General features: G+C 43.9%; 5 protein-coding genes across 20 annotated transcripts; 3 read left to right on the top strand and 2 right to left on the bottom strand.

Annotated features, from left to right (window-relative positions):
* Positions 1–29,087: 29,087 nt before the first annotated feature.
* On the bottom strand, positions 29,088–40,731 carry UNC5CL (unc-5 family C-terminal like). The gene is made up of 9 exons (XM_090282354.1): positions 40,491–40,731; positions 36,416–36,838; positions 35,626–35,926; positions 34,612–34,874; positions 33,803–33,904; positions 33,473–33,540; positions 32,611–32,711; positions 32,357–32,470; positions 29,088–30,942 (listed from the first exon to the last, which is right to left on the bottom strand). The coding sequence occupies exons 2-9, from the start codon at positions 36,798–36,800 to the stop codon at positions 30,705–30,707; spliced, it is 1,572 nt and encodes a 523-aa protein (XP_090138480.1). The 5' UTR covers positions 36,801–36,838; positions 40,491–40,731; the 3' UTR covers positions 29,088–30,704.
* A 1,789-nt stretch (positions 40,732–42,520) lies between these two features.
* On the top strand, positions 42,521–45,471 carry TSPO2 (translocator protein 2). Its single transcript, XM_090280434.1, has 5 exons — positions 42,521–42,557; positions 42,881–43,142; positions 44,085–44,277; positions 44,641–44,782; positions 45,022–45,471. The coding sequence occupies exons 3-5, from the start codon at positions 44,105–44,107 to the stop codon at positions 45,220–45,222; spliced, it is 516 nt and encodes a 171-aa protein (XP_090136560.1). The 5' UTR covers positions 42,521–42,557; positions 42,881–43,142; positions 44,085–44,104; the 3' UTR covers positions 45,223–45,471.
* A 9,820-nt stretch (positions 45,472–55,291) lies between these two features.
* On the top strand, positions 55,292–66,806 carry APOBEC2 (apolipoprotein B mRNA editing enzyme catalytic subunit 2). Its single transcript, XM_090282364.1, has 3 exons — positions 55,292–55,587; positions 63,273–63,836; positions 66,180–66,806. The coding sequence occupies exons 1-2, from the start codon at positions 55,457–55,459 to the stop codon at positions 63,814–63,816; spliced, it is 675 nt and encodes a 224-aa protein (XP_090138490.1). The 5' UTR covers positions 55,292–55,456; the 3' UTR covers positions 63,817–63,836; positions 66,180–66,806.
* A 1,557-nt stretch (positions 66,807–68,363) lies between these two features.
* Positions 68,364–74,106, bottom strand: OARD1 (O-acyl-ADP-ribose deacylase 1). 9 transcript variants are annotated; one of them, XM_090282369.1, is made up of 6 exons: positions 74,058–74,106; positions 73,170–73,249; positions 72,710–72,854; positions 71,745–71,803; positions 70,627–70,739; positions 68,364–69,039 (listed from the first exon to the last, which is right to left on the bottom strand). In XM_090282369.1, exons 2-6 carry the CDS (start codon positions 73,206–73,208, stop codon positions 68,937–68,939), a joined length of 459 nt encoding a protein of 152 aa, XP_090138495.1. In that variant the 5' UTR covers positions 73,209–73,249; positions 74,058–74,106; the 3' UTR covers positions 68,364–68,936. The 9 variants fall into 9 exon arrangements, with proteins under 9 accessions (XP_090138495.1, XP_090138493.1, XP_090138491.1 ...); XM_090282367.1 differs by lacking the exon at positions 74,058–74,106 and adding an exon at positions 73,949–74,045; XM_090282365.1 differs by lacking the exon at positions 74,058–74,106 and adding an exon at positions 73,806–74,045.
* Positions 74,107–74,428: 322 nt separating this feature from the next.
* Positions 74,429–101,855, top strand: NFYA (nuclear transcription factor Y subunit alpha). Of its 8 annotated transcripts, none has more exons than XM_090282360.1 (10): positions 74,429–74,575; positions 84,772–84,919; positions 86,466–86,552; positions 89,339–89,485; positions 93,221–93,352; positions 93,583–93,688; positions 95,015–95,163; positions 96,267–96,440; positions 97,239–97,340; positions 101,257–101,855. In XM_090282360.1, the coding sequence occupies exons 2-10, from the start codon at positions 84,845–84,847 to the stop codon at positions 101,308–101,310; spliced, it is 1,026 nt and encodes a 341-aa protein (XP_090138486.1). In that variant the 5' UTR covers positions 74,429–74,575; positions 84,772–84,844; the 3' UTR covers positions 101,311–101,855. The 8 variants fall into 8 exon arrangements, with proteins under 8 accessions (XP_090138486.1, XP_090138481.1, XP_090138485.1 ...); XM_090282355.1 differs by having other exon boundaries at positions 74,430–74,575; positions 94,997–95,163; XM_090282359.1 differs by having other exon boundaries at positions 74,430–74,575; positions 86,466–86,549; positions 94,997–95,163.
* The last annotated feature ends 22,409 nt before the right edge of the window (positions 101,856–124,264 follow it).

The following is a 124,264-nucleotide window of genomic DNA, read 5'->3' on the forward strand; positions in this document are numbered from 1 at the left end:
CCCTTGGATCCTTCAGCTGCGAAGAGAGGGGGGGTCTGCTGCATGGGCAACAGCAGACCCTCCATATCACCCTGCCCAGGCTCTGTAGCTTCAGCTTCACTGGAGAGGACACTCCAGCGTCATCGTAAGATGTCGATTCAACACGGGAGGAGACAGGTACCGTGTCACTCCCGAGTCGGACTGCACAGCCATTCTCAGCGGTGCAGATAGACTCTTAAGAAGCTACACCATCGTCTCTCGAGACGGACGGCTGCCGACGACGACAACTTCACTCCTAATCAGTGGGTAGTAAGGAGTACTCACTATGCTGTTGTTCCTCATTAGAAGGGACTTTAGATTAACCCAGTGAACCCCTCATTGTATGGTTGACAAGGCCAGAGCCCAGAGGAGAAGCACTAACCCAAGGTCACACAGAAAATGAGGAGCAGAGTCAGCCTAGAACTCATGACTCCTGGTTCCTTGTGCAGTGCCTTAAGCATTACTGTAAACAGTAATGCCTTAGCTCACTAGGAAGTCAGAGAAGAGGAGGCCTTGGGGACAGGTTCAGGGGATCAGCCTAGGACAAGCAGCCAGCTGCCCATTGCCTCAGACTTTAGGAGACTCGTGCCTGTGGGGAAAGAAGTGGGGGAAGAAGGGAATGTCACAGATCCCTGAGTCCTTTGTCTTCAGGCTTTTACCTGTTTCTTGCAGGTGGGAATCTTAGGGGAGGCTTCAGGGGATGAGAGGGTTTCGGCAGAATATTCATCAGTTCTCCGGTGTGCCCTTTCAGGGTCATGGTCTCCATGGATTGGACAGTGACAGGGCAGGGATCTTTAGTCTTTGCAGTTGGGTCTGGCATTGACCACCTGGTTTTGCTGCTTTTCTGGGCCTAGAGCTGAAATACAGCTGAAACCTAGATGTTATTTTCAGGGAGGAAATGGTACCCTGGGGGTGAGGTCCTTGTTTTCCCAGTTTTGCCCCCTGCCAGGCACTCGGGCCTTCCGCCCTGATGACCACCTGCCCCTGGCTGTAAATTGCTCGGCCAGTGTGCTCAGCTGTCTGTCTCAGTTTCTGTATTCCACTTGCCAGGGAATTTTCCTAGCTTCTTACTATGCTACTCACTTCCACCAATAGAGTAGAGCAAATATAACATTGAGGAGATGCCGTAGGAACTTAATTGTTGTTTATGTCGATTAGCCTGTGGTAAAAGTGGTTTCATTATGCATCGTTTTGCTTAAACTAGAAGAACCCATCAATGATGTTAAGTGAGGACTGACTGAATGCAGAAGTCCTGCTATGTGACAAAAAGGCCGTTCTGCTTCTGCCCAGAGAAGTTACTGGCTCTTAGAGCCCTTGAGCCCCCACGTAAGAGGCACCACCATCCTGAGACCTGCGTGCTGGAGAGGCCACAGGTAGGCAACTGGGTCAACAGTCTCGGCATAGCCTGTACCTTAACCAGCCCAGCCTGTCAGACATATGAGTGGAGAAACTATATCGGAAGTGGCTTCCAGCAGCTGAAGGCACACCCTCATTCAAGTCCTACCCCACAACCCCCAAGACCCCCTACACGAAAGAGAAAAGAAGAGTCATCCCCTGCGCCCTTTCCTAACTCCTGACCCGCAGAAATCTGACAGCACAAGAAAATGGTGGCTCGTTCATACACTACATCTTGGGGTTGTTTTTAACATGGCCATAGATAGCACAAAGAATTAGTAAACTCTACACTGGCTAATAACAGCTCAGGACTCCTGGCTGCTGTGTGACCAATGCTGGAAGTCTGACTCACAGCACACGGGCCGAAGGTCAGAGAGGTAGCCCCTGCCTCCAACGCAGTCATTCACACACTTTCACCCCACCCCCCAGGCCACTTCTCCTCTCTCCTCCTAAGGTCCTTTGTTTATGGGAAATGTCAGGCTCTCTGTGCTGGACAGTAGCTGATTTATTCATATCTGTCTGCATTCAACTATGAGCTTTACAGAGCACAACTATGATCCATGCATTTCCAAGGCCAGTGCATAGTGTAAAATGGGCACAAATCAATGTGTATGGAAAGAAACTGACCAAGGTCGCACGATCAGTGGCTTACCCCTACCTTTGACCCTCCTATCGAGCAGCAGGCCCAGGCCACCTCCTTGTCTTGTTCTCCTCCACAACGGTTTCCTCTCCAGGCAGACTCCATTTGCTTCACATCAGCCCCAGAGCCGGCAAGGAGAGATGTCTCATGCTGCACGGGGGGACCAGGAAAGCCGGAGAACATTCAGCCAGCTGGGGCCGGGCCCAGGGGAGGATAGCAGCGCTGTTCTGGAGGGTGTGTGTTTTTTAGTTGTTGCCTTTATGAATACACATGTTCTGAAAGCCTGGTTAATTTTCTTGTTTAAATATTGGTTTAAAATTGTTGGCTCTGGCAGAGATGCTGTCCTTCAGTAGGTTCTCTCATAAACTTTGCAACTCCAAGGTCTGATTCAGAGGTGAGCTGGAAAAGTTCCTGGTTGCTAAGAGACCAGAGAGCAAATTACCAGCTCACAAAAGACCCAAAGACCATTTTAAAAAAGTAAAAAAAAAGTAGGGAATGGGCTTCCTCAAATATCAAAACAAAGTAAATTAACTGGCTAGGAAAGTGATTGGAAAAGACAATTATAAACATTCTTTACACTGAAATGTAACAAGGCCTTCTAGGTAACTCCAGTCTACCTTTTTGATTTTGCCACTTGAAGGAAACAGCAGGAGAGCCTCTTTCCGGTCCAGAAATTCTGTGTCTATGAGTCAGAGGGAAAAACAAACTGTCCTAGTTGATAAGGAGGCAAAAAAAAATTTTTTTAAACACCATGAAATAAGGCTGCCTCTTTCTTGTGCCAGGGAGGACTGGGCTGCCTGTGGCTCTGGCCCAGAAACATCCCTGCCAGTGGAACAAAACCTCCCCCCCAGGAAAGGTTTCTAATCGCTGCTGAGAGGCCCCAGAGCCACAGCAGAGTGTGTGCTGGCCCTGCAGAAATAGGATAGACACTTCAGGGTCCAGTCTGAGCACAAATCAAGGGTGAGAATCAGCTGGCACTTACAAAAGCAAGGAGCGATGAGAAAAGCACCAAACAGGCACTAGGTATTTATTTATTTAAAGCGTTTTTATAACCGTAATTTTTAGTCATTTCTTTTCTGGCCAGATGATTTAATAAAATGTTAAAGTTCTTCTTAATGATGAAGAGAAAAAGCACACTAGCCTGTCTCCCAGTGAATCACCTCTATGGTAGAAATCCAAGTCCTCCGACAGATTCTCTAAAGCCTCACACTCAGCAAGACAAATAATAGGAAAATCCCCTAAGTGGAAATTACCTGCCTCTTGAGAGAGGAGTTTGAATTTTTAGGTGACCACAGAGTCAGAGTCATCTATCTGGGTTTTGGAGATCAGAGAAGAAATGAAGTGTGAGAGAAAATGGGGGGTTGAGGAGAATGGGGGCTCAGGGAGATAGGAACTGGGAGAAAATTAAGCCAGCCAGTAGGTGTATGTCAAGGAATTACGGAGGGATGTGGCTAAGAGCTATGTGGCTGAACACTTTTCACTTATCAATCCTGGTTGGGCAGCAAAAGGATTCCAGAATAGATGGATCTAACAAGTGTGAAATAATCTTTAGGGGAAAAAATACAATTCGCACATGGCAGCTTCCTTCAGATATTTTCTGACAGTCCTGTTCGTCAGACTTGCAACAGCGTGCAACTGCTGTGTTTTAGGCAGAATTGGTGACCTCCCATGACAGACTGCATTATTGTCCCAATTATACGGTGGGAGAAATTGATACCTCCTCGCTGTTGTATGTAGTTGTGGTCATATTGCCACAGGTGGGGACAGGTAACCAGGTTCTTGGTGATCACGAACAATGAATTGAACCAAACACATAGCAGATTTATTAACTGATAGTACACTCCCCAGAACACGGGAGCAGGTCAACTCCAAGCAGAGATTGACCCTCATTGGCTGGAGGGATTCTATTCTTATAGGGCAGATATTTCCTTGCTGGTTTCAGCGGGCTTTTGTTGTACGTGTACAAATAGTTATATTACTTTTAAGCTACTGTACATGTGGTCTTCCATGATTTTCCTTGATTGCCCACCAGTGGAGAGGGGTCCCACAATGCTGATTTATTATAATGCTATCATAATGAAACAGTGGTCATGTAGCATTTTCTGCACAGATACAGTCATGATTCACCGTGATTCAGCACTTTTCCAGAAAGAGGGGACAGCCTGTCTTAGAACAGGGTCTCTGTCCTGTATCAATGTCCTTTGTCTTTGTCCTAGGGCACCTTCAGAGTTTCCTTGTTCCTGAGTATCTCCTGCCTCAACATGACTTGCTTTGGCCCAGGAAATGAGCAGAAGTCACACATGTCACTTTTGGGTATAAGTTCTTAGAGCTAGTACATGGTTTTTTGGTTTTTCTTTCCCCTGCTATCGTGATGATCGTTAATGTCCCAGATAACGCCTTATCCAACAGCCGTTGTCTCTAAGAGGAGAAAACATGGAGCAGAGCTGCACAAATACCACAAATGAGAAATAAAGCTCTGTTGAAAGCTGTAGAGATTTGTGGTTGTTTGTGCTGTTGTTAAAGCAAAACTGAGCCTGATTAATGCACCTCCCAGGGGACTAACATGTGGCTAAAGGTTTGTCTTTAATCAAACTTTCCTACCACCTGACCACATTAGGGGAAAGTCATGTTCTGGACAGCCCACTGAGAATCAGACAGGGTGCCTGCCCAGTTGACTCCCTTTTCTAGGAAGTCAAGGCTGGAGGCTATGAGACCCTGCTGCTTAGTGGGGTTCAGTACCCTAGAAGCAGCCCAGGCAGAGTCTGGAGCTGAGCCAGCAGAATGTGAATTTTATCTCTCAAAACATGCCAGATTGGAACTGGCTTGCCATTTTATTTAACCTAAACCAAACAACAAAATCTAATTTTCCTGTTCCCACCTTTAGAACTTTAGAGGTTCTTAATTTAAAAGAAGGGGGAGGGATGCAGAAGGGGAGAGGAAGGTCTAACTCCCAAAGCCTTGGGAAATAATATAAGCATTCGCTGAAGAAACTTTGATTCTTCCCCCAAAGCCTCTCTACCCCTCCATAGCCCACAACATTCCACTCTTCAGAACTGCTGTCCTCACCGAAGCTCTTTCTGTCCCCAAAACTCAGCCTATATCCATCACCCTGAGACAGGACAGTGAGAAGCTAGGAAAAGTTCTTGGAAAGTAGAATGGAAAAACTGAAGCAGATAGCTGAACTAACTTGCCAAGCAATTTACAGGCAGGTATAGATGGTCACCAGAGGAATGGAAGGCCCTAAGTGCCTGGCAGGGGGCAAAACTGGGAAAACAAGAACCTCGCCCCCAGGGTAACCTTTCCTCCCTGGAGATAGCATCTAGGCCTCAGCCATATTTCAGCTCCAGGCCCAGAAAAGCAGCAAAACTAAGTGGGTGCCGCCAGAACCAACTGCAAAGACTAAAGACCCCCTGGCCTGTCACTGACCCATCAGAGGAGACCATGACCCTAAAAGGGCACACCTGGAGAACTGATGAGTTTCTGCTGAAACCTCCCCTGAGGCCTCCCCTAATTTCCCACATGCAAGAAAGAGACAAAAGCCTCAAGTTAAAGGACACAGCATCACTGTCCCTCTGGGGAGCGGCCTGCACAATTCCCTTCCTCTCCCCTGACTTCTTTCCCCACAGGCAGGAGTCTCCTAAACTCTAAGGCAATGGGCAGCGGGCAGCTTCTCCCAGGCTGATCCCTGAACCTGTCCCCAAAGCCCCCTCTTCTCTGACTTCCCACTGAGCTAAGGCTGCAGCCTAGGCTCTCCTGTTGCTTCGTCTATGCTAAGCCCTTTCTTGTTTCACTGTCCCCAGCTTTAATAAATGTACCCTCACAGTCACCTGGACTTGTGTCATGGAATCTTTCCTACCCGAAGTCAAGAACCCACACATTATAGCTGGCCCTCGGCAGACCTGCTCAGGGCCAGGTAACATTTTCCATGCCTGAAAGAGGGTTGAAGCAGCCAAAATAAGACTAGTTATTTTAACTAAAGGGAACCAAAAAGCTATAGGCTCTGCCTGAGATGATCTCAAATGTGAAGAAGAGAAATGCAACAGACGGGATGAAAACAAGAGTTGGAGAAAAATAAAGCCACTTCCTAATTGTACTGCATTGAGTTAAATTGGCAAAAACAAACAAACAAACTCACACCAAGAGGGGGGATTTACCAAAAAGAGAAATGCTCTCTAGAGAGTATGCATCTTGAGCCACTACCACTGAGGAAGATTGCTGAGGGCATGTGACATGCGTTCCTCCATGTTATCAGAGTCTGCATTCTATGGGACAATAGGGCCCCCACGGGGAGAAAATTTGTTCTTCAAAAGAGAGAGCAAAAATCTTAGATATTTCAAAGTTTTATGATCCTAAGAAGTTCAACGCTACTCAGAAAAATATTATTACTCAATATTTAATGTATGTAGGATAAAGAGAAATAAAGAGATAAACACCATTGCGTTCCAATCCAGATCTGGTGCTTAGACATTTTTCCCGCTCCAACTGAAGCTGCTTTCACTGAGTTTTCTGTGATATCCTGCCTTGGAGGATGTCATCCCCTGCCTCACAGGGGTGCCCTTTGTAAGGGCCCAGAGAACTTTCTTTCAGGTCTCACTACAAAGAAAATCAGTGCTTCTATGGCTAAATGGTTTCTTTATCTTTTATGTGCACTAGAAAATCTCAAATTAGATCAAGTTCCCCTCTTTGCTTCAGCCACAGGGAAGCTCAGGGCACCTCCTGTAACACATATCTGAGACTTCTTAACTTGCCTTTAGTATTTTCTACTTTTCACTCTGCCACAATTGTCTCAGCTGTTTTTTATTTATTTCATTTTACAGAGAGGGAAAGGGAGGGAGAAAGAGGGGGAGAGAAACATCGATGTGAGAGAGAACTATCCATCGGTTGTCTCTCGTACATGCCCCCAACTGGAACCCAAACCCACAACCCAGGCATGTGCCCTGACCAGGGATCAAACCGGCAACTTTTTGCTTTGCAGGATGACACCCAACCAACTGAGTCACACCAGTCACGGCATGTTTTAACTCTTTTTCATTTCACATGTTTTTATAAGCTCCCTAAAATCCTTTGTGAAGTAAGAGGGGTATAAATATGTAAAGAGGAATACTTCTTCCCTCTCCCTCAGATTTTTCTCCACCAAGTTATCAAATCTACCTTAAGTAGTTGCTTTTTTTTCTTATTTCAGTGTAGAACTGACACCTATTCCATTGAGTTTTATTTTTAGTCCAGTTTTCCAAGGTAGAAAGGCCATCTTGAAAACTGCATCTGTGACCTGATGCATTTCCAGTCCTCTCAGCTTTGTGTTATCATAGTGTCAAGGAGCACACCTTCCATGTTTCCATCCAAGTCATTGAGAACAACGCTGAATGGGTGCAGCTAACATAGATCCCTCTGGTATCCCACCAGGGACTCCTTTCCAGCCAGTGTCTACACATCAATCACCTTTTTCCTTTGCTATGGTTGAACCAGTGTTTAGTCTGTCACATTTATACTATCTGTCCACTGGGATGGCCAAAAGACCTGGTCAAATGCCTCTGGGGACCCCAAGGAGCCTCTGCCCACAACATCCCTCAGACCTGTCACTCTTAATGCCTCCCCCAAAGGAACTGGATTAGCTCTGGATGCCAGGAAGTCAACTCACTGCAACCCTGTTGCTTCTACCTCTGTATAGGAATTTGACGTTGTGTACCAAAGCGAGAAGCCTGGGCTGCCAGCAGCATGAGTAAAATGGATACCCCAGGCAGAACTTTGCATCTGCTTCTAAGCGGAGTCTCATGAAGGTTCTCCTGGCTGGTGCCACCTGCCTGACCCCAGCTTCAACGGATGCTAAAAATTCCAGTTCTCTGAGTTCTGCCTTGGGACAGCAGTTTCCGCACATCAGGAACTCCCGCAAGCATCCGGACAGTACTCAAAAGGCACCAGTCAGACAACATGACACATGTCCCTGGAGCCCCAGTGGTGGAGCGTGGCTGTCACCCAGAGCCCAGGCGCCACCCTGCAGATTGCAGGCCCTGCTCTGAGCACCCAGGGCAGAAAAGCTGATTGGCCGAACTTGGATCAGATATTCTTCACAGGCTTGCCAGCTCAGCCCGAGCTGTTGGGTCAAGCCACGTGTGAAGGCAGTCAGTGGCCCACCTGCCTCTCGTCAGAGCCCTTGACCAGCTCCTGGTGTGTGTTGACCTGAGTCAACCAGCACCCGATTCTCTTTGTCAGAGGACTGATCTCAGGCTGCCTCACCCCTGGGAATTCACATCCCCCTTGGCCATTAATCGATAAGTGACAAATAAGAAGTAAGCATACTGCAGTTCCCTCCCTGATCAGAACAACTCCCAAGTGAGACCTACACTGTTTATAGAGGTCCCTGGGGGACTGAGCCAAAGTTTCCATGGACTTTGCTTTATCCTCCCTTCTCTCCGCGATCCCACTTCCCCACACCCCCGACTGATTTTTCCTGGACACCTTTCCTAACACTTTACATAAAAACTTGTCTCAGGGTCTGCTTCCAGGGAGCTGTAACATGACTGCTGGAGGCCCACAGTGGTAAATCGGGTACCAGCACAGAAGGGGCAACGAGAAAACCCCCAGTACGCCCATCTTCCACTTGATTTGACCTTTTCCAGACCACCATGGTCCTGAAAGTGGGGACCAGGCCTTCAAATTTCTGCTCCAGCTCTGCCCCAGATCAGGACCATAGCTGAGACTCAAAACCAACTTTCCTAAAGGCATGCACACCTTCCCATACTCCTGGCTGGTGTGAACACCCCAGCCCACTGCACTGCAACCTCCAGGATTCACTCTTTTCTCCTTTTTGAATGTCAAGAGCACATATGCTCATCTTTTGTCTTTGAGCACAAATCCTTTTCTCTATAATTTATCAAAGATTAATGATGGTGGCTCTGAAATCGCATGTCAAGTTCCTCCAGGGCCGCAGGACATAATTCATCCAGCTCAGAGCCCCAAGTTCATTACAACTGCTGCAGCTGGCTTTCCTGCCTCCACACCTGTCCTTGACTTCAATCCCCTCTTTGCAGGGTTCTCCCTACCCTTCCCAAATGGAAGACCACTTTCTTCTCGCTGGAGAAAAAGGAGGTAAACTACTCATTAGACTGCACTGCCTTCATGCTATCTTCGGCCTGAACATGAAATCATCATCTCAAAGCAATGCCTGTCCTTAATCTTTGCATGCTCAATAGGGGTAAATAGGATTCCTCATAGATTTCACAAGTCATAGCTCACTTAAGGCATTAGCCTTCCTGCCCAGGCTCGTAGAAATAGAGACATGTAGCTGGATCCAGCCTTCGCCCTGTGTCATTTAAGGGACCCTGAGGACTCTTTGACACAAATCTAATCTCCATGGCCACTTCTGAATCCCAGACTAACTGTTTTGGGACCTCGCCTCCTGCTTCTGTTGCCAACAGTTGTCCGTTCTTCTTTATCCCTTGTCATCTCCCTCCTTAAGAGTCTAATAGGTCTTAGTCATGATCCTTGACCCATAGTCCAATCCCCTTTGCCTTTATTCCTGCAGACAGGGTCCATGAAATTGCCCCTTTCACCACTTTGAGAAGAGGCCCACCTGCTCCCACATTCAGGAATACCCACTTCCCCCCAGGTTGACCTCCAGGCAATTGTCTTTAGGGTCATCTGAATTTTTGAGACTCTGCAGTCTGAGTGACCTCCTGGGTCCCTGGCTTCTGCCTTTTATGTCCTCCCATTTCCTACTACTATTTTTCCTTTCATTTTGTACCATTCTCTCTTAATATAGACCATAAGAGATACTCACCTAGTTTCTTTAGCTCAAGTCCCCTTTTCCTCTTCAGCAGATCAGTGCCAGAACAGTAAGTGAGAACCTAATGAAAATAGTTATCTGCAGGAGGTATGTAGAAATGCAGTGGAAATGGTAAAAATGAGACTTCTTCACATATATTTCTTTTTATTTTTTTATTTATCAATCATTTAAATGTTTTACATGTTTCGCAAATGAAATTAAATCAACAACTAACTATATAAAATCATATAAAAAACCTTAATTCAAGTAATTTTGGACTCAGTGCCTTTAATGGGACATATTCTAAAGAGAAAAAGAACTACAAAGAAGCCTCAAATATGACCTAGTGGGTTTGTTGTTTGTTGTATTTCTGGTGTAGTAATTCTAAAAGTACTTTGTGTAGATTGTCAGACAGAGAAAATTAGAAAATATATTGACATTGTTGAGAACAAGTTCTCACTGGGAGATGAAGAAAACATCAATGTGGAATGTGAAAAGGAGAGGAAGAACCTGTGGTGTTAAATTTGAGTTGGAAGTATCAAAATGAATTCAATATTTGTTTTGTAAAAAGTATTTCCTAGCTCTGTCCACTGAAAAGGCCTAGCAACAACAATGCCCCAACAATAATAAGCACACTGAGTCACCAGATCTTGGTTTTTTTAATATCATTCTCCATGAAAAGAAACCAGGCAGGGCTCCTTGGAGCAATGACTGATTCAATTCTGCAGCAAAGGTACAAAGTGAGCCTAGAACATCAAGTTATACTAAAAATAAAAAATGGTTTAAATTCTAATGAAAATGTTTAAAAGGAACACAGGTGCCAGTTTGAAGGGGCTCCCACTGGCAAAACTTGGGACAATTTGAACTTTAATATTTGTGGGGAATTATGGCATATCAAAATTTTTTAAAGTTTATGGTGATAGTCAAAAGGATGGAGAAACTCCTTTTTAGGGAAGAAAGTTAATGAAGTAGAAGAAATGATATAACTAGAAAAGTTATCATTTACCATATTACAGTGCAATAATCTATTCAGCTAAGGCTCATCAGTGTACTTACTCTCTTACCATTAGGTAAGAGGTTGGTAAGATAGTCATGCAATTAAAATATAATTCTGAAATTACTTATTAATTAAAAGGGTACAATGGAGAAATACAGCAGACACCACTTCACCAAGTTATCGGCTTGGCATGACTAATAGCAAGACCAGCGACATAGAACAGCTCCCAGGGTGCTGCATGGGAAGTGCACCCACGCAGGGCTCTTACCAAAGAGTTTAACCTGAACTCAACCAGAGGGAGCAACCAGAGAGATCCAGACTGTGGGACACTCCACAGGAGGAACAGCATGGATTCTTCAAAAATGTCAATAGCAAGAAAAGCCAAAGAATTGGAGGGAACTATATTGTAGATTCCAGGATTGAAAAAAGAGACATGCAATGCAGAGCCTTGATGGGAGAGGGCTGAGTCTGGGAGGGGCTTATAAAGGACATTCTGGGACAAGAGGGGCAATTTGAATATGGGTGGTATATTGAATAATATTATGTCAATATCACATTTCTTGGGTATAATATATTGTGGTTATGGTGGGGAGTATCTGTAAGAAAGGCATGCTGAAGTATTTAAGGGGAATTGTTATGATGTCTACAAATCAACTCAAGTGATTCTGTTTAAAATATATATGTATGTGGAAAGAGAGAGAGATTGAAGTGTATGGCAAGGGTATGCAAAAGGCACTAGAGGTTCATTGTATTCTTTCAACTTATCTATAGATCTGAATTTTTTCTAAATTAAAAGTTGAAGTAGGGGATCTCTGGTCCCTGCCTCAACCATTTAACCCAAAAATCTCTAGTTCTCCAGAAGTGTTTGCTACACAGCTAGCATTGAGAACTGCTGACCTACATTATGCATGATGGCATTCTTGACCCCACCATCTGCCCTCAGCCTCCAAAGACTCTGAAAACAGGTCCCCTAAAGCTCACAGGGGCATCTGGTCTCCAGCCAGCCTCTGCAGTTCTGACTCAGAAGCTTGGGCAGAGGTGGAGAAAGAATCCTGGTAGAAGCTTCCACATAAGAACTCTGACCACGTTTAGGTCCCTCTGGCTCCCTCTAGCAGAAGGCCTCTCCCTTCAAGGAGCCCCCTCCTCACTCCCTCATGCTGCTCCTCAGGGCTACCTGGGAGAACCCCAAGGACAGAAGCCATGTCTTCCCCTGTGCTCACCCTGCCTCCTGCGAGGGTCTTACTGATACACCTTCAGGAAACATGTGCGAGGTGGGCTCACTCATACTGCATCTCCTGTCCCCTCACAGGGGAGAGGTGAAAAAGTACATAATCTTAAAGGAAGGATTTTACTTCATCTAGAAAAGCCCAAAGGCAGAAGATCAAAGAAGGAAAGAAAGGTGGGATGGGAGAGAGTCTTGTCCAGGGAGCTGAGTCACCCTCTCTACCAGTGGGCTCTTTCTAGGTGCAGGCACTGCAATAACACTCTATCTGTGTTATCTCATGAAATCCACCCAAAGACCCAGCCTCATGAGGTAGGTATTGCTGTCATCCTCATTTTATGCTACAAAAAAATGAGGCTCAGAAAGGTTAATTAACTTGACCAGCATCACACAGCTTGAACCCTAGCAATCTGGAACCAAAGCCCACAGTCTTAACCACTGTGCTATACCTTCCCACTTATGTGGAAGCTTTAAGGGAAAGGAAGGAAAGCAAGAGCTAACATTTATCTAGCACCTACTAAGACATTATCTTGTTGAATTCTTTCTGCAGCCCAATGAAGTAGCTCTTATTTTCTTCTTTTGAGGAAGTTCAGCAAACGGACTCTGAGATAATGATTCATGTTGCACAAGGCTAAAAGGCACAACCATCTGCATTGTGTTTTGTGTGCATGGCATGCAGAATCTGTTAGAGGACCAGACAAACCCCTGGAGTTGCGCAATGCAGGACCCAGGATCGCTTGTTGCCCAGGATTACACTGCCATTAAGTGACTATCTCAGGATTTGAAACCAGAATGTCTGGGACCTCAACCACTTTCCACTGCACTGAACTTGTCCTGGAAAAGTCTTACTGCCCACCCCCACAGTGCTTTGTGTTGTCATTTTTCTGCAAGGATCAGAGCCCCCCTGTGTGCAAGAACTGTGTGTGCCCCCAGAGCGCGACTTCTACACAGACCTCAGCTGTTAAAAGTGTGAGAACTTTGCCTTCCTGGGGGTGAGAAGGTGTGGGGTGTGGGGCGTTGAGAAAGGAGAGGCAGAAAAGTTGGAGACACACCTCCCCCACCTCAGCACACTATGGCTAGTGGCATGAATTGCTAGGGCAGCCACCTTGTCCCTGTTGTCCCAGGACTAATGTCCTGCATCCTCGGAAACCCTTAATCCTGGCAAATGGAGATGGTTGATGTCTTAGTCAGCTCAGGCTGCGATAACAACATACCAAAGATGGGGTGGCTTCAACAACAGAAACTTCTTTCTCACAGACTGGGGGCTGGGAAGTCCAAGCCCAAGATGCTGGCCACTGTGGTTTCTGGTGGGAGCTCTTCCTGGCTTGCAGGTGGCTACCTTCTTTCAGCGTGCTCACGTGGCTTTTCCTTGCTGTGTTCACACAGGGTGTGTGTGAAGGCAGGTGGGGGTGGGGATGAGGAGTACATTCTGGTGTCTCTTCTTAGGACAATAATCCTTTCATGAGCTCACCTAACCCTAATCCCTAATTGCCTCCTAAAAACCCAATCTCCAGACAGTCACATTTAGGGTTAGGACTTCGACGTCTGAGTTTCGGGGGGAGGGGACACAATTTAGTCCATCCTACTTGCAGCCAGGCCACTCTCCTCACTCCCTGACCTTCAAAATATCAGAAGCACACTGCCCCACCCCAACCCTCACACCCCCGTAGCCCTGTCTTCCAGCCACAGCATCTAGTCAAGAAGAACCTTTCATGAGAGTTTTAAGTCCTCGCCTGCTTCCAGGCCTGAAAAAGAAGTTTCAAGTGGCCAGGACCTGGCTTTGTTTTCCAAGTCAGGATCTGCCAAGGGTGAGCCATGGAGAGAAGGTGGCCCTCAGAACTCCTAGTAGCTATGGACGGGGCTCATCAGTTCACAAGATGTATAAAGTAAGAGCATAGTGGACCTTCTGGACACCTTTGACAATAAAATATGGAGTTACTGTCAGCCATGACAGTTATGTCAAGTGCTATATCAAGACTGAGGAAATGGGTATAATGAAAACACCCTTAGGAGCGGCCTAGAATGCCTAAAACCAAAAATCTGGACACTTGGATGAAGACTCCATCTGGACACTGATATGAGTGAAACCTCCATCCCTGGTGGGCTAGAAAAACAGAGTTTCGACCACCCAGTGTTTGAGCCTGGCTGTACCGTGGGTCATACTCAGAGCCCTGCCGGACATCCACTCCAATGGACATGTGCTGCTACTGCAGCTGCCGGGCTTGAGACCAACACCCACCTCTCCACCTGCAGACACTGCCAATGACTAAAACTTTGTGCCAGGTACTCGCTCTGCTCACTTCTATCACATAAGCTCCCCTCTGTGTGTAATATGTGCATGACTCTATTGGCCCATTGAGGAGGTCTCCCCTAATAAACATGGCATTGTGGAAAGACACAAATCCATGTGAGTGACTCTCTTCAGGAACACTTCCTTGCTCCCATAAACCTTCCTAGATGTCCAGTCTGGAGGTGAGGGAGAGGCGGGCAGACTGATGCAGGTTGGGGCTAGGATCCTGGCTTCCACAAACAGTGTAGCCTCTCTGCTGCAGTTTTCTTGTCTGTAAAGTGAGGTTAATATGCCCACCTTACAGAATTGTTGTAAGGGATTTAAAGAACATGAATTTCGAGTGATCAGCTCCTAGTTGGTATCCATAAAGGCTAGTGGTCTTTATTGCTCTTCTGACTTCCCATTAAATTACATCCTTTCTCTTGCTGTCACTCTCATTCTTTCATCCATTCAGTGAGTATCAATATTTGCTAAATCACTACTGGGTTCTAGGCACTGAGGTTGCAGCAGTAAATAGAACAAAGCTTCTGCCTCCATAAGGCTTACACTGTGGTGTGAGGAAACAAACAGGCAAATAAATATGTAATGGCAGCAAAATAGTGTTAGAAGATGATAGAGATGGGAAGCAGTGACCCAGACGAGTCTGAAGTTCAGCCCAGAGAGAAGGAAGATCAGAAACATTAACTTCGGAGTTCTTAGAATCAAGGTGCCCTTTAGAGCCACAGGACTAGATGAGATAGATCATTGAGGGAGGAAACAGGCAGGAAGCAGCCAAAAGCACTAAGAAGGTGTTGCTGGCTAGTGGGGAGGAGGTCCAGGGAGAAGCTGTCCTAGAAGCCCAGGCTAGAGAAGGTCCAAGAGGACATAGAAAGAGAGGATAAGAGAGAGCCAGTGTACACAGCTTCTGGTGTTGGGGCTGTTGACTTCAGTGAAGTAGCCCCAATGAAATGAGAAGCCCCAAATGGCATGTCCATGTTTTTTATTTTTTATTTTATTTTTTTGTCTCTGGGTTTCCCTAACACATAATTGGTTTTTGGTCAAAATCTACTGAATTGAAATCAGTTAAAATGTCCTTCTGGATTTAGGAAAGGGCAACAAGTACATGAAGAGGTGTTCGACATCAGTAATCATTGGGAAAATACTAATTAAAGCCAGAATGAGATATCACCTCACTCCTGTTAGAATGGCCATCTTGAAAAAAACAAGAGGTAGCAAATGCTGGAGAGGATGTGGAGAAAAGGGAACCCTTGTGCACTGTTGGTGGGAACATATGGAGAGGTTCCTCAAAAAATTAAAAATAGAATTACCATATGATCCAGCAATTCCACTTCTGGGACTATATCCAAAGGAAACAAAACACTAACTCTAAAAGATATCTGCACCCCCATATTCATGGCAGTGTTATTTATTATAGCCAGAACATGGACACAACCTAAGGGTCCATTAATGAATGGATAAAAATACGAGTACACACACACAGAGGAATATCATTCAGCCATAAAAATGAGGAAATCCTACCATTTGTGACAACATGGATAGACTTTGAAGACATTTTGCTAAGAGAAATAAGGCAGACACAGACAAAGATCAACACTGTATATCTCACTTATATGTAGAATCTGAAAAAAAAAAAAAAAAGCATAACTCCTAGAAAAAGAGATCAGACTTATGGTTACCAAAGGCACAGGGTGGGGGAGGTGCTCAAAAGTATGACCTTCTAGTTATAGGGGAAGTCAAGTACTAGGGACGGAATGTACAACATGATGACTGGAATTAACATTGCTGTCTGCTATATAGGAAAGTTGTTAAGAGAGTAAATCCTAAGAGTTCTCATGATAGAAATTCTTTCCTTTTCTTAAATTTTCTTTCTTTCCCTTTTATTGTATCTATATAAGGTGATGGATGTTAGCTGAACCTACTGTGGTAAGAACTTCACAACTGATGTAAGTCAAACCATCATGCTGTATGCCTTAAACTTACACAGTGACATATGTCAATTATTTCTCAGTAAAACTGGGGAAAGAAATGTCTTACTTTATGGCTAGGGCCAGGGCTGGTTATTTCCCTACTTCTCAAGCCCTCTTTGCAGACTCCAGAGACTCCAGGGATGATGAGCCCCCATCCTCCCCAGCGTCCTCCTCCCTCAGGAATGTCAGTGCCTGTGTCCAGGGAGGCTTTAGATGGCCTTGCACAACAAGACAGTCACGTGGGCATTGCAGGCTCCCTGGTTAACCAAAGGAAACGGAAGAAGAAATGAATGTTCTGGAGCAGGAGAAGGAGATGGCTAAAATGGAAGAAAGAATTAACATCATTGAACAAAATAACAGAAACTATAACAACCATTTACTGAGCCCTGATTCTGTGCCAGGCACCAGGCCAAATGCAGTACCTGTGCTGACATTGTGTCTTAGCTCAGGATGGCATTATAAACCCTACTTTACAATAAGTGACCCTTCTGCTGGAGGTCAGTAAGTTCCATGACTCACCTTTCTCAACCAACACGCAAAGCTTTTATTTTATCATTGAAAGGAGGAGCGGATGGATGTAGGAATATTGGAAGGCAGAGACAAAGCCACCTTTGGCATCGCCATTTCCTTCCAGGTCCTCAGCTCCAGAGCCACCAGGCTGGCCTGGGCTTTCCCCTCTGCCCTTCCTAACATCACCTCTGCTGGTGGGATGTTCAGGCCAATGGGTGGAGGGTTGGGACCAGAAACTAGAGAACTCGCTTTCTTAGACATTTCTGTTACGGAGGCAGAGGCCTCTAAACTAACTCCTGAATCTGTCGGTAGCCCTTTAGCCAACCTTCTCAGAGTGGCAGCTGCTTACACAGTGAGATTTAAGAGGCAGAAAAGACACATACATGCACACATACACACATATACCATCTCAGAAAGATCTCCCCCACTGGCTAACCTTGGCCCCTGAAATTCCACCAGGTTAAGATCCAGTGGAGACTTACATAGTTATTATTGCTTACCAATATAAACCCTGCACCTCTGGGAAGCTAGGAACTGAGACAAAGGAGAAGTCAGTTTTGCTGGTGGAGGGAGAAGGAGATGGGAAAAGCTGAATCTTGCCAGAGAAAGGGCAGTCCCAGATAGCTGAGGAGGAGGGACAGTGGGAAGTTTCTTAAAAGAATGGAAACCAAGCATGGAAGACAAAAGGAGTCAGAAAGGCCATTCTCTCCTAGGTGTTGTGGTCTGGGGCAATGACTGACTATGGAATCAGGCAACCAGGGCTCAGGTCCCCGTGATGCCTTTTGCTAGTTATGAGGTGTTGAGAAAGTTAACTTGATCCCACTACCTCCATTTCTGCATCCATAGAATGAGGATAATGACAGTACTAGTCTTGCAGGGTTAACTGGAGGCTTCCACACGGTAATCCATGTAAGGTGTTTAGCACAGTTCCCAGCACTGAAGAAATGCACACTATGTGTTTAATAGAATTAATAGTTAGATAAAGCCTGAGGTCTGCCTCCACCACCAGCATCTCCTGCTGTGAGCTTCTTCTGGAGTCTTTCAAGGATCTTAGGGTTCATTGATGCTCTGGGTGTGAATCACTTATAAACATGTAAAGTTGTGTCTTCTGTTTGGGGGAAAACATCTCCCCTTCTTCCAGCAGCAAAATAGCTAATGACTTCCCTGGTGGAGCAAAGGGTGGAGTACAAGAAGATAGGAAGCCTGGCCTGCCAGGGAGCAGAGTCAAAGGAGCATGTCCCAGCAGTACATCCTGCTGCCCTTGAGCTTGGCACCTTTTCTGAGGTGGCACAAAGAGGAAGGAGCACTGGGAAACATAACTCGGTATAACCACTACAGAGAGCAAAGTGCTAAGAATACTCAGGTTTTCAAATGCACATTCCCCTCTGACCCAAAAATTGCACTTCTGTGGGTTTTTTAAATACCTATAGTCACATGCATGCAGAATGAGGTAAGTGCAGGGTTATTCACTGCAGGATTATTTGTTATGCCAGAGATTGGAAGCAATCTAAATAGCTACTAATTTTTTCAATAAATTATAGAATATTATGCAACTGTAGGAAAATGGGGAAAAATACCTATGAACTGGTTATAAAAAGATCCCAAGATCCATTGTTAGGTGAAAAAGCAGAGTACAGATCAATGTGGGGAAAGTGAGAAAAAGTAATATACGCCCGTATCTAGTTACTATGTTTAGTAAGAACATATGTTGAGTGGAAGAACACTCAACAAATGATAATATTGTCTCTAAGGGGAAGAACCAAGAGGCCAAAAGACCAGGTAGCCACCAACCCTTCTTTTATACATTTTAAATTTCAAAACGTTGAAAATACTGTACATAGATTTTTGTTTAAGAGCACAGACCTAGATTCAAAACCCAAGTCCTCTGGTTGTGTGATATTGAGTGGGTCACTTTAATCTCTTCAAGCCTTGGTTTTCCATATGTAAAAGGTGGGAATAATACCTGTATCTCAGGTTTGTTGTGAGCACTCACTGAGATTTGTCCAAAAAAGAAAATACTCATGTGGAAGTGGCCACATCAAAGAACATTTTCTATAAATGTAAAATGAATCTGAATTTATTTTTGCTCTTTAGTTATAATTCTTATCAAATATATTGGGGTAATATTGGTTAACACTATTATACAAATTTCAGGTGCACAACTTTATAACATGACATCTGTATTTTGTTTTGTGTACTCCCCACCCGAAGTCCACTCTCCTATCGCTTTGCATTTGACCTCCTTTACCCTCTTTGTCCTCTCCCCTGCTCTGGTAACCACCATTCTGTTGCCTGTGAGATGCATCTGAATTTATTTTTTCCTACATGTCTTGGAGAACATTGCAGGGGGAGGTTAAGGACGGACAGTAGATGAAATAAAACAGAAGAAGAAGTAAGAAGTATCTGTCCTACATATAGTGAAGGACAGCAGGTCCCTTAGTACATACAGGCTGTTTACAGTGCCATGGTTTGCAGTGGGCAGTCCCCACTTCACAGGTTATCAGATCCCCCTAAGAATCCTGTGACAGGAACAGGACAGATGCATAGTGCCATTGTATAAATGACACGATCCCCGGGCGCAGCTCCAGGCTTCATATTATTAATCAAGCAGATGTCAGTGGAGAGGTGACAGGTCGAAGTGCAGGGTGCATCGGCTCTGGGCAGAGAACAGAACAAGTTTCTGGCTGGATATTGAATCGTGCTGAGCCTCAGTTCCTGCATCCACAAACGGAGATCATCATAATACCTACTTTGCAAGATGTTATATGAATTAGAGCTTCAAGCACTCTGACAAGGACATGGTAGGGGCTCAGCCAATGCAATTGGTCATTATTTGTGTGGGATTGTTATTTAGAGGGGTTAGCATGCATGGGTACCCAACATGTGACATAACAAGTCAAATAGTGAAGCTTTGCCCTCAAAGAGCTCACACTCTAATAAGAGATGTTGGTATGACTCCAGTAATTTCTCTCCAGCCAAGTTATGCTTAAATAAAATCCTGATTTGCATGTGTATATTTCTGTATATCATGGTCTTTGGAACATGAGTTGCTCCCATGGACCATGATTTAAAAATAAGGAGGTGGGGGTAAGGAGTGGGGAAAAATGATAAAGCGGATGCAAAACAGAGGTGCAGTTGTGCAAAGATCCTTGGGAAAATAAAGAAATATGGACAAGAGTCAAATGGGGCCTCTGAGGAGCTTCTTGTTCATAGCATCTGTGAGGAGGGGGCAGAGTGTGACATAGTGTCATCTAGGCTGGTGGCAGGGGCTTGGCATGGAGTTATCACAGGCAAGTGCCCTAGGGAGATAAGCTGAGAACTGTAGCCCCAGTGTGCTGAGTACATCACATGCAGGTTCTCCTACATTTTTTTCTATCTCATGAACCTTAATGATCTCAGGTGCTGAGTCAGCAACCCTGAGTCATGAAGTCAAAAGGCAGTGACACCGGGATGCTGATACAGCAGACCACAGTGCACGTACTCTGCTGGGGGTGACCTCCTCTCATCTTCTAGATAACCCAAGAGCAGGTGCTGTTTTTATCATCCCCAGACCCCAGATGGGGAAACAGGCTCTGAAAGATTTGGTTACCATTTCTGTCCAAGGTCACACAGCTACCCAGTGAAGAGACCAGGGTCCGAAACCAGATCTGGCTGATGACAAAGCTCATGCTCTTCCTCACTGCACTGTCGGTTTGTAACATACTTGTTGCTGCTACGAAGCAAAAGAGACTGATGTGTGATGGTTGTGGTATAAGAATCTATATGTGTGATACAATACAACAGAATTATGCCCCAAAACATAGCAAACAATGAGTACTTGCAAAAACTAGTGAAATCCGAGTAAGGTTGGTGGTCTGGTTGATTGTGCTTTGCCAATGTTAATTCTCTGGTTGTGGTGAATCATGGCAGTCACTGATATGTCATTGCTGGGGAGGGGTGATGAGGCCATCAGAGCTCTCTGGACTCTTTATGCAACCTCTTATGAGTATACAATTGCTTCAAAGTGAAAAACCAAAAGAAAAGAAAAAAGAAAAAGAATACATATAGAAACATCCTGTTGAAAATACAGGGCCGGGTTGTGGTGGGGAGATTCTAAATAGTTCCTAGCAAGTGAAGAACAGCACAAGAACATTAACTGTGCAGTTGGAACCCTCATTCCAAACATAAGAGGTATAAGATGTCATAGCTGCCCCCTTACTTTGTAAATTCTTTTATTTTAGGAAAACTTTATTTTAGGGTAACCCAAGCTTTCCAGCCATACCAGTCTACAGAGGGACTCACAGTAACAGACATCACCCATGTTTTGCCAGTTTTTGCCCCTACTCACTATTAGAGAGCTCCTGCCTCACCCCAAATCTCACCCTTATTACTGGGGACCTCTGAGTTCTAGCACAAAGACACCCATTGTCGCGATGTTCTGCTCCTCACAGCCATCCCACCTGTACGTGCCCTCTGTTCCCAGGCATTGTTCTATTGTATTGTTCTCAGGCACTCCATGGGATGCCTCACTGGGGTCCCTCTACCAGGCCTAGAGGTCGCCAGGGCATGGATTCAAAAAGCTACCTCTGGTATCAGCAAGCCCAGTCAAGGACTGCCCTGGAGGATGCATGCCGATTGCCCTAGGGCACTGGGCCTGGAACTCTCCCGCTTACCCTCCTCACATTCTTTTGGTGAAAACTTGGTCACATGGCCTCACCTAACTGCCAAGACATTGGGAAATGTGTGCCCAATACAATTCTTTTTTTTTTTTTTAAGATTTTATTTATCCATTTTTAGAGAGAAGGGGAGGTAGGGAGAAAGAGAGGGAGAGATCAAGAAACATTGATCAGCTGCCTCTCACACACCTCCAGCTAGCGACCTGGCCCAAAACCCAGGCATGTGCCCTGAATGGGAGTCACACAAGCAGCCTTTCAGAATGCAGGCCAGCACTCAATTCATTGAGCCACACAAGCCAGGGCAATACAATTCTTTTACAGTGAAGAAGAGGGAAACAGTTACGGTGGACAGCAGTCAGCCTCCACTCGTCACACCTGAAGGTGATCATGTGGATAAACACTCTCCCTAGGTAACAACTACCTCATCTGACAGTTTAAGCCATTCATGTGGAGCTGGATCCCCTTCAGATAAAATACGTGTTTTGCATGTTTTATTAACAGAGATCTAGTGGATATGCAATACCTAGCTCTAACATGGGTGATGATTTGGGCAGAATTTTCAAGTGGCATCATTGTCCAGGGTTCAGAACAAAGAGGCTTAGATTTGGGTCCCAGGCCCTCACTTGGGAAAATCACTGAACTTCTATCTCAGCCCTCAGTTTTCTGTAGAAGAGGATGCAGGAAAATAATGGATGTGGTATGGTCTATTAAGCTGAGAACTGTTGTCACATGTCAAGGGATTATTTCTGATCTGAGGGGCCTACTACCAGAGCTGCCCCTTGGGAAGGCCACAGGTGACACTGTCCAAGGTCTGTGCTTAAGATGAACAGGTTTCCACAGGTGAGCCTGGGGGAGCTTGGCAGGAGCGTGTGTGGGCTGCTGAGCCAGCTGCATTAATCCACATGGATGACTTGATTTTTGATTGAGTTAACAAGTACTTATTGAACACTGTTTCCTGAAGGCCTGCAGTAAATTGGATGCTACACGGGAACCCTATAAATTTTTATAACCCCACATTCTTCAAATATTGGAATAGTATAAAAGGCAACTGAGGAGGACAGGGAGAGGAGGAGGAGCCATAGGGAAGTGAGTGAGACAAGGGGGGGGGTTCATTGTCTTTCTTATTGCCAAGCACCAAAGAGTGTGTTCACCAATGCGAACAAACCAACTCACTATGCAAATTACTAAAATACATAATCTGCCCTAGTATGAGCTAATATTCATTACAACAGCTCACATTTATTGCGCGCTTTTTCAGTTTCAGACACTACACTGTGTTTTCTATAAGCTGTCTCATTTAACCCTGACAATACCGAAGACTGACACCATTATTGCAGCACTACTGTTGCCCCGATTTTACAGATGCAGAACTGGAGGCAGACAGATACATTAAGCAATTTGTTCAAGGTCACACAGCTAGTAAATGGCAGACTCGGGCTTGAAACCCAGGCCTGTCTTTTTCCTGACACTGTGCCCTTAACTTCTGTGTCTGACTGACCGTCACTTGTCAGCCACAGGCCTCAGTCTCATTTGTGAAATGGGTCACTGCGTCCTTGTCTGCCCTCTAGTGTTGTTGTGAGGCTGCACTGAGAGATGATTGTCAAGGAGCACTGTGAGCTTTCAAAGCCTTTTGAAAAAGGTTAAAACAGCATTGCTCCAAGTTTTGCTAAGATGATCCTGCTTTAGGCCGCTGGAGAACAAAACAGTTGGGATTAGCCAAGATTAAAATAAGCCTCCTCTGCTCAGAAACAACTTCAGAGGGAGAATGCTGTTGACTTGCCTGGCACAGACAACTCCAAGCCCCAGAGGTCACGGTTGCTTTTGCCCTGACCACTTCATCAGAACAGCTAGAATCAACAATGTAGCCATCACGCTGTGTAAGGGTTCTCAAGATGTTCTACGGGAGCCCCATGTGCAGAGGAACTGAGACCCCTGGCCAACAACCAGCACCAATTTGCCACATGTGAATGGGTAACTGTGACAGTAGGTCCTCTAGCCCCAGTCAAACCTTTGGGTAATGCAACCTCAAGAAAGTCCCTGCACCAAAAACTACCCTGACCCATAGAAACTGTGAGAACTAATAAACGATGCATTGCTTTAACTCACCAATTTTGGGGGTTATCTGTTATACAGTGGTAGATAACTAATACAGAACCTGGGCTATTTCATGGCTTAAGTATAAGGTTAAGGGGTGTTATTCTGGGATCTTGTTTCCACGATAAACCAAATCTGGCAAATGTAAACCAAAGGAGAAGTTTCTGGGAGGGACCCCTGGCAACCTTGGCAACAGAGAGAGGAATACCCAGGTAGGCACACCTCCATGGCTCTGAAGAGCCACTAACCATTCCACACGTCCTATCTTAGTCAGTTCGGGCTGCTATAATAGAATACCATAGACTGGGTGGCTTAAACAACAAGCATTGAATTTGTCAGTTCTGGAGGCTAGGAAGCAGGAGAACAAGGTGTCAACAATCTGATGTCAGGTGAGAGCTCTCTTCCTGTTTTTCATGGGCATCTTCTTGTAGCCTCACAGAGAGCAGAGCAGAGAGAGGGGAAGCAAGATCTCTCATGGCTCTTCTAGTAAGGGCACTACTCCCATTTATGACAGCTCCACCCTCGTGACCTAGCTGCTTCAAAGGCCCCAGTTCCTGATGCCATCCTATTGGGGGTCCATATTTTAAAATACGAATTTTATGGGAACACAAACACTAATTTTATGGCAAGTCCACAATCTACTCTCCCAGGAGTCAGTGTCTGGAGTGATAATGATGTGGATCAGGTCCCAGCCCCCTGGCTATACACCGAGGGCAGGAAAGAAAGAATCTGACTCTTTGGTATTATCTCCCTCTAAGACTACTCCCAGGGGGGAAAGGTGATTCCTGAAAGGAAATTGAGGTGATTTTGGAGAAGGGGATGGGATGTACTACAGCCCAAATCCATAAATGTCCAGCCCAGGGGTCACTGCATGGAGTTACAAAGAGAAAGACCTCAAACAGTATTGAACCAAACCAAATGCAGGCAGTGCGCTGAGTATTTTACATTCATGGTCTCATTAATTCTCACAACAGTCCTTCAGGGACGGTGTTATTATCCTCATCATCCAGAGAGAGAGATGGAACCTCACACATATCAAGTAACTTTCCCAGATCTTCATGAAAAGTGATAGAGCTGGTTTTTAAGTGCAAGTCTGTGGAGTTTCAGTGTCCTTACTTTGTCCCATATTACCAGGCTTCCAAGACTGAGCCCCCAGGGAATGAAAGAAACTGCATTCTGCTCTGATGAAATAAAAGAAGTTAAAAAGAGTTCATTAAAGGAAAGAGACAAAGGCTGAAGAGAGTCCTGATGTGCTTCCATGGGGAAAGGTACCAGAGTCATATCTGACCATCTTGGCCCAGAAAGAAAGGGGTAGTCATAGGCAAAAAGGACAGCGCAGACACACAAAGGAGGAGCGTTTCCAGAAACGGGAGCTGCCCAAGGGCTCAGACCATGTGCACTGAAAGTTGTCCACTTCTGCCACCTAGCCACAGATGGCCTTTTCAGTCCCAGCTCAAGAAGCCCGTCTTTGGGGAAGCCAGTGGGTGGGTATACAGTGGGCATAAGCAAGAAGTGAATGTTTTCCTTATAGATCTCCAAGATGACCGATGACACTGGGTCTTCTTCTCTGTCACACACTCTTCTTACGCTTTTTTGGGATTCCCAGTGACAGAATTGTCAGCTCTTCCCCAGATCGGGTGTTCCTCATCTCCATCTCTACTCTCTACCCAACTAAGGAATGTTTCTACAATCCCATTTTCACCCACCCCAGCATTTCCTGAATATTATTTTTAATATTTCTGATTTCATATTTCCTAGTTTGTTTGAAAAACAAATCTACTTTCACCTGAAGGTTGCTAGTTAATATAAAGCATATTCCTGTCCCCAGGGCAATGTCTTAATGACACTAACCAGCTAGTATTGATGTTATCTTTTTGTTGATTAACAAGAAACTAGCATAGGCTAGAATTAAGACAGCATGAGAAATATTGCCTAAAGATAAGAAAATAAATGAGGGACACCATGATACTAGGCAAATAATCAGTATTCAAATATGTGCTGAGTACATGAATAAACATACTTCTGTAAGGCTTTAAAAAGGATAAGAAAGCATAAAAGTTCTCATAAAAGAGTATTCCCAGACTTTTGTATTTCAAAGACTGATCATTGGTTTTGTTTTGTTTTTGTTTTTTTTATTTTGGGGAGGGGAAAATCAACACAAGATTACTAACTTTTTATTTTGCCAAGTAAAAACTGTTTAATAAAACTATCATCTCTATCACTATGTATTCATAAGATAATAGACACTTTCACATCAACAAAGAAGAAAGGATATAATCACAGAATAAAGGAGAATCTTTCCAAAGAAAGAATCATGTGCACATTGGATAAGGGTCTTGGTTGTACATTATAGAATTCCCTTCTAGCTAGTTTAAGTACAAAATATTATAATATGGAATCTAGATAGTTTACAGTATAATTGGAAGGGCTAAAGAAACAGACTCTAAGTAAAACTTTTCCAAACCACATCAGAGAACCAAGGAAGCTGCCAAGTCAGGAAGGTGCTGCCACAGCTTCTGGCTCCTGAACTTCAGCTCCTCAAAAATAAGCACCAGCCTCATGCCCTGTTCAACTCCCCAGGCTATTTAATGCCAAATCAAGATCCTACATGAATTCAGCTGATTGGCAGAATCTAAACATATCTAGCTCCCCATCTGCTAAGGAGTCTTGGAAATGTGGGTTTACTTTTCAGCCTCTCCAGTACAGGAAGGTATGTGGGTCTAGAGAAAGCACTGAGTAAATCGCTTTACTGCTGTTGGTGAGTTTTTGCTACATTCTGCTGAAATATGTCAAGGTCTGACCCTGAATTGTGCAGGGATCAGAGGGGTGTCCTGAGGGATGTGTGCAGTCATATTTTATTGAGATGATTCTGAAGGTCAGGGAATAACACCAACAACTGCTGAGGTCATGACTTTTTGTGAAGCGCCTTTGCTGCCTGGGGCCACAGCATTAACTACATCTGGTTATAGTGGAAATCTGTCATGTTCATGGCTGTCCCTCAACTTCTGAATATTTTTCCATATTTGGGAATATTAGCATTTAATGAATCCTACCTCCCCAATATTCAAGTCAGAGTTCAAATTTCCAGACTCCTTTGCAGCTAGGATTCAGCATACAATCAGAGTGCTGACAATCTGATTGATGCCCATACTTAAGATTGATACAGAAATGGGTAGCATGAAGAAGCAAGCAGTACAGTGCATAGTATTTCCATATTTGTTGACATGGATGGCAGCAAACACCTCAGCTTTTAGAGGCAGTAGTGAGGTCTGGTTCCCAACTCAGAAGTAGCAGTTGTGGGGCAGGAGCACCTGCAGTTCCTGAAATCTAGTGCTCACTAGCTACAGCCATAGTAATACCAGTTTCTCCCACTTGGGCTAGTCCCACAGCACAGTTTAGAGCATCATTGCTAGAAACTTTACCTCCATTTTATTTCTCAGCCTTCCAAATTATTATTTATCCTTCAGAGTAAAATCCTCTGACTGCCTCAACCAGCCAGAGTGAATTCTGTTGTCAGCAGCCGAGACACCACCTGATATGCTGGGTGAACCAGGAACACCTGACTGAATGCCTGGCCTCTCCATCACACTGCTGTGTGAACCATGTTCACACCAGAGAGGGTCTGCCTGCACCTCATGCATTGCCTTCTTGCGTCAAATGTGGAGAGGGGTGGAAAAGTGCCCTGCTCTTGATTGCCACCATTCCAGAAGCTCCTAAAGAACAGGAATGCTATTTTTCATGGACCTTTTATCACCAACACTTTGTGCAGGGTGGGTGATCAGCAAATATTTGACAAATGAATGAATAAAGGTCAAGTACACAATAATGTTATGCCCAGTTGGATCCATAATCCATACCAGCTCTGTCTATCACAGGTCCCACTAGCCACACAATGTAGCCAGTACAACTGAGGAACTGCCTTTTTTAAAATATGTTTTATTTCAATTGATTTAAAGTTTTTAATTTATACCTAATTTCATTTTTGGAACACTTTTAGCTTAACTTGTGTACATAAGTGTACTTTTTCTGCTATAAATTTTATAAAAATTAAATATCAATCAAATATTTCCAATAAAAATTTAGCACATTTCAGTATAAATTGAGATGTGCTGTAACTGTTAAATACATACAAAATTCCAAACACTTTAAGGGAGAAAAAGAATGTAAAATATGCCATTAATAATTTTATATTGATTACATGTGGAAATTATAGTACTTTGAATATATTAGATTAAATAAGATATATTGTTAAAACTGACTTCACCTGTTTCTCCTTACATTTTTTGATGTGACTACCTCAAAAAATATGAAATTAAATATGTGGCTCTCATTCTATTTCTGTTTGACAACATGGATCTGGACATAGGCATGAATGTCGCTCAGCAGGGAAACAGGGTGCCGACCAAGGACACATGTTACCTTTGAGCGCTGGAGCCTCTAACCCTAAAGACCTGACCTCTCCTGATCACTCCCTTCCCAGCTCTAAACCCAACAGGAAGGAGTTTAGGCATGGGCTTCTACAACATTCATAAAAGCAGAAGTCACAAATTTAATGTTTTTAGGGACCCGGCAGATAACCTATCAAGGAAGGGCTGGAGGTAAGGCCACAGGCAGTGACCAATTGCTCTATTTAAAGGCCATATGCAAAGAAAAATCCCCAGGTGTATGTCCCCTGGGTCACCAGTGTGCCATCTCTGCACATGCCTATAAATTCAAAAGAAGACCCTTGGAGAGCCTGGAACACAGTGGCTTTATTCTAAGGGTAAAGAGGCTGAAGCCAGATAAAATGAGAGCTGTTCTCATTAGTGCTCCAGCCAGGGCTGAGCACTAAGTCTCTAGTGTCACCAGAACATGTGTCAGCTTTAGGTGACAGCAGACACATGCAAATCAGGTTTGATTTGGGAAAGGCAGAATCCACCATACAGGGCTCAGGCAGCCCGCCTCCTGCCCCAAGATTTCCAAACCTCCCTGTCCCGGTAGTTCTGTCTGAGGAATTAGAGTGGGATGGGGCCAGAAGGCATTAGTCCCATCACAGAAACCCTCCTGGCCTTTATTCACATTTCCAGAAGACTTGAAACTCTTAAAATGAGTTCTTCCAGGGTAGGGAAGAACACAAAATTAAGAGCCTTTGGCTGGTGTGGAAAGCAAGAAAGAGATGGTGGGAGAAAGGGAGAAAACTGTGCTGGGATTCCAGAGTAAAAATGCTCTTAGCAGACTGATTCTGGCCAAGTGCAGGGGAAAGAGGCAGAGGTACGTACCTGGAGTGGCTAGAAGCCCCTGGTGGGGTGGGAGGATGGATGGAGCTAAGGGAAGAGGGGGAAGGTGGAAGGGCCTCACTTGCTTATAACAGAAAGAAAAGTGAACTTCCCTGATGTACCATGCTGGACTGGACCCTAACAATTTTCATACTGAAAGAACAATCTACAAAATGCTTCCCCCAACTTGCCCCTCTCAGTACAATTTTACCAAATAAAACCATTTCTACACACAACGAAGTGTATCAATCTGAGCAAAATATAGCTAGTAACAAAGAAAGGTGATTTTCATATTTTATTATACAACACTATTCATCACAGAAAAAGCCTTAATGTTTTTAAATTAAATACAGAAGCAAATTGTTAAGTGTTGCCAAAGAGATTGTTCGCCTGCCCTCGAAAAAATTAACACCTGTTTGCAAACAAAAGAATTGTTAGAGTTGAGTCAAACTCTTTGTTCTCTATTCAGGACCCAGCTAACAACTTCTTTTCTATATAGTGTCTAACACATAGTAAGTGCAGAACAAAATATTTGTTTGACTGGGGATGGTGTTCTTTAATCCTTATTCTGTGTTTCCTGGCCCTAAGCCAGATCTTGATTCATAAGGTAAAATCCCCACCCATCCATTCCTAGGGTAGCCCAGTGTCTTTCAATAATAGCCTTTGATATATGACATTGGTTTAGAGACACTTGCCTGAAGGGAATGACTGAAGGTTTCAGAGAATGAAACGCACAAAGGCAGGTACAGTAACAAGGTAGAGACAAAAGGATGCTAAGACACAGAGCAGCAGAGAGACAGATTCAGAAATGGAGGAGATAGTGACAGCAAAATAAAGTCAGAGACTTAAAACTTACAGTTTGAAATAAAGATAAAAAGGTTGGACAAGAATGATAATCTTGAAGTTTCTTTTCAGCTTTGATGTTTTATAAGAGACATAATAGCAGAGAGCGAGAGAGAGAGAAGGCAAGGATAAAGAGACAAAGGAAGGCAAAGGAGACAGGTGGACAGCCGGGTATGATAGATCTGGCCTTGAACCCCCATGGGCCCTCACCACACACCCATGAGGCCAAGCTCCATCATGCCTTAGCACTCAACGCTCACTCTTGGCTCCTGCTCTCATTATAGTCACCATCTCCCCCAACCCCCACCTAAAGAACTCCGAATCATTTTTTGCATGTCCAGCATCCTCACTGCTCCAGCCCATAGGCAGCTCCCTCTCTTCTCAAATCCTAAAGCACACCCCTAGCCACAGGATATGCAGGACAGGCAGAGGGCAAAAGCAGGTTTACAGTTGTTCCTATGGGAAATAATACAATTAATAAATACTAAAACAAGAATAAATTCTTCCATGTACTCAAAACTGTAAACCTACTTTTCCCCAACGCTGTATTCGTTGTTTCAGAGTTTGCCCTCAGCTCCTCTGAGTACATCTTGACTCCCACAAGAGAACTGTGGGCTTGTCAAGTCACCAAATTCTCTCATATATTCCAGAATTCCACATGATGCCCAGTCCAATTCTGGGTACCACTAAGTGCTCAGTGAATACTGTGGACCGCCAAGTCCCCAATCGGTGCTAACACCGCAACCTAGCAGTCCATTGGTCTATTAAATAGCTTCCCGGAGCCCCGCCCACGCGGGGCGATCTCCTGGGCTCTCCCGCCCCCTGCCGTCCAAGAGGGAATCTGCACGCAGGACAAAGCCGGTCACAGGGGTGGTCCTGACCCTGCGATGCTGCCTCCAGCCTCAAAGTGGCCTCGGGCACGGTCTGGAAGTTCTGATGAGGTCGGTGGGCACAGCCAGGAGCAGCTGCTATGTTCTTCCTAGGTGTCTGGGCATACTCCAGTTCATAGAGTGCTGTGGACCATGCCGCACCCTGCCCCCTCCCAGCGCGGGGCACTCAGAGCTTCTCATCCAGCTCCAGCTCCAGCTCCAGCTCCAGGCCTTGGTTTTCCCAGGTGACCCCACGGACCCGGGCTGGGCTGCCTTTGGTGTGGCTCAGGTAGTTCTGGATGGCAGAGGCGCAGTCCAGCCGCTCCATGAGGGTCATGAGGTAGTGCAGCTCCTGCAGGCTGCCGTTCTGCTCCTCAAACAGCTCCAGGATGGCCGCCGCGGGGCTGCGCTGGCAGGACAGGAACCTGGCCGAAGATGTGGGAGGAGGGGAGAGGAGCGAGAGGCACTGCAATGAGGTTCATCCCCTCCCCCAGCCCTGGTCCTCATCCTGCTCCTGCTGCCTTCCGGGAGACTCAAGGTGGCGGGAGGGAGGGCCCAGGACTTTGAAATCTGAGCTTGCCCTGGCTCAAAGGTCGTTCCTCTCTAAGCCTCAGTTGCCTCTTCGTACACCGAGGGCTTGGATGAGAGGACCTCTGAGATGGCTTCCAGCTCTGACCTCCTGTAATTGTCCTCTCTACCTCCAGCCTCCGCCCCCGCCCCTGCCAACATACCCTCCCCTCCTCCTTCCTCTCTCCCAGGCCACAACACCCCGCCAACCACAGGGGAAACAGTTGTTCTAAACCATGGCTTTTACCAAGCCCCTCCCCTGCTCAAAAACCTTCCAGTGTCTCTTAGCTACTAACAAAGCCCACCTCCCTGACTTTCCGGCTCATCCACCACTTGGCCTCGCCCTGTTTTCTTTCTGACCTTTCCTTCCTGCTCCCATCCTGAACCCTCCTGCTTCAGGCTAACCATTTACCACTTGGCACACTGCCCGCGCACAACCTCTTGCTGCTCCCTCTAAAAAGAACGGCCGACCTCCTTTCCCACCTCCCTGAAGCCCTTTCTGATTCCCACCTTCCAGGGGAAGGAGATGGTCTTGCACTCACAACTTCCTTTAGCTATTTTGTGCCTCTGTCTGTTTTCAGTTTGCTCTGCAATATGGGAGGCATACAATAAGACACAAGGAACCCTTGCCTTTATTTTGTTAAGCTCTTTGTATCCCTTATTGGAGTGTGAGCTGGGGGGCAGGGGGAGCGGGCAGGGGACTAGGACCATTTGTCTCATGTCTCAAAGCTTAGCATAGTTTTCCAGGACATAGTAGGTACTTGATAAATGTTTAATAAACGGGTGATTTTAAAATCCACCCTGTTTCAGCTGGGCCCAGCCCTAGCCCCTTCTGGGTGAAGTCTTCCCTGAGTATTGCATTCACAGTCTGGGTTCTAGGGCTTAGCTCAAAATTGTTCCCCTACTGATTTCTCTTGACAGAAGCCATGGTTGCATTGCCTCCGGTATTGCCAACATTTATCAACATGTGCCAGGCACTCTACATGCTTTACACACATTATCTTATAGTCTACCAGTCTGTGCCTCAGGGCACAGCATGTCAAGCACCCATATGAAACTTACATGTTAATTGATTCATGGTTAAGTTTTTATTGAGCACCTACTAGGAGCCAGGCATCATTCTAGGTACTGAGCATACAGTGGTAAAGAGAAAGAGTTGTCTTTTTATGGGCAATAGGGTGGGAGTAGCTATTCTCTACCTTTAAGTTGCTCCCTTATCTGGGCTCCTCAGAACCCCACTCCTCTCCCATCCGCAGAGCTTGCCCCTCTTACCGGATCTTCATGCCGCAGAGCCCCAGGTGGGAGGCCAGTCTCCGCCAGTCATTGCCTGTGATGCTGTTCGGCTCCAACAACATTTGCAGCTGCTCAAAGAGCTCGGGCGGGAGCCTGAGGCCGGGGAAAGGGTGTTCTCAGAGGGGAGGATCAAAGACACCCAGTCTGGTTTCACACACTCCCAAATGCTATAGGCACTGGGGACGGAATCCCAAACACTCCATGTGCAGCAGCCCAAGAAACCCCCAACTCACCTATTGCATGGGGGTGGCTGGGAGACAGGGGGTGGCAGTGCCCAGGATTCCTCCTCTGATGCCTGGAATCTGAGGATTTCCATGTACTTGGTCTCCAAGCCCTACACCAACAGAGGGGCCAGAGACTCACTTAGGGATCAGAAGCCATCTCCTTTAGCCTGTCACTCAGAGCCACTTTACCAGTAGATGCAGCCTTGCCCACGCAGGACCCCCACCCTCTGCTTCTCTGACCCCAGAACCTTCAGACTTAAGTTTGTCTACTGAGTTTTTTTGGTACCTGTGACATGAAGACCAAACAGTGTGCATCCTGAGACACCAGGAGAAGTCCTGGGTGGGGTTCTGGGACACTGAACTCAGGCATACATGTCCCCTTCCCTTCACTTCTCTTTTCCTTGATTCCTCCTCCCTGACTGACACCCCTAAGGGATATCCGCCTGCTCTCCACTAAGATGCCAGCATGGTTCCCCAAAGATTCTCAACCCTTATTTCTTCGTATCTTCCTTTGAGAAAGTGGAATATCTAACTCCCATCCCCCCTATTGAAGACCCTTTCCTGGCCACTCTCTATACTGAAGACACATACCATCTCTCAGACATAGACAATCACCCTAGAAAGAAACCAATTCTCTTTGATGCCCAAGGTCCCCTGGGTTGAGATAAGGTTTGGTTTCTTTTACCGTCCTACTGGATTCATCCATAAACAGATAAGAGTCAAGGATGGAGAGTAACTTGGAGGCCAGGTGTCATCTTCACCTGCTTGATTATGTGATCAGGACCATACTTACTGGGCACCAGACCCCTCTCCCACTTGGTCCAGCACTACCCCCAGTCCTGACCTTCCTTTGCCCTCAGCTCCAACTCACATCTTGGAAGGTGTGCATGGTGACGATGATCTCGTTGGTTAGTGCCGAGCAGTCCTCGTTCTCATTGGCTACAAAAAGGAGAGGACATGGCAGGTGACAGAGGAAAGGACTGGCATAAGAGCAGGAGACCTGAAAGGAACTCTATAGTGAGGCTTTGGGAATCTGAAGAAGCTGGGCAGGACCCTCCATCTTTCTCTCTGCAAAGATCAGTGTGGCTCCTCTCTGAACAGGTCTGCGGTCATGGCCAAATGCAGAGCTGCAGAGCTCCAGGGCGACCAGGCAGGGAGAAGAAAGAAGAGGTCAAGAAGTGGCCTCGGGCGCCTAGACTACCTGCTTTTCTCCTGAAGCAGAAGGAGCGGAAAGGGCACTTTCCATGCCAGATGTGGAGATGGGGAACCAGCTGGCAGCTGCTGTCATCCACATTCTCCCAACCTGGGGAGGGGACAGAAAGCAGAGGGTCTCAGAGAGCAGGGCTTTCCACAGAGCTTAAGGGCATCTGCTCTGTGGCAGGCACTCTGCAGGGTGCTGTGCTGAGAGATGCGGAAGGAGCAAAGTCAAGAGCGGGGTCTCCAGTGAATGGGAGTCCCCAGAGCCTGGGCCAGGAGACCCTGTGAGTGGTCTTCCTTCTACCCCCACTCACTTCCTACACACACATAGTATGCAGACCCCCCACCACTCTTGTACCCTCCCCTCATCCACTACCCTCAGAAGCAGCCATGCATGTGTGCCCATACAGATGCCCTAAGGTCCCAGGGGCAAATCCCACAGCCCATGCCACACAGGAAAGGGCCCAAGCAGGGCAGACTGGGACTCCTCCTCCACACAAGCTCTGTCCAGGTGGAACAATGAAAGCTTCCTCTTCCCTCCTGGGGGTACCACACCTCTCCTCCCGTCCTCCCATCCTGCATCACCCTGTCCTCCCATGGAGGAACGAGGGCTGAGGAGCCACAGACAGAGGGAGGAAATGGGCAGAGCCTGGGGCTCCTGGAGGCAGCAGCAAAAGCCGGAGGGCCCCCCTTAGAGTCTGCCCTGGAGCCTGTGAAAGGAACCTGAGGCTCTCAGATTTCCATCACAGAGGGAGACCCAGACCCCTCCCTCTAGTGGGGCACCCTATTGCCTTGTCTTTGGGCCTCCCTCACCCTCAGAGATGTACTTGAGCTTTAGACACTGGTCCCCTCGGGCCCCAGTGAAGTCGAAGAGCTGGCACGGCCCGCGCAGGCGCCCACCATGGGGCTGCTCATTGGTCAGGGCCCACTGCAGGGCACAGGGCGTGTTGTTGAGGAAGTAGACACGCAGCTGCAGGTGGGTCTGCCCTGGTGCCAGCGGTGAGCAGAACACCGCCAGCTGCAGCCACTTTCGAGCTTCTCGGCCCGCCGGTGCCTCCAGCACACAGGTGTAGAGGCTGCAGAGTAGATGGGAGACAATGACAGACCAGTGCATCGGCCACCCAGCTCCAGCTGTGCCAGAGGCCTCTGTGTGGGCCCTCAAGGAGCCGGGAAGAGCAGGCCAGGGCACATCACGTATAAGGAGAAAGTGGGGGTGTGGAGTTGGTAGGGGGAAAAAAGTGGGTCGCATTTAGTGACCATCACAGACTGTGAAGATAGCAAACATCCTCCAGCACAGGACAGTGGGAAGGCAGGCTCAGGGCCACCATGCTTTGGAAGGGTCCCACAGATGGCTGGTCCTGCTCTGGTTAATTGGTGGCAAGGAAATGAGAGGAAGAAGAGCCTAAGATCCTAGAAAGACAGAGCTAAAGACAGACAACAGGTGGGATGGTGTTATAGAGCACTGGAGGAGACAAACTACCCTGGACAGTCGGGGGATAATCCTGAACAGGGGCGCAGGGCACAGACAGACAACCTTAGGGGGACAAAGGTGGGGTTAGGACTGGGCCCCTCCAGGAAGTGGGCTGGGGGTAAGTCAGATCCTTCTAGACAGGCAGAGACCATGGGAGTATGCAGTCCTGGACAGGTTCAGAGAGACACAAGCTGTCAGAGACTCGAGGACAGAGGGACCAAGAAGGGATACAGCGGGACAAGGGATTTGCAGGCCATCTGGGACAGACAAAGGGGCAGATCCATACAGAGAGATAAGGATGGGGCAGAGAGAAATAAAAGAGGGCAGAAAGGAGAGGCTGATAGGCTTGTGCCTACCTGAAGTGAGAGAGGTCGATGCGACACTCGTCCAGGGAGGTGTGGACCCCCGACTGCCCCAGGGGCTTCCAGGCCTTAGCATCAAGCAGGTTCGAGTCGCTACTGTAGGTGCGGGCGTGGCTGGGCTCCTGGGCGCAGTGCTTGAAGGTGAGGGTGCAGGGCTTCAGGAAGGAGGCCCCATGGGGACCACATGCCACCACGGGGCTCACCAATGCCTGGGCTCGGGACAATGACGGGGCGTCTGACAGGTCCCACACCAGGATCAGTGACACCCGCTCCTGGCGGCCCACAGCCACAGCACCTGGGGAGACGGAGAGCTGGGATGGGCCTGACAAGCAAGCACACCCCTGCCCAGGGAAGGCCAAGCCAGAGTGGGAGGGGTGGAAGGGAGGAGGGGCGGAGCCCAGGGGAGAGGGTGCCCACATGGAAGGCAGTACACATGGATTTCAGGAGGATTGTGAGCAGACAAGTTGCCCACCTTCCTGACAGGGCTGTCACTAGCCCATACAGCGCCTGTGTGAATTTGCAAAAAATGCTCATACTCCACTTTATTTTCCTTTATTGGAGAATTGTTGTAACATACTGTTCATTAGAACAAGGCATTTTACTTCTACCTGCCAGGAAGTTGTCACAAAAATATATAACATATCCATCTTTGGAGTCAGTAAAGTCATACTAAAAATATAAGTAATTTTCAAAATTAGGAAGATGTCTGTGAATGACGCTCCCTTCAATGTACTACACTCAATCTGAACAACTACATGCTGAGAAGCCAGCTGGGCGCTGTTACCTGGCGGGATGAGCAGAGAGATGCCCGTGTCCTTGAGTATCAGGCAGCCGCCACGGTGATCCACCTCTCGAGCCGAAAACACCAACAGCTTGTGCATCAGCTGACGGATGACGGTGTGGCCCTTGGTCGGTGTGTGCAGTTCCTGGTAGAAGGCGGCCATCTCCGACAGGGTGGCTGACGGGCACGGCCTTGAGGATTCATTTTCCGGTAGGGGAGGGGGATCAGACACTGGGTCCTCTTGGCTATCCGGCTTCCAGGAGGTCCGCATCAGCCAGCGAGGACAGTGCCATCGAAGGCACTGGACCAGAAGGAGGACACCTGCTACTAGAACCCCCACTAGCAGTAGGAACTGGGCAGGTTGGAAGGAACTCTGAGGGAAGCACATCTGCCTGGTCACTGGATGCAGCCAGCTCCCCTGCACCCCTGTAACAGCCAAGGCCAAGAGCAGGAGGGGAAGGAGGTTAGTGCCAGGCTAAGCCTTTCAATGTCATAGAGGCCATGACTTGGCTTCCAAATGATTGCAAGGAGAGAGCAAATTGTATTTATTCTAGTGCACCCCAAATACCCCAGTCAGATGAATTTCTTTAACAGAACTTCACCAATCTGTCTCTTACTCAAGAACCTACCATAGCTCCTCGTGACCTACACAACAAATTAAACTCTCCTGAGGCAGAAAGAGCTTGGGTTTAGAGGATGTGAGTTTAAATGTCACCTTGGTCACTGTCTGAGGGCGCTTGCCCTGGTCCATAATGTACCTCAGTTTCCTCATCTGTCAAAAGATCTACCTTGATGTACACTTGCCGATATAGAAGAGAATCTTTAAGTAGAAAAACAATTCACAGGGAGCTAGATAGCCTCTGATCTCATTAATGTAAATAACAAAACTATGTGCATGTACAGATACATATTTATAAGTGTATATACAGGAGTGGGCAAAGTATATTTACATAATACAAATAAATCATACAATAATTAATACATAAATAATACAAGAATAAACTCTTTTGCATACTCACAACTGTAAACCTATTGCCAACCCTGGATATAAATTACAGAGAAAGGTCTGGAGTAGTGCTGTGCAATGAAAATATAATGTGAGCCACGTATGTAAGTTTAAATTTTCTAGCAGCCACATTTTTAAAAAGTTAAAAAAGGAGAAATTAATTTTAATAATATATTTTACTCAATATATTCAAAATCATATCATTGTGATAGGTAATCAATATAAAATTATTAATGAGATATTTTACACTCTTATTTCACAGTAAGCTTTTGAACTCCATGTGTATTTGACACAGCAAATCACAACTGGGAATTGCTCTATTTCAAGTACTCAGTAGCCACATGTGCTAGTGATTCCTGCCTTGGACGTGCAGGTCTAAGAGGATACACCCCAACCTATTCCCAGTGGTCATTACTGAAACAGACGAGAAATTGAGAGGGTGAAAGGTGTAAACCAGGACTTCCAACTTTTTAAAACTTTTTTATCTGTATCCTTTGAATTTTTGTCACTAGGCATGTATTTTATATTAACTTTGCAATTCTTTTTAAAAGCTATTACAAGTGGGGGCAATTTACCTTTCAGAGTGATTCCAAGGATGGCGTGAGATCATGTGAAAAGCATTTGTAGGTGATAAAGCCCTATCCAAATATGCTTGTTTGTTTATGCCCCTCTTTCTGGCAGAAAGGTCAGAAGGGAGCCCACACGGATACAAGAAAATAAAGGAGTAATGAAAGTTAAAAGTGAAAGCAAAAAGAGAAAAACAAAGGTGGGCGGCTCCAGTGAGGCTGGAATAAGGCAGGGCTAAAACATAAACTGACCACCTGCTCACCTGGCTACCCGCCGGCAGCAAGGGCCTTAGACTGGGACCTGGGCCTTCCAGCAGCCTCCTGCACCCAGGTCAGCTCTTCCTGCGACCCTCCAGAAGCTACTGCCTCTCCCTCCGCTTTCCCTCTCCCTCTCTTGATTTCCAATACTCCCACTCCGACCAAACTGGGCTCCTCACACCTCATTAATTGTTGCCTCCGGTTTTTGTTCATATTGCTCTCTTTCACCCCTCACCTGTGCTCCCCACCTGCCTTTTCTCCTCACCTGGACCCCTCCTGCTCAATAAAGCCCCACCCACACCCCTGGCTCACCAGCCCTAGACAGCCTCGTGCCTCCAAAATGTCTCTCCGTTGCCATCCCATCATACTCAGTAACTCTTGATTAAACGTGGTCAGGTATGGTTTTCCCCCTCAAATGAACATTTTCTGAGAACCAGCTGCGTACCAGGCACTGCAAGAAGTTTAGCCTTGCCAAAGATGGAATCTGATTCGGCTCTCAAGGAGCTTCTGGAGGAATGGGACTCACTCACCCCCCACGGTTGACTCACAAGGGTCTGGCATCCGTTGCTCCTCACTCCCTCCACTCAAACCACCCATGGGGAGCTGAGGCCTTGCCCCAGCCTCCAGCTCCTTCGCTGCCTGTCTGCTTCCTTCCTCCCTGGGGACCCATAGCGCCTAAGCCCCCTTCCTAGCTCCTCCCAGACAGGGGCTGAAGCTCCTTGGTATCCTGTGGACTGGGGTGGGATCCGCCTCCCTGTGTCCTCACTGAAAATGAAGGCAGGAAGGGAAGGTAGGGCATTGTTCCCCTTGTCTTAGGACCCAGCTGTGCAGACGGTGCTGCAGGCCTTTTTCGGGCATGCAAGTGAAGTGGGTGAGGTGGCAATGCCCCACATCTGGTGGAAATGGGGCTGAAAGACATGAGAAGCTTCCCTTTACATCCCACCCAGGCCTTTGGGTTCATCCACATTAAAGATCATTGGAATTACAACTGTAATAATAAGAGCTCACATTCATGGGGCTTTACTCTGTACCACTGTGGACGCACTCTACGTGGCCTCTCTCATTTGATCCTCACTGCAGCCTTATGAGCTAGGTGTTATTTCTATTTCCACTTCACAGATGAGGAAGCCAACTTTTCTCCCCACGGTGGGGTGGGTGGAAGCGTATTAAGCCACAAGTAAAGGCAGAAGGGAGGCTGCGCAAGGATGGCAAGGACTTCTAGAAACACTCCTTTCTCTTCCTGCCCCTCGTTTTTCCCCAGGTCTCTACATTTCCACTTCTAATAGAAATGAAGTTGGAAGAGAAATAAACAAAAATAAAGTAAAAATAAACAGAAGGAACTAAAGGTACATCCTTGGGTCCACAGTGAGAGACAGCCCACCCCCTGCCCACCAAGGTACCAGTGGCAGGGATGAGCCAGCCAATGTGAAAGAAAAGCGTGGCTCTCCTCTGATTTTATAGCAACCACTTTTCCGGAGCTCCAGAGACCAGAGTCTACATCCCTTCCACCCCATTATGTGGCACAGCAGAGTCCCTGTGCCCAGCCTCCCAACCTGGAGCGGTTGACATATACTGCTCCCCAACGCTCCACGGGGCTTCTCACATGGATCCCGCTTACTACCTGGCCTGGGGCAGGTCAACTCCTGCCCCCGTTCTCCCAGGCTGGCTTCTCTCCAGGCTGCCTGGCCCTCACTTCATCCTCCCCCTTGCCCCGGAGGGTCCTGAATTGACAGCATGGCCACCAGCTCAGTGTAGACTAGAGCTTCCCAACCCCATGCCTGACTCATTACCCACGCACGCCTCCAGTGTGTCAGACCCCAGTTCCCAAGATGAGGGTCCTCTGAAATGCTGCCATCCCCTGTCCCTAGGAAGTCAACTCCTCCAACAAAGCTCTTCGCATCTCCTCTGAGGAAACTCTCAACCCGTCTCCCACATCACTGCTTCTTACTATACCTACTAAACCCTGATAGATCTCCAGGTACTGAAGGACATAAAAAGTACCAAGAAGGATGAGTCCACACCTCGGTCATGTGCAGCATTCATCAGCACGGCATATATGTACATAAGGCATAGGATTATACCGCTGGTCCTCACACCTGCTGGGCAGCGGCCATCTCCCAAGGCCCAATTCCTCTCCTCCGGCACTCTCTGGCAGGCATGGCTAAGCTTGCCTGACTCCTCCTATAAGCCCCCAGTGGCCCCATCACTATGCCCACCCCAAACCCAGCTGCCCCAGGGGCGTGCTCACCTTACCATGCAGGTGCTCCCAGAGGCTGCCAGCTTATCTGGGAACAGTAGTTTCTCCTCTGAGAAAAGGAGAGGTAGCCAGACCCTGTCACCAGGCCAGCAGATCAGTGCAGGTGGGCGGGGAATCAGACAGGAGTGGCTTGGTGCTTCCCGGCAGTTCTCCTCCCAGCTGCCCGACATTGGAGTGGCGAGGCCTGTCCCTGTCTGTTGGCAAAGTCCAGCCAAGGTGGGGGAGTAGCCAAGGATTGCAGAAGTCAATGAACTTGCCAGTGTAGGTCTGGAAGGGCAGGGACAACGAGGAGACAACCTGGGTACAGGTGCAGCCCCTGGGTACAGGAGAACGCCCTCCCTACAGTGCCCTCTGCTGGTGAGAGGCTCTCCCTGGCCAGAGGCTACTGAAATGGCAGAAAGTAAGGGGAGGCAACCTTAACCAGAGCCTCTCAAACTATAATGTGCACATGAACCATCTAAGCACCTTGTTAAAATGTGAGTTCTGGCCCCATAGGTCGGGGGTGGGGCCTAAGATTTTGCACCTCTAAGAAGTTCACAGGTGCTGCCCGTGGGGCTGGCTAGGGGATAAGTATCCAGTCCCACCCCATCCCTGCACAAAGATGACAGAGAGGCCCTGAGAGCGCACACCGGCTTCCCACCTAGGGTTCTTTCCACTGCCCACACTCCGAGCTGGCAGGGACCCTGGGGAGAGCTGAGTTTCAGGCCCTTTGCCAGCCCTAGTCCTTCCTAAGAAACCCCATCTAGGAAAGGTGAGGCCACTGGAATGAAAGCTCCCTGTGAAAAAGAAGTATTTTTTTTAGCTGTTTGCCGCTGTATCCTCAGCTCCTGGTACAGCCTGGTTTATAGTCAGTGTTCCACAAAGACTTGTTGAATGAATGAGTGGACCAGCTAAGAGAAAAGATGCATTTTGGATTCAGACTGCCAACAATGAACCCAGGTGACCCACCTGTCAACTAGGTGCTCTTAGGTCAGTAACACAACCTGTCTGAGCTTCACTTTCCTTGTCTGTCAAACGCAGATAATATGTACCTTGTGAGGGATAATCTTGTCATTATTGGGCTAATAATATTTGTATTTATAAAGCACTCAACGCAAAACGGGTACACAGTAAGTGGTAACTTAACTCCATCATCTGGCCTCCTGCAGTTGAGGAAGCATGGGGGAACTCCCCCCGCCTCCCCCAGTTATTATCTCTCCTAAAAAATAAGGAACTAAGAAACTAAGGAACTGCCGCTGCTTTCATCTCAGTTAATGATTCTCCAGCCTCTTCTGCCTGACTGCAAACCTCTCCCCTGCTGCCTTCCCCGGGGTGAAAGCAAGAGGGTGGGATAAACATCTCACAGGGTCTCCAAAATAGAGAGGTGGGCAAAGGAATGGTGGAGAGCAGCCAACCTGGAAGGCGGCCTCATGCCTAACATGCAAGCAAGGGACAGTACTCAGAACTTGGATGGGGACAAAGAGAGGAGATGTTAGTCTTTCCTGGAAAAAGCTCTGTCTGAGTCACACAGAAGGCTGTGTTTTCATGAGTCATAAAGTTCTGGCGGTTTGTCAAGCCTGAGTTCCAAGGTAGAAAAGGCCACACCGACCAGCAGGCTATAACCAGGGGCCATGTCCGTGTATTATGAACTCATTTTTAAAGCTGGTGTTTGAGGTCAATCCCAGTTACAGGAAAGTTCTAGAGAAATCTGAGGGTCCCTCACCACTCCTGTAGATACAAAGCTAGCTCACAGGATTCAGAGACCAAAGCAATGAGTAGCCTTGCAACCTGGGGCTGAGCTGTCTCGACACACTGGGTCTCACAATGCCAAGGCCTCAGCCATCCATCAAGGTGATACTCCAGGGCTCACAACTAGCAGACCAGGGACCCTGGTCTGAGAGAACCCTTCAGGGCCATGCAGGCAACAACCTGGGCTCTCCAGCCAATATCACCAGCCTTGTCATTGGAGAAGGGCGGGCCAGCTGGGAGCCCCACTCCACCCTGTTCCCCTCCCCTGCCCCTTGCCTTTCATACATCATATATCATCAGGCACCCAGTCTGGGAGGTGTGCTGCCTGAGGTAAGGGGAACACAGGCCTGGGAATAAGGAGGCACTGGGAATGGTGGAGAACAGAACAGAGGATGGGATGGGGTGGGATGGGGGTGGGCCTCTAACACTGCATAGAATAATAGTAAACACAGAGATAGACAGGAAGGCAGAAGATGAACAAATTGACAGTGAAGAGCAAAAAAAAGATAAACAGAAAAATGCACATGCAGGCAGGCTGGTCAGCCCTGTCCCCGAAACTTCGAAGACATGGTCACAGGCCCTTGACAGGAGAGCATGGAGTCACTTTAGAACACTGAGAATAACCACCTTTTTTTTCTTTCCGATCCTGTCAGTCATGAGGAGGAGCCTGACATATCATGTGCAGATGAGAAGAATGATGTAGGGTGGAGGCCATGGCTGGAGAAGGGTCTGTGCATCGACCCACCTGGGAATGACATTCACAGCAGCATGAAATGAGCATGCAGCTTCTTAATCAAAGATCAGGCCACCTTTCCTTGAAAAGTCAGACTACAAGAGCTCTGGGCATATGTGTTTGTGGCACATAACCTCTGGAAGTGGACAGGTGTAGGAAGAACTTCCCCCAGCTCCTGAGGGGTAGGTGAGACCTAAGGCTTCAGAGAAAAGAACCCACAGTTTGAACTCTAGCAGGAGCGGAGGCCGGCTGGGCCCCTGGTGTTTGCCAGTCTGGTGTAGTAAGATAAGCCCTGGGCACATGGGCGGGCTCACTGTTGACTAGAAAAGACCCTCAGTGTTGGCAGGCTCCTGCCTTTTGAACATGGCCCTTCCAGGTCAGTGATGTCAGCTCTTTGAGTTCAGTCTAAGGCACTGTCCCCACGTCAAGGGCCTGGCCAAGTGCCACCTGCTGTGGGAGGTACAAAAGATGGCCATACGTGAACCTAAGCTCCAGGATTCAGATATACATTGGGGGAGAGGAACCTTTACCTCAGAAGCAGTTATTGATACGGGACAGTATCCTCTGAGTGCCAAATGAGAGGTGTGGGAAAAATAAGTCCATGGAAACCAGAAAAGGGGCAAGGAGTGGGGCAGGAGGTGGTCTAAGCAGGGAGATAGCCTCTATGCCAGCGGTTCTCAACCTGTAGGTTGCGACCCCTTTGGGGGTCGAACGACCCTTTCACAGGGGTCGCCTAAGACCACTGGAAAACACACATATAATTACATATTGTTTTTGTGATTAATCACTATGCTTTAATTATGTTCAATTTGTAACGATGAAAATACATCCTGCATATCAGATATTTAAATTACGATCCATAACAGTAACAAAATTACAGTTACGAAGTAGCAATAAAAATAATTTTATGGTTGGGGGGTCACCACAACATGAGGAACTGTATTAAAGGGTCGTGGCATTAGGAAGGTTGAGAACCACTGCTCTATGCCCAGACCTCCTATCGAGGGGGCAGGGTGCTCAGACCAGGGAATAGTGTCAGATAGGAGGAGGAGACAGATGAGAAGACACAAGGAAAGGACTAAGGGGAAGGCTCACCATTAGCACATTCTCTGCCCTTTTCCCAGATTTTGCATCCTCAAGGAGAATGTGGCCTCAAGGGGTTATCTTTGTGGCCCTGCCCCACCTGGGGCCCATCCTGGTCGGGCTCCTCGCCCCACATAGGGTGTCTGGTTGGTGTGATGACCTGAGGAAGCTGCCCTGGTGCCCACCCAACAAAGCCTTGTTGCTTGTGTGGACAGCCATCTACTCTGTCATGGGGTGAGCACCTGTTTCCCGTGCTATGGCCTCAGTACCCACTGGAGTGGGAAGAAGTCCCCTGATACCTGAACTATGGCTGCATATTGACCTCCAGAGGGAGGGCACCCCATCTTGTCTCTTATGGTGGATTCCTTCTATGTCTGCCTAGGCTTCCAGCCAGCCCTCTCCAAATCTCCCCACCCCTCCCCCACCTCACCGTGCCCAGCTGCCCCCACCATCTCTTGCCAGCCCTCAGATGATGCCTAGACACATTTACCCACAAGGGTTCTCTCTCTGTAACCAGGAGTCCTCACGCCAGAGGGTTCCCTCCATTTGCCGTAGAACATCCTCCTTCTGAGTGTTTCTGCCCCCATCTCTTCACAGATATGCCTCCTACCTGGTGTGGAAGGACCTGGGAGGGGGCTTCGGGAGGTCCCTGGCCCTGCCTCTCGGCCTCTATGCTGTGCAGCTCGCTATCAGCTGGACCGCCCTGATTCTCTTTTTCGCAGCCCACGCCCCTGGTCTGGTAAGGTGCAGTGCTCAGCAGGGGCGGTAATGTCAGAACCGGTGAGACCACCAGGCCCCGGAGGCAGAGAGCACAGCAGCTCAGTCAGGGGCAGGCAGGTGTCAGGTGGCAGGCTTCTTCTGAACTCCAGTGGAGTGCACAGAGTCCCAGGAACTTGGCTCATGGGGTCCAAGGTGCTGCAGAAAGGTCGGGGTCCGGTTCTCAGGCCAACCTTCCTGACTGCCCCGTCCTCGGCCCAGGCCCTGCTGCACCTGCTGCTGCTCTACGGACTGGTAGTGAGCACGGCGCTGACCTGGCACCCCATCAACAAGCTGGCCGCCCTGCTTCTGCTGCCCTACCTGGCCTGGCTCGCCGTCACCGCCTCCATCGCCTACCGCCTGTGGCGGGACAGCCTTTGTCCAGAGCCCCAGCCTCAGCCCACGGGGCAGAAGAGCAACTGAAGCACCAGGACGCAGGAAAGGAGGAGGAAGGGCAGGGAGGGGAGGAGGAGACTGCAGGCAGGCTGCGAGGTTCTGGGGGGGAGGGGGAGGGGGCCAGGGCTTGATGAGTCCTGAAGGTACCTCACTCCAATGTGGCCACTGTCCTGGGTCCCCTGGTGCCACTTTTCATTAGAATTTAGAGAAATGGGAGAGAGGAAGGAAAATTATTGTACACTTAATATAGGTTAATAAATCCTGTATTATTAAATATTTATTTAGTAATATCAATTAATAAAATCCTGAGACTGTTTGAGGATGTGAGATGAAGGATATGTTTGAGTTTGAGTGTCGGATGTCCAGGGCCACAGAGTGGGAATAGGAGTGTGCATCCGTGTGTAAGTGTGTACATGGGGATGAATGTGTGAACACATGTATGAGGAGGGTTACACATCATCTCCACTCCACTCCACTCACATGCCCTCTCAAATCTGACCCCAGTTAATATTATATTAATTATACTAATGACCATATTTAATATACAATATGATTATAAGATACATTATACATTACAAATGTCATACTATGGCTTTATGTAATTAATATAAATAATACTATAAGTTATTTTTTTTTGTTTGAATATACTCATACTATTAGTGTTTTACGTCAATCAATAACTTATAATAAGAAAAAAGTGTTGTGAAAAATGGAGATGTAAGGCTCGGAGCTTTCACTATGAGCTTCTTATCCAGCCCTCTCTCTTGCTTCTCTCTTTCTAAACCTTCTCATTGGCATTTTTATTTTTGTCTTTCCTGCCTCTTGTTTTAAACTCCTCTTGTTTCAAAGCCCTAATGGTACCAAGCAGTGACCCCTGTGGCTACCTACCCAAACCCTAAACAAGGCCAGCTGGAAGGCACAGACAGACACCTTGCCCCGGAGCTTTTAAAAATATTGACCAGGCCCTGGCCAGGTGGCTCAGCTGATTGGAGCGTCATCCCGTACACCAAAAGGTTGCGGGGTTGTTCCCTGGTTGGGGCGCATACAAGAGGCAACTGATCTATCTCTCTCTCTCTCTTCCTCTATCTCTCTTTCTCTCTCTCTCTCTCAAACCAATAAATATATCCTTGGGTGAGGATTAAGATCTATATATAAAATAAAAATATTGACCAGGCTCTCTAGGGATGGGACTGGGCACTGGTGTTTATAAAATGTCCCAGGGGAGTGAGTACAAGTCCCCGGAGAACCACTGCTGAGTGTGTATCAGAGCCTTTGGGGAGCTTATTAGAAATGTGTGTTCCTCAGACCCCACTCAAGATCTAGGAATCAGCACTTTGGGGATGGGTTCCAGAGCACCTACAGATTTAACAAGGTCCCAGCACTCTGGTCAGCCACTCACTAAAATTTGACAGCTCCAGGCATGGAGGGTCTCTTGGGGCCCTTTTCACTTTGACAACCTGTGTTTCTGCAACTTGAGATCTGGGGTTGGACCAAACTACGTCTTCTCAGGTGGAGGTCAAGGACCTTACAGAGGGAGAAGTCAGAAGGATATCATCATCTGGAGAGTCTGGCTCCTTCTGGAGCTCATCAAGGAAGAAGAGTGAGAAAGAATCTGCACCCTCCCCTCCCCAACACTTAGGACATGCTCTGCCCTGCGGGCAGGTTGGTCACCTGCACCCCTGAGGGCACACACATGCAATGCCCCACCAACCTTTGTGTCTTCAGCCCCAGTGTAGCACAGGGCACAGAGCAGGTATTCATACATCCTTGTTGATTGATTGATTGATTGATTGATATTGATTGATTGATTAAATGAAGACCTTGTCCCATTAAAAGAAAATGCTGACCCACACCACACCAATACCTGCACCCCACTCTGGACCAATTTAAAAAGCCTCTCTTTGGAGAAGGAAAGGACATTAATAGTTTTTGAAATTTCTCAGGTGGTCCTAAAGTGCAGCCAGATTGAGAATATTTGCCATAGGACATTGCTTCTCAGAGTGTTGCCGGTGACCTCTTGGGGCCCTTGCTGAAGACCTGGACTCCAGACCCATGGAATCAGATCATCTGGGGTAATGAGGCCCTTAGGGTACAGGGGCTTGCAGTTCTGGCCTTGGAGACAGAAAAACCTGAGCTTGGATACTGTCACTTATTAACTGGTAACCTGGATCAACTTACTTCACTGTCTGTGCTTTATTCTCCTCATCTGAAAAATGGAGACCTCATAAAATGTTGGGAAAAATAAATGAGATAATGAGTAAAATGATGTCTGGCACAAAGGAAGTGTTTAACAAATGTTAGCTGTTCTAGGAGGGGAACCCAGGAGGCCACCCATTTATAAAGCACACATGGTTCTGACTCATGTGACACTTGGAGACCCACCCTGCTTCAAGACCCAGCAGTACTTACAAACTTCTAAGAGCCCTGGAGTGAGTAAGCTGCCCGTCAGATCTGTGGACTAGCCTGAGTGCACACTTACACAAAATCACTGGCTCTTTATCTCACACATTCATGAGGACTTTGTCTTCACCTAAATTAGTTTTAGTTGAACTTATAACTTCATTTATAATGTAACTGTTTTAAACATATAAATGTAATCTATAACTATTGGTTGGGGATGGTTTGGGAACCACACTGCATGGGTTCTTATCCTGGCTCCACTATTGCTGTGGGACCTTAGACAAGGGAACACCCTAGAGGTATTTGTCATCATTATCATTATCATCATCATCTCTTATAAGCATTATAAATATGTGCTACCAATTTTATTCATGTTACTAACGAAGTCCAGAAGTTAAACTGATCCTCCAAGAAGATGCACCATGCCTATCATGTGACTTTGACCTCTACAGAGTGAGCTCATGCCACAAACCCAGGGGGCCAGAGGCCTCTGGTTTTGGAAAGTTGGCCCTAGAAGGAAGCTTGATTTGGGCAGTGTCCCAAGCCCTGGAATAGCAGGACTACCTGACATGGCATGAGGCAAACTAAAAGGCTCCCTGACTTTGTGCATTAACAACTGGAAAGTGCAGGATCCCAACCCCAAACTCTCATCCTCTGACCCCAAAGTTGTCCTTAATATCCTCCCCTGCACCAGCTCCTTTGTTCCCGGGTGGGAGCCTTCAGTCCCCCAGTCTCCCAGTCCTGAACCTGGCGTGGAGCACACACTGTCCTCAGCCCCTCCTCTCTTGTTACCTAGAGTTGTGCCTAAATAGAGTTGGAGCTGCCTTCTGTCTTTGTCAAATGTGTCCCAGGATTCCACCATCCAAATCATGTGTGTGCTTCTCTGCCCTTGAGCAGTGTTTTCCATCTGCCTCTGAGTGGGCACATGTGCCTGATGGGAGATGAGGGGGTCAGGCTGGTAGGGGTGCGTCCAGCAGACAAAGGCTGGTGGGGCTGCGAGTGGGGCAGAGTGCAGGAGTGTTTTCTCGGTGCATCGCTGGGCCCTCCTGCCCATGGGCAGGTAGAGGTGCTGCTGTAGTGGAAGGTAAGCCCCCGCCCCCTGCTTGTGTGATCAGTCCCAGCCAGGGGTCCAAAGCCTGTCTTCCTCTGTGGTGTGCACCATCCATTCTATCACCTAGGGTTCCCCTGCACCCCAAACCCAATTCCAGTCTTCCCATAGGTCCCTTTTCTTGTAGTTCCAGAAAAAAAGCACAAGACCCTTTTGTTTTAAGGATTTATTGCTGATCTTCAACAGTAACTCACAAGTTACCTATGCTAACAAAACCTGGCTTTGACTGGGACCCCCTTGGGTTTGGATGCCTTCTTTCATCTTCAGGTAGAGTCCACAGAGGCCCCTGCCCCCTTCCTGGCTCTCAAGGACCCTTCACACTCTTAGGCCCCTCTCCTAGTGTGCAAGCAAGGAACAGCCTCTCTGTCACACCAGAGGCTTCTCTCGCATCTATTCAGCCTCATTTGTCCCTCTAGTGTCTATATCTCCAAGGTCCCCCAGCACCTCCAGAAATCATCTGCTCAGGGGAGCACCAGAAGAACCCCTCTCCCCTCCACATGCACCTACTCCAACACATTTCTAAGGGCAGAAATTCTCTCAAGAGTTGATTGTTAAATTTCTCACTTTCTCCCAGTAGATCTTGGACTCTGCAAACATCCCTTCAAAGAGGAACAATATTAGTCACCATAATGTGTATGATTCTTATCAGGTTATTTTCTTCAAACACACCGCAAAGGGAGCCGGGAAGTGCTGGAGTTGCCACTGGAATGGAAGACCGAGGTGACCATGACTAAAGTCCCAGGTGTCACCATTTGGCTCAGAGCAATGTGTTCTGCATGGCAAGCCAAGCGCTGTGTCCTGCATATGAGGACAATGAGAATCCTGACGTCCTCTGTGATCCTAGTGCTCTCTCTGACCCTAACCTCAGACTCTAGGAGACCCTTGGCCCACTCCTCCTACTCAGCCAAAGCTCTGGACACTCCCGTGTTTATGTCAACAGAGCGGTTGCTGGAGGCAGCAGGCTCCTGTTCACCAGGAGGTGTCCAGCCCGTTGTTTGTGTACCTTGTCTCAGTAGTGACCCAGGGGTTGGCAGGCCCGAGCTGGGTTTCTGGGGCAACGTGCTGTTGGGGTCCCAGCTGTTCCTGCACATAAAGCACCCACTCCATCAACATGCACCCAAGGTGTCTTGTTTCACAGGGTGAGAATTTAAACCTTCCCTTCGTGAGGATACTATTTTCCACCAGCCCCCTCCTGGCCTCTCTACTCCCTTCCCCATGAGGGCGGCTTGGCATGTAGCTGAGACCCAAGGAATAGCTGTGCTTGGCCCTGTTCCCTCCACTGTTGCCACCTTCCCGCACCTCCAAATGTTTCCTGAAATGACCATGGGAAATGCGACAAAAAGAGGCAGGCCATGGCTTCTTCTGGGCCTAACCCAGCTCCTTCCAGCCACTGCCACCTGGACAGAGGCGGCTGGGGCCCACAGGGACAGATTGGGAGAATTCTCTTTTTGGTTTCCATCCCCACTCACCAGCTGTCTGGTGTCTCTATACCTATACCCCCTACACACACCCCCTCCCTCATACACCAATTGCTTCCAGAGCCTAATCTCCCTGCAAGAACTTCTCCCCAAGTCCCCTTCTTGCCCCTCTTCTGTCAGAGCTTGGCCTCCCTGAGACCTGGTAGCAGTAGGGACTGAATGGTGAAGGGGTTAAGAGCATGACTAGCTATATGACCTTGGGCAAGTCACTTAATCTCTATGGTCTCAATTTCCTTACCACCCCCCCCAAAAAAAAAGATAATACTACTACCTGCCCCAACATCCTTGTGAGGACTAAATGAGTTAATTTATGTGACCTGCTTAGACCAGTGTTTGGCCCTCAGTCAGGGCTGTGCTAGTGACCGCTCTCACTGTGACTGAACTCTGGGCAGGATAACATAGTGGCAAAAGCATGGAACTTGGAGGCTGACCTGGGTTCAAATCCCAGAATCCCACTGATTTCTTGTATGATCTTAAACTAGATACCTTATTTCCCAGTTTCCTCCCTTGCAGGAGGGTGATATTGATAGAAACTTACTCAGTAGCACTACCATGGTGGGGTGAGGGGGTGGGAATGCCTACCCTGAAAAGAGTCTAGTGGCAGCTGCAGGAGGAGGAATCCGGCTCCTGGCATCTGATACCCCAGATTAGCTGCTGCATTCTGGGGCCAGCAAGGGAAACTGGTCTTACTTGGAAAGAAGAGACAAGGACCAGCCAAGAATTTAGGCCCTCAGGAGGTGCCATAAATAGCCAGAGTTGTCAGGGGGCCTCCAGAGATGGGGGAAGGGGGCCTGGAAAGGAGCAGTGGAAAAGGAAGCCGTCAGTCATCAGTCCAGGGGAAAGTCTGGGGCACTCACTCAAGTGTCAAAGGAAAAACTGTATGTGGTATGGTGGGAGTGAGAGGTCACCTCTTCAGAGAGGACCAGCCTGGGACCACCTTTGCACCACCTCCCAACATCACCATCAAAACATTTTCACCACACTGTTCATCTCCTCCCTGCTGGTCCTCATGAGCCAGCCCTGCTTCCTCGTTTCCATCCCTTTGACCATACTGGAATAGAGAGCAGAAACTCAGCCTGTGTCACAGGTGCGAACACTGAGGCCCAGATACTAGGCGATTCGGCCAACATCACGGAGTGAATCAAGGGATGAGATGAAGATATAAACATGGGATTTTCTTCTTTTCTCCCAATCCAGGGTTATACATCACAGCCAAGGAAAGAAGTCTTTCCCACAGGGGAACAGCGAACTTAAAGGACCCCTCCCCTGGCCCAGGCATTTTACCCTTCCTGCCTTGAACTAAGCGCATCACTGTAGCTGCAACGTTGATAATGGAATACAGATAATTCATCCGGGCTAGCTGGGTGCAGCCCCAGAAATTCAAACCTAAGCTCAGAAGACCTGGACTTACCTCCTCATGTAATCTTGCACAAGTCTCTTCACCTTTCTGAACTGCAGGTCCCTAACTTGAAAAACAAGGCCCATAATACACTCCGGTGTGAGATAGGTGTGAGGACTACGTGAGACAATGCACATGGAGTGCCTGATGGTGCCGCAAAGATCATAAAGACTGGGAGCTCCCGGTGAGGCAGGGTCTTCTTCATCTCTGTATTCCTGATATTTACCGCAGTGCCTGGCACATAGGACCCCTCGATAAATGTGGATGAAGTAAAATAATGAAGCCAACTTTTGCATTTAAATGCTGTGTGTTTGTGAGATGATAATAATGTGTGCTTGCTGTTTATCAGCTATCACTGCTTTTTCTTTGTGGACACAGGAACTCCTACGACTATCGTGTGCTTTATGCCCCTGGAAAAATCTCTGTATCCAAATGCTTTAGGTAATAAACCCAATAGTTAGGATGACCATATAGTTTTTTGTCTATACTGGGCCAAATTGGGGGTGAGAGAGGCACTAGTAGTAATTATGCCTGGACAACAGGTATAAACTATGACCATTCTAGGCAAACAAAAATACCTGGGCATCTTTGGGTACCATGCTGCTCAGAAGTCTCTGGAGAAGAGAGCCCCAAATCCTTCAAACCACCCTGACTCCTATTCTCTAGTCAGGTCATGAAAAGAGTCCCCTACCTTCTTATCTCCTCCAGCCAATCCCATTGGGAGCTATGTTCATCCCAGTCCCCCAGTGTTCTTCCATTCCTCATTTTCAACCTCTAGGTGACCTTGACCCCACCCTTCCATAGCCCTGAAAGTGTTCCAGAGTTTTTGCACTGCTCCAAATATGATAACCTGTGGCTTCTGCTAAGTACCTCTCATGTGAACTGGAAAAACCATCCATCCATATTCCAACACTGTGCCCGCTCAGGGATTGCTCTAGGGACCCCATCTCTCATTAGTTTTAACAGGCTTATAACTGGTCTCTCTGCTTCTGCTCTTTCTCACCTTTGGTCTGTTCTCAAACAAGGAGCCTGAACAATTCTGTAAAAACTTAAGTCAGATTATGTGTCTCATCTGTTCAAAGACAGTAGCTTCCCATCTCACTCAGAGAAAAATAACCCATAAGGCCCCAACCTATTTAGCCCCTATTTATTTCTCTGGCCTCATCTCCTAGGACTCTCCAGAGACAGAGGTGCCCTTGCTTATTCCTACATCAGGGGCTTTGCATCTGCTCTTCTCCTCCTTGAAACACTTTCCCCTTAAATATCCATATTATTATTTCCTTTGCCTCCTTCAGGTCTTTTCTCAGCTGTCTCCTTTTCAAAGTCCTTCTCTTGCTATCCTATAAAAATGTAACACCCTCCTTCATCACTCTGTCCCCCTTCCCTACCTTTTTCCTTAGCACTTAGCTCCACCAAATAGATCATATGTATTACTCATCCTATTTATTGTCCAACCCCTTCAATATCCATGAGAGCAAGGATCTTCATTTGTGTTTTTCTTTGCTATATCCCTGCTATCTGAAACAGCACTTGGCACATAGTAGATACTCAATAAATATTTATCAAATGAATTAAAAAACTGACTAAGAGGAAACATAGCATTGTGGTTGAATGTGTGGCCTCTGGAGTAAAAAGCCTGGGTTTTAATAAAATACATAGGAGAAAATGTAGATACTGAACTTATGGACGTTGGTCTCAGAGAGGGTTTTATGAATTTGACCCCAAAGGCAAGGGAAAGAAAAGCAAAAATAAATAAATGAGACTATATCAAACTAAAAAACTTCTGCACAGCAAAAGAAACCATCAACAAACAAAAGGCAACCATTTGAATGGGAAAAGATATTTACAAACAATACCTCTGATAGGAGCTAATATCCAGATTATAGAAAGAACTCATACAATTCATCAACAACAACAACAAAACCCCAGTCACTCCAATTTAAAAATGGGCAAGAGGACCTGATCAGACACTTTTCCCAAGAGTACATACAAACATATGAAAAGATGCTCAACTGCACTAGCTATAATGGAAATACAAATCAAAACCACAATGAAATACCATCTGACACCTTTTAGAATGGCTATTATCAATAAGATAAGAAATAAGTGGTGGAGAAGACATGGAGAAAAGGGAACCCTCATATACCCTTGGTGGGAATGTAAATTGATACAGCCACTACTGAAAACAGTATGGAGCTTCCTCGAAAAATTAAGACTAGAACCATCATGTGAGCAGCAATTCCTCTTCTGGGTATCTACCCTCCAAAATTGAAAACATTTATTTGTAAACATGTATGTACCCTTATGTTCACTGCATCATTATTCACAATGGCCAAGACATGGAAATAACCTAAATGTCCCCCAGTGGATGATCAGATAAAGAAAAGGTGGGACATATATGCCATGGAATACTACTCAGCCATGAGAAAGGATGAAATATTGCTATTTTCGACAGCATGGATGGATCTTGAGACTATCATGTTAAGTGAAATAAGTCAGATGGAAAAGGACAAGAACCATATGATTTCACTCATATGCGGGATATAAAACAGAAAACAACAAAAGAAAAAAACAAACAAGCAAAACAAACAAACACCCTCATAGGCACAGACAACAGTATGGTGGTTACCAAAGGGGAAGGGAAGGGGAGGTTGAAGAGGATAAAGGGGGTCAAATATATGGTGACAGGAGACTAGACTTTGGGTGGTGGGCACACAACACAATATACAGGGTGGGGTAAAAGTAGGTTTACAGTTGTGTTGTGAGTATGGGAAACAGATGTTATTCTTGTATCATTATTTTAATTATTGTATTATTTTCCATATGATCAAATGTAAACCTACTTTTGCCCCACCCTGTACCGATGATGTATTACAGAATGATACACTTGAAATTTGAATAATCATATTAACTAATGCTACCCCAATAAATTTAATAGTAATAAAAATAAAGCCTGTGTTTTAATCCTTCTCTGCCTCTATGGGCTGATGACTTTAAGCAAGGCCCCTAACCTTCTGTATGTCTCAATTTCCTCATGTGTAACATGGAGATAATACACCTTGCCTCCCAGGGCTGCTGAGAGCATGAAGTCCAATTTCACATGTAAACCACTAAACTCACTTTCTGGCATATTTCAAAAACTCTAAGCTTAGTAAATGGCAAGCAGCATTGTTACTACTGGAGGCTCTCCCAAGTCTATCATTGCATTGTGCGTCTGTAACAGGCGAGTCAACATCTACCCTTCTTGGGTAACAATTCAGTTTCTTTCCAAATTGGCAGTTCTTATCCCACCCGGAACCCAGCTTTCCTCAAGCAAACTGGCCTGCATCTCTTTGCAACCACGTCAGCACAAGCCTCATCCTGCTTAAACCTCTGAGAGCACTTTCTTCCTAAATCTTAGGGTGCCTGCCCTGGGGCCCCTTCCACAACCCCCCACCTCAAGAAGCTGGGGAAGTAGGGTGGGAAACAAAGGGAAAGGTATAAGGTGAAGGAGGAGGAGGAAGAGAATATAAATATGTATGTGAGGTGGTGAGGGAGGAAGAGCAGGTCAAGCCATCCCCACCTGCCAGCTTCCTGTCTTTGCCTACTGATAAATAGGGGATACTCATGGCCAGATTTTCCATTCCCCCCATCCTGGCACCCGCTGTCACTCAATTATAAAAAGATAGAAGGAGAGGGCCTGGGGGAGGAGCGGGAGGCCTCTGCTTATAAAGCCTGTGGTGGAGGGTGAGCACACTCAGCCTGGCCTGCCCAGTCCTCTGCCTGTCATCCCCGGCAGATTTAGCTGCTGACAGCTGCTTGGGACTTCGCTGCCAGACCCTGGCCAGGGCCGCTGCCTCTCCTCTCTTTCAGTGACTCCCCAGCCACAGCCCCTCCATGGCCCAGGAAAAAGAGGCCGCTGAGGCTTCTGCGCCTGCCTCCCAGAATGGCGAGGATCTGGAGAACCTGGATGACCCCCAGAAGCTGAAGGAGCTGATTGAACTGCCACCCTTTGAGATCGTCACAGGGTGAGAGCTGGTGTGGCCTGGGATCTTCCTCCCTAGAAGAGCACAGGCTGGGGACAGGTTGGGGGGATTTAGGATGGTAGTAGTAGGAGCCAGGGTCGAACAGTAAGAGTGCACAGATGTCATGGTAGGGGCTGCCAGGGACACAGCAAACCTCGGTTGGCTTCTCGAGGTGACACCATAGACCCTCTAATCAGGGGAGGTAGGAGGAGCTCCTTGGAGGCAATGAAACCACCTCTGAGACCTCCTGGTTTTGGGACATCACCTGCCTCTCTGGGTAGAGGTTGTTTAGTCCCAGGGAACCTGGTAAGGACATAGGACGACACTGGAACATTTAAATATGACCCCAGAGGACCTCCTCCCTCCGCTTCTCTCTCTGCTCCTGAGTGGGCCTCTCCTCTATCTGCATGTCTCTTGCTCTTTCTTTTAGAGCCTCTCTCGGAAGAAGATCCTAAAGCAGGGAAGGCAGACCCATTCTTTCCTAAGCCTGAGTGAGAAGCAGTTTTGTCCTTGTCCAATCTTTTCTGAGTGTCCCCAGGGACTGTCCACATCACCCCCAGAGAAACAGAAAGGTCACAGCACAGGTAACAGGCCAGGGCCAGGAGCTTCTGGACAAAGGAGGTCTTCTAACCCCTGCAGCCACAGCTGGGAGGAACCAGCACCCAGAGCAAAGGGTCTCAAGCCCCAAAGAGGTGGCTACATATAGGGTCCCTCTGTCTTGTCCACATCGTGCTGTCTCCAGGAATAATACCAAGTGGTCTTTCTCCTCTTCCCTCTGTGTACCTTCCATAGAAGACCCTGCTAAGTTCCTAAGCAAAGAACAAAATAGGGGCTATGTGGGGCCACATTTCCTCCTGAGCCCCAAGGTTTCCTTCTCAGGAGTCCAGCAGGGCCCACAGGCAGATTAGGGATGCACTAAAAAACTTCAGAAAGAATGGAGGCATGCTGCCTCGAGGGGGCAGAAGGAGCCCTGGGTGGCAATTTGGACCTGCTGTTTTAAGCTTGGCAAGTGACTGTCCAGTCCTGGCCTCTTTTTTTGTTTGTTTGTTTTTTGTTTTGTCTTTTCATTTGTAACATGAGTAGGTTACAGTGGCTGATTTCTAAGATTCCTTCCGGCTCAGATATTTTCAGATTTCTAAGAGAGCTTGAAGGAAAATGCTTCCTAATTCTGGAGGCAAGAGTTCAGGGTAGAGCCTCTGAACTTGCATTCGCTCATGTCCAAGCAACTAATGTTTGCTTTCAACCTAGGATCAAAAAGCCACGGGTACAGATTAATAGAGACATAGGGAGAACCCAGAGCCACCAGACCTGATAGTCCTTGATTCCAGGAGCTCCCTATGGAAGGAGAGTCTGTTTCTAACACCTGAGCACACTGGTCCATGCTGTCCTGGTCACACAGGCACGCACACGCACACGCACACGCACACGAACACCCACTCTGTGCAGTATTGTGATCTCCCCAGCCCAAGGACAGGGTAGGTCCGAAACAGAATTAGACTGTTTATTTAGTTAAATAGGCTTTGGAGTCCCAGGGTGTGGATACTAAAGGGTTGCATCTCTCCAGGTCTTTATAATCACGGCATAGTTCCACATGCCTGAGCTCATTCACCCCTCAGCACACTGCTGGAAGAGGGAGACATAGTACTGCCACTCTCAGAAGTGGAAACTGAGTTAGGGAGATTGAGTGGCTTGCCCAAGACTTCAGACTCCTCCTGTCTCCGTCTGCAGGGTAGTGTGGTTCAGAGGCTTTCCCTGACCCAAGGCTCAGAAAAGAGGCATGGGGCGGGGGCGGGGCGGGGCAGGGCAGCTTTCTGGGTGCTCTGAGAGCAGCTCCGGAGGGAGGTGGGGCCCTGAGTGTTTCCTGGCCACAAGTAACAGCTGTGTAGCTCTGTCTCCTGGGCCCCTTGGGGTAAACATATGGCTTAAAATAGCCCAGAGGTGAGGCTGTGTCTGTGCAGGGACAGGATGAGGGAAGGCTTTCCTCTCCTTCCCCCTCCAGATGCCCTGGAGTCAAAGGAGTCCCAAGTAGGTCCTCTCTTGGCCTGGACTTCCACAGGAATGGGTTTGTCATACTGCTCCTTAAACTTGCGCCACAAACTGGCAGAAGAGCGGGTGGCTTTTCAGCAAACAGTCTGAAGGGAGGAGAGAGTACCAAGTAAGAATAAAGGGAGAGACATATCACACTTGTCATGATTCACATTTGAATAGGAAACTCAGGAGAGAGAGCAGACCTAAGAACATTAATGAAATAATGTGGTGGAAAGTGTTAGAAAAGGGTCTCAGGCTGCAGGTGGTGTGCCCAAGGCAGCTCACATTGGCTGAGAGTTGGTTGTGTGTCTCTCTTCCCAGCTCCATGTTCTTGAAGTCTCCATGATGAGAGTGTTTGCAGAAGTCAGCAAAGTTAGAGATCAGGGTTTTTTTCACTCTTTTTTTCACCTTGCTGGGTGCTAAATCAGCACACCACTGAGAGGACCCTCTGAAAATGAGAGCAAGAATAGCGAAGGGATGAGTTTTGGTAGTGCCCGAGGGTGCTGAGGGATAAGATTTGAGGCCCTAAGGGCACCATCCATCAATACTAGGTTTAATTTCTTGAGTGTCTACAGTTGTTCAAAATCTGAGGGGTTGATTACTCAACATATCCTTCAGATGAGGAAACCAAACTTTAAAGGGATGAGTAATTTGCCCAAAGCTAGTGGATGGAGCAGGGCATGAACCACAGGACTGTCTTGACTCCATATCATCACACTGTGTCTAAAAAAGCCATGAAGAGGAGTCTTTTATAGTCAACAAATATTTACTGAATAGGAATCATTTCTTTACTGCCCACTTCCTCCATTCGTAGTTAACTTCCATGAGAACAGGTACTTTGCCTTTTAACTGCTTAATCCCTAGCTCCTAATAGGTACTCAATAAATATTTGTTTTTGAATGAAGGAATGAACTAATGATGAGTACCTATTGTGTGTTGGTCTTTCTGCCAGGTGTTGGGCTAGGTAATCCACTGCAGGGAGAACTTCTCAAGGCAAGAAATTCAGGGTGTATGAAGATCCAGCAGCACTAGGCTCTGAAGAGAATTTCACTGGCCCACGGCTGCCTCTGGACTCAGCATGCATTAGGGAAGCTCTGGGGAACCAGAATGGGTGTTCTCCCCTTCTCTCCATCCCAGTGATGAGTGACTGTGGCTCTGCTGGCAGCACCTGTGTGTTTGTCTTTGTCTCTAGCTATGTTGCACATGATTTTGCATGAAGCTGCATCTGCTATCAAAGAGGTTATTTTGGAACACAGATAAATGGTACAGGCAATGACTCCCTTCCTACCACGTCTTTGGCTTCCAGAAGTTTACTCTGGCCATGAGAAGAACACAGACAGACAAGGCAGGGTTCAGAGGAAAAGGGACAGGCAAGGAGTGACAGCCCTTCGACACCACTGTTAATTCCACAAGCCCCTCATACCTTACCCCAGACTCTGGAGCAGGTCAGGAAGGTTTGTTGCATAGAGAAGATAGTCACCGCCTCTGACCACCCTGGTTCCACTGAGGGCAAAGGGACGGTCAAAGCTTAGTGTAAAGATGGTACACCCAGGGAAAAGGGACGGGCTGAGGGCCTGCCTTGGGCAGAATCCTATCCAGAACTGCAAATCAAGAGCAAGCACCCCACCAAACCCCTTCACAGCTCCAGAAAGTCAGTCTGTTAGAACTCTCTGCTTCTCTCCGCTCCTCTTTCTGACTAGGCCCACTCCTTAGCATCCACTCTGAAAGTGCTCTGAAAAGGGGAAAGGAACTGGAAATTCTGTCTCTTTCAAACAGGTCATGAAAGGTCTAGTGAAGGAAAGCTAAAATGAGTCAACACTCAATTACCTGTGAGTGTATTTTCCACTTCATGGATTATCTTGGAGCAAATGTTTAATCTCAGACCAATACTTACTGCCCTCCAGGTTGCTTTTCCCTGTATAGATTTATGCTTAGGAGATGCAAATGTTTTTAAATGTGAACGGGAGGGAAAACACACACACACACACACACACACACACACACACACACTCACATTCCTTCCCCTCCACCAAGCAGACCATCGTCCCAATTTTTTCTGCATATTCAGAGTCTCAGTTTCCTGTCTAGAGAATTGCAATGCCCAGTAGCCTGGGTCTACGCAGATGAACTGTGAATGGCCTTGTTTGCAGAAAGTATGAGGAAATGGTGCTTAAAGAGGTGCTATCTGAAAAGAAATTGGGACGATTGTAACAGCATAATCAATAAAGCCTATTAAAAGGGGGGGGCTTGCTGAGAGTGGGAGTAGGAATAATGCTGTTGGTTTCTGTGCCTGAAGAAGTGACTGAGCCCAGGCAGAAAACATACCGTCCTCATCTTTATCCGGTCCATCACTCCAACGTCCGCACACACACCTCCCCCTTTAGCAATAAAGTATCTGCTGTGGTTGGGAGTATAAGTAAATATGGTCCTCAGGCATATCATGCTACTAGAAAAAAAATATGATTATTTAAGAAGTGTCACTATTTCCTTTCTTCTACTAGTGGGCATAACAGTGTTGACTTATTTTGTGATTCTGTAATATCACCAGAGATGATCAGGTTGTCTTAGCTCCCTGGGGAAGTTTCAGACCTCTACCAACTCTGTTCCCTGGTTTCCCTGAAGGGCCTAGCTGTTTTGGTCTGTAGGAATTCCCAAAGAACCTCATTAGATCTTTCTGTTCCTTCCAGAAGACCAAAAAGAAGCAGCCAAGCAAAGTCAGTCCCTGAGGAGGCCCAAAGGAGAGACTGAGAGTTTGAAAGCACTGTCCTTCCTGAGGCATCTCTTGTCTTCCTCTGTTGTTTCTGCTGAGGGACAGGGCAGACCATGAGGCTGCTGGCTAGATGATTTGAAAAACAGTATTTATAGAGGTGAAATTTCTTCCTCTCCCTTGGGTTTCACATTTCTCTGGGTCCTCCCAGGAGAGAGGAGGAGGGAAAAACATCAAAGCTTAAGAAGGGCTGAAAAAAGCAGAAGTCTCAAACCATCCGGCCAACTTGCAATTGCACACTGGGCCAAATTCATACTCAGCTGGACTGTACTTGGCCAGGTTGGAGCGATAGTTTTGCGGGTTCCAGAAGGAAACCTGAGGGACCACAGACAGCCATTGCGGAAGCCTCCAAGCCAATCACACAGTCATGAACACAGCAGGTCCTCTAATAACCACACTTCTTTCAATGACATTTCATTATAATGTTGATGAGATGCCATAGGAACTTAAGTCTTGTTTGTATCAATTAGCCTATGGTAAAATTGGTTTCCTTATCCATTGTTTTGCTTAAAGTCATAGAACTAATCAACAATATTAGTGAGGACTTCTGAGAATCCATTCTACACGTGACTCTAGATCAGACTCAGGGTAATGTGGGGTGGTCTGGCAAAAGGCCTTGAAAGCAAAAAAAAAAGTTTGGGCAAGAAAGTAATTTCTGTGATTCTTGGGAGGGAAAAAAAAAAACCCATTCCAGGAAGAGAAAAGATCATTTAGCAACTGGGAAAGTTCAGGAGTGGTCTGGGGGCACGGGTGAACTTAATTAGGGTGAGTTAATACCAGCAGGGATTGAAAGAGGAGAGGGGAATCATCAGGCCATTCATTCTCCCAAAATGGTAAATAAACAATAAACACATCCAACCAGAGACGGAGGGGGCTTAGAGAGCTAACTATAGTACCCAAAGGAATCCCTGGTTCTGGGTCCTCAAACACATCCATCCCCGCAGTGGAAACTTAACTTGCCAGCAAGGGATATGGAAACTTGGATAGAGAAGAATTGGTGAAGGGGGGAAGGGAAATAGCTCAAGTTTACTCAGCTCTTTGGCACCCACTGCTAACCCCTAAGAAGCCAAGGCCCTGGGATACCAGGGACTCCCCTGCAGCCCAGGGAGTTAGGTGACCTCTTTGGGGAAACAGAAGGCAGAGAGAGAAGCAACAGCGAAGTTAATTGTTGCCACAGGGTATCTTCTGGGGTAGCTACAAAGATTACATTTTTATTTTTATTCTGGGAATTTTTTTTAAGAGTTTATTTGAGCTCAACAGACTACATATGCTGAGAAGCACGCTCTCAAATACTCCCCAGAGATTACATTTTTTAGAAAGAAAACACTCAACCTGTCCAGCTGGTACTCATCACCTGCTCTCCTTCGGCATTTTCTTTCTTTTTTAATCCTCACCCGAAGATATGGGTTTTTTATTTTTTAATTGATTTTAGAAAGACAGGAAGGGAAAGAGAGAAAAACATTGATGTGAGAGAGAAACATCCATCAGTTGCCTCCCTTATCTGCCCCAAGCAGGGATCGAGTCCGCAAGCTAGGTCTGTGCCCTGACCGGGAGTCAAACTTGTCGGGACAATGCTCCAGCCAACTGAGCCACCTGGCCAGGGCTCCTTCCAGCATTTTCAGTCTTTCCTGTTAAAGCCTCCTTATTCTCCTTGACCTTCAAACCTGCACATATCTTCCCATTTTAGGAAAACACATGCATATACATAAAAATAAAAAACAATCTTCAACTCCAATGCCCTCTAGTCCCTCTGCTTTTCTCTCCCGTTCTTCTTACTACGAAACTTTTCAAAGAAATACCTGGTATTTTCTTTCTGTTTTAATTTTCTCATCATGCATCTCCCCCTTGAAGCCACTAGACATAACCATCACCCAGTCTGGTGTCCTCAGACACCAAGTGGGCTGTCTTCACTTCAGGCTTCCCCCAGCTTCACTCTGCCTGCCTAAAGCCACCACAGTCCTCTTCCATGGACATGACTTTTATTATGTGGTTCTTTACTCAAGAACCTGTAACGCTTCCCCATTGTTTCCTGAATCAAGGCTTAACTTTCAAGAGCCTTCGTATGTCCTTCACTCTACCTACTCATTTTTAGCATTTTCTATTGTTTTCAGCTTATTTGTGTCTTCTCTGTCCAGCAAGAACCCAGCTAGATTATAAGCATCTGGAGGGCAGGTGCCAAATCTTTCATGACTTTGAAATGACTCAATACTATATGACAGCTAAATCATATCAAGATACCCTTAAGTAGTGTGGCCTCAAAGACAAAAAATTCTTGGACACTTAAGTGACAACTCTTCTTTCACACGCAGGAAATAACAGACTTGAGAAAAAGGCACTAGAGTGCATGACACTGCAAACTGTGGGCTATTCCATGCCAAAGATGCAACATAAATGAATGACAAGGAGAAGGAATGAAAGCATGCAATGTTCTGTGAAATCTTGCTGTGTCGTGAGAAATTAACATGCTACTTTGTAAAATTACTATTTGAACATTGCTTTTCAAACCTGGCCACAGTTGAGTATCATCTGGAGAGCAACGCTGATGCCCGGGCCTCCCACTAGATGTTCTGACTTAATTGGTTTTGTGTGGGCCCCAGGCATTGTTTGTAGGGCCTTCTAGGTGATTCTAATGCAGAGCCAGGTTAAAGAGTCATTGATTTAGGAATGTAGGCATGTGCTGTGCATTGCAAGTGATGGTAGAGTGCTTAGAGACCCTTCCTAGCAGGGCGAGCAGAATGCACACCTCACTGCAAATTCCCTTTACTCCAGATAAACCCTTTGGGATCTTTCATGCCTTTTTGTCATTGATGCTGAGATCTTGGATAGCTACCTACTCCAGGCAGGCCCTAGAAACAACAGCTCATCATCGTCCCTTTGTCTGCTTGACCCACAGGGAGAGGCTGCCGGTCAACTTCTTCAAGTTCCAGTTCCGGAACGTGGAGTACAGTTCCGGGCGGAACAAGACCTTCCTCTGCTATGTGATTGAAGTGCAGGACAAGGGAGGCCAAGTGCAGGCAACCCGGGGATACCTAGAGGATGAGCATGCAGCTGCCCACGCAGAGGAAGCCTTTTTCAACACCGTTGTGCCAACCTTCGACCCGGCCCTGCGGTACAATGTCACCTGGTACGTGTCCTCCAGCCCATGCGCAGCTTGTGCTGACCGCATCATCAAAACCCTTAGCAAGACCAAGAACCTGCGCCTGCTCATCCTGGTGGGGCGCCTCTTCATGTGGGAGGAGCCTGAGATCCAAGCTGCTCTGAAGAAGCTGAAGGAGGCTGGCTGCAGGATCCGCATCATGAAGCCCCAGGACTTCGAGTACATCTGGCAGAATTTTGTAGAGCAGGAAGAGGGTGAGTCCAAGGCCTTTGAGCCCTGGGAGGACATTCAGGAGAACTTCTTGTACTATGAGGAAAAGTTGGCCGACATCCTGAAGTAGTCGACGGCGCACAGCCTCACGTGAGTCAGAGCACCATTACTCCATTAACTGGGTAGAAGGCTTTAGGTCAGGTGGGACCAGTGAAGTCAGATCTTCCATGGGAAGGATTTCATTTTTCTGCTTTCGGTTCATTGTAAAAAGTCTAGAAGATCCATTCCCCTTTTATTTCCTCTAAATTCATCTCCCTAAATCCTTTCCCTCCTACCCTTTCATATCAGACTAACTTTCCCCATAACATGCAATACCCTAAGGTTGATGGGAATCTGAGAGTTTTGATTAGACAGAGGACTTTCTGTAGTAAGATTTAGATGGCGCAAGGGCCTGCCACCGAACAACAGCCTCAAATGTATTTCAATCCCCTAAGCATACGCCCATTCTGGACGCCTTGGAGATGCCTTGCTTCCACCCCTATTTGCAATCCTACCATTCCATTTTTTTCTCTAAATCAGGTGTTTCATTGAGGGGGGAGGTTTTGTTTCATTTTTGATACTTTTGAAATTCCTTAACTTCTTTTTTGGCCAGAGCAGCTTTCATGTTTTCAAACAAATGTTTCTGCTTTCAGGTAGGCTAATGACTGCTGTGTGAATGTATAATGTAAGGACATTTTTGTTAGGTTGAGAGGACCTCAGCAGAACTCATAGATAAGTGCTGAACGCAGGAATGGGGCTAATGCAGCAACAAGTTCGTCTATGCAGGAATGTTTAAAGGGTTAAAAAAAATATTTGCAAATTAGGCAGCAGCTCAGAAGTAGCCTCCTGCAGATATCAAGATGGGACAGGAGAATGGAAGTAAAAACTAGCTATTTAAGCAAATAATTAGGACACAATTAAGGCCAATTTGGCCTCTCGCTGAGGGTAAATTAGACTCTTACAGAAAGAGGCCGATCACCCTCAGGAAAGGGGGTAAAGAATCCTTTACTTTTTTTTAAATTTTTTAAATTTGATTTAATCTACTTTGCTCCCACAGCAATGCTATGACTAAGTCCCTTTACATGGCCTGAGTTACTGATCAAAGTTTTCCAGTTATAGAGAAACGGTCTTCACCACCCCCTTAAACAACCTTAATTCTGGAATAACTCACATTACTAACACACAAAAGTAGTGTGTTTCCATTAAGATATTCAATTTATGTTTGGTATCTCTTGCTCTTAAAGAGATGCCGCTTCATAAATGCAATTTGAAAATATCCATGTTTTGGAGCTCGATGTTGGCAGGTGTTTGCTATTAGACATGCACTTAGGGTGCCTGATAATTCTCTAGCTGAGCATTTGCCAGTCCATGAGACACTTTTTTCAGCCATTTCTTACAAAAAGGCAGACCCCTTCATTGATTTCAGTGAGACTATGATCAGGTAATGTGATGTGGTACTCTGCTCATATAAATTAAGACACCATTCTGAGGGGTGGTGAAATGATAATAAAAACAGATTTCTGAAGATTCAAAATTAGCTTTTAAATTCCTTGAAGACTTTATTAGTGTAGGTACTGTCACTATAATTATAAATCCTACATAGATTCTACAGAATGATGACTGGTAGGTTAATTTTAAGCCTAGTATACTTGCTTCTTAAACATCTTTCAGTCATAGGCCGCTTCTTCTAGTTGCCTAACTAGCAAGTCCTCAGGGATTTGTGTGTTGTTGTTTCCTTTTTTTCCTCCCCATTAAGTCAAATTAGATAGCTAAATCTGCTATAAAAAATAAACATTTCAAGGAGAATTAAAAGAGCTTTTAATTTTGGATAACTGAGTGTTGTACCTTATGCTAATCTAAACAAATAAAAGAGATAAATTGGTTTGATAGAAAAGTCCATTTCTAAGTCAAATTATTCTTAATGAAATATCATTGGACATGTTCCACATTATAAGCCTCTTTCCATTAGTGTGCATAACTGTATTATCTGGACCCATTATTAATATGCTTCCTGTACTCTATTTGAATTGTTCATGTTACTGAAGAAAAGGTTAAAATGTACCAAGTTAAAAAAAACTGGCATGAAATAGCTATCTAAAATCCCAAAAGAACAACCCTGCTTAATTAAAATACTCCCAAGAAATAGGCATCTGTTAAAGAAAGATTTCCTATTTCTTAGTCCATCTTTTCAAAAAATGACAAAAAAATGGTCCAAGCATGTATTCAACTCAAACAGTTAAAGAAGAGCTCTTCTGGGGATTTCTCTGGGTGAATCATACCAAAACATGAATGGAATGAATCCAACCCTGAGTAAACCAATAATCACAGGAGACTATGGAGAAATTCAGGAACTTGTTGGGGAAGGCACACAGAAACCCTAATTCAACAAGAGAATTCTTAATTGTTTGGGGCCAGCAGCACTCTCAATAACATGTTTTCTGTTTTCTCATCAAGGTCTCCCTGCTGCCAAGAGACAGCAGTGACAGGTATGGCCATCTGGGACATGCCTGACTTCCTAATACCACTTGGAGCTGGACGCCATTCGACACCAACAAATCCCACTGCACAAGGCCCTCTGAGGACTCAAAATACACTTCTCATGCTGTAAATCATCTTAGCTGCGCATCTTTCTCTAAGGCTGTTCTTGGGAAAGAAGTGAGTTGCAAGGAGAAACAGCAACCATATATGGGCACCAGGCATGATGGGGCTGAGGGTTCGAATTACTCCCCAAAATGGGCTGCATAAGGTAAAGAGCCTCAGACCCAAGATGTGTGCAGATCTTTGAAATATGTCCAGAAATGCATTTGTGTTTTTTCTAAAGAAAAATAAGCAGCAACAATAAAAGAAGTGGTATGGTTTTCCTGTGACCAGGTGTTTTAAGAAACTTGAACATTTAGAAGTTAACTACGGACAGTGATCAAGTCCCAAGAATAGGGATTTCCGAAGCTATGAACCAAGCCACATTATAAAGTGGGAGGGAGACTTAAACCAGGACTTGTCTAGGCAACATAGGATACTAAATCTCTCATGTAGACATCTCATCCTGAGTCTTGACCTTCATTAAATATTTTCTTCTCAGAAGCCTTGAGTGCCTTTGCCTCCTGTAAAGACAAGGAATATGATAAGAGGGTGAAACAAAAGGCATGGGAAATCTGTTTATAAAATATCCATGTCCCAACAGTCAATTAATAAGCAATTAACCTCTTGATTAATCAGAGGTGATAAGTAGGAGGATTTCAATGTTGTTATACAATATAAGGGTAGTCATCATTCGGTACTTGATGGTGATGGCAGACTGATGTCAAACTCTCATTTCTTAAAAGGTTTGAGTCCTATCAGAAGTAAAATTTCACATGTGAATTTCTGGGTGTTTGCCAAACCCTAACTAGGTTTCCGGGAATAATGTGTTCATTCTGATTATCAAGGCAATGTCTTTTCCCAGGCTTTGAGTGTGGTAAGTCATTGGAATTTGACCCCAAGGCTATCTGCAAATGACAAAGCATTTTATCACATCCTTGCTGAGTCCCAGAATTCCACTTATAGCCAGTCCTCCACAAGACTAAGCTTTGTTGAAAGAATAAACGTTCATACTCCCTACAAAAATTTGCCCTAATCCCTTTCTATGTAGAAGCCTTCCACACCAATGTTTTGCATAATTAGTAAAATACTTTAATTCTAAGGTCCTTTTATCACTCACTCTCATTCCCAGTTTTGTGTATTTAAACATCCTTTTCCCTAATAATGCACAGAAGCTTCAAGAAAAGCCTTACAGCTAAAAGTCTGAAAATGAACTTGCTCTTGCACTACCCCACCCCAATAACATGGAGAACTTTTCTGTTCTGCACAGAGGTACAAAAGACATGAAATGCTTTTTGAAACTGCTGCCTTGTATCAGGCTGCAGTGTGATAAGAATGTAAGTCTAAAGTACAAAGGTTATATTTAACCAGTGCTCTCCTGGTGTTTCAACAAGCCAATTCTAAAACCCAGTTCTTTCACACTTGGGAAAACAAGTCCTATGAAGGCCCAGAATTCACTCAAGGGAGAAAAATCAGTATTAGGTCTGGCTGTTTAACTCATACCACCACAGTAAGGAGGCAGGGGGAGAAAATACCACTGGTTTTCCCAATACCTCTGTTACTGAACCACTGGATAAATCAATGAAACTTTTTCTCCCAGTGCAAAAACAAGAGCAGACAAAGTGCTGCTCTCTTAGCTGGTTATACTTCAGCATCCCCCAGAGCTAAAAAACACAAAGAAACCGGCCCATCTTTCCTAACCTCCCAACTACCAAAATAGAAATTTTGGGAAGTAGGTCTTTTCTTTTTAGAAGATTCATATGGATTTTGTTGAGAGCTGAGTCATTACTCTGCACTAAGCACTTTGTTAGGCATCTAACATGTATTATGTTTCATGATTGAACTGACAGGTTCAATCACAGAAACTATGTGGTGGACAGCAGAGTTCACCATGAGGGGTTTCTTAAAACCTGCCTTTCCAGTTTATTGACCCATCCCTGCTGTCCATTCTTCTCATCTTGCTGCTCGTCCCACAGGACCTCCTCTCTGACTTTTCCAAATTAAGTTATAGGTGAATCCTCCATTATCCAAGTCCAGAATAACAGACATGTGTACAAAACCTCGTTGTAGCCCAAGATATTTATTTTCCCATTTTTTGTCTCCACAAATTCCTTAACAATGTAAAACCCATTTTTGTAATTTAAACAAAAAACCCTCAAAATTCTCTTCTAGGATAAATTTGATGACATAAGGATAATACCAAATGCACAAATGCCGAAAGATACAAAATTAACTGAAATGTTCATCCTTCTTGAAATTTCTCTTGAAAAGCAGAGTAGAATCAATGCTGCCACCTAGTGACAAGCCAAATAAATCAGGTAGCATCCTGGAGCAAAACAGGGGTCCTTTGGCCCAACATCTGGTTCCCCAATTATTATCAGGCTATTACCTACCTACCTGCCTACCTACCTACTGGGAGGGAGAGGGGGATATATCACATCAATATTTCCCAAGCAATCTCTCCTCCAGAGTTCCAGTCCAATCACGGGAATACAGAAACCCCAGCGTGGCCTGTGTCACAGACAACGTCACATGAAACTTTCCTCTGAGGACTTTTTAGGTCAGTTTGCCCAGTCGTATGGCCCAGTAGGGATGACACAGGAAAACATGGACGCATCCGAAATGCTCATCTGTTCAGAGTGTGTACACGGTAATTCTGATGTCTGTTGCCTCAAACACCTCCTCAATAATTGCAGATACGTTTTCCCATTTCAGACGATCGAGACCGCACCCAATCCTGAAAGATAAAACATCTCCATTGGTTGTGTTCAAGGTATCTAGGAAATCATTCCTCCCCTCTTCCTTGAGGTTGCATTCACCCAGAGCATAAGAACAAATGATCTGATTTCACATTTACCGGCAGGCAACTATGGTGAGAGTTGGGAAGTTAATTCCTGTTTTGAGTCACTCTAGGCTGTTCCTAAACAGCCCTAACATCCCAAAGCTGTCACTTCTCTTTTGGCTACTGGTTACCACTTCCCAATTATTTCAAGCAACATTTATAAATGTTAACTGCGGTGACACGGGAGACTCACTATCCTCGATCTACTGATGAAAACTAGCTGTGGGTAGATGGGAAAAGGCTGGCATTTTAAAAATACACTTATAATGGAAAGTTAAGAAAGATAAAAAGAAAGTAAACGGGCAGGATCTCTGCAAAAACAAAAAAGAGGTTGAGATGGAATGCTGAGAAATGCCAAGCTGATTGCAATTCAGGTCTTTGCAATACTCTGGTGAAAACCCACAAACTCTACTACCTAGCACCTTTCTTCTAAGACGTTACTTTATTGATCCTCAACATCTCAAGGAGAAAAAAAAAAGAGGCTTAAAATTGCTAATTGCATATAATGTAGTAAGTCCCTGAAAAAACCTGTGATTAAAAGTTTCTCATACATAATCCGTAAGTACATTAAGGACCAGTGTATGAGGGACCATGTAGCTGCCTAGGTAACTTGGAGCTTGGAATAAACCTGCATGTGTGGTCGGCTCTGACTCAAAACTAGACTGACAGGAAGAGAGGTGACCCCAAGCCTATTTCCTGAAGAGGATGCAAAGAGGATAGTGAAACCCCATCATTCCTTAAGTTCCCAATAGATAGGGACTTACCCTCTAGCTACTGCCCAAGGTGACAACAAGCATGCAGTTTCGAAGGTAGTGATCATTTACAACTTTCTTTGCATAAGATGAACAGGTTTGGGACACCTGAAGTGACCCACAGGGAAATCATAATTGCTTGGTCTTGGTTACTTACATTGCTTCAAGAAAAGAGGCTTAGTTTCAGGCAGAGGACACTGCAGAAACTTAACAAATGTGATTAACAATGGTTCCCCCCTACTACATAGGTTGAGGCAGGTGTGTATTTTAAGTTAATTATCCTTATTCATTCAATCCAGGCTAAGACACAGGTATACCTTGGCCTAAGGTCTGACAACTGGTTCACCGGTGATTTTAAAAATTTAATTTATTGATTTTTAGAGGGAGGGGAAAGGAAGAAGGAGAGCGGGGAAAGGGCAGGGGGGAGGGAGGAAGGGAGGGAGGGAGAGAGAGACAGACAGACAGACAAACAGACGCACAGAAACATCAATTTGTTGTTCCACTTGTGTGTTCATTGGTTGACTCTTGCATGTGCCCTGACCGGGGATCGAGACACTGCTCTAACCAACTGAACTACTTGACCAGAGCTCACTGGTGACTTTTTAAAGTTTTGAAATTAGTCCACTTTTAAAAGTAGTGTGGATTAAGCTTTTAAATCATTTGTCTTTGGGTAAGACAGTAAGCCCCACCCATCAATTACATCTTCATTCAGGGCCCTAGATTTCCTTGCCTGGGCATGGAGAGGTCCGTGACTCCATTCTTCAGACAATGGGACTTCATGGCCTCTAAACTCTTCTGTAAGTTTTCGTAAGTTGGTTTGTGTGAAGCCCTTTTCTTTGTAATCTGAGTACAAAGAAAAAAATTCAAACTTCTATTAGTCCAAAATGACAGCCAAAGAAAAGCCATCAGATTGTTCCAACATCCTGATAAGTAAAACAAGAAGGGTATTTTTACAGAATAGTCTACAGCAGTGATGACAAATGTCATACTGTCCCTTCCAGTCATGGGAGGCCCTCAGGAAAATCAACTAAATAGGGCCTGAGAAACTAAGACACTGCCATGTATATAATCTTTCCTTTTCTCAAGCCCAGGAGGTTTACAGACTGTGCCTATTGTGTATTATTTTTAAGCAAAGTAGGTGAAAGTCTTTACGCCACTTCCAAGAGATAAGCTGTGTATATTTAACAAGAACCCAAACCACCTGAAAATTTCCTGTTAAGTCTATTTATTTAGAAGCTATGCTTGCTTGCTTTTTGTTTCTCTATAAAAAAAGGAGAAACTGGTAGCATTCTGAATACTGAAGTCACATCAGCCCCAAAGACAGCATTCAAATGACCCCACTTAGTCTGCTGTCCAAATCCTGATAGTGGGTTGGCTGTAAGTCACCCAGCACCATCACCAAGAAGCCACACTCTTTCTGGGGCTGAAGACCATTTGGACAGTGGAAGAACCCCACATTGAGGTAGTATGCAGGAAAGCAGCTAAGTGCATTTGACAGGGAAGACTGAGAAAAACTCCTCTGGGAAATCTTGTCTCTTGAGACATTCTTGTTTTTCTATCTCACTATGAGGAGGAGGGAATTAAACTATGGAAAGCATCCCTGACTTTTGCAAGTCTTAGAACACAGGTCTTTGGTAGACGTCACAGCACTCTTTCCCATAGAGCTAGGATGTAGCTTCCTTTCTAACCCAGAGCTCCAAAGAGCCATCAACACTGGACCTGAGCTGGTATGAGATCAGAATCTTTTCAACATCTTTGGTTGTCTAGAATATCACAGTCAGCACAAATTCAGCATAGCCTATCTGTCCACCAATCCTTAAAACTTATTGAGAACTGGCCCCATCTTACCAAGTAATATATATATCGCCCATCTCTCTCCAGAACAGCCACTTCTCCAGTTTTCTTTTCTAAGAAAAAGTTATTTAATAGTAAAAAGAAAAAAGAAAATCAAAACACTGATCTCCATTTTTAGATGTTAAAAAATCTTTACATATCTGTTTGTCTCAGGAATAGTTTTCCATTCTAAAGAAACTTGTTGTCTCCTACGAACACTCTGCTCCTTATCAGCCTTTCTAAATACCATATTCCTTAGCTTCCCACTTTCTTAATCATGTTTTCTCAACCATGTTTTCCTCTGCCAACCAAATGTGTTCATTAAGCAATGATCTTTTTACATACAAAGAGCTAATGTTTAAGCATAATTATGGAGAGCATAGGTTCCTAATTATAAGAGTTTCCAATATAGAGAAGGCATGTTCATATTTAACTACAATATAAAGTAGAAATAAATAGCTTTTTTAAAAGCTGGGATCAGAATCACCAGTGGAGACCCTGATAGAGTTGAGCCTGGACTGTGGTCTCAGAAACTGTTTCAGAAGTGCCACATGATTCTAATACACACCTCTCGTTTAAAAAATCATTGGCAGAAAGTGATAGAAGGGGGCTATAACAAAGAGGATTCTAAACTCCTAAATACAGCATGGGTGAACAGAGGACCTTGAATGCCAAGCTAATATCTGTAGACTTTGCAAAGCACTTCAGAGTTATGGTTTTCAGAGAAGTAGCATATTACCAATAGGGCTTTATGGCGGAGGATGAAGAAATTAGAACCTTTTATAAGAAGTCAAGCTTGATGGGATAAGGACCCAAACTAGAAGCTATTTCTGCAGAGGAAAAAATCGGATGAATTAAAAGTACCCAGGGGTTAAGAACACCCTTTTTACATGTATATCTTGTTTAATAATTAAAGTATAACAGGAAGTCAAAAGATGCTCTAGCCAGGGCATAAGAGTTAAGCTGTTTTCAAAACTCACGTTGATTTAGCAGTTCCTGCAGCCCTCCAAATTTCTTCTTGAAGAGTACAGCTATCCCAGCGCCCATTCGACAATCCTCACTGATACAGTGAGCTAAAGAGTCTGTTTTGGGGCATGCAAAAAGGTCTCCTTTCACATACGTGATCTAAGATATGCAAAGGGAAAGAAAATGTTTTATTAGATACAGAAAAATACTAAACTATTTCTTTGTTTTCCTTTAACATCTGCCACCCCTCCCCACTTTCTTGATTTAAAGCCAAATCCTCAGAATTTAAGTAGTTAACCACTGGATTAAAGCATGTGTAAAAAAAAAAAAAGTGATGGCTGGTCTCTGTCTAGGTTGTATGATAAAACAGCTAGAGGGGGAAAAAAAAAAAGAATACAATTATTGGTTTAATTTAAGTGTATGCGTTTGACCCCAATTGCTCTGAATTTCAGTTCAACATAAATTATTACGCACTCTGCTTCCTTCTGCATCTTCACTAGGGCTGCTGGCCATGATACCGAGTTACTATCTCCAAAATTTAAATGTCTCCTCAGCTAGAAGGGAAAAGGAAGGAAAAATGCTTAGGCAGCCTGAATGTTATATTCAGATCGCCCTGACCACCCACTTATTTTTTCCCCCAACGTTTATCACTGACAGTGAGTTCGTTCGGCCTTTAGGAAGTGATACAAAACTCTTCTGGGTCAAGGAGAGGAAAACTGCCTTAGGTTTGAAGAGCGCCTTGCACCGCTCGCGTTTCGCGCTTTCTTGGAGCGCCAGCTCAACCAGCGAAGAGCAGCTGCCCCTAAGACACACCTCCTCCTTTCCCCGCGCCCGCGCCGAGCGGATTTAGGACCGCTCTTAAACTCGGTGGGCCGGGCCTAGAAAAAAAAGGAGGGACTTGGGACCGCAACTAGGGACGGCGAAGGAAGGAAGGAAAGTGGCCTCTCAGGGAAAGCTGACTCCTTTCTTTTGGGGGGGATGGGTAAGGGAAAAGAGTCTAAAGAAGCCTCCCACTCTCTGTCTCCCCTGGGGCGGGTCAGCGAGGGTATAAAGCCTGTCCCGGCGTCCCGTGGGAAGGAGCAAGAAAACTGGCTCAAAGCCCCCACGTACCGGGGTTACCCCTTCACCTGAAGTCGGCCGTTAGGAGGGCCCGCCCCGCAGGGAAGGGCTCCAGATCCCGCCCTGGTAGGTTGGGAGCAGCAGACGAGACCAGACACGGAGCCAATCCCACCACAGCCCTTAAGAGCACACACCTAAAATGGCCGCTCACCACCCCGTAGTAACGCGGAAACAAGCCCCTCTAGCTAGCTAGCGGAACCGGCACTCTTTGGTGACGGCCGCCGAACTTCCGGCGGTAAATACCGTGGAGTCTCCCGCCGCTACTTGAGCATGCGTAACGAGACAGCCGACCAAGAGCGGGGAGGGACGGCGCTTGCGCATTAGCTCAGGGGTGTGCCCTAAATAGCCGCATAGAAGTGGGTGGGAAGTTCGCAAAGGAGCTAGTTAGCGCCTGCGTAGTAAAATGTTCAGGGAGGTGTTTGAACCGAAGGGTCCAACGCGTCAAGAAAGCGCCTGCGTATTCCTTCCCTCAGGGGTGGTAGCTAATCAAGAAAGTGGGCGTGGCTTCACGGGACGGCTGCGCAGTGCTCCTCCAACCGGGAATGGGGCGAGCCCAGAGCTGGTGGGATTAAGAGGCGTGGTCTCAGAGGCGCCTGCGCGAAGGCAGTTGGAGGGAGGCCCGATTCCCCTTTGTTCAGGTTCGCCATTTTGCGAGGCAGCGGCAGTGGCGGCGGCAGCGGCGGCTGGAGCCTCTGATTGGGTTTTGGAGTCCGGTACTGGAGCCAATCAGCGCGGGCAGCGAACCGGGGGAGCGAGGCACGGTGAGTGTGAGGAGCCAATATCCAGCGGCCCAGAGCCGGCCCCAGCGCCCCGATTGGCGGGTCTCGCTGACCACTCAGGAGAGGCCCAGATGCCCGTCGAGCCCGGGGAGTCGAGCTGAGTCTAGCCGGGCAGGGTAGCGGGCGGCCCCGGCCCAGAGCCTGCGAGCGCCGCAAGGCACTCCCGGCCGAGGCCTGCAGGGGGCTGCCCCGCGCAGGAATGGCGCCGCTGGGGGCAGGCACCTCAGGGTCCAGACCCCTGTAGGGTGCCAGTGCCAGATGGGGATGTGTCCCGGTTCCCCCGACTCTTAGGCGAGGTTTTCAGGCTTAGAAGAGACGGGCTTGCCTGCCACGAGTACCCCTGCCCCCAAGATACACACGCGCGCCGTCCTCGGTGGTTTCCTCCTGGTCATTCTAGGCTCATACTTAAGCTCAAAAGCCCGCCCTTGCACTCTGCACGCTCCGGCCCTCGGGACGGGAACTTCCCCCACCCCCACTGTGTGGGGGTCCGCGTCCCCTAGCCCTCCAGGAGCCGTATCTGTGTCCGCAGCCCTCCTGGGTCGGCGGGGAGGCCTGGGGAAGATGAGCGCCGCGGTCACAGGACCCCGACTGCGGTGGGGAGAGGGACCGAGCGGTCCCCGCCTCAGCGCTCTGCGGGGTCGCCCCCGCCGTCTCCCTGGTGCGAGAATGGAGATGGGAGCCAGTGGCCCGCTCCCCGGGCTCCGCCGGGCCCCTCCTTACATCACGCTCAGCCCGGGTTCCCGGGCCGGCACCGTGACCACCCCCTTTTCGCTCGTCATTTCCTCTCCTCCCCGCCCCGCTTGCCAGACGGAACCGCACACCTCAGTCTTGGAGCCCAACCAGGCGGTCTCCCCTTTCTTGCCTGGGCGCTGAGGCCAGTCCACTCGTGCCCGGAATCTCGCTCTTAGAAGATTGCAAGCCTTCGGCATTCCTTTTCCTGGAGGCTGCACTATTTGTTTCTTCATGTCGTTAGTTCTGCCCATGGCTCACCTTGTGAACTCTTCCTCCCTGGAGAACGTGCAGTCCGTTTTTCTTTCCCCTTTCTGTGTCACTTTGAACGTGTCAGGCTTGACTCATGGGCTCAGTTCACAGCTCTCTCTTGGTTTGTATTTTTCTAGGACACTTTCTAATTCCATGTTAACTTCTTTTTAGCACTTACTGTGGGTTTTCCTTAGGGTGAGAAAAAATCTCGGTTGACAACCAAGTATGGAGCAGTTAGTATGTACGAGGCCATCGATCTCTGTGATGAGGAGGAAGTGGGTAGATGTAAATTAGAACCTTCCCAGCCCCGGGGAGATTGACAGGGGAACAACTAATCAATTCCTAATGGTTAGTGCTATAACGGGGCCAAGTTCAGTTTTGTGAAGTACAGGACTGATGCGTGAGCTACCAACAGCCTGGTGGAAGGCTTAATAATACAGCCACACTTTTGATTGGCCTCAGGATGATGGGATTTCCTCTAACAGGAAGGAGCATTGCTCACGGAGAGAAGAGCGGGACAGAGGCACCAAATGGCGCTGTGTGCATGAGGGGAAGACAGAATAGGGCAGTGGGCAGTCGTGGTAAGTGTTTAGGCTGGACAGTCCAGTTGATAAAGGCACTTGTACATTTTAATAAAGAATATTTTCTGAGACTGGAAAAGTTTCTGACCTGTGGGGTTTTGCCCCATAACAGTGGCTTTCTGTGAGGGGAGAAAGCGAGATATTCCTAGGACTTGAAAAGTTTTTCCTTAGTGGGCTCTGGAGCATGCCTACGCTTTTCTTCCCTCTAACGTGTGCATCTTTACTTCTCTCTCCTGAACTTTTAGGGGTCCCCACAAGACTTGAAACAGGCAGCAGCTCATCCTGCACTTACCCCTGAATCTGTCTCCAAGGGCCCCGTTTTTTTCTGACTTTGCAGTGAGCTAACAGAAGCCCAGCATGGCTTACTTCTTTTACCGTGACTTCTCAGTGAGATCGTCCACACAGTCCCTTGTGGCCTTCTTCCTTATAACATTTCTAGAGAGCCAAAGCAGAGCATCACCTAGGCTCTCCTCTGTTGCTTCTTCTACCCTAAGCCCTTCCTTTGTTTCACTGTCCCCAGCTTTAATAAACATATTCTCCAAATAAGAAATAGTAACAAGAAAATAAAAGTCTCGTGTGAAGCATGTAGTGCAGCCCCTAGCACATAGAGTAGGTCTTTAGTATATATGGTGCCCATTTTTTCTAATCACATTTGCTAAGGTCATACAACTGGTAGGTTTCAGAAAACACCTAATCCGGTGTTCTTTAATTCTTATTATCCACATTTATAGGTGGGGCAAACACTTGTGCTGGACTTTCTAAAAGACAGATGTAGTCTGGTTACCTTTTTTGTTAAACACCTAGAACTCCCACCTGTCTACAGAAGAACTTTGCTTGGAATTTTGAGAGACAGGAGTCTGGTCTCTTACCTTACACTTGACATATGGGGTCTTTTAGTCTGCTGTCAGATGCTGAAATTTTTGTGTCTTTGTTTTTTTTTAATGTTTATTGAGTTTTAGAGAAAGAAACATCAATTTGTTGTCCCACTTATTTATGCATTCATTGCTTGTTTCTTGTATGTGCCCTAACTGGGGATCGAACCCACAACATTGGCATATCAGGGTCACACTAACCAGCTGAGCTACCTAGCCAGGGCCTGTGTCCTTGTCTCTAAGCCAGCTCTCATTTGGAGTACTCCACCCCCTTACTCATCATCACATAGAAATCTTTCTTGCCACCTTTTCCTAAAGTCTTCTTTGATTTATCTTTCTCTAACTGGAAGAAATCTCTGTTGCCTAGATTTCCTTATATATTTTTTCTCATGGTTCTAGTACAGATTTTTATTCCTTTACTAAACTTCTGAAGTTAGGAACTTTGTCAGAGTTTCCTTTTTATTTCTAAAACCTTTAGGGCAGCATCTGGGACATGGTATACCATTAGTGGAGAAAAGGAGCAAATTAGGAACTCTAATCCAGAAACCTTGGGCAGTGAGGAAGCTGGACAGCTCTCCTACAGTCTGTTATCAAACAAAGATCAGGACCCATTTGTTAAGTTGTAAAATCAATTCAGTGGGCTAATGCTGGTAATTTTTAATAATAAATTGGTAACTATTGAAATATATATCTTATAAAAGATAAGTACTCATGAAACTTGTTTCAGTAACTTTTTAATGTTATGTGTATAGTGATTTGTAACAACAAAATTGTTTCTTACTGTGAATTTTGGTCAGAGTTTGAAAGCTATTCTAGGCTTTACCTGGTAGTGATTGTCAAATGTGGTGATTTTGAGGGCTTTTCACATCCTTATAGTTGACTTCCTGGAAGTTTTAGCTCTAAAATGAGTGCGAGTCCACATAGAATGGATTAGCTACATTTCAGGTCCTATACCTTGAAGTGGGAAGAAACGAATTTTCCTGCTAGCCAGAAGAAAACACACACTGTCTTTGAGGGGAAAACATTCAAAACTTTGAGTTAGAAACAAGAGCTAGACAAACTAAATCTGGCTCATTTAATTTTGTCAGAATCTTGGGCAGAGAAGCACTTGAGGAAAGACAATGTCAGGTTTTATTGCAGTTCTCCTAACTGAAGCTCATGGTAGTAGGAACATATGGCTTCACTGAAGCCAGTTGTGTTACATCATTCACCATTAGCAATATCATGCTCCAGACTGAAACACTTTCACGTTAATGTGAGAGAGAACTGGTATTAGATTTGAAGCTGCTTTCTTGTTTCACCCTGCAAAGTGTAGAGGATTTAAATGTTTTTTATTTGGAGCATTTGTGTTATGGGATAATTAGTTAAAATCTGCATCATCTATTTATTAGTCGTTCCTATGCTATTTGAGTAAGATGTAAATTTCTGGAAATTAGTGGTCAAAGAAAGAATCTCATACAGTAAGGGGATTTGTGGTGGAGGAGGTATTGAAATATAGAGAACATTCCTTCATGATCCTTATTTTTAAATCAGCTTTATTGAGATATAATTTAGATAAAAAGGGTAATTATTTTTAAGTTTACATTTTGATGAATTTTGACAAATTTATACACCTATAGAATCACCACCACAATGAAGATGCAAAACATTTTAATCACTCAGAAAGATCCATGTGCTCTATCCCAGTCAGTCTCCTACTTTCCCTTTCCCCACCCCTACCCACTCCTCCAGTCCAAGGGAACACTGATCTGTTTTCTGTCTCTAGATTACAATTGTCCTTTCAGAGTTTTATATAAATGAAATCACATATACTCTTTTGTATCATGACCCTTAATTCTTTATTCATATGTGTGTATTGTGTATACTGCAGTTAGAGACAAGATAGTTTAGGGAAGACTATTTACTTCCCTGGCAGAGCCACTTAGTCTGGTTGAAAACCTGGTTACCTATACTGTTCCCTGCTATCTCTTTGGAGCTGAGTCAGTCAACCAATTCAGAAGAGACTAATGTCAAGATCAGTGCCATTTTGAGGCTGAGCTGCCTCCAGTGCCCTGGCTCAGTTGAAAACTCTGTCCAGCAGAGGTTTCAGGACCACGGCAGAACAGATTTATCCAGGACACTGTATTTTGTCTGGGGAGAAAGGGAGGTGGCTCTTCCCTCTAGTGGAGAAAGCACAATACCTCTGTTCCTCATGCCTTTTATTGAGGAGGGGATTCAGGAGATACAAGATCAAGACTTAAGAATCGCCAGTAAGCTTTCAGATGCGTGGGTTATAGTTGACAGTTACTGATTACAGATACCAATATAGAGAACACAGTGACCAGTCTATGTCAGGGTCTGCTAAACATCCTGACGCCATGCTGATATCAGGTGCAAGGCTTCATACATTTTTAGCTATAGATTGTTTATAGGTAACTAAGAGATAAGAAAAGCCGAGCAAGCTCTAAAGCATAACATGCATTCTTTAAATCCAATTCCCGTGGGAACCCTCTTAGTGGCCTTCGGTCCTGTCTGCCTCAGCCTTCCAGTTTTCTATTGAGACTTAGAGGCCTCCTGGCAGGGGCCTGACTCACAGCTTGGCCTACAATTCCCGAAACCACAAGGAGCAGTCCCCCACACCATTTTGTTATTGTGTAACGAAAAAATAGCTATCAAACTTAACTTATGTTGTTGATCATATATGCTCCTTAGTGGCTTATCTATATGTAAATTAAATTAAAACTAGATATTTTCTTAGTATTGCATGAGAGCAAGGGTAGTGAATTGGAGAACCATATGACCAGATACATGAGGCTGTGATGACATAGTCATCCTGTCACTTTTTATGACTTACTACATACCATATTGGTTGTGAGTGATAAGCTTAATTTATGTCAGATTTGTTTCTTGCAACCTACAGTGAATTTAAAATAATTTTACAGTAAACACCTGTGTACCCACCACCTAGAGTCTACCATTAGCATTGTACAATACCATACTTGCCTTTTCAGATATCTTACTTGTTCTTACACCCATTCATTCATTAATCTATCTTTTTTTTTTGATGCATTTCAAAGTAAATTTTCGACATCGATACGCTTCCTCCTAAAGACTTGGACGTGTGCTTGAATATATTTTGTTTTCTTCTTTCACACATATTGAGACGCCTTACAAGTGATTAATCTCATTTACTATGTGTGGATTTATGGAGAAGGGTGCCTTGCTTTGCTCCTATAATGTGCAGCTTAGTTAGTTAGCTCACATAATTTTATTTGCAGTTTAGAATTTTGAAAGTCTAGAGCAGTGGTTCTCAACCTTCCTAATGCCGTGACCCTTAAATATAGTTCCTCATGTTGTGGTGACCCCCAACCATAAAATTATTTTCATTGCTACTTCATAACTGTAAATATTTGCTACTGTAAATATCTGATATGCAGGATGTATTTTTATTGTTACAAATTGAACATAATTAAAACATAGTGATTAATCACAAAAACAATATGTAATTATGTATGTGTTTTCCGATGGTCTTAGGTGACCCCTGTGAAAGGGTCGTTCGACCCCCAAAGGGGTCGCGACCCACAGGTTGAGAACCTCTGGTTTAGAGAAAAACTGAGGGAAAATATTTATCTTCATTTTGTTTATACACCTATGACTGCCCTACATTTCCAAGGTGATTACCCTTACAATTTTGAATCAAGCCATTATTCAAGGTTCTCAGATATCACTTCAGTTTATCTAATTGTGTTCTTATTTCAAAGAGGAGTGGTCAACTGTTTAAGTGTATTATAATGGTAAATTTGGACAATGACTAGCTTCTTTATATAGTAAGTCCTTTGTATTATCAATGATATTGTAGAGGCACAATATCATTGTGATAAAATGATAAAGACAAAAGAGTCTGTACCCTTCAGAGATAGGTGCTAAAGTGTTTATGGATTTGGGGGACAATATGGTGCCTGAAATTTGCTTCAAAATATGGTGGGTGGAAAGTGGCTGAGGTGTACGTGAAACAAGTTTGGCTATGGTTCTAGAATGTGCACAAACCCACCCACTCTGGGAACCACAACCAGGGCAATAGCTAGAGGGGTGACAGTCCGATACGGGAAGCCGGAGAAGTGCCTGGAAAAGGGGCGAGTGCTGAGCAAGCAGCATTGTTTCCTCTCAGACCCCTCTCCCAAATACAGCACCACAATGTGGTGAAACAGGTCGCCCTGCACTGACGTATACCTAAAGCTTTACCCCTTACAACATAACAGGTGCAATAACTCTAAGACACAAAGGCAAACACAGGAGGCTATCAAGATGAGGAGACAGAGAAGTATGGCCCAAAAGAGGAAGCAGATCAAGGCTCCAATGGGAGAACTAAACAACAAGAAGCTAGGCAACCTAATAGATGCAGAGTTCAAAACACTAGTGATAACAGTATTCACAGACTTGACAGACATGATTGAGTATGGCAGACACATAAGGGAGGTGAAGGCTATGCTAAGTGAAATGAAGGAAAATCCACACAAAACCAATGGTGAAGGGAAGGAAGCTGGGGTTCAAATCAACGATTTGAAACATAAGGAAGAAATAAGCAGTCAATCAGTACAGAATGAGGAAACAAGAATTGAAAAAAACAAGGAGAGGCTTGGGAACCTCTGGGACGACTTTATTTTATTTTATTTTTATTTTTTTGAGATTTTATTTTTTATGTGTTTTATTGGTTACAGTGTTACATTTGTTCCAATTTCCCTTCCCTCTGCTCCGCTCCACCCGGTGGCCCCCCTCCCTTCCCTTGTCCCCCCCTTTTAGTCCATGTCCATTGGTTGTGCATATAGTTCTTCTCAACCTCTCTGTCTATTCCATTCCCTCCTACGATGTTTCTTAATTCCTATACCATCTCCCTCCCTCTCCCCCTTCCCCTTCCCTGCTGACTTCCCCCCAATATGCTCCCCATACCTATAGTTCTTTTTCCACTCTCATTGCCTATTTAGTTTGCCTTTGTTTCAATTCCCTAGCTTCTGTTGTTGTTTCTTGTGATGCAGTTTTCATTTTACTGTTCATAGTTTTGATGCTCCTTTTTCTAAACCAGTCCTTTTAACATCTCATATAACAGTGGTTTGGATCTAATGAACTCTTTCAGTTTTATTTTGTCCTGGAAACACTTTCTCTGCCCTTCTATTCTGAATGACAGCTTCGCTGGATAAAGTATTCGTGGTTGTAGGTTTTGGATTTTCATTACTTTGAATATTTCTTGCCAGTCCCTTCTTGCCTGCAGGGTCTCCCTTGAGAAGTCAGCTGATAGTCTAATTGGGACCCCTTTGTACATAATTCTTTTCTTCTCTCTTGCTGCTTTTAAGATTCTCTCTTTATCTTTACTTTTGACATTTTGATTATAATGTGTCTTGGAGTGGTTCTCCCTGGGTCCAGTTGTTTTGGAACTCTGTGCTTCCTGGACCTGTAAGTCTATTTCCTTCCCCAAGTTTGGGAAGTTCTGCTTTATTATATTTTCACTTAATTTTTCAATTTCTAGTTCTTCTTCTTCGCCCTCTGGCAATCCGATCACCCGTATGTTGGATCTCTTATAGCTGTCCCAGAGTTTTCTGATCCTCTCATCATTTTCCTTGCTTCCTGTTTCCTCTCTCTGCACTGGTTGACAGTTTGTTCCTTCTCTATGTTCTGGTTTGTTGATATGGACTCTGGATTTTTTTTCCTCACCATCTGTCTTGTATGAGGTTTTGTTCCTTTCAGTATGAGTGTTTTTTGATTGTTTCTCATCTTTTTCCAGATCTTTTGTTAATTCTGTAAGCCACCTGATAACAATGGCCCTGAACTGAGCCTCTGACAGGTTTCTTATTTGTTCATCTATCAGGTTCTTCATCTGTTGCCTGGTGAGCTGCGCCACTGGGATTTCTATAGTTGTCTGCCTCATTTTGACAAATGCGTTTCGTTTTCTTGGGCCGGCTATAGGGGGCAGTGCCTGTGTACTCGTCACAACCCAGCGACAGGCGGCGATCCGCAACCTTTTTTAAAGCCGCGCTGTGGCACTTCGTCGTCACAACCCAGCGACAGGCGGCGATCCGCAACCTTTTTTAAAGCCGCGCTGTGGCACTTCGTCGTCACAACCCAGCGACCGGCGGTGGTCCAGCAACCTTTCTCGCCTCGCTGTGGCACTTTGTCGTCACTGCCCAGCGACCAGTGGCGATCCGCAACCTATTTCGCAGCGCTGTGGCGCTTTGTGTGGGGGCGGGGATCCAAGATGGATTCCTGCAGTTATTCCGCTAGCAGACCGGGATCCGTCCTCCCGCCAAACTTTGGGTCTCACCGTTCGAGGTGATGCGGTGGTTGCTTTTCCCAGCGTTGGGGTCGCAAGCTGCCAGGGTTAGACTGCAGCTGAGATTGCTCTCCTTGCCGCTGTCCCTGGTGCTACCGCAAACAGTACCGCCCCCTTTCGCTCTTCTTACCTGCCCAAAGGGCGCCGCTGGTTTATAACTTCATACATTGGGCTTCCATGTAGCTTTATTTTCTGGAATTTCTAGTTATCTTTTGTTTTGAAGTAGTTGTATTCCTCTCTAGTTGTAGAAGGAGACCGAGCGTGTCCGTCTAAGCCTCCATCTCGGCCGGAAGTCTCTGGGACGACTTTAAACGTGCCAACATCCAAATCATAGGGGTGTTAGAAGGAGAAGAGAAAGAGCAAGAAATTGAAAGCTTACGTGAAAAAATAATGAAGGAAAACTTTCTAAATTTGGTGAAGGAAATAGACATACAAGGCCAGGAAGCACACAGAGTCCCAAACAAGTTAGACCCAAAAAAGGACCACACCAAGACACATCATCATCAAAATGCCAAAGGTTCAAGATAAAGAGAGAATTTTAAAAGCAGCAAGAAAATAGCAGAGTTACCTACAAAGGGGTTCCCATAAGATTGTTAGTGAATTTCTCAAAAGAAACTTTGCAGGCAAGAAGGGACTGGCAAGAAGTATCCAATGTGCTGAAAAGCAAGGACCTACAATCAAGATTACTCTATCCATCAAAGCTATCATTTAGAATGAAGAGGCAAATAAAGTGCTTCCCAGACTAGGTAAAGCTATGTGAGTTCATATCTCCAAGCCATTGTTATATGAAATGTTAAAGGGAATGAAAAAGAAGATCAACACTATGAACATTAAAATGACAACAGACTCACAGCTATCAACAACAGAACCTAAAATAGTAAAAACAAAAACAAACTGAGCAAACCATCAGAATGGGAACAGAGTCATAGGTATGGGAATCATTTGAAAGGTTATCAGCTGGGAGGGGGAAGGGGAAGAAATTGGGAAATGGTGCAGGGATTAAGAAGCATAATTGGTAGGTACAAAATAGGGGAATGTAAAGAGTAGTAGAGGAAAGGATGAAGCTAAAGAACTTACATGCACAACCCATGGACATGAACTAAGGGAGATGGGATTGCTGGAGGGAAGGAGGGTACTGGGTGGAGGGGAGCAAAGGAAATAAAAAATTGGGGCAACTGTAATAGCATAATCAATAAAATATCCTTAAAGGTAAAGTTGCCAATGAAATGACTAAAAGCAATTTTTAAAACATGGGAAATAGCGTTATGATATTGTCATGATTGTGCCATGTAATTCTAGTTAAAAATGATACTGTATATAAACATTATTTTTTAGGCTGATTGTTTACAGATAAAATACAGTGATGAGTTATCAAGGTTAATTATCTGGCAAGGCCTTTATTGACAAATCCTACTCTTGTTTCTTTCTCAACATTTCTAATAGGAGTGTATCTCATAGTCTTCTAGATTCTCCAGAGTGAAACGCACTGTGTACGGGATTTTAACTTGGAGGGACCATGGAGCAGTATACAACGAACAGCAATAGTTCAACAGAGCAGATTGTTGTACAGGCTGGACAGATTCAGCAGCAGGTATGGAAGTAAAACTGCTTTAAATGTCACAGCAATTGAGCTGATAACAGTAGTACTCAATTGGGGAATTATTTGAGAGGTACTAGATCTTATAAATAATGGGTTGATGACTTGTGCTCACATGCTTTTTGAATATTGAATTTGTTGTGATTTCTCTCCTGTTTTCTGTGTTCAGAACTCTGTATCCAGTCCATGACTACTGAGAATTTGTTCTTAATGGGATCCTGGTTTAAGAGTAAATTGCCTCTTTTATCATTTTAAAAGTCAAAACACCTAGTCTGTTTCCAGATGGAAATTTGGAGTTTTTGGTTTTTTCTGGATTCAAGTTGGTTGTTATTCTACTTGACTAAGCTATTGTGTGATCTACTAAGGCTTTGGCCACAATATGAAAACCAAGGTAGTCAGCTTCTAAGGAATTTACTGTTCTTTGATTTGATCCACCACAGTGCTTACTCTGAAAAGTTCTAGTTTACCATAAAGAAAACATTTAGATAATGTTTCTTGATAAGCACATACTAGAAAGGAGTTCCCTGCTGCTGTTTTATTCCTAATTAAATGGGTAGCTTTCTTAATTTATACACAGCTTACATTATCTGATGCATTATATCTGGCTTTAGTGAAACTTCACTTGTTTTTCTCACTAGAATAGAAGAAATTATGCATTGATTTAACCTTAGGCCAAGATTAGGAATATTTTGTTTCCAAAATGGAGCTTAAATAATACAGAAAAGTAGTTAGGAAAGTCAAAGGAAGTTTGATGGTGAGTTATCCTATACAGTGATCAAGGGAAGGAGCTACTCTTGTTAAAAGAGTAACTACACCCCTTTGCTAGCCTTTCCTTCCATACAGCTGCTTGGCTCTGGCAGCTTCCTTCAACTACCTTCTTTGTAAAGGGAATTTCACAAAGGGCCTGCCCTTCACACCCAATGCCCTGGTGGGTGAATTTTTGTTCTGTTAGAATTTACCATTACTGGACATAAAAATTAGGTTGGAAATTGCTTCTAAGGTAGTTCTACTAAAGAGAAGTAATCTTGGTTTTGGAACATGGAAGCAGTGACCTCATGAAAACAATTTTGGTTCACAGTGATTGCTTTGTTCTTCTTTTCTGGTGATTGCATTTAAGCTCCAGAAATTCTTTATTGTAGCTCCGAGGCTGCCAAAACCTTTGTTCTTGTGAACTGATTTGAGAAAATAAAAAAGAACATTAAAATAACTGTGTAGGCAAAAGGACCAAATGCCTATTCCTGGAGGGAAACTCTGCATTAAATATTTTGTGTTAATGGTGACAACTGATTTTGATGTTTTTGAGTCATGGAAATGTATTTTGACTTCCAATCTGGGAACAAAGGGCTAATATTGTTAATCCTGCTGCCTTTAACAAAATAGCTTCAGGGTAGGGAGTCTGTAGAGTTTGAAAGTCCTGTGTAAGGTGGGGCTGTTGAAAGACAACTCACTCCCTCTCCTGTAAGAGGTAAGGTGATCTCCTGTCTTGAACCATACATTTCCTTCCTGACACATTTCAAGCTCTTCCTGTTCCTGTTCTCAGCAGCAGGGTGGTGTCACTGCTGTCCAGTTGCAGACTGAGGCCCAGGTGGCATCCGCCTCAGGCCAGCAAGTCCAGACCCTCCAGGTAGTGGTGCCCTCTCTGATTCTCTGTAAGCACTGCATGAACTCCTTTCCTCATGTCTGGTGCTGTTTGTGGTAGGATCTCAAAAGGAATGGCAAAGTCAGCTGCATGTCTTTGATGCTAACATGTCTTTGAGGCTTATAACATGCCGTTTTTCTAACGTTTCATGCCAAGTCATGTAGTGACTCCAATGTGAATTTTCTGAAAATGGTATTTGGCTAGTGTGTTTCTTTGGGAATGCTTTGGAAAGAATTGCTACAAGTGACAGAAAGAAGTTCTTACAAGTGACATTAGAACCTGTCTGGAGCTCAAACCCTTATCAGAGTGCATGGTGAAATTTCATGAATTATAATAGTAGAGAAGAAAACATACACACATTAGCTAAACTAGATTGTACTTTATTTTTATTAAAAGGTCAAATCAGCTACAAAATAATCATTGTGCTTAACAAGTTTTATCTAATGACTAAATCTTGTTAATCTCTTAACTGCTGCCTTTTTACTCTTCCCTGGGGAGAAGGTGACCTGTCTTTTATTAGATCTGCAAAGATTATCCCATACTCTAGGTTGACATAAGTGGGATATGCTTTCTATGGTCTTAGGTGTTACAGCCACTATAAGAATTCTTATTTAAACAATGCAGTTCCCTGACATTATGTTGGCCAAGTTAAATATCCTAAGTTGGGGTGATACTTTGACCAGCTCCTACAGAAAATTAGAAGTAGGAGCAATAGTGTCTTCTGTGTCTCTAGGTTACTTTTACTAAAATGATCATATTTTTGAGAAACTGGCGAGATTTGGGTGCCTTATATTTTTTTCCTCCACTGAATGGAAATGTTTCAAAGTGGGACCTAGAATGTAGAACCGGCATCTCACTTTATTACTATTGCTGCGAAACATTCTGGAGTTAACTACCCCTTATTGTAATCGTTCTACTTTACCCTTTCAGTTCACCCTCACGTCTGACACCCGTGGTGTGTACTGATGATATACAGCCAATTCTGAACATAAATTAAGCTGAAAGAACCTGAACTTGTCGGTTCTCCCTAACTACATTTGAATCTCAGAGTTCAGCAGCTTGTAATTCATGTTTTTCATGCTTGCTTCATCTTATTGATATGTAAAATATTGTCATTAACCACTTGTGCGATGAGAATGTAACATGCTCTTAACTGTATGGCTTTTTGTCTGATGCATGTGTCTCTGTAATCATTCATGTGTTGTAAATACAGTGGGCTCCTTGGAGTCTCAAATGGTTTATTATGTGCACTTACAGCATGTCAACAAGGGGAAAAGTTAAGATGATGGATAGCTGGAAAATTAATAGTTGTGCCTTAAAACTGGTATTCCCTACCTATGTAAATTTTATTTAAAAGAAATGGGAACACTTTATGGAAATAATGGAAATGATTCCTTAAGGGTCTCATTATTTGGGGGGATTTTAAATAGTTCTTTCAGTTATTCCTGCAATAAAAATTCTGAAAAAAATCTTTCCTGATAGAGCACATGCAGACATTAGTGTAGCACGGGGATTTGATGTGGGATGGAGAAGTAAGGGAAGGAGAAAGCATGAGAATCAGTATATAAAGTCCTTAATATTAAAGTGGAATTTCTCAATGAATGGCTAAAGAAAAGCTAGGATTTTGAATATTTCTAAATATTCTGGTACACTTGGGAGGGGGTGCCTAATATCTGTATTCCTCTATAACTGATTTATCTCTTAAGTAACTTTATTTGAACATTCTTTCACTGGCATTAAGAATGAATATTTTAGTCTTGCAGATTTTTAAAATAATATTACAAAACAAAGATTGAATCTGAAAATGAAAGTTTTTGGCTTCTACCTATTCTGTTGAACATTCCATTTCACTTTTAAAATGGCTGGATTGTTTGTTTTTTGTTTGTTTGTTTTTGGCTTCTAGAAAGCATTTTATTAGCTAGGTATTTTTATATTGGGATTCAAGGTGTTACAGAGTGCTTACAATGCCCTGGCTTCTAGAGTATTCTGTTTATTCATGGGAGCTTGAAAGTTAGGAGTTCTTTGGTATTCTTGAGTGCTCTGTGTAATTTGCGTATCTGTCATTGCTTCTGTTAAAGTTAAAATAACTGCAGGTATTGCAGGGTCCAGTGTGAGAAATTCCACCAGATACCGCAAACTGACCAGAAAATAGTTCTAGGCAGTTTTTACTAGTGGGCTCCTTAAAAAACCACCAGACTAGAATTCCCAGAGTAAAGTGAAGGGGTGAAAGATGTACATTTCACTTATGCTTGCGAAACTATGGGGAGAAAGAGTCTCCTGAACATGTTTCTAGACCAGCTTGCTACCCTGCCTCCTGGAGTTATTGCTGGATACAGTTTGATTTATTCCCTCCAGGTTATTTAGAATTTGTACTTAACAATCAACACCACCAGTAGCTGCTCCTCTCATTGCCTCCTCGTCAGCCCTCACAAGAGACCTTTGCTGGATATTAGTCTAAAAAGGCAAATAGTCTTGACATTTTGATTGAATGCCTCTCATGGATTTAGCCTGTATTAGGTGATAAATGCCTTATATCTATTGAGACTTACAAAGACTAGATATACTCCATTATATCTGGCATTAAAGTATTCAACTTGGCCTTTAGTCAAAGATAACCATAGATGCTTGAAGAAGAATGAATTTGAGGATGAAGATTTGAGGCATTATCTTGGGGTCTCTCCTACCTTTTTCCCTTCTAGCAAGGCAGCAAAATAGTTCCAGTGATTATCTTTTAGTACAAACTATTTCATTGTTCTTATTTTATTTCATTCTAGGTCCAGGGGCAGCCATTAATGGTACAGGTCAGTGGAGGCCAGTTAATCACATCAACTGGCCAACCCATCATGGTCCAGGCTGTCCCTGGCGGACAAGGTCAAACCATCATGCAAGTACCTGTATCTGGGACACAGGGTTTGCAGCAGGTGAGTGGTATGAAAAAGTGTTTAGACACAGCATTAGAACAGAGGTTTTTAAAGAAGAATTTATTACAAACTGAACGCTGGTACTATTGCATTTAATTGTTTTCTACCGTCTATTTGCATTTAGTTGATAGTCCACCTTTGTAGTACCATTGATAAAGCAGAACTAGACAGAAATTGTACATCTTTGGTAAGGAGTAATTAAGCATGATTTTGAATCAATGTAAAGAATATAAAGAGATGGGAATCTGGTTTAATAAAAATAATTCATTGGGTGTCCTTTGTTGGCATTTCTAGTCAGGGAGGAAGGGAATTTACAGTATATTTTAGAGATTCTTGTTTTTGCTCAGATATGTTGTTGTTTTCATTTTTTCCATGTAATTAATAATTTGAGTTATCTAGCAAGTGATGAAAAAGAAAATATTTCAGTCCATACCCATCACACACACCTAACACTATATTTAGAGCAAAACTTATAACCTTAAATACTTAAATTTTTTTTAATTGAAAGTAAATGAATGGTATTTCTCATAGGAAGTTAGGAAAAGAAAATGAGCAAAAAGTAGGTTAATAAATCAGATGTTTAATTTTTCCATATTCCCTTATAGTTTTTATGCATACTCTTTTTTTTCTCTTTTTCACACTTATTTTCCACAGATATGCAAATAGCAAGTAATACAGCATAAATACTAACCAAGGCTCTACTAATGTTTACATATGGAAATTGGATGAAATGTCCCTTGAAATTTTTTAATTTATAAATTCCTGCTCTATTTTTTTCTTGCAATGTGTTTTTATGCATACTTTTTGAGCACAGTTGTATTGTACCTTGCACATAGTTGTGTGTGTGTGTGTTTTAATTTGTCTTTCCACGTAGTTCTCTTATTCTAAATTCCTTCATAATGGTCAATTTGAAGAACTAGAATTTACAACTTAAAAAGTGTATTTAAGGTTTTTTTTTGTTTTTATTTATTATTTTTGCTTTTATAGGTAAGGCTACCGCAAATTTATTTGAGCTTGATAGTTTTCTTTTTCAGTAGAATTATTTCTTAGGGCAGTTTCTTTGGAGTGGGGGGATTGCTTGGACAAAGGGTAGGAGAATTTTTTAAGCTGTTGGTATATTTTTTCCACAATAGAGTTGTAGTTAGGATTAAAAATGGTTTCCACATTTCTCCATGGATAAACGTTATGGGGCTTTAAATATATTTTTAGTATGTGTACTTTATTTCACATTGCTATTTCATCTCTGTAGTTCCTCTCGTTGCCTCCTTTTTGGCCCTCCTTTGCCACGCCTTCCTTTCACTCTTGAATGGAGACAGTGTGTTTGAGTGCTAGGAACTGTGTGCTGGGGGTACAGTGACTTGACTTTTCATTCCCTGGTCTGCCATTGAAAAAGCTTTTAGATCTTGGCCAAGTCATTTGATTGTCAGTGTTCTGATCTGAAAATGCAGTTTATATCAGGTGATTTCAAGGTTTTATTTCAGCTCTAAATTCTGATTTTATGAGATTTATTTATTTAATTTATTTATATGTGTATGTATTTATTTATTTGACTTTTAAGAGTCTCTGACAGGGTGATTTATTTTATTCTCCTCCCTCTAAGCAGGACTAACTAATCTAACAATCGTGGAAAATTTTTCTGTTAACATATATAAGGCTCTAGGCAAGATTCCATAGCCCTTCTTAGAATGCTTAAGACACCAGTTCTTTTTTATAAGAGGTTGCTCCTCATTATTGTTTTTTGAATAATCATTTATTTTAGAAGAATACTCTTTAACCTTTTTTATATTGCATCCTCTATTTTAGAATTCCATTGAGACCCTATGCCCTCTTAGAAAAGGTGCAGCTGTCCAGATAAATGGAAAATTTTGCATGCAGTTTTAGGCGAAGATCCCTGGCTTGATATAAACAATGGAACTGGAGTAGAGAGCCAAGAGATAGATTGAAGAATATTGGAAATTGATATATAATAAAAATAATGTAAAATAACAGTGAAGAAATGGTTTTAGAATAATATAGATGTATATAACATGGATGGACTTAGAGGGTATTATGCTAAGTGAAATAAGTCAGACAGAGAAGGACAAATATATAATTTCAGTTATATGTGGAATCTAAAAAAAAACAACTGAAAAAGAACAAACTGATGATTGTTAAAGGGAGTGCAGCAGGGGAAGGACAAAAAAGGTGAAGGGAATTGAGAATTACAAACTTTAAATTATAGAATAAGTCATGGAGTTGTAATATATGGTATAGGAAATAGTCGGTAATATTGTGATAACTTTATGGTGACAGATGACTTCTAGATTGACTTGTGATCATTTCATAAATTATATACTCATGTCAAATTACTATGTTGTACATCTGAAACTAATATAATGTATATGAACTCTAATTTTAAGAAAAAATGCTACAGAAAAAAATTAATCTCTGCCTCATACTGTATACAAAAATACTTGCTACAGTTGCCCTGGCCAAGTGGCTCGGTTGGAGCGTTGTCTTGTATACCAGAAGGTTGCAGGTTCAATCCCCAGTTGGGGCGCATATGGGAGGCAGCCAATCAGTGTGTCTGTCTCTCTTCTCTCTCTCTCTCTTTCTCCCCACCTCCCCATGCCTGCCCCTCCCACACCTCCTCTCTTCCTTCCTCCCTCCCTCCCTCTCTAAAATCAATAAACATATATTTAGGTAAGGTTTAAAAAATAACTTGTTAGATTAAATATCGAAATGTAAAAAAGCATACTGGGAAACTTTTAGATTCTCTTTACAGGAGAAATTTCTTTATCCTATGTGGTAGAGAAGAGTTACTTAAAGACATTTTCTTTTTTTAAAAATTGATTTAACTATAATAGTGCACCCTTTTCTGTGGAATATATGTTCCAAGACCCCTACAGGATGCCACAACCCATGGATAGTATCAAACTCAACAATGTTGACTAAAAAAAAATTATAAAAAGAAACAATATGGTGCCATTTATATGAAATTTATAAACTTACAAAGCAGCATCATATATTTCTATGGATATACCCGTATAAAATATGCTCTGTAAGGAGTGACACCAGTTTTAGTATAGTGATCACCTTTTAGTTGGGAAAGGAATGTTAAATGAAACAAATATGGCAGAATATTAACTTGTTAAATATGAATGGTGACTGCAGAGGTGTCTATATGATAGTCTCAACTTTTCTGCATGTTTTAAGGATTTTTTATGTACGTTTTTATAATCTAGCTTATAGTTGGAAATAACTTATTTTTTTCAATACTTTAATATAGCAAACTTCAAACATAGACAAAAATGAGAATGATATGATGAATCACCATACCCATTTTCAACAGTTATCAATAAATAACGTCTTTCTAGTTTCATATGCATTAACCTACTTTTCAAGAATTATTTTGAGTATATGATTTATCATTTCATCTGTAAAAAATACCTAAGAATATATTTTAAAATAAACATGCTTTAAAAAAATAATGTGATCCTGCCAGCACTATCATCTTTAAAAAACTTAAATTGATTCCTTAGTATCATCCCGACAGTGGTCAAAATTTCCCCATTGTTTTATAAGTGGAAAACAAGTTAATCTCATAAATAATAGTAGAACAAGACTTCTGCTTTTTTTTTTTTCTCTCCTCACAGCATTTTTTCGTTTTATAGAGGAATTTGGGTAACTAACACCAAGACCAAAAGAGACCAGTGTCAGCAGGACACTAATCTTTCTTCGTATTGTCTTCCACAGATACAGTTGGTCCCACCTGGACAGATCCAGATCCAGGGGGGGCAGGCTGTGCAGGTGCAGGGCCAGCAGGGCCAAACCCAGCAGATCATCATCCAACAGCCCCAGACAGCCGTCACGGCTGGCCAGACTCAGGTAATTCCACTAGCTCTGTGAACACAGGAGCATAGCTGCTTCACAAGGGTGAGACCGCTGAGCTTAGTATTTCACATGTAGTAGAAATGGGGGAGAAAACCATCAAAAATATTGTTTAAGAAAAAGACTACGTGGTCTGTGTGTGTGTGTGTGTGTGTGTGTGTGTGTGTGTGTGTGTGTGTGTGCTGTCTTAGAATTTGTTAAATTGTGTCATGATTTATTTCCCACAGACGCAGCAACAGATTGCTGTCCAGGGGCAGCAAGTAGCACAGACTGCTGAAGGGCAGACCATCGTCTATCAGCCAGTGAATGCGGATGGCACCATTCTCCAGCAAGGTAAGTGTGCCCGTTCATTTTTGTCTACTTGGGGGTGGCGCACATCCTTTTCATCCCTTAGCAAATGACCTTCCGAAATTTTGTGGTGACCTCTACATGACATATTTTTGAACGAAAAAATAAGATGTCTTTAAGTCTCCTTTGATTGTTGGTTCCTTCTCACAAATACATAACCAACATGAATTCCATTTGTAGGAGTCCCTACAGTGGTTGTTAAAAGACTCATCTTAGGGATTATATTAGCTCTTAATCTTTTCTGGGAAGAAATGTTTCTAAATAGACAGGTTGGAAATAGGAATTTCTTTGTTGGAAGAGGGAGGAATGGATCAGAAGTCAGCTTGGCATTTGGAGTATTCTTGCTGCTTAGGTGTATTTTTTCAGGGCCACTTCATTGCTAATTTATTCCAAAAAAGACTTAACATATGTCTACTCTGTATGTAGAACTTTGCTAAGAAAGAAGAACTTTCTTGTCAAAAAGTCTGTAGTCTAATAAGGGAGGCATACGAGTGAACAGTTACAGTGCAGAGCCCTTATTAGGGATATATTCTAGGACTAGATGATGCGTAAAGAAGATGAAATGTGGCTTGAGAGGAGAATGTACTTTAGATAAGGGAGGAAGTGGCTCAAACTGAACTTCAGAGCTTTTGGAAGCATGTGTCAGATAGTAAAGTCTGAAAAGGACATCTCAGATTCCATGACTAACGGTTTGACTTGTGATTAAAATTTAGCGGTGTACAAGATCCAGTGAATGTATAACTGCGCTCTCATGTGACGCAGGTGAGGGCTTGAGCTAGATTGAGCACTGACAGGACCTCAAAAAAAGGATGGTGAACAAACACATCTTCAGGTGCTGCTGTTGATAGTTTGGGAACTTGGAATGCTTGATTTACTTTTAAGTTTTAGACCTGCAACTGACTGATTCATTGTTAGTTTAAGAGGAACAATTTGTAAATTTATAAAATCTCCATCCTGAAGCAGATTGTTCATATATACAAAAACAGTGAGTATAGCTATAGTCAGACTGACCCATAAAAGGCCATTACCAAACTTGTCTCACTGCCCAGGAAAGTATCTGTTTTAAGGATAGCTTTATTCAGAGCTAGAACCCACACAGTTAATAGAATTTCAAAAATTGTGATTACGTGGGTTTTATATAGTAAACTAGGCAGAGAGTGAGTGAGTGCTTTTTTCCCCCACCTTGTGCTGTTTAGTATGTTTTTCCAGGGTGAATGAGTGTGTGCCAGATAGAAGAGGGATTAACTGTGTTCCCTTCTTTCTGTGTACCTGTTTTTTTTTATTATCTTAAAGTTACAGTCCCTGTTTCAGGCATGATCACCATCCCAGCAGCCAGTTTGGCAGGAGCACAGATTGTTCAGACAGGAGCCAACACCAATACAACCAGCAGTGGACAAGGGACTGTTACTGTGACACTACCAGTGGCAGGCAATGTGGTGAACTCAGGAGGGATGGTCATGGTAAGAATATTACTTCTTTAGCTCACTCTTCTCATCTGTAATTTATTTTTCTGAATATCTCTGTCTTTGAGAAATTCTTGAATTTGCAATTTGATGTCTGTTCTAAAACTTGTTTATAGATTTGGAACTGGGATTGATCCTTAAGGCACTTACAGACGTCTACTTTTATAATAAGCATTAGAGCAAACCATAATTTATTCTGAGGGCCTTCTATGTGCCAGGACCTGTTCTCAGTGCTGGAGACATAGTACTGGTTAAACAGCCGCAAATGTCTGCTTTTCTGTGTTTTTACTCAGAATTCAAATAATGAAGGGCGAGCTGGACTACTAATCTTTGGCAATTGGAAAATACATTGTTCCTACTGGATGAAACAGAAAATAGGCTAAAAATTAGAAAGATTGTATCAGAAAAGACAAAAAATGTGTGATACAAATATATTGGGAAGATAGAGGAGAGTTATGTGGTGTGTGTGAAAGCTAAATCCTCATCAGTCAAAATAGGATGTCAGTACATGGTACCTAAAATGGATAAATTAAGAATTGAGTAGTAGAAGCCTGCACAGAGGCGGAGGAAACTATCAGAAGAAACAGTACAGAGATTCAAAGTTATTACAGTTGGGAAGGGAGTGAGGCAAAGGAGACTTGTTTTGTCATACATATAGTACAGTGTTTTGTTTTTGTTTGCTAAGGAAAATTAGAATTGAATTATATAGTAAATTAATTAAATTAGCTGTATAACTATAGGCATTAAGTAGCACTTAATAAATTTGTACCTATTTTTCTTTGTACTCTTTTATTATGATTATTGTTCTGGACCATTAGATAGCAGCAGACATTCCTAGAAAGTAGAGTCATGCATGAACAAGAATTTGGACCAGGTTATGTCGTTTCTTAGCTTCTGGGTCCCCTATGACAATCATCTGTAATATTCGTTTAAAATCAATTTAGTATAAATGTTCTCCATGAAATGCATTTGACTGTGTGCCCTGTAAACGCTACTCTTGGTAGCATTCAGGAGAAAATAGATTAACAGGGATTAAGAAACTGTTTCCTTTGTCCATACTTCATGTCACTACTTAATAAACTGGTTTTCTCTTCACACAGATGGTGCCTGGTACTGGTTCTGTGCCTGCTATCCAAAGGATCCCTCTACCTGGGGCAGAGATGCTAGAAGAAGAGCCTCTCTATGTGAATGCTAAACAGTACCACCGCATACTTAAGAGGAGGCAAGCCCGGGCCAAGCTAGAGGCAGAAGGGAAAATTCCAAAGGAAAGAAGGGTATGTATAACATTGGGAAGGCTGTAGGAAGAGAATACCAGGGTTCTACTTTGGGGATTAATTACCTTTTATATGGTTTGTTTCCTTGAGTACCTTCTAAACAATTAAAGGTAGATAGATAGCTGTCATCTCTTATAAAAGTTAGCATTTGCTAGTACTATATACAGCAGCAAATATAAGAACAAAATAACACTGTATTTAACAATTTTTTTTTTTTTCTTACTTGAAAGGAGTCCAGGTATAAATTGACCTAGGCTGGTAGTACTTTTCCACAGTCCTCAAGACCCATTTCCTTCTTGTCTTATTCTAATATTCCTAGATGGCTGCTTGTGCTCCAGCCTAGGAGCAAATGGAATAAAAAAGGCAGCTGTCTTTCAAGGAAACTTTCAGAAGTTTTATCTACCTCATTAGCCAAGATTTAATTACATGGCCACACTTATCTGCCAATAAGGCTAGGAACTGCAGTATTTTTACTGAATAACCATTTGCCCAACTAAAATTCAGTCTGTGTAAGTGAAGAAGAAATGTATATTGAGGGAAAGGTAGTGATCTCCATGATACCTTTGGGGAGTCTTTTTAAAAATTATATTCATTTAACATTCACAGTTTTATGGTAGTTATATATGGTTAGCAGCTACCTAGTGTTTTCTCCAAAGCTTTTTTCATAATTCAAAGTCATAATTACCCCCGGTGGCTTTGAGGACTGCTTTTCTAAACTATTAAAGTTGGAATTTGTATATTAGATAACTTATGCTATTTCCAGCTAATAGTTAAATGGTTTTATTTCTCTTGTTTTAGAAATACCTGCATGAGTCTCGGCACCGTCATGCCATGGCACGGAAACGTGGTGAAGGTGGACGATTTTTCTCTCCAAAGGAAAAGGATAGTCCTCATATGCAGGTCAGAAGACTTACACCTTTCATTCTTATTACTTTGTATTTTCTTGGGTAGAAGCCTCTGCAGTATCCTCTAAATTGGATGCAACATTGTATACCTTTTGTCTTAAAGCGCTAAAGGTCTTTAACCCAGTGGCCTTTTCCTCCCATGTTTACCAATTATCAATACTAATTCTTTCTTGAAATTTTCACTTCTTGATTTTCAAAGAATAGTAGCAACTAACACTTTACTGCCATGTGCCAGCCATTATGTTAAGTACTTTTATAAGCATTTTTTCTCACTGAATCTTTACACCAACCTCAAGCCCCATGAGGTAAGAATTACATTTCCATTTTATAGTTGAATCTGAGGTTTAGAGTAGTTAAACAGTTTGCCTAAGGTAAAATACTTAATAAAATAGTACAACTGAGAAATTCAAAGCCAAGCAGTATATGAGGTCTGTCCAGAAAAAGTCCGGCCATAGTTAATGTAACAAGAACTATTTGCACAGCATAAATGTAACCTGGAGAGTGGACTAGAATGTGCAGGCGTGAACAATGATGATTTCACTGTACTAGTCAGTGGCGGTGGTACATGCTGTTGAGTGAGCATGTGTACTATGTGGCTGTCGCATTCAAAGTGGCTGAGTGAGTAGATCAATGAGCCTGCATCAAATTTTGCATTAAGCTTGAACATTCCCCTACAGAAACTATTCAGATGATTCAGACGGCTTTCAGGGTCAATGCAATGAGTGCAACGCACATAAAAGTGTGGCACAAATGCTTGAAAGATGGTTGAGAATCTGTTGAAAGTGTTCCACGTTCTGGAAGGCCTGCAACAAGCAGAACACCTGAGAATGTTGAATATGTACAGATTGCCATCAACAAAGATCAGTGACTGACAGTTCGAGACCTGGAACCTGATCTGGGAATTCTGAAAACTACTGTGTCCAAGATTTTGATGCAGGATCTTGGCATGAAGCGTGTCATGGCAAAATTCATTCCGCGGCTTCTGCTACCAGAGCAGAAGGAACATTGTGCCACAGTCGCTAATGACTTGATTGAAACCACAGTTACCAGTAAACCAGATTTCCTTAAGAAGGTCATAACCAGAGATAAATGGTGGGTCTATGGCTATGATCCAGAAACAAAGGCCCAGTCGTCCCAATAGAAGTCCCTGGCTCTCCATGCCCAAAGAAGGTGCGGCAAAGTCAAAGCAAGATCAAGACCATGTTAACTGTGTTTTTTGATTAGAAAGGTGTTGTCCATCACTAGCATGCCCCTCCAGGCCAAGCAATTTAATAGAGTACTACCTCACTGTTCTTCATCAGTTGAGAGATGCGATACAGTAAAAATGGCTGCAGCGGTGGGCAACTGGTGATTGGCAGCTTCATCACGACAGCATGCCCGCTCATGCATCATGTCTCATGCACAGTTTTTTGGTGAAACATCAAATCACCCAGGTAACTCAACCCCCCTACAAACCAGATATGGTGCCCTGTGATTTCTAGCTTTTTCCAAAACTAAGATCACCTTTGAAAGGGAAGAGATTTCAGACTGTCGGTGAGTTTCAGGAAAATATGATGGGACAGCTGATGGTGATCCCAACAAAGGCTTTTGTAGTGTTCTGAACAGTGGAAGAGATGCTGGGAGAACTGTGTGAGGTCCCAAGGTGCCTACTTTTAAGGGGACCGAGGCATCGTTGTCCTATGTACAGTGCTTCTTGTATCATATCTTCTTCAATAAACGTCTCTTTTATATTGCATGGCTGGGTACTTTCTGGACAGACCTCGTAATTCCAGAGCTTACTCTGTAACTACTGTATTATACTGGTTCTTACTCTGATTCCACTGATTTTATTGTAGTGGCATTTCTGAGTCAATATATACAAAACAGAATTCTTTGTTTATTTATTTTTTTAATGCCTCAACCACTCATCTCAACAAGTGACATGTCCATCCACCCAGTTACCAAAGCTAGACTTGGCCAACTCTTGGATTTATCTCTAAAATATAATTTAAGTCAGTTTTCTTTTTTTCCTTCCAACTGCTGTCAGCCTAGTTAAATCCTCTCTCTTTTGTTTTGATTAATGTAACAGCTGCTTCCTGGTCTCCCTTCTGCCAGTATTCACATCTTAGTATGATTTTTAAATATGTATCGTTTCACATCACTGTCTTGCTTAAACTCTTTTATCCCTCTCTTTTCTGTTTACCTTGGCAAAGAGGGTCCCGCATGATATAGCTCTGGTTTCATTTCTTCCTACTCCTTGGTCTTAATGCTCTTGCTACACTGTTTATTGGTTTCTTTCCTGCCATTAGGACCTTTATCTTTAAAATAACTGATCTGTAAAGCTTTTCCTCTCCCCACCTTTTTGCATGGCTATCTCCTTATCATTTAGGTCTTGGTTTAAATCTGAGAGGCTGTTGCTACTGCACCCGATCCAGACTGTGTCTCTCCCACCCTATTATTTCCCCACATCTTCTTTAGAGTGTAATAATAATTGAATTGTTCTATTTGTGTAATTGTGCAGCAGTTGTCTCCTTTACTAGACTATCAGCTGTGTAAAGAGCAGAGGGTTGTTTTGCTCTTAGCTTAGTGCCCCATCCAAAACAAACATTCGGTAAGTGTTTGTTGAATTAATGGATTACTCCCATTTATTGATACTTCATTCTGTATGACCATCATATCCCACCTGCACTATTGTCATATTGGTCTTTATAAGATAGTGCTTTTATAACCATGTCAGGCCCCTGCTCAAGGATGCATGCTAGTTTCTCATTTCTTACTGCATCAGATCTCAAACTATTTCTGTATGACATCTAAGCAACTGTTGTTCATCATGCCTCTCAATAGTCGTAATAGGATATCTCAGTGTCCCCACACATGAGCACTAATTCTTCCTATGCTATTAATTCCTACCCTGTAGTCTGAGAGCTGCTCCTCTCATTACTTTTTCATGCAGGATATAGAGATGCCAGCTATGGGCATTGTGCCAGTAACTCCCAATAACAATATGACCTCATCAAGTTACTTAGCCTCTTTCACCCTCAGTTCCTTCACTTTAGAGTGGGATGCTATTGATACTTCACAGGAATGTTGTGGGAATTTCATGCAATAATCACATTAGGTACCTTTAGCCTAGTGCATGGTGAGAGCTCAGTAAATGCTGTTGTTCTCACTCAATGATCAAGACCAAGCTCCATTCCTACCTCCTGCAGGAATCTTTCATCTCATCCTTGGATCTTGCCAGCCGAGGCTTCAGAGCCTTGGTGTGGAAGAACTGAGGGTGGTTATTGTGGAGACTTGCAAAAAGATTCCACAGATAAATCCTTGTCTTAACACAGCAGGTTTTAGGTAAGAGGCAGCAGGCAGAGTTTAGTGGAAAGAATATTAAACGGGTACCAAGAGATAGTCCTTGCTGGGCTCCTGACTAACTTTTTTACTCTAGTACAAGCAAATCAATTTTCCCATTTGGGTATGAGGTGTATCTGTAACCTTTGGATTACACTATAACCTCTTAATAAAGTCAGCGCATTAAAGTAAATAAATTCCAATGTCAGCTCTGTTAAGTGCTCAGCATTTAAATATGGTCAGAAAATAATGACAAATATACAGCATGACATGGCTTCTCCTGGTCTTTTGCTTAGCCACCTCTAAGGAGCCTTAAACGTGAAGGGTAGAGCACGACACAGGTGTGCTGTCAGCTCTGGAGTATTCGGTAACGGAGTGCCAGGTCACATTTTTAATCCTTTTAAGAAGAAGGTTTATTGTCTCTTGTTTCCTAAAGAAGCTGTATTTTAATCCATGTATTCAGACTTGTCGCAGGCTTTTGGTTTACTTGGCAAAATTGTCCCTATGCCCTTGGTGATCAACTAGTGAGAGCCTCAAGTCTCTGTGGCTTTTGCAAAGGACTTTCCTCATTATGCTTTCTTTGTGTCTAGGATCCAAACCAAGCAGATGAAGAAGCAATGACACAGATCATCCGTGTGTCCTAACCCCAGGCCATGTGATGGACCCAATTAAGGTCATGTTCCTCACCACTGTTCCAGGAAATTGATCAGTTCTTCCATTGGGACACTGATGATCACATCCTGCCCTTTTCTACAGGACAGAAACCCACTTAGTTTTTAATAAGTGGCTCAGTATTGTAATTGCAGCAGTGTCTGGCAAGTTGAAGTTGAAAGCCTTTGCCTCAACCTTTCAGTCAGGACCTGTTTTAGACTGTTGATGACATTAACATTTCATGGATTAGGATGATGCAGGGGACTCGTGCCAGCCCAGCAGTACCATACGCAGCACTTAAGTTGACTGGTGAAGCCAGCCAGCTATCTCAGCGGGGGAGAATAACCTTCTCAAGCTAGACTGAATTCAGGGAAGCTGGAGCGTACTCCTTGCCGTGGAATCTAAACACCATCCATCCCTCTGATGAGGGATCTCAGGCTAAGTAAATGGACACTTTGTATTCAGAGATGACTTCCAGGCAAGGAAGTGCCATGTCATAATATGGAAATAATAAGTTCTCTGAGATACATTCATCTAATCTGTGGTAATAAGAATCTCTGTCTGCCCAGATGATAGGTTGGTATTTTTGGACTCCAGCCAAGAAAAAGCAAATTCTAGGGATAGAATGATAAATGAATCAAGCACTAAAAATAATAATTGCTGAAACTTTTAGCTTTGATCAGTTGTGGTCTGCTTGTCCATCTGTTGATAGGTCATCTGGACCACAGTTCTTACTATAGCTACCTTTAAGACAGTTTAGAAGGTATTGGATCTTGAAATGTCCTTTCCTAAGTATAGAACAAAACAATACAACTTCCGTGCTGAAGTGCTGAAGACATTGGTCCTAACTTCTAAACAGAGAGCCAAACTGGAGATGTTCAATCATAGGATTGGTGACAGCATTTGAAAAATAGGTTAGTGTGTGTTTCAGTCTAGAAGGAGAGAGAGAGAGTAGTATATATACACCCATGTATTGTCATATAGCATGGTTCTTCAGTGAATGGATACCTGGGATGGACCACTAAGGTGAGAGAATCATTTACATTTATACTGAGAACAGAAAGAGAGAAGTCTGAGATTTGGTCCTTGACAATTTCTAGAAAGCACTGTTCAATCAAGCTGTCCAGGTGTTCTCCAGGTTACCTGCTAGAGCTTGAGGTGGATGTTGGCTTCACTCCTGCAGCGCTTTGCGCTTCACCCAGAAAAAGGACATTCTCATTCTTCACATGGCAGCTGACTCTTTGGTGCCAGTTTTCCTTTGTTTCCACCCTTTTCTCCATAGGCCTTGTGCAGGAAGGTTTTCACATTGCATCCACATCCTGGGGACAGATTACAGACTGGAAGTAGAGATATCTGCAGTGTAAGAACCTGGGCCACAGTTCCCAGAATGGTCGTGCCTCATTCTTTTCTATATGTAGAAACCTGGTAGAAGTTGATATTTTAGAAGAGTTTCTACCTTCTCTGGAAACAAAAAAGGAAAACTTAATTCTTTTGAGGAACATTTGGGTTTTACTTAAATACCAAGAGTAAAGATTGGTTTTTTATTTTACTCTAATTATATTAAGAGAGAAAAGATAAATTTAACTCTCTAAAGAAAGCATCACAAAGGAGAAAATAATTGTAATAGTAGAAAAGAGGTACAGAGCTATGCAAAGGAAGCAGGAAGTGAAGTATTCCTAGTTTCTGAAATCAAATTATTTCTTGGCTTCCAGTGGAGAGAAGAGCGAGGGGGACTGACTCTTGATAGGCTCACTAGAAACTTCTGGCTCTTTATATGAGTTTCAGATATTAACTATCCAGTTAAGCCCCAAATTTTTCAGACGATAGATGACTAAAAACAATGAGGAATTTATATCTCTTGGTTTGTTGAAAAATTTTTTAAATGCGGAGTTCAGAAATATTCCTCAGATCTAATTTCTAGTACTTAGGCCAATAGCAATTCTAAAATGCTATTTATTTGTTTCTGTAAGTTTGTACATAGTAATACCAACCTCATTGTTGCAAAATTATTTTTTCACACATTTGAGTTTTGTTTGAAATGAAATGATTCAGTTGTTATTTTGTCATTGCATTTCAGCTAACTCACGGCCCTTTTATTGTGGCCCTTTTAGCACACCATAATATCCCACAAAGTGGGGGTTTGAGATTTGGACTTTTTTTGTTGCTAGAAGCTCTTTTACTCATTTGTCCTTGTGATTGTAGTGATAACTTCTAGATGCAGAAAGAGTGAATGGATAAGTGAATAATTGGTTTAATGCATAGTTATTCTACTTTTTGAGTGTTTTTTCTTTTTTCAGGATAATTGTAAATGAATATATTTTAATAGTACTGGTACATTGAACATGTCAGTGTCTCTACCACTGGACCAACATTTTACGGCTTTTGAGTGCCTGATAATAATGTCTTGCTTTTCCTTTGGGACTCAAATTATATATCTTTTACCCTCGGCCATTGGGGGCATACAGGTGATTTGATCATTGATGTCATTGCAATTGTTATTTTTAAAAATAAATTTATAAAAATACTAAAATGTGATTTGAATTTTGAGATGTCTACCTTCCCCTGGGTTGTTCATACTATTGAAATTGTAGACAGATATGTGGACTCTGTGCAGTGTGAAACTTGTAGTGCCCAGACCTCTTAGTTACCAAGTTTCCTAATCTCTTCCTTTCAGTTTGGCCCTCCCACCCGGCCCACAGGATATTTTCTGTCAACCATAGGCTGGCCGTGTATTTGGTCATAGTATTGGAATTGTTAATCAAAATGCAAAGGAATTCCTTTAGTAAAACTAGGCCACCAAAATGGCATTGATTTATTCGGTGTTGTAGAACTATAGATAGTGAAGATAAAATTTTTATTTTTTTATTTCTTCATGAATCTCAGCAACAGATTGGCAACCTAAAATGTGCGAGTATACAAAAGTCAGAGACAGGAATTAAGAGAAAACCAGCCAGAGAGCCCTCCCATAAGAGATCCAATAGACCTGCGCCGGCACACAACAAAAATAAGATAAACTCCCCTAACAATTGAAACAGTTCAAGAGTAAAATAGCCATAGTCTAATGGTGTTAAATTTTAAAATGATCCTGAGTTTGCTTTAGCTAGATGCCAGTGAAATTTGTCCTTAGAAATTCAGAGATGACCCGTTTCTACCCGTGTTAGGACACAGAGACCACCCTATGGATATTTATCCCAGATCTGTTTTGTCGCCGAAGCATCTTTACGGTCACATTCCAAGATGAAAAAACGTGAACTTCGCTTTGAACGCCCAGAGCTTCCCTGCCGTGCCTTCCGCCCCTCCCCCCAGAGCCGTGGGAAGCGGGTGGGGCGGGGCCCACAGCCGCTTTCGATAAGCGAAGCCACAAGGAAGCCCACAATGATTGGTTTGTGGGAGGGCCCTCGCCAGAGCTGTCGATGCGGATTGTCTGGTACACCGAGGGACCCTGTTTCCTGTAGCTGGACAACCCCGTCGCCGTCATGGAGACCAGCGACCAGCTGGGGGCGCCACTCACGTGGCCTGTGCAAGCCCGGTTGGCGGCGCTGCTTCCTGACCTGCCAGTCTTCAGGAGGCCCCGCACATCGAAACCTGAGCTGGCCACGGCCCAAGGCGTCCTCCTTGGTGTCCCTGTGACGGGTGAGGGTGAGGGGAGCTGCGTTGCTCTCCACACCTGTTAGGGGTGTTACCGTTGAGCTTCAGCTCCTAGAGGCTGCAGTGTGTACTGGGCTGGCCTCAGGCGAGCTAAGACACTTGAACTGCAGGACGCCGGCCGCAGGAAACTTCGTGGGCTGTTTTCAGAGCAGGAGGACGCCTTTAGGAGTGATCTGGTTTAGCCCTTGAGTTCTCTTCAGAAATGATGAAATTGAGACCCATAAAGAGGAAAGGAAGGACTTTCCCCGGGCCACATGGCAGACTTTGAATCCAAGTTTCTCCCGGTAGCAAGCATTTTCCAATAAGTATTTTCCCTCATTTGCTTATTGTATTCACTCAGTTAATTCATTCTTTGCGTCTACAAATACGTGCCTGCCATTGTTCTAGGAGATAGAGAACTAGCAGCTATTTGAGAGTTTATTTAACATACTTGTGGAGTGTTTGTGTCATGGATGTGAAGATGAGTGGTACCAGATACCTTCCTCAAGGAACTCAAAATATGTGTTCTCTATAAAGTATTAATCTGTTCCCCTTGTCAGTGTTGTCTCTGTATCACACGGGGAGAAATACTATATATACTTCCCTTGGCCAGGGAGCCTCAGAGTTTTGTGGGAAAGAGGTAGCTGGCTTCAGGCAAAAAGGAGCTTGTGGGGAACTCTCCACCATCTGCAGCTCCTGGAAACATGGAGAGGGTGGCCCTCTGGATTTCCCTAGAGGCGGCAGCAATCAGCCTGGCTCTCGTGTTAAAGAATAATGGAATTGCTCACCTCCAAGAGGTCTGCTTTTACACTGGTCTAATACGTGGAGGGAATAGGGCCTAAAAGTAAGATTTGCAGCTAACTTAGTAATTTCTGCTTTGTTGGTCAGGGTTTACAGCATTAATAGACAGGTTCAGCCTGACCTGCAAGTCGGAACATGACATGGACAAACTGGCCCACATCCTCAGTTATTACATTAGTGACATCATGGAGCGTGAGTGACCATTGTAGGGGAACAAGGAAGGTGTGGTCTAGGCTCCTGAGGGTTTGTAGCAGAACAAGGCCGGGTACTTGGAAAAGAAATACTAAAGGGTCATTCTTTCAGTATTACTCATCTTAGTTCTTCAGGTTGCCACTGACAAGCTTGATCTTTGCCTGTAGCTGCCATTCTACCCAGTCCCACATCCTGTTGACTCAATGTTCAGAAACAGGGAAAAAAGCTAATTTTAACTTTGCATATTTGTATTTTATTTCCAAATAAAGTATTCCTCAGGTTGTTTCTTCTAACAGTAATATAATGTTCCTTGTGTGTGTTTATCAGATAAAATTTACAAAACACCTTCCCATGCTGGTATTGCATTTTGATCCTGTGAGGTGGGAATGAGTGTTTCCTTTATATTCTGTCATGTATCAAGCTTGTACATATTTGCGTAATCTGGAAAAGAAACTCCTTATTCGTGCAGTAAACATGTCTTGAGTACCTACTCTGTGACATGTACTATAATAATGCAGATGGTACAAAAATCTACTCTTTGGGACCTTTCAGTCTAGTTAGGCCTACCCAACAGAAATTACTCTAGTCTTATACTCATTAGTATTTATATGACATTCCCATTCTTTATTGACAGTGCCCCCCATACAGCTATGTCCATCATTCTGAGATTCACCAGAATACTTACTTTGTAGCATCCTCCTTTAGACACTATTTGACTCACCCCTTACCCTTGAGGAATGAATATAAAAGGTCTTTCAGTGTTTCTCACCAAGTTTAGATGAAAGGGGGAGGTAAAAATTAGGTATTAGGTAGGAGCTGCAACACCAGAACAGCTGGGTACTAGAAATACAGGGGAAATAAGACATAGTACCTGCCTTCGTGGAGTTTCCATTTTAGTGGGAAAGACAATAAATAAACAAGATGATTATTAATTATACATTCTACAAAGGAAATAAATAGGGTGTGGTGGTAAAAAAAAATTGTGGAGTGATAGTTTCTATATTGGAGTAGTCATGGGTGGTGCTTAAGCTGAGATGTAAATGATAAGAGGAACAACACCCTGTGAAGAATCAAGGGTAAAGCATTTCAGACAGAAGTATGCCAAGTACAAAGATTCTGAGATGGAAGTAAGCTTGACATGTTTTAAAAACTGAGAAGCCAGTGTGACTAGGGCATAGCTAGTAGACTAAGAGTGGTTTGAGGTGAGGTTGGAGATCATCAAGCTGTAATAGGCCATGGGAATGAGTTTGGATTATATATGTTTGTTTGTACAAAGGGAAACTCTGAAAAGGTTCTAGCAAGGGAGTGTTGTGATTTGATTTAAATTTTTTAAAGGCTTGTTTTAGCTCCCTCATGGAGATTGGGTTATAGGGAGCTGATGGGGCATAGGTAGTAAGAATGGAAGCCGGAAGGGATAATTGGAACAGTTGTGGAAAGATGATAGAGATTTGGTCTAGGATAGTGATTCTCAACCTTGGTAGCACTTTAGATAACCACTTGGGTAGCTTTTAAAAATCCTGATGTCCAGACCAATTAAATCAGGATCTTTTCAGGTAGGCCCAGGAATCGGATTTTTAAAAGTTTGGCAGGCAATTCCATTGTGCAGTCAAGGTTGGAATCACTTGGTCCCAAGATAAGGCAGTAGAGCTGTATGGAGATGGATTGATTTGAAATATATTTTTTCAGGTTTAACAGACAGGATGTGCTGGTGTGTTGGATTTCAGTGGGAAGTGGGAAGGAAAGGAACTCAAGTTTTCAGCTTTCATAAATGGTTTGATGGTGGCATAACTTACCAAAATGGGAAAGTCTGAGCTTTGAGAATGAAAATCAGATTCTATTTTGAATATTTTGAGTTTGAGATATGAATAAGTCATTCAAATGGAGAGATCAAAGTGTGAGTTGATGGGAAGAGTATAAATAGAGAAAGAGCCTAAGATTGAAGCTTGAGGAATTCCAGGGAAGGCTTATGATTAGGGAGAAAGAACCCACAAGAGACTGTAAGACAGCCAGTGAGGTAGGGTATTGTAGTATTCATGATACCAAAGGGAAAGTGGTCTCTCTAGAAGAGGGTGGTGACTAGCTGGGTTGAAAATGAAAGGTGTCAAATACTGTGGGGTGAGAAAATATTGAATTTGGCAATATGAATGCTCTTGATGATCTTGATAATTTTAGTGAAGTGGCAGAGATGGAAGTCAGTAAGTTGAGAAGAGAATGATAGATAAAAAAAATTGAGTGAATAGGTTTTGAAGAGAAAATTGTATGTAATCAACTCTTGAGGACTTTTTTTGCTGGGAATGTAGGAAAAAAAAATGGCCCTAATAATTAGAGAAGAATATAAAGTCAAGAATAGGTAGGTTAGTTTTGTTGTGTTTTGTTTTTTAAAATATTTATATGAATGATCCAATAGAAGATAAGGGAAGGAGTGAAGTTCTTGAGAGGGTGAACAGGGCTAGGCTCCAGAGCACAAATAAAGGGACAGCTTTGAAGAGAACAGAATTACTTCTTCCATTTTAGAGATTATCTAAGTACAGACAGATTTGGGGAGAAGCTAGGAGGAAGGAAGAAGAAACCTAAGCCTTGGAGTACACAAAGAGACCAGAAAAGATATGAGGAAAATTCAGTAGGCCATTTTTTTAAACATATATGATTCTTCTATGATCTGGGTATAGTTCTGATTTTGACTTAATTTTCCTCTCTCTTACTCAATTTCAGATGTACTCTGTTTTGGAGGGGATATCCTAAATTTTACAGGTATTTTTCAGTTTTTCTGAATATATAAAGGACTATAAGTGAGAAAGACTACATTTAGGTGGAGTTTAACATATTCGTTTATTCAGCATTACTTGGTTATTAATATGTGCTGGGCCTGGGGAAACAAAGATTAGAAAGATACAATCTTTGCCCCAGAGGGTTTCCTGGTCTAATGGAAAAGCATTGCCCATATTAAGCTCACATTGCTTTACATTTTGTTTAGATTGAGTGACAGAAAAACAAGTGCCTATAGAGCATTCATGAAAAAATTAATGAGAAACTTGGCCATTAGTAGCAACAGCTAAATGTAAGGTACGGAGGAATCAAAAGTCTCCTGTCTGGAGAACTCTTAGGATTGTTAACAGCTCTGTGCCACAGAGTTGGCACATCTTTTTATTTAAACTTAAACCAGCCATAAAATTAGATTTGAACATGAACCTACATTTTGTGAATCTCTTTGCTAGTTCCCCTCCCCTTCTTTTAGTATACTGCTGCAAGGAAGACTACCAAAACTATCCTTAAACCTTAGTAACATGTCAGCTTCTGCCTAGTCATGTTTTTAGATGCTCAATAGGTTTAAGGATCTAAAGCAATATTTTAACCCAGGATAATGTATAGGGCCAAGACACCTTGCCTGACACCTTGCATATCTTCTGCATTATTGGGAGCCTTGCTTGCCCTGACCAAATGAGTTCAGGTATTTGACCTCTGTCAGCCTGTCTTGTGTCTCTGCAGGAAATGTGCTCCTGGCACTCTGGACAGTGGAACATAATTAACTGAGGGACATCATTACCCTGGTGGCAAAATGCAGTCTGGAGATACAGGAGAAATTGAGATCTACCATACCAGAGAAGGCCAGAACCTACAGCTAAAGATAGGTAGTAGCTACTAAAAGAAGTCCAATTGAAAAACAACAACAACAAAAAACTACTCTAAAAAATTTCAAAAGATAAATGACAAATTGGGTAAAAAATTTTCAACTTAGGTAGTCAAAGGGTGAATTTTTCTAATATAGGAAAGATACACAGAAATTTTTTAAAAACACATAGAAATCAAGAAAAGACTAACATTTTAAGAGAAAAATGGGCAAAGGATGTGAATAGATAGTACACAAAGAAATATGTAAGATGGTCAACGTCATAATAAGAAAAATTCCAATTGAGATAATTTCTTATCTATAGATACACAAAAATTCACATTCTAAACACACTGAAGATGTTCAGCCTGTGAAGAATAAGCCTCCTCATGTGGTACTCGTGGGAATCAACAATGATACAACTTCTATGGAGGTTGATTTAGTAATCTCTGAAGATTACAAATGCGTTTATTCTTTATCCCAGGAATCCTACTAATGAACATTTATCCTATAGCTATACCTGAGGATATATGAAATGTCATATGTACAAGATTATTGATTGTAACATGGCCTATAATAAGAGGTGGAAAATCATCTATAAGAGACTGATTAAACAATATGTCTACTCAGTGAGAGTATGCAACTTGAAAAAACTATATTCTGTTATAGCAATATCTCCAAAATACAGTTGAGAAAAAGTAGGTAGTGTTTCATTGTATGGATATACTACAATTTGTTTATCCACTCACTTTTTTTAAGTTCTGGCTAAGAGAAGAATTCAGAGCCAAGACTCAAATTATAAGAGAAAGTTTATTTAGAAAGTCACAGAGGTAGAAGAAATGCACCATAGAAGAAATGGGCTCAAGAAACAAGTTGCAGCAGAGGAAGGGTTCTTGGAGCTTAGGAGAGAGATACTCGCCTTGAGAGACAAAAGTGAGTGCTCTGGGCAAAGAGAGAGCTCAAGGGCCCTGGAGAAAGAAAGGGGTAGGGAAAGGAGCAGCCATGCTCTATAGAGAGAGCCATTATCCACTCACTTTTGATGGCCAATTGATTTGTCAATTTTTGACTATTACAAATAAAGCTGTTACGAACATCTGTGTACACATCTTCATGTGGACATATGTATTCAAATCTCTTGGGCAAATACCTAGTAGTGAAAGGTCTAGGTTGTATGGTAGATGTATGTTTACCTTTTTAGGAAATTGCTAATCTTTTTTTCCAAAGTGGTTATATCATTTTACATTCCCACCAGCAATGTATGAAGATTACAATTTCTCTTTGCCCTTGTCAGTACTTGTTATTTATTGTCTATTTGAAGAACTTCCTTTTATTAAAATATGTATTATTGATTATGCTGTTACAGTTGTCCCAATTTCTTTTCCCTCTTCTCCCCTCCACCCAGTGACCTCCCTCCCTCCAGTTGTCCCCCCTCTTAGTCCATGTCCATTGGTTGTGCATATAGTTCTCAACATCTTCCTGTCTACTCCCTCCTAATCTGCTTCTTATTTCCTGCATCATTTCTCTCCTTTTCCCCCCTTTCCCCTCCCAACTAACCTCCCCCCAACATGTTCCCCATACCTGTAATTCTTTTTCCACTCTCCTTGCCTACTTAGTTTGCCTTTGTTTCGGTTCCCTACCTTCTGTTGTTGGTTGTTGTGATACAGCTTTCATTTTAATGTTCATAGTTTTGATCCTCCTCCTTCTAGACAAGTCCCTTTAACATTTCATATAACAGTGGTTTGGATCTGATGAACTCCTTCAGTTTTACTTTGTCCTGGAAGCACTTTCTCTGCCCTTCTATTCTGAATGACAGCTTCGCTGGATAGAGTAATCGTGGCTGTAGGTTTTTGCTTTTCATTACTTTGAATATTTCTTTTCAGTTCCTTCTTGCCTGCAGAGTCCCCTTTGAGAAATCAGCTGATAGTCTAATTGGGACCTCTTTGTACATAATTCTCTTCTTCTCTCTTGCTGCTTTTAAGATTCTCTCTTTATCTTTAATTTTTGACATTTTGATTATAATGTATCTTGGTGTTGTTCTCCCTGGGTCCAGTTTTTTTGGTACTCTCTGTGCTTCCTGGACCCCCAAGTTAGGGAAGTTCTGCTTCATTATTTTTTCACATAATTTTTCAATTTCTAGTTCTTCTTCTTCACCTTCTGGCAACCCTATAATCTGGATGTTCACTTTCTTATAGTTGTCCCATAGGTTTCTGAGCCTCTCCTCGTTTTCCTCACTTTTTGTTTCCTCTTTCTGCACCAGTTGACTGTTCCTTCCCTATGTTCTAATTGTTGATTTGATCCCTGATTTTCCTTCCCTCACCACTTGTTTCATATGTGTTTTCATTCATTTCAGCAGGACTAGCCTTCATTCCTTCCCTGTCTTAAGTCCTGCTGTTTGTTCTGTAAGCTGCCTTATAACTATAGCTCTGAACTGAGCCTCAGAAAGATTATCTATCTGTTTGTCCATTAATTCATGTATTTGCTTTCTGGTCAGCTGCACGATTGGGATCTCTATCATTATTCCTGCCATCCTGACAGGTTTGTTCACCTTTCCTTCTTGGGCAGGGCTGTCACACCTCCTACGCTATAGAGGGTAGAGCTCCGTGCAGTCATCACTACTGGGCAACCCTTCTCACCACACTGTGGTGCTTTGTGTGGGGGCAGGGGTCCAAGAAGGATTCCTGCCATTTACTCTTTTTGAGAGACCGGGAGCCTCCTTCTCCATCCCAACACCCTCTGGGCCTCACAGTCCGAGGCAATGGGTGTCCGTCTTCCCCGGCGTTGGAATCGCGAGCTGACAGGTTCGGTCTGCAGCCGGAGGTGCTCCCCAGGTGCTTCTCGCCTCCCCTTATATACGGGTGTCTGTGCTTACCACAGTCCCACCACTCATCGCCACAGCTGCCACCGCCAGCACAGTTTGAACTCTTCGCCCCGGTTTTGCCCCTCCTACCCGTCCCGACGAGCACCACTTGTTTATAACTTCATACGTTGGACTTCCATGTAGCTTTATTTTTTGGAACTTCTGGTTATTTCTGGTTTTGCGTTAGCTGTAGTCCTTAGTTGTGGAGGGAGACAGAGCGTGTCAGTCTAGGCCTCCATCTTGGCCGGAAGTCTGAAGAACTTCCTTTAACATTTCTTATGAGTTTGCTGGAGATACGTTAGTTTAGCTTCTTATGTCTGAAAAAAACATTTGTTTAACCTTTTTTTTTTTTTAAGGCATTTTACTGGGTATAAAATTCTAAGTTGATAGGGATTTTCTTCGCTCTTACATTAAAGATGGTGTTCTACTATCTTCTAGCTGTGATGTTTCCAACCAAAAAAAAAAAAGTCTGCTTTCATCTTTATTTCTTTGTATACAGTGTATCTGCAATGTATCTGTTTTCCTTCTGCTTTTTAAGATTTTTTTCTTTTTTATGGATTTATTTTTTCTTCATTTCTTTTCTTGTTGTTCTATTAGAGTTGTCCCATCTTTACCCCTTTGCTCTCCCCTACCCTGCCAACCTCCACCCTCTCCCACAGTCAGTCCCCTCCCTGTTTTCCATGTCCATGGGTCATTTATATCAGTTCCTTGACTAGACACTTCCCCTTCTTTCCCCCCTTCTTCCCTCCGCCCTCCCCTCTGGTCACTGTCAGTCTGTTCCCTGTTTCCATGTCTCTGGTTCTATTTTGCTCATTTGTTTTGTTCATTAGGTTCTGTATTAGGTGAGATCATATAGTATTTTTCTTTCACCACCTGGCTTACTTCACTAAACATAATACTCTCCAGTACCACCCCTGTTGTCGCAAAAGGTAGAAGTTCTTTCTTTCTGCCACATAGTATTCCATTGTGTAAATGTACCACAGTTTTTTGATCCACTCATCCACCGATGGGCACTTGACTGTTTCCAGTGTTTGGCTATTGTGAAAAGTGCTGCTGTGAACATGGGGGTGCATAGGTTCTTCTGAATTGGTGTTTCAGGATTCTTTGAGTATAATCCTAGCAGTGGAATAGCTGGATCAAAAGGCAGTTCCATTTTTAGTTTTTTGAGGAAATTCCATACTGTTTTCTACAATGGCTGCACCAGTCTGTATTCCCACCATCAGTGCACTAGGGTTCCCTTTTCTCCACATCCTCGCCAGCACTTGTTTATTGATTTGTTGATGATAGCCATTCTGACTGATGTGAGGTGGTATCTCATTGTGGTTTTAATTTGCATCTCTAATGGCTAGTGATGTTGAGCATTCTTGCATATGACTATGGGCCCCTCTGTATATCCTTGGAGAAGTGTCTGTTCAAGTCCTTTGCACATTTTTTAATTGGATTGTCTGTCTTCTTAGTGTTGAGTTGTATAAGTTCTTTATATATTTTGGAGATCAAACTCTTGTCTGAGGTATCATTGGCAAATATGTTTTCCTATATAGTTGGTTCCCTTTTCATCTTCCTTATGTTTTCTTTTGCTGAGCAGAAACTTTTTATTTTGATGTATTCCCATTTGTTTATTCTTTCCTTTATTTCCCTTGCCCTGGGAGATTTATAGCTAAAATATTGTTGTGTAAGATATCTGAGATTTTACTGCCTATGTTTTCATCTGTGACCTTTATGGTGCCACAGCTTACATTTAAGTTTTTTATCCATCTTGAGTTTATTCTGGTGTATGGTGTAAGTTGGTGCTCTAGTTTCATTTTTTGCATGTCCCTGTCCAGTTCTCCCAGCACCATTTGTCAAAGAGGCTATTTTCACTCCATTTTATGCTCCTTCCCCTTTATCAAATAATAATTGACCATAGGCACCTGGTTTATTTCTAGGCTCTCTGTTCTGTTCCATTGATCTCTAAGTCTGTTCTTATGCCAGTATCAGACTTTTTTGATTACTGTGGCCTTGTAATATAGTTTGATATCAGGTATTGTGATTCCTCCAACTTTGTCCTTCTTGCTCAAGATTGCTGAGGCTATACAGGGTTGTTTTTGGTTCCATATAAATTTTTGAAGTACTTGTTCTCAGTCTGTGAAATATGTCATTGGTATTTAATAGGTATTGCATTAAATCTATAAATTGCTTTGGGTAGTATGGATATTTTAATGAAGTTAATTCTTCCCATTCATGAATATGGAATATGCTTCCATTTATTTGTATCTTCCTTAATTTCTTTCTTCAGTGTTCTGTAGTTTTCTGAGTACAGGTCTTTTACTTCCCTGGTTAAGTTTCGTCCTAAGTACTTTAGTTTTATTGTTGCTATAGTAAATGGGATTTTTTTCTAGTTTCTATCTCTGATATTTTATTATTGGTGTACAGAAATGCCTTTGATTTCTGAATATTGACTTTGTACCCTGTTATTTTCCCAAATTCATGTATTAGGTTGAGTAGTTGTTTGGTGGAATCTATAGGGTTTTCTGTGTACACTATCATGTTGTCTGCAAATAATGACAGTTTTACTTCCTCTTTTCCAATTTGGATGCCTTTTATTTCTTTTTCTTATCTGATTGCTGTGGCTAGAACTTCCAAAACTATGTTGAATAGGAGTGGAGAGAGTGGACATCCTTGTCTGGCTCCTGATCTTAGGGGGAAGGCTTTTAGATTTTGCCCATTGAGTATGATGTTGGCTTCAGGTTTCTCGTATATGGCCTTTATTATGTTGAAGTATGCTCCCTCTATTCCCAGTTTGCTGAGCGTTTTTATCACAAATGATTGTCGAACTTTATCAAATGCTTTTTCAGCATCTATGGATATGATCATGTGATTTTTGTCTTTCATTTTGTTTATGTGGTGTATTATGTTTATTAATTTGCGAATATTATACCATCCTTACATCCCTGGGATGAATCCCACTTGATCATGGTATATGATCTTTTTAATGTATTGCTGGATCCAGTTTTCCAATATTTTGTTGAGGATTTTAACATTTATGTGCATCAGCGATATTGGCCTGTAGTTTTCTTTCTTTGTTATGTCTTGACCTGGTTTTGGAATCAGGATAATACCGGCCTCATAGAAAGAGTTTGAGAGTCTTCCCTCCTCTTGGATTTTTTGGAATAGTTTGAGGAGGATAGGAGTTAGTTCTTCCCTAAGTGTTTTGTAAAATTCACCTGTGAAGCCATCTGGTCCAGGGATTTTGTGTGCCAGGAGTTTTTTGATTACTGCTTAATTTGACTAGTTGTTAACGCTTTATTCAGGTTTTCTGCTTCTTCTTGATTCAGTTTTGGAAGTTTATATGTTTCCAGAAATTTGTCCATTTCACCCAGGTTGTCAAATTTCTTGTCATATAATTTGTAGTAATTTCTTACAATTCTTTGTATTTCTGTGGTATTGGTTGTGAATTCCCCTTTTTTGTTCCTAATTTTATTTATTTGGGCCTTCTCTTTTTTTCCTTGATGAGTCTGGTTAAAGGCTTGTCTATTTTGTTTATCTTTTTAAAGAACCAGCTCCTGGTTTTATCAATCCTTTGAATTGTTCTTTTAATCTCTATATAATTTAATTCTGCTCTGATCTTAATTATTTCCTTCCTTGTACTTGCTTGGGCTTTGTTTGTTGTTGTTACTCTAGTTCCTGTAGATGTAGGCTTAGGTTGTTTATTTGGAATTCTTCTATCCTTTTTAAGTAGACCTGTATTGCTATGAACTTCCCTCTCAGGACTGCCTCGTTGTGTCCCATAGGTTTTGGGCTGTTGTGTGTTCATTATCATTTGTTTACAAAAAATTTTTTATTTCTTCCCTGATGTCATTGTTGACCCATTCATTATTTAATAGCATGTTATTCAGTCTCCATGTAGTTGAATGTTTTTGAGTTTTTTCCTTGAGGTTGGTTTCTAGTTTTAATCCATTGTGATCTGAGAAGATGCTTGATATAATTTCCATTTTCTTGATTTGTTGAGGCTTCTTTTGTGTCCTACCATGTGGTCTATCTTTGAAAATATTCCATGTGCACTTGAAAAGAATGTATATTTTGCTTCCTTGGGGTGAAAGATTCTGTATATATCAATTAAGTCTATTTGATCTAGAGTGTTGTTCAATTCCTCAACATCCTTGGTGTTTCTTTGCTTGGAAGATCTGTCCATTGTTGACAATGGGGTGTTAAAGTTCCCTATTATGAGTGTGTTGCTGTCGATATCCTTCTTGAAGTCCTCCAAGATTTTCCTTATATATTTGGGTGCTCCAATGTTGGGTGCATATATGTTTACAAGGGTTATAGCTTCTCGACGGATTGTTCCCTTAAGTATTATGAAATATCCTTCTTTGTCTCTTTTTATGGCCTTTATTGTGAAACCTGTTTTGTCTGATTTAAGTATTGCTACCTCAGCTTTTTTTTCATGTCCATTTGCTCGAAATATTTTTTTTCCATCCCTTCACTTTCAGTCTATGTAGATCTTTTGTTCTGAGGGGGGGGTCTGTTGTAGGCAGCATATATGTGGGTAATGTTTTCATATCCATTCCACTACATTATGTCTTTTGATTGGTGCATTTAATCCATTTACATTTAATGTTATTATCGATAGGTACTTATTCATTGTCATTTTCCCCCTTTGTACTTGTGATCCTCTCTGTGTCTCTCTGTTTCTTCATATTCTTAAAGCAGACCTTTTAGCATCTCTTGTAATGCTAGTTTGGTAGAGATGTATTCTTTTAGCCTTTGTTTCTCTGGGAAACTCCTCATTTCACCTTCCATTTTGAATGAGAGACTTGCTGGGTAGAGTATTCTTGGTTGTAGGCTTTTGTTTTTCATTGCTTGGAATATTTTTTGCCATTCTCTTCTGGCTTGTAGTTTCTGTTGAGAAATCTGATAATAGCCTTATCAGAGCTCCCTGTGTGTTATTAGCTATTTCTCTCTTGCTGCTTTTAGAATTCTCTCCTTCTCTTTGAGTTTTGCCATTTTAATTATGATGTGTCTTAGAGTGGGCCTGTTTGTGATCATCTTCATTGGGACCCTCTGTGCTTCCTGGACTTGCATGTCTTTCTCTCATCAGGTTAGGGAAGTTTTCTGTCATTATTTTTTCAAACAGATTTTCTATCCCTTGATCCTCTTCTCCTTCTGGTATTCAAATGATATGGACAGTATTACATTTCATGTTGTCCTGCAGCTCTCTTAAACCCTCGTCATTCTTTTTCAGTATTTTTTCATTTTGTTGCACTCTTTAGGAATTTTTTTCTACCTTGTCCTCCAGCTTACTGATCCAATCTTCTGCTTCATCTAGCCTGATTTTGATTCCTTTTACTGTGTTCTTCAATTCAGAAATTGTACTCTTCATTTTCTCATCGCTCTTACTGATAGTTTCTATGTCCTTTTTAATGCTGGTGTAGTTCCCAGTGGCCCTGGCTGGTTTGGCTCAGTGGATTGAGCATCGGCCTGCGAGCTAAGTGTCGCTGGTTCGATCTTCCAGTCAGGGCACATCAGAGAAGGAAAACTCTGACTCCAAAAAACCTCCGCTGCCTTGCGGCATATCTCTTCAGGGGAAAGGCTAAGGGAGTAAACCCCGACAGAAAATCCGGAGCCGGAGTCCCTAAGGCGGTTTGACGTTGTAGTCAACACTGGCAACTCCTGCGGCGCACCTGAAGCCAAGCTGTATTGACTCCGTCTTTCCCTTGGACCCTTCAGCTGCGAAGAGAGGGGGCGTCTGCTGCATGGGCAACAGCAGACCCTCCATATCACCCTGCCCAGGCTCTGTAGCTTCAGCTTCACTGGAGAGGACACTCCAGCGTCATCACAAGATGTCGATTCAACACGGGAGGAGACAGATACCGTGTCACTCCCGAGTTGGACTGCACAACCATTCTCGGCGGTGCAGATAGACTCTTAAGAAGCTACACCATCGTCTCTCGAGACGGACGGCTGCCGACGACGAGTTCCCAGTAAGTTCCTTGTAGCTTCTCTGTAGTTCTTTGTAGTTCACCTGGAATTCTTTGCAGTTTTCTTTGAGCTCTCTGAGCTCATTGAGCTTTCCTATAATCATTATTTTGAATTCCATGTCTGATAGTTTGCTTGCCTCTATTTCATTTAGCATTCTTTCTCTGGATTCCTCCCATCCTTTCGATGGGGGTTGTTTCTTTGTCCCCCCATTTTGGTGACTTTTCTTGTTTCTGCTTCTTAGATTTATCTGCTTTTACTTACTGTCTTTATGTTGTGACCTTCTGTGGTAGGAGACCTGTGTGGTTCAGTGGTGCCGTCTCTTTGATCTCCTGAACTTGATGCTCTTGGGATGCCCTTTATGCTGTTTATTTGGACTGTCTGGTTGTACTTGGGTTTTGGTTGTTGTGTTGCTCTTTGGTGGGTCCTTCCCTCCAGCAAGCTGAGAGTCACTCCTTGTATACTGCTGTAGACGTGCACTTTCTTTACTTCCTTGATCTGCCCCTGGTGGCGTCAGATTGTGTCCCTGTCTGGGCCTAGGCAGCCTGTTCGAGACTACCAGAGATCTAACGTCTTTGTCTGTCTCCTTCAGTTGTTGATCTATTCAATCTGTGATTAGCTGTCAGGTTTAAGCACCACCAGGCAGGACAGATTAATCCCTGCAGGTGAGGCTATTGCTTCTCCTCAGGTTGACACCACTTGGAGGGGAGTGGTCTACCTGCAGCATGGGAAATGAGTCAGCACTAGGACCCAGTCAGCTGCTCCCTCAGTTCTCTCCTCAAAACCACCACTCCAAATTCTCCTTGAGTGTCTCTAGTCCACTCTGCCCTCCTTCTGCTGGAGCCCAGGGTAAGTGGGTGCCAATGTATTTTTGTACCTGGTCCCTTTAAGTGCTCTTTGTCTCCAGCCATTTCTCTCAGGCCAGCAAAAAAAACCCATGGCTTTTCACTTTTCACAGCTAGATGCTATTTTATTTTCCACTCTATTGCTGTAGGCTGGAAAGCCCAGCTGGGGGTTTGGACCTCACCATTCTCAGGAGGAACTCCCAGCTGCTGAGCTGTTTCTCAGTCACTTCAGCTGCCACCTGTGGGAGCCCAGCCAACGCTCTTGCATCTCTGCACTTCCTACCAGTCATGTTGTGATGAAGCGGCCTTTTCTGTCTGTCCGTGGTTATAAAGCTTCTCTCCAGCTAGTGTTCAGTTGGTTATTCCTGGTGATTTCTCTTCAATTAAGTTGTAATTGCGTATTAGTCCTGGGAGTGATGGGGGGCTCAAATGTTGGAAATTTTTAGTTTCATATAAAAGCTAATAAGCTTAGTAATCAATGTATGTAAGAAGCTACTGTTTCAGGAACTGGAGGTATGACCCACGTTGACTCTAGGAAACCATAAGCAGTTCCACCTTTGTGCCTCAGGAGGACTGCAAGCAATCAAGGTGGTATCTGAGCCATTGTGCTCCAGGGTGAGACAACCACTGCCCAGGACACAAAGACCACAGCCCAGGGCACAAGGATCACTGCCCAGGACACAAGGACCACCGCCCAGGACACAGATGAAAGAATTCTGCAGCTTTTATCTGATTAACGTTTTTCCTGAATTCCAAACCCCTTACCTACACGTTTCTCCTTATAAAAAGGGCCCTTTTATAATGGAATGTAAGCCAGTCTGTTAGGGTACAAACCTGCTGTCTTCTCAGATTGCTGACCATCTGAATAAAGCACCTATAAAGATGCAATCCCTGTCTCGGCTTGTTGGGTCTGGTAGATGGCAGGCAGCACAAACACCGGCTTCTCTGGTTTCATATTTTGGTGACTTCGCCGGGACAGACTTTGGAACTCTCTGGTAAGTCTGGGTATTTGGTGGGGAGTCCCACTGGCTGCTTGGACTGAGGGTTCCTGGGGTGCGGATTTGGAGATTCCCTAGCAGCTACCAAGTGATTTCTCTTAGGGATTCTCCTCCTCTGACACTCGGCACTTCCCATCGTCTTCATCTTTGATTGGTTTTGATTGAATCACTGCGCCTTCTGGTTTAGGTTACAATCCCGGTCATGACTAAGATTGTTAGGTAAAAGGATGTCTTCTGGTTTTAGGGGCCATCTGGTTTACAGAGCTCTGTCTAGTAGAAGGTGGGGGGGGGGAAGCCTCTGTTCCAGGAAGCAGTGCTTTGGGGCGAATTTTGGCTGATTGGTCGACCTATGCTTATAAACCTATGATTAAAAAGAAAAAAATTTTTTATTGTAACACTGTTTGGCTTACGTATAATCTAGACTCAGGAGAGTGCTGGCCACTGAATGGGTCTTTAAACTACTATACTATACTGCAAGTAAGAGTTATCCTGTCAAAGATCAGAGAAGTTGGATGAAATGCCTTATTTAGAAGCTTTTATGAGCTTACATAATAAAGATGCAGGATTAAAGGAAAATAAGTTAATGGTACAGAGAAAAGGGAATTTGCCTGTGACAGCCAAAACTCAGAGAAAAGGGACCAGAAAGATCTAGATATTCTGACCACAGCAAGCATGGTCAGGGTTCCAATGGCCCCTCCAGTCTTATGGGATCTTCCTCCCTCCTCAACTGAGGGAACTGGGGAAAGTGAGCCTGAACTGGTCTCAAACTCTTCAGGGAACCATATTCGGTGGAGGAAAAGCTCCTACCAGGGCAGAGTAATACCCTTTTTTGAAAACTTCCAGTGGGACTACAGCCAGAGGGCAGCCTGCTGGATATTATTGGGCACATACTCTATTTTGTAAATCAGATCTTTTAAACTGGAAAAACTCTTGAGGACCAGAGTATGTCCCTTTAGAATGGATGAAGGGGTGCACCGAGGCTTTTAAGTTCCTGAAGGTGCACCTGGCTTCTACAACAGCCTTGGGGCTTCCAAACCTACTAGAGCCCTCTCGGTTATACCTTCATGAAAGGCAGGGCATTGCCTTAGGAGTTCTCATCCAAATACTTAGTGACATTTTGCAACCCATCACTTATTTGTCAAGGAAACTAGATCACACTGTACACAGATGGCCAACCGTCTTGAAAGCTGTGCCAGCCACCTGCAAGCTCTTACAGGAAGCTGAAAATCATCCTTGGGACAGCCTATCACCATTAGGCACCCCACCAAGCGCTGAGCCTGCTGGAGCAAAGGGGAATTTGTGGCTCACTGCTGGAAGAGTGCGCAGACCCCAAGCCATGCTTCTCACCAACAACAATGTCCCCCTGAAAACAGTAAGTTAAATCCTGTCACTATTCTCCCAGAGCCTGACTTTGCTGCACTAATACATGACAGCACTGACTGGGATAATTGATGAAATTTATTCTAGCAGAATTGATTTAAAAGGACCATCCTCTAGAAGTGGCAGACTGGACTCTATATGCAGATGGAAGCAGTTACATGGATGAAGGAAACAAAAAGGCTGGGTATGCAGAGGTGACTCTTGAAGGAGTAGTAGAGGCCAAGGCCTTGCTGCTGGGAACCTCTGCTCAGAAAGCTGAACCGATTGCATTGACAAGGGCACTAGAATTGTTGCATGAAAGACAGTGGATGTGGATATTGACTCAAGGTAAGCTTTCCTAATTTGCAATTATATGGTTCCATCTGGAAGGAAAAAGAACTGTTAACATCCAATAAAAAGGAAGTTAAGCATGCAGCAGACATTTTAAGATTATTAGAAGTTGTTCAGGTACCTTTACAGGAGGCAATTATGCACTGCTCTGGGCATCAGAAAGAGGACATGAAGTGACTAAGGGAGGCAATCTGGCTGATCGAGCAGCAAAAGAGGCTATTAAAGGAACGTTTATAATGCCTTTGGTACCTGTTCTAGACTTGACACAATTTGACCCTGAATATTTGACTGCAGACTTAGAGAAAGCTGAGAGCCAGGATTTTGATGAAGGAGCTGATGGTGGATGAAGAAGGAATGAGAAAGGTGTTATACTGCTTCCTGAATGTTTAGTAGAGCCAGTCATGAAGCATTTGCATGAGACCACTCACTATGTAAGGGACTCATTAACCACGTATATTAAACTGTGGCTCACAAGTTCTGGAATTTCTAAAGTCATACGAAAAATAATTGCTAAATGTGTTGTGTGCCAGAAGAACAACCCCAAGACAGATCCCCATCAAAACAAAGAAGGGAAACAATACCAACGGCAGTGTCCACTTGAAGACTGGCAAATAGCCTTTACCCAGATGCCAAGGGTCCGAGGGTGGAAATATTTGCTAGTCTTCGTTGACACCTTTTCAGGATGGGTAGAAGCCTATCCTGCTAGAACTGGGAAATCCTTGGCAGTGGTGAAATCCTTAAACAACCGCTCACTTTGGCCTTCCTGGTAGCACACAGAGTGGTAATGGACTTGCTTTTGTTTCAGAAATTACACGGAAGATTAGTAAATTTTTAGGAATCAAGTGGAGACCCACACGGCATGGACACATGGCATGGAAACCTCAGGCTTCTGGGAAGGTAGAGAAGATGAATCACACCTTGAAGAAAAATATAGCCAAGTCATGCCAAGAAACTCATCTTCACTGCGATAAAGCTTTACATATTGCCCTGCTCAGGATAAGGGTGACTCCTCGATGTGGGACTCAATGGAGTCCTTACGAAATTGTGTGCGGGTGACCATTTCAGGCTTTGATTGGGGTGGGAGGTATGTATGCAGCTCAAGAAGTGAAGGTAATGAAAATGTACAACACTTAAATCAGACCTTATCTGTAATTAATGACCTTGCTTGTATTAGAGGCCCCTCCCCTACGGTTCACTACATTCCTTTGAGCCTAGAGATAAGGTACTACTCAAGACCTGAAAGACAGGATTTCCAGAGGGCCAACTAGAAGAAAAGTGGACTGGACCTTGGGACATACTCACCACCCCCACCATGGTGAAGTTGGCAGGAATAAAGCCTTGGATTCATCACACCAGAGTAAAGAAAGCACTGGAGGAACAATGGACCACCGAGCCTCAAGACCTGAAAGTCATCTTTCAAAAACAATAACTTCATTATTTTTTGTTTAACCCCATGTTATGGAGAACTTGTTCCTTTCAAATGAGATGAAAATATTTGGATATATTTAGCAAAAAAAATGTTCTAAACATATCTGAATTTTTGCCTTGCAGGAGGAACTTACGTTGTTACACTACATGTCATACGTGTTTGTATTCCCCTGGAAAGCCTTCAGAATTATACTTTATCTTCTTAAATAACCTACTCTGATATTTATAATTGGGAGTCTGTGGGAACTGTAAAAGACAGGGAAAGGTTTTTCTTAAAAGTCACTAAAGTAGTCCCAGCTGGAGAGTGTGCACCTTTTTTCAAAATTGTGAAAAACTTGTGCTCTGTCATAGCGTGTTGTTGCTACAATGCGCCCCCTTATGTGGATCTGCAATTAAATGTATTCCTAATGCTGAGATACGTGCTCAACAATAAAAAGAGTACTTCCAAATGAAACTGATCTCATAGAAATAAGATAGTTTAAACTAACAGTGGGGGAATAATGGGGGACTCAAATGTTGGAAAATTTTAGTTTCAGGTAACAGTTAATAAGCCTAGTAATCAATGTATGTAAAAAGCTATTGTTTCAGGAACTGGAGGAATGGCCCACCTTTACTCCAGGTAATCATAAGCAGTTCCACTTTTGTGCCTCAGGAGGACTGCAAGCAATCAAGACAGTATCTGAGCCACTGTACTCCAGGGTGAGATGACCACTGCCCAGGACACAAAGACCACCGCCCAGGATACAGATGAAGGAATGCTGCAGCTTTTATCCAATTAACCTTTTCCCTGAATTCCAAACCTCTTACCTACACCTTTTTCTCCTTATAAAAAGGGCCCATTTATAATGGAACATAAGCCAGTCTGTTAGGGTAAAATCCGCTGTCAGATCGCCGACCGTCTGAATAAAGCGCCCATAAAGATTCAAT

This window comes from Furipterus horrens, unplaced genomic scaffold, assembly GCF_987537825.1.
Source record: "Furipterus horrens unplaced genomic scaffold, mFurHor1.1.pri manual_scaffold_6, whole genome shotgun sequence".
Classification (NCBI taxonomy): domain Eukaryota; kingdom Metazoa; phylum Chordata; class Mammalia; order Chiroptera; family Furipteridae; genus Furipterus; species Furipterus horrens.

Bases quoted from the DNA above. Each gene is read 5' to 3' on its own strand.
- APOBEC2 (XM_090282364.1), top strand. From the start codon at position 55,457: ATGGCCCAGGAAAAAGAGGCCGCTGAGGCTTCTGCGCCTGCCTCCCAG. The intron at 55,588-63,272 runs GTGAGAGCTGGT...CTTGACCCACAG, and splicing joins CCCTTTGAGATCGTCACAGG to GGAGAGGCTGCCGGTCAACT.
- UNC5CL (XM_090282354.1), bottom strand. From the start codon at position 36,800: ATGTGCTTCCCTCAGAGTTCCTTCCAACCTGCCCAGTTCCTACTGCTA. The intron at 33,905-34,611 runs GTGAGGGAGGCC...TCCCCTCCCCAG, and splicing joins GCTCAAGTACATCTCTGAGG to GTTGGGAGAATGTGGATGAC. The intron at 33,541-33,802 runs GTAGTCTAGGCG...TCCTTTTTGTAG, and splicing joins CTGCTTCAGGAGAAAAGCAG to CCAATGAGAACGAGGACTGC.
- OARD1 (XM_090282369.1), bottom strand. From the start codon at position 73,208: ATGGCCAGCAGCCCTAGTGAAGATGCAGAAGGAAGCAGA. The intron at 72,855-73,169 runs GTGCGTAATAAT...TGCATATCTTAG, and splicing joins AAGATGCAGAAGGAAGCAGA to ATCACGTATGTGAAAGGAGA. The intron at 69,040-70,626 runs GCAAGGAAATCT...TTTATCTTTCAG, and splicing joins ACGGACCTCTCCATGCCCAG to GATTGGGTGCGGTCTCGATC.
- TSPO2 (XM_090280434.1), top strand. From the start codon at position 44,105: ATGTGGCCTCAAGGGGTTATCTTTGTGGCCCTGCCCCACCTGGGGCCC. The intron at 44,278-44,640 runs GTGAGCACCTGT...ATCTCTTCACAG, and splicing joins GCCATCTACTCTGTCATGGG to ATATGCCTCCTACCTGGTGT. The intron at 44,783-45,021 runs GTAAGGTGCAGT...TCCTCGGCCCAG, and splicing joins CAGCCCACGCCCCTGGTCTG to GCCCTGCTGCACCTGCTGCT.
- NFYA (XM_090282355.1), top strand. From the start codon at position 84,845: ATGGAGCAGTATACAACGAACAGCAATAGTTCAACAGAGCAGATTGTT. The intron at 86,553-89,338 runs GTGGTGCCCTCT...ATTTCATTCTAG, and splicing joins AAGTCCAGACCCTCCAGGTA to GTCCAGGGGCAGCCATTAAT. The intron at 95,164-96,266 runs GTAAGAATATTA...CTCTTCACACAG, and splicing joins ACTCAGGAGGGATGGTCATG to ATGGTGCCTGGTACTGGTTC.